The sequence below is a fragment of the Halichoerus grypus genome, chromosome 15 (assembly GCF_964656455.1).
Source record: "Halichoerus grypus chromosome 15, mHalGry1.hap1.1, whole genome shotgun sequence".
In the NCBI taxonomy this organism is placed as follows: Eukaryota; Metazoa; Chordata; class Mammalia; order Carnivora; family Phocidae; genus Halichoerus; species Halichoerus grypus.
In genome coordinates this window covers 55,512,529-55,652,175 of record NC_135726.1, presented here as the reverse complement: position 1 = coordinate 55,652,175, position 139,647 = coordinate 55,512,529, and the positions used below count along the sequence as shown (strand labels likewise).

General features: G+C 48.0%; 6 protein-coding genes and 1 pseudogene across 26 annotated transcripts; 4 read left to right on the top strand and 3 right to left on the bottom strand.

The window, feature by feature from the left end:
- The first annotated feature begins 23,736 nt into the window (after nt 1–23,736).
- Nucleotides 23,737–118,258, top strand: LOC118543255 (sialic acid-binding Ig-like lectin 14). 13 transcript variants are annotated; one of them, XM_078063102.1, is made up of 15 exons: nt 23,738–23,852; nt 23,935–24,306; nt 24,531–24,809; nt 24,989–25,036; nt 27,051–27,308; nt 27,415–27,550; nt 40,024–40,100; nt 40,183–40,554; nt 40,780–41,058; nt 41,260–41,307; nt 41,855–42,112; nt 42,195–42,479; nt 42,693–42,792; nt 43,800–43,881; nt 51,597–52,990. In XM_078063102.1, the coding sequence occupies exons 1-15, from the start codon at nt 23,816–23,818 to the stop codon at nt 51,786–51,788; spliced, it is 2,823 nt and encodes a 940-aa protein (XP_077919228.1). In that variant the 5' UTR covers nt 23,738–23,815; the 3' UTR covers nt 51,789–52,990. The 13 variants fall into 13 exon arrangements, with proteins under 13 accessions (XP_077919230.1, XP_077919235.1, XP_035960012.2 ...); XM_078063103.1 differs by lacking the exons at nt 42,693–42,792; nt 43,800–43,881; nt 51,597–52,990 and adding exons at nt 108,320–108,413; nt 108,750–108,828; nt 111,286–111,670 and having other exon boundaries at nt 23,739–23,852; XM_078063104.1 differs by lacking the exons at nt 42,693–42,792; nt 43,800–43,881; nt 51,597–52,990 and adding exons at nt 108,320–108,413; nt 108,686–108,828 and having other exon boundaries at nt 23,737–23,852.
- LOC118543232 (syntaxin-12 pseudogene) lies at nt 37,914–39,587 on the bottom strand (annotated as a pseudogene).
- LOC118543261 (cytoplasmic tRNA 2-thiolation protein 1) lies at nt 60,473–66,241 on the bottom strand. Its single transcript, XM_036104139.2, has 3 exons — nt 66,072–66,241; nt 64,127–64,671; nt 60,473–62,479 (listed from the first exon to the last, which is right to left on the bottom strand). Exons 2-3 carry the CDS (start codon nt 64,632–64,634, stop codon nt 61,914–61,916), a joined length of 1,074 nt encoding a protein of 357 aa, XP_035960032.1. The 5' UTR covers nt 64,635–64,671; nt 66,072–66,241; the 3' UTR covers nt 60,473–61,913.
- Nucleotides 66,494–80,130, top strand: LOC118543269 (beta-1,4-galactosyltransferase 3-like). 2 transcript variants are annotated; one of them, XM_036104155.2, is made up of 7 exons: nt 66,494–68,002; nt 75,222–75,502; nt 76,709–76,944; nt 78,676–78,863; nt 79,419–79,541; nt 79,692–79,793; nt 79,876–80,130. In XM_036104155.2, the coding sequence occupies exons 2-7, from the start codon at nt 75,223–75,225 to the stop codon at nt 80,009–80,011; spliced, it is 1,065 nt and encodes a 354-aa protein (XP_035960048.2). In that variant the 5' UTR covers nt 66,494–68,002; nt 75,222; the 3' UTR covers nt 80,012–80,130. The 2 variants fall into 2 exon arrangements, with proteins under 2 accessions (XP_035960048.2, XP_035960047.2); XM_036104154.2 differs by lacking the exon at nt 79,419–79,541.
- Nucleotides 80,742–95,284, bottom strand: ZNF175 (zinc finger protein 175). Of its 2 annotated transcripts, none has more exons than XM_036104062.2 (5): nt 95,139–95,284; nt 92,719–92,910; nt 87,461–87,669; nt 87,185–87,280; nt 80,742–84,012 (listed from the first exon to the last, which is right to left on the bottom strand). In XM_036104062.2, exons 4-5 carry the CDS (start codon nt 87,243–87,245, stop codon nt 82,211–82,213), a joined length of 1,863 nt encoding a protein of 620 aa, XP_035959955.2. In that variant the 5' UTR covers nt 87,246–87,280; nt 87,461–87,669; nt 92,719–92,910; nt 95,139–95,284; the 3' UTR covers nt 80,742–82,210. The 2 variants fall into 2 exon arrangements, with proteins under 2 accessions (XP_035959955.2, XP_035959953.2); XM_036104060.2 differs by having other exon boundaries at nt 87,543–87,669.
- On the top strand, nt 112,744–119,873 carry LOC118543258 (sialic acid-binding Ig-like lectin 6). Of its 5 annotated transcripts, none has more exons than XM_078063113.1 (7): nt 113,497–114,236; nt 115,196–115,262; nt 115,325–115,687; nt 115,877–116,155; nt 116,351–116,398; nt 117,931–118,065; nt 118,194–119,873. In XM_078063113.1, exons 1-7 carry the CDS (start codon nt 114,216–114,218, stop codon nt 118,475–118,477), a joined length of 1,197 nt encoding a protein of 398 aa, XP_077919239.1. In that variant the 5' UTR covers nt 113,497–114,215; the 3' UTR covers nt 118,478–119,873. The 5 variants fall into 5 exon arrangements, 4 of the variants coding, with proteins under 4 accessions (XP_077919240.1, XP_077919239.1, XP_035960020.2 ...); XM_036104127.2 differs by lacking the exon at nt 113,497–114,236 and adding an exon at nt 114,373–114,881; XR_004920979.2 differs by lacking the exons at nt 113,497–114,236; nt 118,194–119,873 and adding exons at nt 114,374–114,881; nt 117,011–117,407 and having other exon boundaries at nt 117,931–117,977.
- A 2,144-nt stretch (nt 119,874–122,017) lies between these two features.
- SIGLEC10 (sialic acid binding Ig like lectin 10) lies at nt 122,018–135,393 on the top strand. 3 transcript variants are annotated; one of them, XM_078063112.1, is made up of 12 exons: nt 122,018–122,769; nt 122,909–123,374; nt 128,682–129,065; nt 129,227–129,511; nt 129,750–129,797; nt 129,906–130,169; nt 131,239–131,286; nt 131,417–131,674; nt 131,757–132,041; nt 132,348–132,438; nt 132,532–132,643; nt 134,510–135,393. In XM_078063112.1, exons 3-12 carry the CDS (start codon nt 128,732–128,734, stop codon nt 134,774–134,776), a joined length of 1,992 nt encoding a protein of 663 aa, XP_077919238.1. In that variant the 5' UTR covers nt 122,018–122,769; nt 122,909–123,374; nt 128,682–128,731; the 3' UTR covers nt 134,777–135,393. The 3 variants fall into 3 exon arrangements, with proteins under 3 accessions (XP_077919238.1, XP_035959945.1, XP_077919237.1); XM_036104052.2 differs by lacking the exons at nt 122,018–122,769; nt 122,909–123,374 and adding an exon at nt 127,367–128,603; XM_078063111.1 differs by lacking the exons at nt 122,018–122,769; nt 122,909–123,374; nt 129,750–129,797 and adding an exon at nt 127,367–128,603.
- Nucleotides 135,394–139,647: the final 4,254 nt, after the last annotated feature.

Sequence of the window (139,647 nt, the reverse complement as noted above, 5' to 3'; positions counted from 1 at the left end):
GACCAAATTTTCCTGAACAGGAAGTAATCCTTTATTTTAATCACTTTCTCTTAGTGAGGAAGGAAAGCTTAATAACTTGGTGGGGAGATCACTATCACGGGGATCTGTTACTGGCAAAGTGAGCATTTATTTAGTATCAGAACTGTGCAGTATGGTGAACAGAGAAAAAGAAATAACAGCTAAAAATGCTGAGAAATCATTGTTCCCATGCTCTAATGTTAAAATGTTAAAGTCAGGCCACCATGCAGTTTTAATTTTAACTCTTTATGTTGAACTAATTTTAGTGTTTTGAAAAGTTGTAAAAATAGTACCGAGAATTCCCACATACTCTTCTAACTTTCCCTAAAGTTGACTTCTTATATAACTGGCGCCAAGAATGCACAATGGAGAAAGAATAATCCCTTTAAAAATGGTGTTGGGAAAATTGAATATCCACATGCAAAATAATGAAATTGGACCCTTATCTCATGCCCCACACAAAAATCAATTCAAAATGGGTTGAAGACTTAAGCATAAGACCTGAAACTATAAAGCTCCTAGAAGAAAACATAGGGAAAAGCTTCATGACATTGGCCTTGGCAATCATTTCATGGATATGATCCCAAAAGCACAGGCAACAGGAACAAAAACAAACAAGTGGGACTACATCAAACTCAAAACTTCTGCATAGCAAAGGAAACAATCAACAGGGTGAAAGGACAACCTATGGAATGGGAGAAAATATTTACAAACCATATATCTGATAAGGAGTTAATCTCTAGAAAATATAAGGAACTCCTACAATTCAAGAGTAAAAAAACCAAAACAAACAAAAAAACCCCAAAAGACCACCTTAATAACTCAATTTTATTTGTTTATTTATTTACTTAGATTGTATTTATTTATTTGAGAGAGAGAGAACAAGCATGGAGAGGGGCAGAGGGAGAGGGAGAAGCAGACTCCTCACTGAGCAGGGAGCCTGATGCAGGGCTCAATCCCAGGACCCTGGGATCATGACCCAAGCCAAAGGCAGACGCTTAACCGACTGAGCCACCCAGGTGCCCCAATAACTCAATTTTAAAATAAGCTAAAGATTGAATAGACATTTCTTCAAAGAAGAAATACCAATGGCCAACAGATACATGAAAAAATGCTTAACATCACTAATCATCACAGAAATGCAAATCAAAACCACAGTGAGCTATTACTTCACACCTGTCAGGATGGCTATTATAAAAAAAAACAAAAAACCCAACAAGCGTTAACGAGGTTGTAGAGAAATTAGAACCTTTGCACACTGTTGGTAGGAATGCAAAATGGCACAGGTGTTATTAAAAACAGTATGGAGGGACACATGTGTGGCTCAGACTCTTGATTTCAGCTCAAGTCATAATCCCAGGGTCCTGGGATTGAGCCCGATGTCACGCTCCATGCTCAGCGGGGAGTCTGCTTGAGATTCTCTCCCTCTGACCCTCCTCCTGCTTGGGCTCTCTCGCTCTCTCTCAAATAAAAAAATTTTTTTTAAAAAGGAAAACAGTATGGAGCTTTCTTGAAAATTTAAAAGTAGAATTATCTATTATCCAGCAATCTCACTTCTAGATATTTATCTAAAAATACTGAATTGGGATCTTGAAGAGTTACTTACTCTCATGTTCACTGCAGCATTATTAACAATAGCCAAAACGTGGAAACAACCTAAATGTTCATTGACAGATGGATAGATAAAGAAAAAACCTGTGGTATAGACATATGATGTGATATTATTCGGCTTTAAAGAAAGGAAATCCTGCAATATGCAACTAAATGGATGAACCTTGAGGACACGATGCTAACTGAAATAAGCCAGTCACAGAAAGACAAATACTGGATGATTCCACTTATGTGAGGTATCTGAAATAGTCAAATTCATAAAATAAAAGAGTGGAATGATGGTTGCCGGGAGATGAGGAAGGAGGAAATAGAAAGCTATCAACGGACATAAAGTTCAGTTAAGCAAGATGAATGAGTTTTAGAGATCTGTGGTACAACCCTTAAAAATTCATTAAGAGGGGGGGCACCTGGGTGGCTCAGACAGTTAAGCGTCTGCCTTCAGCTCAGGTCATGATCCCAGGATCCTGGGATCGAGCCCCACATTGGGCTCCCTGCTCAGCAGGAAGCCTGCTTCTCCCTCTCCTACTCCCCCTGCTTGTGTTCCCTCTCTCTCTGTGTCTCTCTATGTCAAATAAATAAAATTTAAAAAAAAAAAAAAAATTCATTAAGAGGGCAGATCTCATGTTCAGTTTATTACAATAAAATAAAAAAATTTCAAAACTCAGGAAATTAACATTGGTTCAGTACTATCAACATTACTATATATTTTTAAATAATAAATTTATTTATTTTTTTTAAAGATTTAGTTATTTATTTGAGAGAGAGTGTGCAAGCGGGGGGGGGAGGGGCAGAGGGAGAAGGAGAGAGAATCTCAAGCAGACTCCCCACTGAGTGCGGAGCTGAGGCAGTTTCATATATCACAACTGTGAGGTCACAACGTGAGCCAAAACCAAGTCAGACGCATAACCAAGTGCACCGTCCAGGCGCCTCTCTAATTCTTTTTATTTTTAATTAAAATAAATGTTTTATGGGGCGCCTGGGTGGCTCAGTCGTTAAGCGTCTGCCTTCAGCTCAGGTCATGATCCCAGGGTCCTGGGATCCAGCCCCACATCGGGATCCCTGCTCAGCGGGGAGCCTGCTTCTCCCTCTCCCACTCCCCCTGCTTGTGTTCCCTCTCTCGCTGTGTCTCTTTCTGTCAAATAAATAAATAAAATCTTTAAAAATTTTAAATTAAATTAAAAAATGTTTTATTCTCTTTTAGAGGGGGGAGGGGCAGATGGAGAGGGAGAATGTTAAGCAGGCCCCATGGGGCTCAATCTCAGGATCCTGAGATCATGACCTGAGCTGAAATCAAGCTTCCGATGCTCAACTGCTCAACTGACTGAGCCACCCAGGTGCCCCTCTAATTCTTTTTCTAATTAGGTTTGTAGTTTCTTTATAATCCTCATCCAATGAGAATCGTTGTCAAAACATTAATTTATTTAAAATAACAACGATAAATCCATACATGTTAGAACAGTTAATATATTTAATGAAAAACACTTACATTTTCAAAAACAAAAATCAATGTAAAGGGATATTGTTTTACATTTTTGCGAGTCTCTTTAATACCTGACTTAATGGGAGATAACTGAATTCTCATACCTGCTTCTTTACTCAGTTTGTTGTGATATGTTTTTTTATTTGCCTTGTATTCAGTGGTGTTAGTGTACCAGAATTTATTCAGCCATTATTCAGTTGATGAACATTCAGTTTGTTTCCAGTTTTGTGGGTTTGGTTTTGTTTTGTTTGCTACCGTAAATAATCCTTATGTGTTCCTACTTCTGTCTCTGTGGGATTGATTCTCTGGAATGGGATGGTTGAGATTAAGTGAAGGTGTAGATATAATGCTAATGGATGATTCTGTATTGTTTCCACACGTAAGGATAGTTTTTCCTCACATTCACACCAGCTGAGGGTGTTCAAATTCCTTGTATTTTGCCATCTAAAGTGACATCTTGTTTTTACTCAGATATGCACTTTTCAAACTCCTGGTTAATTTGAGCATTGTTTCATATTTAGCTTTTTGGATTTGCTTTTCTATGAATTCTCTATTCTCATTCTTTGCCCATTTTCTATTGGCTTGTCTTTTTTTTCTTTTTTTTCATCTTGTAGGCATATAGATCTTGATTTTTTATCAGCCATCAGTATTGAAAAATTTACTATCCATGACCCTTAATACACTGATTATGGTTTTGGTACATTTTACCATTCAAAAGGTTTTATTTTTTTTTAAGTCTTAAGTTTTATTTCATTTCATTTTTTTAAAGTTTTTATTTAAATGCCAGTTAGTTAACATACAGTGTAATATTAGTTTCAGGTGTAGAATTTAGGATTCAACACTTCCATACAACACCTGGGGCTCATTACAAGTGCACTCCTTAATCCCCATCACTTATTTAACCCATCCCCCCAACCCCTCCCCCATGGTAACCATCAGTTTGTTGTCTATAGTTAAGAGTCTGTTTCTTGGGGCGCCTGGGTGGCTCAGTCGTTAAGCATCTGCCTTCAGCTCAGGTCGTGATCCCAGGGTCCTGGGATCGAGCCCCGCATCGAGCCCCGCATCGAGCCCCGCATCGAGCCCCGCATCGAGCCGCCTGCTCAGTGGGAAGCCTGCTTCTCCCTCTCCCACTCCCCCTGCTTGTGTTCCCTCTCTCACTGTGTCTCTGTCAAATAAATAAATAAAATCTAAAAAAAAAAAAAGAGCCTGTTTCTTGGCAAAAGTTTTTATATCCATATAGCCACATGATTATCCCTATCCCCCCCCCCCACAAGAGCTTTTGGGTTTCCTGCTTAAGAAAGTTACCTCCACAGCTCCATAATTGCCTTGATTTTCTTCTAATACTTTCACGACTTTTAAAAAATGTTTAATTCTGGCATGCCTCTTTGTATATGGTATGAGCTAAGATGGGAGTCCAGCTTTATTATTTTCAGATAGGTCTGTTTAGCCGAGGCGTGTTTGTTAAATAAACTATTCTTTCTCATTTGAATAGGACTATCATAATTGTCATAGTTAAAATTCTCATGCAGACTTGAATCTACTGTGGATTCTTTTTTTTTTTTTAAGATTTTATTTATTTATTTGACAGAGACACAGCGAGAGAGGGAACACAAGCAGGGGGAGAGGGAGAAGCAGGCTTGCGCCGAGCAGGGAGCCCGATGCGGGGCTCGATCCCAGGACCCTGGGATCATGACCTGAGCCGAAGGCAGACGCTTAATGACTGAGCCACCCAGGCGCCCCTAATCTACTGTGGATTCTTTACTGTCTTTGATCAATTTTTCTATTCTTATTCCAATATTATACTAATTTGATAACATTAGACTTATATTCTTATGCCATGTGAAAACAAACAAGCAAACACCCTTCATTACTTTTCTAAGAGATTTGATAAATGAATGACAGGAAAGAGAAAGGATCTTACTTGCTCTGTCATCGTAGACTGTAGGAACCATATATGCCTGGACCAGCGTGTGTCCACCTTCCTGAGCTTCAGCGGAGGAAACTGTCTCTAAACAGTAAATTGAAGATCATTTAAATAAATGTGGAGAACTACCTTCTTGCTAGGTGTGAACAGTTAAGGGGGCAGAGAACAGCTGGCAACCAGCCAAGTACCAGCCCCACTATAAAATAATGAACTTCAACCCAGTAAACATTAATCTACTTACCTGTTGGACTCGGAGTAAGACAACGATGGGGATTGTTGTCACAGAACAGAAGTATTATAAGTCATTTGCCTTTAAGAATAATATACTGACAAAAATTGGGAAGAATGAAAGACGAAAAGTGGTAGAAGAACATAGATCTCCTAAGTTTTCACAGGTGGAGTAAAATAAAACATTAAAGTAGATCAAACAATAGGAGGATGAATATTTGAAGATATAAAAGTAAAACCCAGAAGAACTAAGAAAAACAGCAAAATCAAATAAAATTGGGTATGGAGGGGATAAGAGGAAGTGGAAAGATTCTAATTTTGTCATTGCTCACAGTGAAGAAAGACCACACACACACACACACACACACCCCAATGCAAACAAAACACAGACCATATTGTGAAATATAATTTCAAAAGAAGCAATAAAAACAGAAAGCATAACATTAAAATGCTGATAAACTAAGGTCAAGGGGCGCCTGGGTGGCTCAGTCGTTAAGCGTCTGCCTTTGGCTCAGGTCATGATTCCAGGGTCCTGGGATCAAGCCCCACATTGGGCTCCCTGCTCAGCGGGAAGCCTGCTTCTCCCTCTCCCACTCCCCCTGCTTGTAATCCCTCTCTCGCTGTGTCTCTCTCTGTCAAATAAATAATAAAATCTTAAAAAAAAAAAAACAACTAAGGTCAAATATATCTGTCATAGGAATTAATTTAAATGTGCTTATTCTACATATTAAAAAAAAGCAATTATCACATCAGATCACACAGTAAAACCCAACTATTTTCTGGGAATATAAGAGACATGTTAAAACGAATTGACTCAGGGCACCTGGGTGGCTCAGATGGTTAAGCCTCTGCCTTCGGCTCAGTGTTCTGGGATCGAGTCCCGCATCGGGCTCCCTGCTAGGCGGGGAGCCTGCTTCTCCCTCTGCCTCTTCCTCTCTCTCTCTGACTCTCATGAATAAATAAATAAAACATTTAAAAAACAAACAAACAAACAAAAAAACGAATTGACTCAGAAAGTTTGCAAATGAAAAGATGGGCCAAGGCGAATGAGACCAATGGAAAGAAAAAGCAGGGCTTCAATTTTAATATACAACCAAGTTGAATTTAGGACAAAAAGCCATAAACGGGTTAAAGAGAGATACTTTATAAGGATAAAAAAATGTATTACACAAGAATAATCTAAGAGCCACAATATTCTACATATCATATAATATCGCATCACAATTTAAACAGCAAAAACCACAGAACATGACGAGAAATACACAAATACTGACCTATACTAAGAGATTTTAATTCACCTCTCTCGGCCAGGGTAGAGTCAATGCATAAAAATATGTAAAATTTTAGAGCTGTCCTGTCTAATGTGGTAGCCAGTAGCCACATTCGGCTATGTACATTTAAAATAATTAAAGTGAGGGGCACCTGACAGGCTCAGTCGGGAGAGCATGAAACTCTTGATTTCGGGGTTGTAAGTTTAAGCCCCATGTTGGGTGTAGGGATTACTTAAAAATAAAAAAAATTTTAATTAATTTTAAAGCGAAGTAAAATTGAATATTCAGTGAGTCACAACTAGCCATATTTCAAGTGCTGGATAGCCACATAGAGGATCTATTTCATATAATTAATGAGTCACTGTATCCATCACAAAATGGTAAAAATCACACATACACGCAGCAAAAATGGAAGAAAAACATTCTCTGACAGTAGGCCAAAGAGAAAAGTCAAAATCGCTATTACAGAATATCTAGAAAAGAATTATATCAAATCCGGGCGCCTGGGTGCCTCAGTTGGTTAAGCAACTGCCTTCGGCTCAGGTCATGATCCTGGAGTCCCGGGATCGAGTCCCGCATCGGGCTTCCTGCTCAGCAGGGAGTCTGCTTCTCCCTCTGACCCTCCTCCCTCTCATATGCTCTCTCTCTCTCTCATTCTCGCTCTCTCAAATAAATAAATAAAATCTTTAAAAAAAAAAAAAAAGAATTATATCAAATCCAACAGAGTACAGCCATCCCAACTGCTAAGGAAACTTAAGAGTCATTAATGATAATGGTGAAATTCTAAAGTCTTCCCATTTATGCCAGGAACAAAGGCAGTCTCACTATTAACACAATCATAATTGCTTCTGAAGTGCTAGGAAAGGCAGCTAGACAGGAAATTGAAATAAACAGTGTAAACATGAGAAATGAAAAGACAAGATGGTTATCTTTTGCAAACGATATGATCCTTTACCTAGAAAACCCAAGAGAATTTACAGAGAAACAGAACTCATTATCAAGTTCTTTGACTTGGCAAGATATAAGATAAATATACTAATCAAGATCTTATGAAGAATCAACAAGTAAAATTAGGTCTATATCTCACACGATACACAATGTCATTCCAGCTGGATTTAATATGATTTTAAGGTAATTTATGTATGAACAAAAAGTATTTTCCCATTATAATTTTTGATTGGTTGTTTTTTAATGTAAGAAAGTTACTGATTTTTATAAATTAATTGTACAACCCGATCCAAGTGGGGACAATTTTGCTCTCCCACCTGGGGACATCTGGCAAGGTCTGGAGACATTTGTTTGTCCTGAGTGGGGGGAGAGGTATGCTACTGGCATCTAGTGAGTGGAAGACAGAGATCTGCTAAGCATGCTGCCGGGTGTCTTGTCTCTCCCCACAACAAGGGATTATCCAGTTCCAAATATAAATAATGCTGAAATTGAAAAACTGTGGTATAACTTGACACCTTGATTGAGTTATCATATTGGTTCTAATAGTTCCTCCAGTTAATTTTGGATTTCCCAGGTACACAACCACACTAATTGCAAGAAATAAGGATATATCCTTTCCAGTTCTTATAGCTGTTGTTTGGTTCTGTTCTGTAACTACATTTGGCTGGCACCGTCAGACCCATGTTTGCACTGAGCAGCTGAACTCTATCTCTCTGTTTGGGAATTGTGAGGTCCCACTTCCTACCATTAAGGACCTGAAGGCCAGATAGTTGCTTTCCCTGAAACCTAGTGGTCAGCATGCAGGTGTTTAACTGAACTCACACTGAGACTTTATACAGACATTAAGAATGGGTCAGAGCTCATTTGGATGGCCTTGGCACTGAACCAGTCTGTCCCTAGGCAAACTTGGTGACCATTCTCCTTTCATTGTTTCCTTGGGTTCTGACCCATTTTAACTTGCTACTTTAGCTTTCTCATCCAAACTATCAGCTGCCCCATGTCCTATGAATGAATTCCTTTTGTTTTCTTTTTAGTTAACCCAAATTGGTTTCCTTTGCAACCAAGAATCCAACTATTAGGATGTTAAATAATAATTTTTAAAAAAAAATTTTATTTATTTGACAGAGAGAGAGAGACAGCAAGAGAGGGAACACAAGCAGGGGGAGTGGGAGAGGGAGAAGCAGGCTTCCCGCCAAGCAGGGAGCCCGATGCAGGACTCGATCCCAGCACCCTGGAATCATGACCTAAGCCAAAGGCAGACGCCTAACGACTGAGCCACCCAGGCACCCCTAGAATGTTAAATAATAATTGTGATAGCAGGTGCCACTGTCTTTTTCTTGACTTCGTTGGAAATAGCCTTTTGTCTGCACACATTCATTAATTCATTTACAAAATAAATATTGAAATCCATGTGTTCAGTCCTTTACCTCCAGTTCCAATCCAATACCACATGGGTCATTCTAGTTTCTGCTTTCCTGTATGTGTAAATCCCTTCTCTGAAAATGAGAAATCTTTTTCCCATTATTCAAAACATATTTACTTATTTCATCAGACCCCCTGAGTGTATCTAGCTCTTCCTCTCAGCCACCATTCCTCCCCAGTGTGGTTGCCCTCCTTATCCCTCTTGGCTCTGCTTTCCCTGCTGGGATGTTCCCACCTACTCTACCTAGGACTCCCTCATCATCCTGCTGAGTCATTTCAGAGAGCAAACACATGTAAATGCCCTCCTCATCTTGCTCAGGTTCTGACATTCCTCTATGACATTCTTGAGTAGACCCCCTCCTCATTGTATTTGAGACACTCCATTCCCGGCCACCTCTCTGCACAGGTATCCGTCTAGCTCTGTCATACCTGAGCCCTACTGCTCAGGAGGGAAAGAGAAAAGAAGAGAAGGGAAGGAGAGGAGAAAAAAGGAGAAGATGAATTCTGCATATATTTTGAATGCAGAGCTGAGGGTATTTCCGACGGGATGTAGGGCGAATGAGAAGGAGGGGAGACAGGGATGACTCTGCGGTCTTTGACCTGTGCACCTGCAAAGTAGAGTTACCTTCTTCTGAGATGGGGAAGACTGTGGGAAGAGCAGGCATGGAGCAGAAATCTAGAGTAAGTCTTGGGCATGGTGAGTTTAAGGTGCATATTAGATACCCAAGCAGGCAATTAAATTGATGAATCTGGAGCTTTGGGGAGAGGACCAGAAGGAGGATACACATTTGGGAGTTATCAATATTTGATAGTGTTTAAAGACTTCGGACTGGAAGAAATTGCTTTGGGAATGAGTAAAGATGGCAGAGAGAAGTGGTCCAAGTGATGTGATTTTATGTGGTATCTGGGAGTGAATGGTCAAGAAAGAACTCTCGAGACATTTTGGTACAAAAAAGGTGGTTTTATTAAAGCACAGGGACAGGACCCGTGGGCAGATAAAGCTGCACCAAGGTTGTGAGGAGTGACTGATTATATACTTTTTTTTAAGATTTTATTTTTATTTTATTTTGAGAGAGAGAGAGAAAGAGAGCACGTGAGCGGGGCAGGGGCAGAGGGAGCGAGAATCTCAAGCAGGCTCCACACCCAGCGCGGGGCCTTATGCCGGGCTCGATTTCACAACCTTGAGATCATGACCTGAGCTGAAATCCAGAGTCAGAGGCCCAACCAGCTGAGCCACCCAGGTGCCCCTGATTATACACTTTTAAGTTGGAAGGGGCAGAGATAAAGCAAGTTTCCAAAAGGATTTTCATATGTTAAAGACTTACAGGATCCCGGAGGCCTAGCTATTGTCAAGCCAAGGTGGTTTTGTCTCTAGCAAAGTATTAACATTAAGACGGTTGGGAGTTCCTGGAGGGCTGTCCTACTCTGCCTGCCTCAAGTGTTTGTCAATGGGCTGCAGGTTATTTATTTTTTTTAAGATTTTATTTATTTATTTTAGAGAGAGAGAGAGAGAGTGAGCATGAGTGGGAGGGGCAGAGAGAGAGAGAGAATCTCAAGCAGACTCCATGCTGAGCCCGACACAGGGCTCCATCCCAAGACCCTGAGATCATGACCTGAGCAGAAGGCAAACGCTTAACTGACTGAGCCACCCAGGCGCCCCTCTACATTTCCTTTTGCCTTTGTTCTCCTCACCTACAGGAGTAAGCCTTGGGATAGGCCAATGCAGTGTTTTGTAAGAAAGCAATTAACTTGTTTTTCTTTTTATGTGACCTGACAGATAGGTAGGTAAATAGAATTCTAAAGATTTTTTTTAAGTTTACTTGTTATTTCTAGTAATCTCTACGCCCAATGTGGGGCTTGAACTCATGACCCTGAGATTAAGTCATGTGATCTTCCTTCTGAGCCAGCCAAGCCCCCCAAGTAGATTTCTAAATTAAGGAAATAATCTCATATAAGGGGATTTTTGTTGGGAAATGTACCTGAATTTTAGGAGATCCCTTTGGCCATGGTGTGTACATATATATATATTTTAAATGTACTGGAGGTTTCTACACTAGTTATCTATTTGGAATTTTTCCATCAATATTCATTAGGGAGATTTGTCTGTAGTTTTCCCTTTTTGTCTTACCATATTAGATTTATAGTGTTGGCTCTATACATACAATTGGGAAGTTTTAATTTTTATCTTTAGTTTACATCGAGTCAGAATCGCCTGTCTGTTGGTAGTTTAAAATAATTTAGTATGGGGCACCTGGCTGGCTCAGTTGGAAGAGTGAGCGACTCTTGATCTTGGGGTCATGGGTTCGAGCCCCATGTTGGGTGTAGAGATTACTTAAAAATAAAATCTTTAAAAATAAAATAAAATTAATTAATCTGATTCTGTCAGTTTATTTCATAGTTACCAATCTATTTAACAAGTTCATCTCTTCCTAAGAAGAGTTTTTGCAACTTATGTTTCTGAAAAATCATTCATTTATCCCAACTTTTTTAGTTATTAGCAAGGAGTTGAATGAAGAATTCTCTAAGTAAAGTGGTTCTTCCAGAACTGTCACTTTCCCTTTCATTATTTTCACCTTTTGGTTCTTTCCTCGGCATCCTGTGTGATTTTCCTGAACTTAGAATCTATGCCACTAGTTTTTACTTTCTGTGTGCCAAGTATTGTACTTCTGCTTCTAAGTCCCATTTTAATTTTTCATTGTCATTGTTTTCCGTTTAATAATTTCCCCTAGATTTACTAGCTCCATTTGTATTGTTTTCTTATCATTGCTTATATAAGTTTTCTTTAATTTCCTTATAAGTGGGAAGCTGCTATAGCCTACGATTTTTTTTTTTGCTTCATGCAGTTAATAAATTAAAATACTCTTTTTTTTTTTTTTAAGATTTTATTTATTTATTTGACAGAGAGAGAGACAGCGAGAGCAGGAACACAAGCAGGGGGAGTGGGAGAGGGAGAAGCAGGCTTCCCGCTGAGCAGGGAGCCCGATGTGGGACTCAATCCCAGGACCCTGGGATCATGACCTGAGCCAAAGGCAGACGCTTAACGACTGAGCCACCCAGGCGCCCTAAAATACTGTTTTTTAAAAAAAATATTTTAAGTAATTTCTACACCCAACGAGAGGCTCAAACTCACAACTCCAAGATCAAGAGTCGCATGCTCCACCGACTGAGCCAGCTGGTCACCTCTCTATAATTTTTTCATGCTCTTTTCTTTTTCTCCTTTATTATTTGTCAAAATTGTGTTGGAAGAGAGAGCTGGAGCATTATTAGGCATCTAAATTGGGAATCCTGTTCACCCCGTGATTTACCGGCCAAGCGTGCTGAGCGCACTTTTTCCAGCAGGGGGCGCACTTGGACTTTGATTGCCTCCCTGCCTCCGGTTGAACAGGATCCATTCCCCGGTTGAGAAATGAAGAGTAAACCTCTGGCTAGAGGAATTTTTTGCTTGATGGGAAAGTGCATCTATTTTCCCAGCAGATGCAAAATCAAACCCCTACAACAGAAAGGCAGGTATAGAAAATGAGCTAGGAGACGTGGGGTAAAGGACAATAATGGGGCAAGTATACTGAAAACCGGTACATGGCTTTGGCCTGAATTCCGGAGAGACCACAGCACTCGCTGGGAGAATGCCCCACGATAAAGCCGCGCAGATCCTGCTCAGCCCAACCTGGTTTCTGTCACATGGGCATGCCAGATCATCAACATTTTCAAGAGACGGTGGACATTCTGATTATTGTGAGAGATCTCCAAATGTTAAACTGTGACCAATGAGGTAAAACTGTTTTAGAAACCTGTGTGTAGGGGCGCCTGGGTGGCTCAGGTCATGATCACAGCGTCCTGGGCTCCCTGCTCAGTGGGAAGCCTGCTTCTGCCTCTCCCACTCCCCCTGCTTCTCCCTCTCCCACTCCCCCTGCTTGTGTTCCCTCTCTCGCTGTGTCTCTCTCTGTCAAATAAATAAATTAAATCTTTAAAAAAAAAAAAAAAGAAAGAAAGAAAAAAAGAAACCTGTGTGTGAACTAAATGCAAACTATCATCTAGAATGTTTTGGTGGGTGGCACAGGATTCACTGTACTTACGCAGAATTGGCTTCAGTTGCGCTGAACAGTGAAATACTGAATTCTGTTCCCCTAAGGTCAAGAAAGAGACAAGGATATCTATTTTCACCACTTCTTCCTCTTCTCCCCCTCTTCCTTCTTCTTCTTTAAAATATATTTTTTAAAAAATTAAAAGTAATCTCCACACCCAACATGGGGCTTGAACTCACATCCCCAAGATCAAGAGTTGCACGTTCTTCTGACTGAGTCAGCCAGGGGTCTCTATTTTCACTACTTCTATTCAGTGTTGTGATGAAATGACTGGAGGCTTCAATGAAGCAGGGGGAAAAGGCAATGTAACTGGAAAGGACGCAGTAACATCATTGTTTCCAATGACAAGATCATTTACACAGAAAATCCAAAACAGACAAGCAAACTACTGGAATCAATATGTAATTCGGTAGAGTTACTGTATCCAAAGCCGACATATAGAAATGGTTTCTATATCTGTATTAGCAAATATCAGAAAATTAAATAAAAAATACAATATCGTTTTATTTTTTAAATTTTTTTCCAATATCATTTTAAAAAGCACCCCAAATCACAATATTCTTAAAAGTAGAACTAACAGGGGCGCCTGGGTGGCTCAGTTGGTTAAGCGACTGCCTTCGGCTCAGGTCATGATCCTGGAGTCCCTGGATCGAGTCCCGCATCGGGCTCCCTGCTCGGTGGGGAGTCTGCTTCTCTCTCTGACCCTAACCCCTCTCATGTGCTCTCTCTCATTCTCTCTCTCTCAAATAAATAAATAAAAATCTTTAAAAAAAAAAAAAAAGTAGAACTAACAAAATCGTTTCAAGACCTCTACACCCAAAACTGAAAATGTTGCTGAGAGAAATTAAAGAAGTCCTCAGTAAGAGATATGTCATGCTCATGAATTTGAATCTTCAATATTTTAAGGATATCAGTACTTCCTCAAACCAGGACCACAGATGCTGAGGGCTTTTCTCCAAAATCAAATCCCTACCCAGACAAGGCAGTATGGTAAATGAGTGGAGCAGACTAGCGTAAGCAAAGTACCTGACAAATGGTACCTGGAGTTGGCAAGTGTCTGATAAACGGTACCTGGATTTGGCTTTAGTGGAGGGATGCAATGGCGCATGGTGGGGAGTGCAATGGTATAAAGGCAGTCAATTCCTGTGCAGACTCAGCTGATTGCTACCATGTGAGAATACCAGATCTTTTAATTTTTCAAGAAATATCTTGAGGGGCACCTGGGTGGCTCAGTTGGTTAAGCGGCTCTTTGATCTTGGCTCAGGTCTCCATCTCAGGGTCATGCGTTCAAGCCCCACGTTGGAAACCATGCTGGGCGTGGAGCCTACTTAAAAAAAAAAAATCTCGAAATATCTCCCAATATTTAAATGTTGTAAGTTTATTTGTTAAAATATTTCCAAACCAGTCCAACCAAACAAAATACAAATATGACTTAGACCTGGCCTGTTTGTTGGAAACCAAGTCAAGGGGAGAGAGGCTCTTCCCAGGTGCCTGGTTTTACCTTTAGTCCTGGAACCACTGCTGGTCAAATGTGGACTCTGTCCTTCCTGTGTTTGACACCTGTGCTAGGTGGAACCTCACAAAATTTCCTTCCTGTACCTCAACTTCATTGCATCAGACCACGTCCTAATACAGGGGTTACACCTTTGTTCTCAGCTCCTTCTGTCACCTTCAATTATGTCCAAATTTTGTACACCAGATTGATATCTTCAGGGATTTTAGCCATCATGCATCCCCTGAATCCTGCAGCCCCCCAGGATTTTAACATCTAGAGAATATAACTGGAGCCCCCATGCCACAAAAGTACAGTATATACAAAATTGCACACTCTGCATATTATTTAGGAGGATTACCGGGAATGATGCCATTCTCCTAATTGTCACACACATTGTGATGTCCTTTCTGCCAATATGGGAACAAAACAAAACAAAACAAAACAAAACTTCTTTCTTGCATTCTCCAGCACTTTAATCCAATGGTATTATGCGTAACATACGAAACGTTCAGGGACAGCAGTGGGGAACGGCCCCACAGAAAAGGAAGCACCCTAAATGGGACATTAATCCGCACTGTCCATCTCTACCCCATGGGGCCTCATAGCAGCTGCATCTCCTATCACATCTCTCATAAGAAGTCCAGCTTCCGTCCCCACCACCTCCACTGCCACTGAGACCCAAGCCGCCCTCAGTCTTTCTCTCAGCCAGTCTTGGGATTCATATGATTTTATCAGGCGGAGACATACTAGCCTACTCTTTAGCCCAAGCTCCAGGCTAATCCTGGGCTTTCTGTTTAGACACCCAAAAAAGGTCATTGATTTGTTTTGAAAAGTAAGTATGTAGGTCTTCTCCCTGAGAAGAATTTTGTGGTCCTCTGTGAACGTGGACATTGCTTCATTATAGGGTGAGAGACTGAATATGCAAATGGAGGAAACTCAGACCATATGTAAAAATAGAACTCTGACCCACAATCTGCAGCCACCAGCCCAGGAAGCCAGCCTACTATCCACACATCAGACTTGTGCGAAGTCAGACTGGATCTCTAATAACGGATTCAGGACGCCAAACATTAAACCCTGTAGCAAGCAGCCCCAAGTGTCCAGGACTCGATTAATAACTGATGGCTTCCCTGGTTTTTGTCCCAGTTTCCAATCTAGGACCAGACAGAGAAAGCCAGTGTGTACCCCTAACCAGTCACTTAGGGTGCCTCACTTCAGTTAACCCTCCTCCAGCTTCCCCAGGTCAACAGCCTCCAACCAGGACACACCTGAAGCCTTCTCTTTTCTCCTCAATGAAGCTTTCCCAATCCTCTGCCTGCCTTTGAGGCTCTGCCCCAAGTGCAAGTGATGGTGGCCGACTCCCTTACCATAGCAAGCTCTGAATAAATAGCTTCTTTTTAAAATTTTTTTATTGTTATGTTAATCACCATACATTACATCATTAGTTTTTGATGTAGTGTTCCATGATTCACTGTTTGTGCATAACACCCAGTGCTCCATGCAGAACGTGCCCTCCTTAATACCCATCACCAGGCTAACCCATCCCCCCACCCCCCTCCCCTCTAGAACCCTCAGTTTGTTTTTCAGAGTCCATCGTCTCTCATGGTTCGTCTCGCCCTCCGATTTCCCCCCCTTCTGAATAAATAGCTTCTACCTGCTCTCATTTGGTTGGTTATTACGGACTAAATGTTTGTGCCCCCCCACCCCCATCCTAAATTCATATGTTGAAGCCCTAACCCCCCAATGTGATCAAATTTGGAGGTGGAGCCTCTGGGAGGTGATTAAGTTTAGATGAGGTCATGAGGGTGGAGCCCCCATGATGGGATAGATGTTCTTATAAGAGGAAAAACAGAGAGTGGCGTGCATGCTCACTCGGGGCTTGCTCGCTGGTTGCCTGTCTCTCCCTCCCCCCTCCCCCTTCCCTCCTTCCATTTTGTTTAAGTGGCCAGTCTGTGGTATTTTGTTATGGAAGCGCAAGCTAAGATTGGTCTTTATTTCTACGACTGGTTTTGGTCATGTTCTTCTTATACTGATGGGCATCAGAGATGGGCTTATTAAAAAGCATGACCGTATGTCATTGTCTTTCTCGAAAGTCCATGGAAGGCTTATGAGCTGTGAAATTGAGTTTCACAGGGAGGTTTGGGCAGCTTCAGGGGCTGAGGCAGAGTAGGTAAGGGGGTGTGGGCACGGTGGTTGGGGGGAGGTTGTGTTAGAACTTTTTCAGGTACATGTAACATCAGTCCAGTTCAAACTGGCCTAATGGAGGGGAAAAAAGTATTAACTCACCACAATTCTACTCCCAATTTCCAACATGTAGGTCTTCTCTTCACACATTCAGGAAATTCTCTGACACTAGCTAGGTGTCCTGCAATTCAGACACTAGCTACTGGAGACAGCCTCAGATCCCACAGGTTAAGGGCTCAGTCCCACAAGACTGCCCCCTTCCCCTACTTCAGATGCCAATCATAGGTCTCAGGTTGTCACCTGCGCTTCTGAGCCACTGGTTCTAGATCAGAGGCTCCCAGCAGCCTCTCCTTGGGTTTAGTTAATTTGCTAGAGCAGCTCACATATTCAGGAAACCTGTTTACTCACTAGATCACCAATATATTACAAAGGATATTGAAGGATACAAATCGACAGCTGGATCAAAGGTACATAGGGTGAGGTCCTGAACAAAGGAGCTTTTCTGTCCCTGTGGAGTTTGGGGCCCTGTATGGTGGCACGTGGATGTGTTCTGGTTCACTCATCAGAAAGCTCTCTCTGGACCTCGTCCTTTTGGGTTTATATGGAGGCTTCATCATATGGGCTTGAGTGCTTAAATCATTGGCCATTGGCATTTGAACTCAACCTCCAGCTCCTCTCCCCTCCCTGGAAGTCAGGGGTTAGGACTGAAAGTCCCAACATTCTAATTGCATGGTTGTTTCCCCTGGCAACCATCCCCCACCCTTAGGTGCTTTCCAAGTCACCTCGTTAGCAGAGCAAAAGGCACCTTTATCCCCTCTCATTGCTTAGGAAATTCCAAGGGTTTTAGGACGTTGTGCCAGGAACTGGGACAATGACCAGATGTATATTTCTTATTATAAAACCACAGTATCATACTCTGTGAGCTAAAAAGTTTTAAAATATGCTGGCTTCTGGCACAGAGGGTTCTAGAGTTTGGTCAATGTCACCGAAATCCTTTTTAAAAATTTGCTACCCCTGCAGCTCTGCTTTCCTCTGTGGGCTTTGTTCTCAGGGAGGCTCGAGCCCAGTATTTGGCTCTGATAGCTCCAGGCTTGAAACTTCCCCATTCAAAGACCCCAGGGGAAAGAGAACAGCTATTTTTTCCAAAGGTGTAGCAAAAGTCCTGGAAACTCTTTAGACAAAAACGGATATAGGCTCATCCAGGTGTTGATGAATTGACTACAGGTGTTATCAGTGATGAAATATGCCAACTGGTCAGTGTTGGTTCACAGATTCACCCCTGGAGTACGGAATGGGCTTGATGGTGGGAGGATGGCCGTCCTCCAAAAGGAAATCAAGATGCTGCTTTTATTTTTATTTTTTAAAGATTTATTTATTTATTTTAGAGAGATGCTCAATGCCATGACCCTGAGATCATGACTGGAGCCAAAACCAAGAATCGGATGCCCAACCAACTGAGTCATCCAGGCACCCCAAGATACTGCTTCTATTTTTTTTAATTAATTTATTTTTATTTAAATTCAGTTAACGTATAATGTATTACTGGTTTCAGAGGTAGAGGTCAGTGTTCCATCAGTCTTATATAATACCCAGCGCTCATTACATATCACACCCTCCTTAATGTCCATCATCCAGTTACCCCACCCTCTCACCCCCCTCCCCTCCAGCAGCCCTCAGTTTGTTTCCTATAGATTAAGAGTCTCTTAGGGTTTGTCTCCCTCTCTGATTTCTTCTTCTTTTATTTTTTCCTCTCTTCCCCTATGATCTTCTGTTTTGTTTCTTAAATTCTACATATCAGCAAGATCATATGATAATTGTCTTTCTCTGATTGACTTATTTCACTTAGCATAACACCCTCTAGTTCTATCCACGTCATTGCAAATGGCAAGATTCCATTTGTTTGATGGTTGAGTAGTATTCCATTGTATATAGATATCACATCTTTATCCATTCATCTGTCGATGGACATCTGGGCTCTTTCCATAGTTGGGCTATTGTGGACATTGCTGCTATAAACATTGGGGTGCAAGTGCCCCTTCAGATCACCACATTTCTATCTCTGGGGTAAATACCCAGTAGTGCAATTGCTGGGTCATAGGGTAGCTCTATTTTCAACTCTTTGAGGATCCTCCGTACTGTTTTCCAGAGTGGCTGTACCAGCTTGCATTCCCACCAACAGTGTAGGAGGGTCCCCCTTTCTTCTCATCCTTGCCAACATCTGTTGTTTCCTGAGTGGTTAATTTTAGCCATTCTGACTGGTGTGAGGTGGTATCTCATTGTGGTTTTGCTTTATATTTCCCTGATGCCGAGTGATGTTGAGCATTTTTTCATGTGGCTGTTGGCCATTTGTATGTCTTCTTTGGAGAAATGTCTGTTCATGTCTGATGCCCATTTCTTGATTGGCTTCTTTGTTCTTTGGGTGTTGAGTTTGATAAGTTCTTTTTTTTTTTTTAAGATTTTATTTATTTATTTATTTGATAGAGATAGACACAGTGAGAGAGGGAACACAAGCAGGGGGAGTGGGAGAGGGAGAAGCAGGCTTCCTGTTGAGCAGGGGCTCGATCCCAGAATCCTGGGGTCATGACCTGAGCTGAAGGCAGACACTTAACGACTGAGCCACCCAGGCACCCAGAGTTTGATAAGTACTTTATAGATTTAGGATACTAGCCCTTTATCTGATACGTCATTTGCAAATATCTTCTCCCATTCTGTCGGTTGTCTTTGGTTTTGTCGACTGTTTCCTTTGCTGTGCAAAAGCTTTTTATCTTGATTAAGTCCCAATAGTTCATTTTTGCCTTTGTTTCCCTTGCCTTTGGAGACTAGCAAGAAGTTGCTGTGGCCGAGGTCACAGAGGTTGCTGCCTGTGTATTCCTCTAGGATTTTGATGGATTCCTGTCTCCCATTTAGGTCTTTTATCCATTTTGAGTCTATTTTTGTGTATGGTATAAGGAAATGGTCCAGTTTCATTCTTCTGCATGTGGCTGTTCAATTTTCCCAATACCATTTGTTGAAGAGACTGTCTTTTTTCCATTGGACATTCTTTCCTGCTTTGTCAAAGATGAGTTGACCATAGAGTTGAGGGTCCATTTCTGGGCTCTCTATTCTGTTCCATTGATCTATGTGTCTGTTTTTGTGCCAGTACCATACTGTCTTGATGATGACAGCTTTGTAATAGAGCTTGAAGTCTGGAATTGTGATGCCCCCCAGCTTTGGTTTTCTTTTTCAACATTCCTTGGCTATTTGGGGTCTTTTCTGGTTCCATACAAATTTTTGGATTATTTGTTCCAGCTCTGTGAAAAAAGTTGATGGTATTTTGATAGGGATTTCATTGAATGTGTAGATTGCTCTAGGTAGCATAGACATTTTAACAATATTTGTCCTTCCATTCTATGAGCATGGAACGTTTTTCCATTTCTTTGTGTCTTCCTCAGTTTCTTTCGTGAGTGTTCTATAGTTTTCTGAGTACAGATCCGTTGCCTCTTTGGTTAGGTTTATTCCTAGGTATCTTATGGTTTTTGGTGCAATTGTAAATGGGGTTGACTCCTAAATTTCTCTTTCTTCTGTCTCATTGTTAGTGTATAGAATTGCAACTGATTTCTGTGCATTGATTTTATATCCTACCACTTCGCTAATTTCCTGTATGAATTCTAGCAATTTTGGGGTGAAGTCTTTTGGGTTTTCCACATAGAGTAAGATGCCGCTTTTAGATAGAAACCAGGATCTGGACAGTCAAAAACCAACCAACCAACCAACAATAAAACAACAGCATAGGAAGACAGAGCCATGAGGGAGCCCTGGGGAACCCAGGAATGTAGGGGAGGCAGTGGAGGTGAGGACAGGCTTTCCCAGGGCTATAAGATATATGGGTTGGATTGAGGCTTGGAACTGCAGATCTGACCCTGAGAACTTGTTGTATTAGTGTTTCCACACCCATCCAGGTGCCCTCAGAGGGCTGCTGGACCCTCAGGCTGGGACAGAGTCTTCTCCCTCAGTCCTCCTCCTGTGGGACCAGAGGTTGTCCCATCGGGCTTCTCCCTTCCTTGGAAAAGCTATGGGGAAACTTCCTTTTCTGTTTAAGTAGGGCCCTTATCTCTACATGTTGTGGCTTCTGCAGGTCCTGAGCCTTCCCCACCTGACACACAGTCTGACTTGAATCCTTAGGGAGGGTCAAGTCCCAAATCCACATTCAAAATTCCCTCAGCTAAAGTGTGGCTTTGGTGTCTCCCTTCTCTGTCTGGGTTTCTACCCTGTCCTCGATTTCATGCTGAAAATTCTGTCAGCCCTTCAGTGGTTTTCAGATTTGCCATGATTTTCCCTTTGTGTTTGTGGTTGTTTTCAGCAGGAAGGTGGGTCTGATGCCCACTGGAGATGGTCCTCACCTCCTTTCTGTTTTATCTCGTGCCCTGTGTGATCACACTCAGGCCCACTGTTAAATATAGTCTGTGTGGTGACACTCCAAGTTCATGGGTCCAGCTGGAACTTTTTCTAAACTACAGACCCACAGATCAAGCACCCTCTATTGATTTTTCCACTTGTGTGTCTGACATGCATCTCTAACCCAACATGTCCGAAATTGAGCTCCCGAATTTCTTCTTTAAAAATCTTAAAAATCTTTCCCTTTTCCAGCAATGGCAACCACTCAGGAGAAACACATTGGTGTTGTTGATTTTTCTCTTTTTCTCTCAATATGCATCTGATGCACCAACAAATACTGCTAGCCATCAGCTTCCCACCAACCCACCATGTGCACCCAGACCTGGGCGCCCCCATCTCACAAGCAGGGTAACATAACAACCCCAGAGGAGTCTGAGCTCAGTCCAGCAAGCAGGGGCTCAGGGGAAAAGCAAAGCACATCCCGTCCCTTTTCTGTTCAAGGCCTGCACTGCCCTTCATACCGGTAATACTGTGATTTATAATCAGAAACATGTACGTTTGGTCTTCCCATCCCGGTTTCTGGCACAGAGCTCCTAAAACCTTTGGAATTTACTAAGTGATGAAAGCAATTAAGGTGTCTTTTGTTATATTAATGAGGTGACTTTTGGATAGCAGCTAAGGATGCGGGCTGGTTGCTAAGGGAAACTTTGAGTGAAGGGTTGGGACTTTGACCTCCAGGGAGGGGAGAGGGGCTGGAAGTTGAATAAATCACCAATGGCCAATGATTTAAATCCGTGGATTGAGTAAAGCAGATTGTCCTTCCCAGTGTGGGTGGGCCCGGTCCAATTAGGGGCCTGCATAGAAGGAAAGGGTTGACCCTTCCATAAGTAAGTGGAACTCTTTCTCCTTCGCTGCCTTCGAGCTAGGACATCATTTTTTTCTGTGCCTTTGGACTTGAGCTGAAACATCGGCTTTTCCTGGATCTTAAACCAGCTGGTCTCTGGACTGGAACTCACCATCAGATGTCCTGGGTCTCCAACTTGCCAACTGCACATCTTGGGACTTCTGAACCTCCATAATCACAGGAGCCAAATCCTTACAATAGATCTCTTTATATATGCATAGAATGTGATCCTATGGGTTCTGTTTGGAGAACCCTGGCTAATACACCCCGAGTACAAGTCAAGTTCTCTCAGCAGCCTCCAGAGCTCTTCAGAAGCTGACCTAGGGTACCTCCCAGACCTCCTCTCCTCCCACGTTCCCCATGGCTCACTCTGCTACGCTGTTATCCAGCTGTCTGCCAACACACCTCTTCCCACTTAGGACTTCTGAGTGCACTAGTCCTTCACAATGGGTTCCTTTTGTGTGGGTGCCCACAGGATCTCTCACTTTGTCCATGTCTTCACTCAGATGTCAACTTCTCCATGAGGCTTGCCGCAGGCACAGTGTTTTTTTTGTTTTTTTTTTTGTTTTTTTTAATTTCAGCAGTCTTCAAAAATTCCTCTTATGTTTTTCTGTTTTGGGTTTTTTTTTTCCCTAACATATATCACTCTCTAAGGGATAGCGCGTTTTAATTTTTTTATTAACTGTTTGTCTTCTAACTAGAGTTTCTGACTCATCTTTTCCATCCTCAGCTCTTAGGAGCTGACCCTTTGCTATATCTCCAGCCCTAAAACAGGGCCTGGCACATGGGGGGTGTCCAGGAAACATCATTTGGATGAACAAATGCTCAGTGCCAGGCACAGTCCTAAGTATCTGACATGCATGAACTCATTTAATGTGATGCACACAGCATTAGTAGTAGTGTCCCCATTTTGTAGATGAGCAAACTGAGGCACAGAGAGGTTAACTAATTTTAGTAAAGTTGAGCAGGTGGTAGCTGAGGTGGTAAGTAGGTAGGTATCTGGGTTCCAACCCAGTCACTCCATGCCCTCAACTTCCACATTCCAAATGCCCAGCTCTCAGGTCAGTTCTGCACCAACAGCAAGACCAGAGTCTGAGGTGGCCTGGGATGAGGACTGTGGTGGGACTGGGGACCCAAATCCAAGGGGTCAGGAGGCCCCAGGGTCACTGATGGGAGCCACATCTCTTGTGACTACTGTGGACCAAGTCATGTCTACTTGACGTATTTGTCCCTGACAACTTCTCTCCTGACAGAGGGGCAGACCCTGCCACCTGGCCCCTCAGCCTCGGAGCCTCTCCTTAGAGCTCCATCATGTGCTAATGCATTTGCCCCGATCTCTTCTAGCGCCCAGAGGCACTGTTCTCAGGAAACTGGCAAGGTGGTGTTCTCTTCCCTGTGCAAACATGGTGCATGAGGAGGGACGCCTGGGTGGCTCAATCAGTGAAGTGTCTGATCTTGGGGTCCTGGGATGGAGCCCCGTGTGGAACCCCATGTCGGGCTCCATACTCACCAGGGAGTCTGCTTCTCCTTCTCCCTCTGCCCCTCCCCCTGCTCATGCTGTCTCTCTCAAAAAAAAATAAAAAATAAAAAATAAAAACCATGTTGCCCTAGGAAAGGGCCATAGTTCTGGGGCCTTGTCCCCCTAGACAAGCCTCTCACCATCTGCAAATGGCAGGGAGGCAAGACGGGATGATTTCTCAGCCCCCACTTCACCTCCCATGGCCCGTGCTGACTAAGTTCCCCTTCTGTGGTGACCACAGCTCGGTGACACATGGCTTCCTGTTGGGGCTTCCTTGGCCTCACCCTCCATTCGGGCCATTTCCTTCCCTGACAGAGGGACCCGAACCCAGGCTCCTGCCCTGGCCGGTGCAGACATGGTGCCCCTGCTGCTGCTGCCCCTGTTGTGGGGGGGTAAGTGGGCCAAGGGAGGGGGGCTGGCTGGGCACAGGTGGGAGTGGGCTGGAGCCGCAGCTGAGCCTCCGTGTCCCCCCAGGGTCCCTGCAGGAGGATCCAGGGTTTGAGCTCCGAGTGCAGGAATTGGTGACGGTGCAGGAGGGTCTGTGTGTCCACGTGCCCTGCTCCTTCTCCTACCCCTGGAGCTCGTGGCCTTCCCGTGAGAAGGCCTACATGTACTGGTTCCGGAGTGAGGACAACCGTTATCCTGTGGCTACAAATGACCGAACGAAAATGGTGAAGATAGAGGCCCAGGGCCGATTCCACCTCATCGGGAACCCCTGGGACAACAACTGTTCCCTGAGAATCACAGAGGCCAGGAAGAGTGACCAGGGAGTCTACGAGTTCCGAATGGAGAGAGACTACGTGAGATATAGTTACAGAGATAAGAAGTTGACGGTGCAGGTGGCAGGTCCGGCAGGGGCCCCAGAAGAGGGCTCTGGGACGTGGAGACCCCCTCATAGAACAGGAACCGGACACTGGAACATTCCTTGCTCCAGGTCTTGGGGCTGGGATGGTGGGAAGAGGTATGGGAGCCTGGGGTCAGCTTGTGCCCTGAGGCCCTGGTCCCTCTCAGGGTCACACTCTGGGTCCCCACCTCCCTGGGGCCCAAGCACCTCCCTCTCTCCTCCTCAGCCCTGACACAGAAACCCGACATCCACTTTCCGGAGCCCCTGACGTCTGGCTATCCCACAAACCTGACCTGCAGTTTGCTGGGATCCTGCGAAGAGGGAAGACCTCTCACCTTCTCCTGGGTGGGGGATGCTCTTGACTCGCTGGACCCCCAGACCCTCCACTCCTCAGTGCTGACCCTCACCCCGAGGCTGCAGGACCATGGCAGCAACCTCACCTGTCAGGTGCACCTGCCAGGAGGTCAGGACACCGTGGAAAGAACCATCAGGCTCAATGTCTCCTGTGAGTGCTGGAGGGATGGCTGGGTCCCTGAGGGCAGTGGGGGAAAAAGGCATCAGTCCTGGGATACTTTTCCTGGGGGAGGTTGGGGGAAGTCACAAAGCCCATCCCTTCCACTTATGGGGCTCCTGGAACAAAGGGCAAAAACCCACCCTGCCCCTCACCATATCTTTCCTCCTCAGACGCTCCGCAGTTGATGACCACCCGCATTTTGCAGGGAAACTACACAGGTAGGAAAGATCCTCTCTTCCCTGGGGCTGTGATGGGAATGGGGTGTGCCTGCTCAGGGCTCAGGGCTTGGAGATGAGACTCTCCCTCACTCCTCAGCCCCTGGGTCTGTGTCTGCCCCCACCCACCTCACTATTGTCTCCCATTGTGGACCCAGGATTGCTTTCAGTTGCTGCCTCTTCTTTTCTCTAGTTTGTGTGTATTATGTATGTTTTATTTTAATTGAGTTCTAATCGACACATAAGAGTGTGTAAGTTTCAGGTGGACAACATAATGATTTGGTATTTGTGTGTATTGCAAAATGGTCACCACAACAAGTCTACCTAACATCCCTCACCACACATAGCTACAAATTTTTTTTCCTTGTGATGAGAACATCTGAGAGCTACTCTTTTAGGGACTTTCAAATATACAATATAGCGCTATTAACTATAGTCACCGAACTGCGCATTACATCCCTTGACTTATTTATTTTATAACTGGAAGTTGGTGCCTTTTGACCTCCTTCCTTTTTTCATTAGCTTTAGAGTTTATGGTTGTTTTCTTTTTTAAATGATTTATTTATTTATTCACATTAGAGAGATGGGGGAGAGGGGCAGAAGGAAAGGGGGGGAGGGACTTTAAAAAATATTTTATTTATTTATTTTTGAGAAAGAGAGAGAGAGTATATGAGTAGGGGGACAGGTAGAGGGAGAAGAAGACTGCCTGCTGAGCAGGGAGCCTGATGCAGGATTCGATCCCAGGACCCTGGGATCATGACCCGAGCTGAAGGCAGATGCTTAACCGACTGAGCCGCCCAGGCGTCCTAGAGTTTATGTGTAATTGTAGTAAAACAGACACAATGTAAAACTTATTATCTTCACCATGCAGCGGTGTTGAAGGCTTTCGCAGTGTTGCAACCGGTCTGCAGAGCTCTCTCCATCTTGCAGAACCAAAACTCTATGCCCATCATGCACTGACTCCCCAGCCCCTCCCCCAGCCTCTGGCAGCCACCCTTCCAACCTCTGTCTCTGTGATTTTGACTGCTCCAGGTTCTGCTCCCTACGCTTGAATTTCTGTCTGCACTCCGTCATCGCTGATCTAGTCATTTTCTGTAGGACCCTTCGATGTTCCCAGTCCCCGTAGCTCCACCCTGGACCCCTGCTGCTCTCTGTGTCCACCTTCCTGGGCATCCTCATTCTGTCCCATGTCTCCACTTGTGACCCCATCCCTATTCTGACCCTATCCTGGTGCCTCCCACGACTTTTTAGCTGGCCACAGATGAGACATGTAGCTGCCTCTTGCTGATGCCTCTCTGCGTCCGCTACTTAGCCCCGGGGCGGGGGTAGGGGGCCTGGACACCACACTAGATAACTCCCCTTCTCACCAGCTGCACCCTATGAGTCAGCGAGTCTCGAGAACTTCATTTCTCAAATCATTTCCCTCTTCTTGCCTTTGGCCCCAGACCAGCTCCAATCTTATCCTGGACCCTGGACTATTGCCTCAGCATCCTCCTCAGCCTCCCTGCCTCCTGTTTAATCTCTCTGGCGCAGGCCCCCCTTGGCCCCAGCAGGGTCTTTCTAGACCCAGCACTGATTTGCATTTCCCCTACTCATAGCCCCTACCGCTTCCCAGTAACCTCAGGGGAAAGCCCAATGCCCTCAGCCCGGCACTCAGAGCTCCAAAATTTCTGACTCTGCCTTCTCTCCCACCGTGATCATGTCTCTGGTGCTCCCGGTCCTCCCTGCCAAGTTACAGGTGCAAGTGCGCTTCCCCTCATCTGCCAGGCGGTCTCAAATGCTTGGCGCATGTCCGCCAGAGCTGCCCGCCCACCACTCGCCCCGCCCACCTCAGCAGAGCCTCCTCCTCTCTGGTGGCCCGACTTGACCACCAGAGTCATTGCCCCTTCAGCCATGATTAGCCTACCCCTTAGCCCTTGTCACATGGCCCTGTCTTCCTATTTCTGGCTCTATGGGAAGACGGGGGGAGAGCTGGATCTCTCGGCTCCACCCACTTTGTGGTGAATCTCTTACCCAGTCCTGAAGACGCTGAGGAACCACACGTCACTGCCTGTCTTGGAGGGCCAGTTCCTGCGCCTGGTCTGCATCGCTGAGAGCAACCCCCCCGCCATGCTGAGCTGGTCCCGGGAGGGAAAAGCCCTGAGCCCCTCCCAGCCCTCAGCACCTGGGGTCCTGGAGCTGCCCCATGTAGGGGTTGAGGATGAAGGGGAGTTCACCTGCCAGGCTCAGCACCCTCTGGGCTCCCAGCACGTTTCCTTCAGCCTCTTTGTGCACAGTGAGTTGTAATACAGTTTCTGGGGGTGGTCAGCCTGGTCAGGCATTTGGGGGGAAGGGACTGGGGTCTGGGGACAGAACTTCATCCTCTGGACCCCCTTCCGCAGGAACCCCCTCTTCCTGCAACTGTGTGACTGAGAAGCAGGAGGGCTCCTGGCCGCTGGTCATCACCCTGATCAGAGGGGTCCTCATGGGGGCTGGCTTCCTCCTCACCTATGGCCTCACCTGGATCTACTACACCAGGTGAGCGGGCCTGTCCCTCTCCAGGGAAGTCTGGTGATTGGCTCCTGAGTTCCAGGTGGTGCTGAGCTGTCCCACCCTGCCTGGAGTTAGAACTAAAGTGGTAGCTCTGATCTGAGACCCGTGTTGGTTCTGCAGGTGTGGAGACCCCCAGGGAGTGGGGCTGAGAGGCCTGACTGAGCCTCCTTCCTTCTCAAGACAGGACTGAGGTGTGGACCTGGAGCCCAGAGGGACAGATATGGGATGTCATGGTCAGCCTCTTCCTGGAACCTCTCAACTCAAACCTTCTCAGTTGTACCCCTGGGAGTTTAATTTGGGGAGGTGAATGAGCGATGACCCGGAGAGGCCAACCCCATCAGAAGAAGTTACGACTTTCCCAAGGAAACGTGGCATGCCACGCTATGCAGGGCCACAGGGGAAGAAGCACTACGTCTTGGTTGGGAGGCAGAAGCAGGTGCAGGAGAAGCTTCGAAAAAGCCTTTCCTGGGTTTTGTGTAGGAAAGGCAAGGCCAGGAGTATAGCTCAGGATCAGCTAGTTTGAGTAATTCTGGGGGGCTTTGACCTATAGGGGTGGGTCTAGTTGTCTTGTACCTGTCCTTGGTGATTTAGGGCAGGGTGTGTGAGTTAGAGAAAAATGGTGTTTGGGGGCCCCTGGGTGGCTCAGTTGGTTAAGCATCTGCCTTCAGCTCAGGTCATTATCCCAGAGTCCTGGGATCGAGCCCCTCATGGGGCTCCCTGCTCAGCAGGGAGCCTGCTTCTCCCTCTGCCTGCCGCTCCCCCTGCTTGTGCTCTCTCTCTCTCTCTCAAATAAATAAATAGGGTGTTTGGGGGACACGGGCTGGGGATTGGTTGGTTTGATCTGAAAGGTGGGCTCCTGGCAGAGCACTTTGCCCTCTTTAAGAACTGGCTGACCCTGGGAGGTGCAGTCTCTCCCCAGAGGGCAAGCTTTTTAAGATAAAGGAAATAAAAAATCTAATACACACCTCCACGGATCTGCTCAGCCTGCCTCTCCTTGCTGGCGCTGCCCACCACACCCCTCCCACCCTCCTCCTTTCCAGCCCCAGCCCTGCCCCTGCAAAGGGAGTTCCCCTGGCTTACTTCCCAGGACCCAGCAGTTACCTGCTTAAACCCTGAGTTTCTGGTCTCCCAAACTTCCTTCTCAGTGTGGACAGCAGTACACAGTAGAGTCAAGAATACAGCTTTTCTTTCCCAGATGAAAGACACCTACCTCATAATAATTGCTACAGAACATCACATTTAATTATAAATAAAAGTTTTATTAAAAATGCAACATTAAAATTGATTTTACTGTTTAATGTCTCTGTGGAAGTTTCTAGAGCAAATTTATGTCTTAATCGTCTATCCTTTTTTGTTGAGCATGTTCCAAAGAAGACTTTTTTTAAAAAATATTTTATTTATTTATTTGACAGAGAGAGACACAGCAAGAGAGGGAACACAAGCAGGGGGAGCGGGAGAGGGAGAAGCAGACTTCTGCTGAGCAGGGAGCCCGATGCGGGGCTCAATCCCAGGACCCTGGGATCATGACCTGAGCCAAAGGCAGACGCTTAACTGACTGAGCCACCCAGGCACCCCATGTGCAAAAGCTTTTTATTTTGATGAAGTCCCAATAGTTCATTTTTGCCTTTGTTTCCCTTGCCTTTAGAGACAATCACCTTTAGGAACTCTCCCACATATTGTGTTGGGTTGGCAGCTTTGTGTTCTCTACAATTATTAAGTGTGGGAGATCCAGTCACCTTCTGTGGTTGTTAAATCTGAGCAGGATGCAGGATTTGCTGTACTGGTTTGTACCGTAAAACTGAAATCTGCTGCTGTGATCTTAGAAGACAGCCAGGTGCAGGGCACTGGGGTAACAGTCAGCGAAACTTCTGACTTCAGCTCAGGTCATTATATCAGGGGCCTGGGATGGAGCCCCATGTTGAGTTCTGTGTCAGGCTCTGCACTCAGCGGGGAGTCTGCTTGTCCCTCTCCCTCTGCCCCTCGCCCCGCCAACGCGTGCTCTCTCTCTCTCAAATAAATAAAATAAAATCTTTTTTAAAAAAGAAATGTTTATTTTGGTAAAGTCAACATAACACAAAATACCATCTTGGCTCTTCTGACCATTTTAAAGTATACACTTCAATGGTATTAAGTACATTCACCCTGTTGGGCAACCATCACCATCATCTATTTCCAGAACTTTTTCATCTTCCCAAACTGAAGCTCTGTACTCAATAAACAATAACTCTGCATTTCCCTTCCTCCCAGCCCCTGGCAACCAGCATTCTACTTTCTGTTCCTATGACTTTGACTGCACTATGTACCTCATCTAAGTAGAATCGTACAACATTTGTCATTTTGTGTCTGGCTTATTTCCCTCAGCATACTATCCACAAGGTTCACCCATGTTGTAACCTGTGTTAGAATTCCTTTCTTTTCATGACTGAATAATATTCCATTGTGTGTATACACCACATTTTGATTATCCATTTATCCACTGATGGACACTTGGGTTGCTTCCAGCTTTTGGCTGTTGAGAATGAAGTTGCTGTGAACATGGGTGCACAAAGATCTGTTTCAGTCCCTGATTTCTATTCTCTTGGGTATCTACCTAGAAGTGGAATGGCTGGACATATCGAGATTAGAACTTTCAAATGTGAACGTAGGGGTGGGGATGTGAATTCATTTGGGTATTCTGGAGAACTCTTTAGTGCTATCCTCTGTAGCTGATTAAATGCCTACTTCATGATGGAGCAATTCCATTTCCACCATGAAAAGTGTTAGTCCTCCTTTTTTTATTGAAAAATCCATATCAAAATTATAAATAAAAGCCAAAAACCAGAAACAAATGCAGTCACTGTATTTTATTTATTTATTTTTTAGATTTTATTTATTTATTTGACAGAGAAAGAGCACAAGCAGAGGGAGAGGGAGAAGTAGGCTCCCCGCTGAGCAAGGAGCCCGATGCAGGACTCAATCCCAGGACCCTGAGATCATGACCTGAGCCGAAGGCAGCTGCTTAATCGACTGAGCCACTCAGGCATCCTGCAGCCATTCTATTTTAGAATAAACAACTTGAATGATATTCACACATGGAATACTAATTAAAAGCAAAAACAAGACATACAAATGGCCAACAGACACATGAAAAAATGCTCCACATCACTTGCCATCAGGGAAGTACAAAGCAAAACCAAAATGAGATACCACCTCACACCAGTCAGAATGGCTAAAATTAACCACTCAGGAAACGACAGATGTTGTCGAGGATGCAGAGAAAGGGGAACCCTCCTACACTGTTGGTGGGAATGCAAGCTGGTGCAGCCACTCTGGGAAACAGTATGGAGGTTCCTCAAAAGGTTGAAAATTTCGAGCTACCCTACGACCCAGCAATTGCACTACTGGGTATTTACTCCAAAGATAGAAATGTGATCTGAAGGGGCACTTGCACCCCAATGTTTATAGCAGCAATGTCCACAATAGCCCAACTATGGAAAGAGCCCAGATGTCCATCGACAGATGAATGGATAAAGAAGATGTGATATCTATATACAACGGAGTATTACTCAGTCATCAAAAAAACCCACAAAATCTTGCCATTTGCAACGATGTGGATGGAACTAGCAGGTATTATGCTAAGCAAGATAAATCAATCAGAGAAAGACAATTATCATATGATCTCACTGATATGTGGCATTTTAGAAACAAAACAGAGGATCATAGGGGAAGAGAGGAAAAAATAAAAGAAGAAGAAATCAGAGAGGGAGACAAACCATAAGAGACTCTTAATCATAGGAAACAAACTGAGGGCTGCTGGAGGGGAGGTGGGCGGGGGGATGGGATAACTGGGTGATGGACATTAAGGAGGGCATGATATGTAATGAGCACTGGGTATTATATAAAACTGATGGAACACTGACCTCTACCTCTGAAATCAATAATACATTATATGTTAATTAATTGAATTTAAATTAAAAAATATATATTTAGAAATTTTAAAAAAAGGTGATGGGTGATTGTCATGTGCAAGCTGATGTCCTTTCCCCCAGCAGGAGAGCAAAGCCTTCTTCCCTGCATCCCCAGCACCCGGCAAGTATAATTTGTGTAAGAGATATATTCCAAGACTCCCCTGTGGGTGCCAGCAACCAAGGGTAGTACCAAACACTATATATACTATGTTTTTTCTATATCTACAAACCTATGATAAAGTTAAATTTATCTATTAGGCACAGTAAGATATTAACAACCATAACTAATAACAAAGCATAACTATAACAATAGACTGTCATAAAATTTATGGGAATGTGATCTCTCTGTCTCTCCCTTAAAATATCTTATTGTGCTGTCCTCACCCTTCTTTTTGTGATGATGTGGATGATGCCCACGTGATAAGATGAAGTGACGGGAATGACGTTGGCTTGTGACGTAGTGCTAGGCTCCTTCCTATTGGCCTTCTGACGGGGTCAGCAGAAGGAAAAGCCTCTGCTTCCAGACCACAGTTGACCACAGGGGAACTGAAACCACAGCAGGTCAAACTGTGGATCAAGGGGGTATAGCTGTCCTGCTGAGCAATTTTGCAAAGTGATTGTGCTCATTTGCATTCTCACCTGCAGGGTCTGAGGAGTTCTGGCTCTCCACATTCTCTCCAACACTGAATAAAATTAGTCTTTCAATTTTAGCCACCCTGACGTATGTAGATGCATTGTTGTTGTTGTTGTTGTTGTTGTTTTAATGGGTCTTAATGAGAACCGTGACCTATGTCTCAGGATTTTATTTTTTATCTTCTCTCTTTGGGGGAGTCACCTCTTGTGTGCTTTTGGCTTATTTTCAAGTTTATTTCATGCATCGTGTAGCTTGTATCTGACTTCATTTTGAGTTAGTCTTCCTATTGGGATCAATCACCAATGATCAATGAGTTAATCAACCATGCCTATATAATGAAACTTCCATAAAAATCCAAGAGGACTGAGTTCAGAGAGGTGCCAGGTTGGGGAACCCATGCAGGTGCGGGGAGACTGCCATGCCTGGAGAGAGCATGGAAGCTCCGTGCCTTCTCTCCATACCCGGCCCTGTGCATCTCTTCTATCTGGCTGTTCCTGAGGTATATCTTCTTATAATAAGCCAGTAATCCAGTAAGTAAAATGTTTCTATGAGTTCTGTGAGCCACTCTAGCAAATGAATCAAATCTGAGGACGGGTCCCCGGGAACTTCTGATCTGTAGCTAGTTGGTCAGAAGTACAGGTAACAACCTGGATTTGCAACTGGCATCTGAAGGGGGTTATGGGGGTGGGAGGGAGGCTTGTAGGACCGAACCCTTAACCCATGGGATCTGATGCTATCTCCAGGTAGGCAGTGTCAGAATTGAATTGAATTGAATTCTTGGACACCTGCTGGTGTCTAAGAATTGCTTGGTGGTGGTGGTGGTGGTGGTGGTGGGAACTCCTCCCCACCTCTACATTTGGAATTGGTCTCAGAATACCAAAGTAGATAATTTACGTTCATTTTCTTGTAGCAAGGCTTCGAAACTGGTGTGTTCTACCCTTAGAGCACACATCCTTATAGCTACCTTTCAGGTGGTCAATTGCCACCTGTGTGACTGGCCATATTGGACAGCATGGCTCTAGAACATAAATCTACAAGTGGAATTGCTGGGTCACGATTCAGCACTTCCTCAGTTTATTAGAAGATGCTGTTTTCCCCTAAAGCACTTGAACGCTCAAACTCACAACCCCAAGTTCAAGAGTCTCATGCTCTACCCTGAGCCAGTCAGGCGCCCCTACTTCAATATAAATTTTTTTAAAGGAATTTATTTTTAAGTAATCTCCACATCCAATGTGGGACTCAAACTCACAACCCCAAAATCAAGAGTTGCATGTTCTACTGTCTGAGCCAGCCAGGCACCCCTTCAATATAAATTTTATAATGACATTATCAAGTTCCACAAAAATCATCAAGGGGATTGGGTGATATATTGCTCTGATTCTGCATATTAATTTAGATTCACTTGACATTTATACAATATTGTTTTAACCCCATTAACATGACATATTTTTCTATTTACTTACATCTTTAATGTCTATTAATACAGATTTTAAAATTCCTCCATTTAGGTGGTGTACATCATTATATTTTTGTTATATATATCTCTAAATAGATATATTCCAAGTATATTGATTTATGATGCTATTGTCTACGGCATCTTTTTTTTTTAAGATTTATTTATTTATTTGAGAGAGAGAGAGAGAGAGTGGGGAGGAGGGGCAGAGGGAGAGCAGGAGAGAGAATCCTCAAGCAGACTCCCTGCCAAACGCCGAGTCCGACATGGGACTTGATCCCAGGACCCTGAGATCATGACCTGAGCCCAAATCAAGGCACCCAGGCACCCCCATGGCATATTTTTTTTAAAAAAATTTTTAAAGATTTTATTCATTTATTAGAGAGAGAGTGAACGAGAGAGAGAGAAGGAGAGAGAGCACAGTAACGGGGGGGGGGAGGGGGGAGAGGCAGAGGGAGAAGGAGAAGCAGACTCCCCACTGAGCCGGGAACTGGATGTGGTCTTGATCCCAGGACCCTGGGATCATGACCTGACTGGAAGGCAGAAGCTTAACCAACTGAGCCACCCAGGTGCCCCCCATGGCACCTTTTATAAAATCCTATTTAAAAAAATTACTGTGATATGGAAATGGAATTAATTTTTGTAATTTGATTTTGTCTCTAGTAACCTTGCTATCTCTCTTATTAAGCCCCAAAATGTATCTGCATATGCTTTTGGGTTTTTCTACATAAAGATGTCTTTTTTCTTTTCTTTTCCTTTCCTTGCTTTCCTTTCCTTTTCCTTTCTTTTCTTTTCAATTCTTATACCTTTTTCTTATTTTTCTTGCCTTACTACACTGGGACTTCATGCTACTCCAAACAGTATGCAGTTTTCTGAAGACACCCTTTATCTTGTTGGGGAAGTTCTCTTTTATTCCCAGTTAGCTATGAGTTTTATCATGAAGGCGATTGAAATCACCCAATGCTTAATAATTTTTATCTCTTGAGATTTAATTGGTCAAGGGCCAATCATGAAAATAGAAGCCATGCTATGTGTTTCAGCAGAGGGAATTTAATATGAAGAATTTGTTATGCAGATGTTGGGAGGTGAATGGAGCCCTGCCTAGAAGTCTTGGACCACTTTAAGTACCCGGCTTGAGACTTTTTTTTGGTCTTTTTAAATATTTTTTATTGAAATACATTAGACATATATCATTAGTTTTGAGTGTACAACACAATGATTCAATATTTGTATATATTAGAAAATGAGGGCGCCTGGGTGGCTCAGTTGGTTAAGCAACTGCCTTTGGCTCAGGTCATGATCCTGGAGTCCCAGGATCCAGTCCCGCATCGGGCTCCCTGCTCGGCAGGGAGTCTGCTTCTCCCTCTGACCCTCCTCCCTCTCATGCTCTCTGTCTCTCATTCTCTCTCTCTCAAATAAATAAATAAAATCTTAAAAAAAAAAAAAGAAAATGATCACCACACTAAGTCTAGTCAACATCCATCACTATACATAGTTACACATTTTTTCTTGTGATGAGAACTTTTAAGATCTACTCTCTTAGCAACTTTCAAATACATGATACGGCATTGTTAATTATGGTTACCATGCTGTAAATTATATCCCCAGGACTTATTTTACAGCTGGGAGTTTGTACTTTTTTAAAAGTTTTTTTTATTTATATTTTTAGTAATCTCTACACCCAACATGGGTCTTGAACTCATGAACCCAAGATCAAGAGTTGCATGTTCTTTTGACCTAGCCGGTCAGGCGCCCCAGAAGTATGTACCTTTTGATCTCCTTCATCCATTCTGCCCGCCCCTGGCCTCTGGCAGCCAACAATGTGTTCTTTGTATCTGTAAGTTTGTTTTTTGTTTTTGTTTTTTAGATTTCACATATAGGTGAGATCATATGGTATTTGTCTTTCTCTGTCTGGCTTATTTCACTTAGCACGCTGCCCTCGAGGTCCATATGTGTTGTCACAAATGGCAGGATTTCCTTTTTTTTTTAAAGATTTTATTTATTTATTTGACAGAGAGAGACACAGCGAGAGAGGGAACACAAGCAGGGGGAGAGGGAGAGGGAGAAGAAGGTTCCCCGCAGAGCAGGGAGCCTGATGTGGGGCTCGATCCCAGGACCCTGGGATCGTGACCTGAGCCGAAGGCAGCTGCTTAACTGACTGAGCCACCCAGGTGCCCTGGATTTCCTTAATTTTTTTATGGCTGAAGAATACTCCATCATGTACATATAAACTCCATCTTCTTTATCCATTCATCTATGGATGGACACTTACGTTGTTTCCTATCTTGGCTATTGTCAATAATGCTGCAGTGAACACACAGGTGTAGATATCTTTTTGACTTGGTGCTTTCATTTCCTTCAGATATATACCAGAAGTGGGATTGCTAGATCATATGGTAGTTCTATTTTTAATTTCTTGAGGAACCTCCATACTGTTTTTCAGAGTGGCTGCACTAATTACACTCCCACCAACAGTGCACAAAGTTTCTCTTTTTTTTTCCACGTCCTTGCCAACACTTCTTGTTGTTTGTCTTTTTGATGATTCCAGCTTGAGATTTGTCAGACCACCAGGCGATGTGAGTTTATGCTGCACAACGTGGGAGACTTGTCTTCTTTAGTCCCTGCTTTGCTCAAGGCAATTTCCCCTGCAATTCATGAGGCGTGGGGAGTGGAGAGATGTTCACCTGGTTACCTCTTGTTACCTCTTGTTCACTCAGCAGAGACAGTCCTAGGTTCTGGGGAGCATGATATTTATACAAGCGTTGAGATCACTCCTTAGAAAAGAAATACCACATTTGGCATACGTATGAATTTTTTTAAATGAGAAAATGAAAAAATGCACCACCTCAAATTGCAAAAGGTAAAATGTGCAAAGTCAAAATATGAGACAACTCTCAAGAATTAGAGACTATTTTCATTAGTAGTACGGAATACCTCTCTGGCACACCTGCAGAGCACATGTTGCCCACGTTTTTTGACTGATACTCTTTTTTTAAGTTTTTATTTATTTATTTAAATAATCTCTACACCCAGTGTGGGGCTCAAACTCACAATCCCCAGATCAAGAGTGGCATGCTCTTCTGACTGAGCCAGCCAGACACACGAAGAAATTGTCTTTCAATCCTACAGCTTGTTACAAGAATGTCTAAAATGTTTATGTCAAATGTCAAGTTTGGGGAAACCTTATCGAGTTTCTTTCCTAAGAGGGCAGTAGGATTACAGGGTCTTTTCATACATGCTTTGAGCCCCTGCCAGGACTTTTCAAAAAAGGGTCCCTTGAAGATGGAGCTTCATTAGTTTCAGGGTGGCAGATTTGCTTCTCTGCTGAAGCCAGACTTTTGGGGTCCCCGCCCAATGGGGCACCGGTCCCCCTTAACACGTGCTGTTTTCAGTGGACTTGTGCCATCGCTGTTCCACGAGACCTTCAGATTCATGAGGACAAACTTTTGAGGATGCCATGCTCCGAAAACCCCTCATAACAAAGGGGCTTTAACTTAGCTGCGTTCCACCCTCCCTTGGATTTGGGTCTGGAAATTCCTTTCTTCCTTGCCAGAACTTGCATGGTTTTAAGAAAATTTTAAGTGATGCTTTTCCAGAATGTTCAGGGTTTTTCAGCTCGAGGGTGAGTCACACTGAATCTCCAGGACTAGTCCCCCCTTCTCTTTTTAAAAAATATTTCTTGGGCACCTGCGTGGCTCAGTCGGTTACGCATCTCCCTTCGGCTCAGGTCGTGATCCCGGGGTCCTGGGATCCAGCCCTGCATCAGGCTCCTTGCTCAGTGGGGAGCTTGCTTCTCCCTCTGCCTCCCGCTTTCCCTGCTTGTGCTCTCTCTCTCTTTCTTTCTGGCAAATAAATGAAATCTTTAAAAAAATATATTTCTTATTACAAGACAGCAATCTTTTATTGAAGCTTTTTTTTTGTCTAAAACTATGCACGAAGAGATTAATCTTTTGTTCATATTAACATAAGTCGAACATCACTATTCCAAACCAGTATTATTTACAAAAATGAGCCTTTTCGTTACTTTCTTGCCAGGTTCACGAGGACTAAATCTTAAGCCAACTTCAACATAGCTTTTAGAATCTTCCTGCCATCCAATACCCAGCAACACTTCTAGGGTAGGGGACAGCCTTTTCATAGAGATAGCAACATTCATTGTTCACTGGGACCGTAGAACCGCAAGTGAACAACAATAAAATGAAATCATTCCAAACAATTCCCATTTGTCTTTCAAAAGCATGCTTCGTCTAAATCTCCCTTTCTATACAGACTGGGGGAGAGAGACCCCAGAGAGTATAGTTATGTTAATTAAATTCACCGCTTTAAACAGTGAACAAGACAGTTTAGTGTGTGTATGGGCGAGCTTGCCATGGACACCAGCAGATAATAAAGAAAACTTCAAACCCAGAATAACATGTACCCCGACAACTGGACGGCTCCAATCCATACTTTTAATCTGGATCACAGTGAAATTGTTTGCTTTCCAGTTAAAGATATTGCCAAAATCTTTCAAAGCAGATTTCTGCTTAGAAATTCAAATGAAAATATTAAATAATAAAAAATGCTGGCTTATTATATAGTTTCTGACAGGCTCCAATATCCTGGGTGCCAGAAGGTAATTCTATCTCTGTTGCTAGTAAAAAGAGGAATCTTGTATACACTAAAAATGTGATATTACAAGATTCTAGTGTCACCTGTCAAAACACGAATATCTAAAAAAAAAAAGGAATATCTAGAATGCAAATTTCAGTAAGCACTCGAGATGAAGGGCAATCAGAATACAAAAGCAGGCAAAATCCACATAAATTAACTCCTACTAATCTGAGAAATCAATGTAATGTATATGTAAATTGAAAAACACTGTCTAGCTAGTCATTAGTTTCTAACTAAATTATGACAGGTCGTTTCAGCATATATGTTCTCTTCCTGTGATATTTGTTTGTTCTGGCAAGACTCCAAGAAGCACTGGCCCCTGAAAACAGCTCAGCAAAAGACAGCTCTGAGGCAATTGCTTCAGATTTGCCAGTCCCAAGTCTGCAGTCATCAGTAAGTCCCAAGACTGCAGTCATCACTAACAGGACAAGCACCAGAATGTAGATGTTCTTGTGAGATTTTTTTTCTGCCAGTGAAGCAGCTTGCAGTAACTGACCAGTGACTTTGTCTGCATGCAACTTGGAACTTTCCTCATTGGCTTCTCTGCTGTCACTGGGTCACCTTGGTCATGGATCATCATGGCCAAATCTTTTTTTTTTTAACATTTTATTTATTTGAGAGAGAGAGGGAGCATGAGCGGGGGGAGAGGCAGAGGGAGAAGCAGGCTCCCCGCTGAGCAGGGAGCCCGATGCAGGACTGGATCCCAGGACCCCGGGATCATGACCCGAGCCGAAGGCAGACGCTTAACCGACTGAGCCACCCAGGCGCCCCTATCATGGCCAAATCTTTAGGCATCCGATGGACATCCAAAATATCAGCCTGCAGCTGCCAAATTCCCCTTCCTCACTCTTTAGTAAGTTCTGGATCCTGCTCTGTGATGGCCATCTCATCCTCCTGGCTCTGCATCTGGTTCCACTCCTCATGGCTGTGAAATGAGGGGAGCTGCTCTCTCTTTGCTTCTCCTCCACAGAAAGAGGAGATCCGTCTCTCGCTCTGGCAATAAGCTCCTTTTCCTTTTCAGACACTCTTCCCTGCACAGCCTGGAAATCCTTTACAGCCCAGAGAGGTCATTCAGGAGGCCATCTTTCTGAAGTTCCAGTTTAGTGATTCATTTGTTTCCTTGGCATTTGTGGAATATTGCAACTGTTGCAGATTTTCCTCTGGTTGCTTGAGTCCCGCTTGCTTCCTAGTTGGCTCATCAGATTCTTTATCTGAGTAGCGGCTCGGCAGATCGGCTGGATGTTTCTGCCGTGCATCTGGATGACTGTTGAAATCCTGGAGTCTGAGGCTCAGAGGGCTCCAGGTTTGGTACATGTCTAAGAGACTGTAGGACATGGTGAGGAGCTAAGACCCACTGGCCCTGCACAGCATTCCCTGAAGCAGCCCCGGGACTGGATGCACAGGCTGCTGGGGAACTGGGAAGAGAAAGGGCTGCGAGAAGGGGTTGAGGCTGCCTGCACACTCCGTTTCTCTTTTCCAGCTGCTCTGGCCCTCCGCTGACCTCACTCTTGATATAAACATCATTTGGAAGGCGATCACGTCCAGATTCACATCTGGACAAGCACCCCAGCCTCCAGGGGGCCTCGGTATTCTCACCGGCTGCATCAGATACAGAGGCGAGCCAGGATAATTTCTCAGCCCCCACTTCACCTCCCATGGCCCGTGCTGACTAAGTTCCCCTTCTGTGGTGACCACAGCTCGGTGACACACGGCTTCCTGTTGGGGCTTCCTTGGCCTCACCCTCCATTCGGGCCATTTCCTTCCCTGACAGAGGGACCCGAACCCAGGCTCCTGCCCTGGCCGGTGCAGACATGGTGCCCCTGCTGCTGCTGCCCCTGCTGTGGGGGGGTAAGTGGGCCAAGGGAGGGGGGCTGGCTGGGCACAGGTGGGAGTGGGCTGGAGCCGCAGCTGAGCCTCCGTGTCCCCCCAGGGTTCCTGCAGGAGGATCCAGGGTTTGAGCTCCGAGTGCAGGAATTGGTGACGGTGCAGAAGGGTCTGTGTGTCCACGTGCCCTGCTCCTTCTCCTACCCCCGGAGCTCGTGGCCTTCCCGTGAGAAGCCCTACATGTACTGGTTCCGGAGTGGGGACAACCGTTATCCTGTGGCTACAAATGACCGAACGAAAATGGTGAAGATAGAGGCCCAGGGCCGATTCCACCTCATCGGGAACCCCTGGAACAACAACTGCTCCCTGAGAATCACAGAGGCCAGGAAGAGTGACCAGGGAGTCTACGAGTTCCAAATGGAGAGAGACTACGGGAAATATAGTTACAGAGATAAGAAGCTGAAGGTGCAGGTGGCAGGTCCGGCAGGGGCCCCAGAAGAGGGCTCTGGGACGTGGAGACCCCCCTCATAGAACAGGAACCGGACACTGGAACATTCCTTGCTCCAGGTCTTGGGGCTGGGCTGGTGGGAAGAGGTATGGGGGCCCGGGGTCAGCTTGTGCCCTGAGGCCCTGGTCCCTCTCAGGGTCACACTCTGGGTCCCCACCTCCCTGGGGCCCAAGCACCTCCCTCTCTCCTCCTCAGCCCTGACACAGAAACCCGACATCTACTTTCCGGAGCCCCTGAAGTCTGGCTATCCCACAAACCTGACCTGCAGTTTGCTGGGATCCTGCGAAGAGGGAAGACCTCTCACCTTCTCCTGGGTGGGGGATGCTCTTGACTCGCTGGACCCCCAGACCCTCCACTCCTCAGTGCTGACCCTCACCCCGAGGCTGCAGGACCATGGCAGCAACCTCACCTGTCAGGTGCACCTGCCAGGAGGTCAGGACACTGTGGAAAGAACCATCAGGCTCAATGTCTCCTGTGAGTGCTGGAGGGATGGCTGGGTCCCTCAGGGCAGTGGGGATTGTGTGTGCGCGCACATGCGCGCCCTGGGAGTGTAGGTGGGGAGTGGACAAGGACAGCAATCCCCACCTTCCCGGTTCCCCTACCCCTCCTTGGGTGCTGGGTCAACTTCCATCCCAATCTTCACATCTGAAGCAGGGCCATATCTTTCCATCCCAGACGCTCCCCAGAAACTCAACATCAGCATCTTCTTCAGCGATGTTGCAGGTAGGAAAGAACCTGTCTTCTTGGGGGCTGGGACCTGGCCCTGGGGTGGGGGTAGCGGGTCAGCTCCCAGCAAGGCAGTGGGGATCATAGCCTTAATGGGATCAGATATGGGAAAAGCAAGGATAAAAATCACCACCCTCCCTCCTCTACCTCCCATGGGTGTACGCACCTGCACTCCTACACGCTCACACATGCGCACAAACTGTGCAAAGCCCATTTCACCTCACCAGTTCACTCCTCTGGTTTCCCACCTACCCCTCCATCCCAGCCTCCTCCATCCTATTTCCTGCTGTGTTCACTGAGTGAAGCCACCAAACAGTCCAGGCATGTCCCAGTGGGACACTGAGCCTCCTCTGAAGATATGAGGCCCAGACACTTGAGGTCAACCTCTTTTAGGTGTAAAGCCCAGGCTTTCAACCCTGATGGAACCAAATCAGTGGGTCAAGAAAAGAGAGGGAGATGCCAACCAGCTCCTGGGAAGGAGGGAGGGATGGAGACTGCCAGCCTCCCACAGCTGGTGCCCTCTCTCTGCATCTCTCTCCCAAAGTCCCGAAGATTCTGCAAAACACCTCATTGGTTCTCATCCTGGAGGGCCAGGCTCTGCATCTGCTCTGTGCTGCTGACAGCAGCCCCCCTGCCGAGCTGAGCTGGTTCCGGGGGTCCACCCCCTGGAATGCCACCCCCATCTACGGGAGTGCAAACCTGGACCTGCCTCAAGTAGGGGCTGCAGAGGAAGGAGACCTCACCTGCCAAGCTCAGAACCCGCTGGGCTCCCAGCACATCTCCCTGCATCTCTCTGTGGTCTGTGAGTGTGGGGACCCCTGGGGGCAGGCTGCCGGGGGCCTGGGCAGGAGAGACACCGCTGACCCCTCTCCTCCCTCCCACAGACCCCCCACGGCTGCTCAGCCCCTCCTGCTCCTGGGAGGGCGAGGGGCTGCACTGCAGCTGTTCCTCCCGAGCCCACCCGGCCCCCACCCTGCGCTGGCGGCTGGGGGAGGGGCTGCTGGAAGGGAACCACGGCAACGCCTCCTGGACCATCACCTCCAGCTCTGCGGGGCCCTGGGCCAACAGCTCCCTGAGCCTCAGCGGGCCGCTGGGCTCCGGCCTCAGACTCAGCTGCGAGGCCCGGAATGCCCACGGGAAACAGAGCGCCACGGTCCTGCTGCTGCCAGGTCCAGGGGCTGTCGGGGGCCAAGGTGTAGGGGAAGGGAGTCCTAGAGAAGCCTGCGGCTGGCTGGGGCTGGGGCCTGCACAGAGGGCGATTGGTGGGCTAGGGTGCTGCTCCATCTCTGGCCTAAGCTGGCCCTTCAGCAAGTTCTGCAAGGAGGTAGGAAAGCAAGAGACTGAGTCCTGGAAGTGAGTCTTGACACACCTCTTCTCTGCAGGGAAATCAGTGTTCCTGGCAGGAGCCTTGCCTGCCGCTCTTGGAGGTGCTTGTGCTGTGGCCCTGCTGTCCCTAAGTCTGTGCCTCCTCTTCTTTTGCATGTAAGTCTTTGTCCGGGGAGGTACAGGGAGTGCGGAGAGAGGTCACCCAATCCCAGAAATGCAGAGCGGAGTAGAGTAGATCCAGAGGGCATCTCTTTTGGGCGGTGGGGGGATAACAGCTGTACTAGATATACTTCCCGTACATTTACAGTGTACAATTCAATGGCTTTTAGTGTATTCCGAGTTGTGCATCCATTACCACAATTACAGGACTTTTGCATCAGCCCCCAAATGAAAGAGAAACAAACCAAAGAAACCCTCCACTCCTTAATTTTCATCCTGTCCCCATCCTCCCCCAGCCCTAGGCAACCGCCAATCTATTTTCTGTCTCCCTACATTTGCCTATTCCGAACATTCTGTGTAAGCGGAATCATACAACACGCGGTCCTTTGTGACTGACCTCGTTCACTTAGCATGATGTTTTCAAGGTTCATGCGTGTTGTGGCATGCGTCAGTCCTTGATCCTTTTTTTTAAAAGATTTTTATTTATTTATTTGAGAGAGAGTGAGCACAAGTGGGGAGGAGAGACAGAGGCGGAGGGAGAAGCAGGTTCCCTGCTGAGCAGGGAGCCCAAGTGGGGCTCGATCCCAGGACCCCGGGGTCATGACCTGAGCTGAAGGCAGACGCTTAACTGACTGAGCTGCCCAGGCGCCCGATACTGCATCCTTTTTTTATTTCCATATACCGTTCCATTGCATGGGTGGAGCACATTTTGTTTGTCATTCATCTACTGACAGACATTTGGCCTGTTTCTACTTTTTGGCTATCACGAATAACACTGCTATGACCACTCGGGCACAAGTTTTTAATGTGTTAGAGGGATCTTTAGTGATGGAGGTTTGGTCTGGCCGAGCCTCTGCTCATCCAGGGGGATGGAGTGCTTACTTGCAGGTCAGGAAGGTCTGAGGTTACTTCTGGGGTCTGGATGCCCTTTCACCAGAGAACGGGCAGGCTGCCCATGGGTGCCTGAGCCATCCTGGCTGCAGTGTGTTCGTTTCTCCCCTTAGAGTGAAAGCCCGCAGGAAGCAAGCATCCGGGAGTCGAGAGGGCCTGGGTAATGAAGATCCTGTCATGGGTACAGTTGCCTGGGTGAGTGATGCTGGCGTCCTCTCATGCAGTTGCGGGGCCCCGGGCTTGTCCTTTCAGAGTCCAGATGGAGCTCCTAGCATTTCCCCATCCCCTGCTCCACCCTGGTCACCTGGGTGGACACCTGGGAGTTGACGTCCCTTCTGTTCTTCGCCTTCATCTCCCAGACCCAGTGGCCCTCTGGTCACCTCGTGTCCCACCCCTGCTGATCACTCTTTGCTGGACATAGCCTGACAGAACCTCTCCCGAAATCTATTGCTTTCCAGCCATTTGGGAGTTTCAATTATGTTGTTTGCTCCCGTTGTTTAGAGAATCGAGTCACATTTCTTGGTCTGATATTTAAAGTACTTCTAGAAGTCTCCCCTGATGGCCACTCCAGCCCTGGTCTGGCTATGGTCCAGCCACACTGGCCTTCTCATGGTCTCCATACACACCTGCTCCCCTATGACTTAGGGCCTTTGCATGTACAGTTCCTCCCACCTGGAATGCTCTCCTGTCTCGACTTCCACCAGACCACCTTGTGTGATCATACTTCTAGCTCCAGTACCAGCATCTTCTGCTCTGGGAAACCTTTGCCATCTCCCTCCCTGCCAGGGTCCACGCCTCTCTCCCCTATGTGCCCAGAGCTCTGTGTCCATCCCTGTCTTGAGGGGCACCTCACACAACATCACCGCCTTTGCCTTATCTCCGCCCTCTCATATTTGTGATGTCTTTGAGGGCAGGGGGCTGCAATTGTCTCTCACTCTACCTGTATGCAACATGTCCCCTCTCCCCTATAAAATTACATCCATATTACCCTAAATGGTGTTATCCAAAATGCTTTATTTGTGACCAACCTCTTATCGCAGGAACAAGCATTGTTCATTAGTACTTACTCATTTTGTTCACAATATGATAAGCAACTGTGAGCCTACCATCCAACCCGAGACCTCAAACACTGACCCTAACTTCCATCTGCTCAGGTTGCTCTGTGACGCATCCCCAGTAACCATTGCTCTGAATCTTTTGTTGCTAGCATTATCCCATATACGTATGCCTGAAATAGATGCTGATTAGTTTAATTACTTCTGAACCTACAAAGGTTGGTCACATTCTGTGCACTCTTCTTGGACTTGCTTTTGTAGACCCAACACTGTAAGTTATGTTATGGAGATTCATCCATGTTGCATGAAGTTGCAGTTGTCTGTTTCATTTTATGATTTTGTCTATTGCCTAAGCTCCTGTTGCTGGACATTTGAGTTGTTCCAGATGTTCTTGTTCATATCTCATTGCATTCACATGCAAGAGTTTTTCTTCAGCATTATGTAAGAATTTAATTACTAGGTCAGAGGGTGTGTGAATATTCCGATTTACAAGGTTTTCCAGAGCAAGTGCATCCATTTATACATCCATCTGTGCCTTTCGTATCCTGTTGATCTATAATCTCTGCAGCACTTGGTTTTCTGAAATTTTTTTGTCATCTCACTATCTCACTATGGTATTGATTTGCATTTCATTGGTTGCCAGTGAGGATGAAAATCTCTCTGTCTTACTGGCATATGAACACCTCCTCTCTAAAATGCCCGGTCCCATCTGCAGCCCAATGCCGTATTGGGTGTTTGACTTTCTTATTGAATTTATTGGAGAGCTTTATACATTTTCATACTTTTTTCCCAGTTATATACATTGTAAATATCTTTTCCCAGTGATTAACTTGTCTTCACTTTTTAAAGGTGACCTTGATGAACGTTAGTTCTTAATTGTAATATAACCATATTCACCAATCTCCTCTTCTCTGTTGAGTGACTTTTGGGTCTCATTTAAGAAAATCTTTCTTATCCTAAGATTAGAAGGATATTCAAGTATAATTTCTTTTTTTTTTTAAGATTTTATTTATTTATTTGAGAGGAAGAGAGTGAGAGAGAGCACAAGCAGGGGGAGTGGCAGGCAGAATGAGAGGGAGAAGCAGACTCCTTGCTGATGTGGGGCTCAATCCCAGGACCCTGAGATCATGACCTGAGCCGAAGGCAGACGCTTAAACCACTGAGCCACCCAGGTGCGCCTTTTCTTCGTTTTTTTTTTTTTTTTAATAGACTCCATGCCTAATATGGAGCTCAAAATCACAACCCTGAGATCAAGAGTCACATATGCTGACTGAGCCATCTAGGTGCCCCCATCATACATCAAAATGTATTCTATTCCAGTGGTCAATTTAACTGTCCTTGAGTCAGCACTGTCTCTAGAGGCAAGGCAATAATTCAAGACCAAGTCCTGATATCTGATAGAGCAGGAGCACCTCCTTAATTTTCTTTAATAGCATCTTGGCTATTCTTGGCCTTTTGCTGTCCTATATAAACATTAGAATCAGTTTGTCTAGTTCCAAAAAACACTCCTGTTGGTTTTTTACTGGAATTACATTGAACCTGTGTATCAACTCGGGAAGAATTTACTTATTTATAAATTCAAGTCTTCTTGTGCACAAGAACAGGTATCTATTAGTTAAAGTTTTTCCAAGAAAGATGTAGAATTCCTTCAGACAGGTCTTGCAAACCTTTTGTTATTTTACTTCCTTAATAACTAGTTTTGTTACTATTATAAATGCTATCTTTTTATTTATTGTTTTTAAAGATTTTATTTATTTGTCAGAGAGAGAGAGAGCACAAGCAAGGGGAGTTACAGGCAGAGGAACCCGACGTGGGGCTCTATCCCAGGCCCCTAGGATCATGACCTGAGCCAAAGGCAGATGCTTAACCAACTGAGCCACCCAGGCATCCCTTAAATGCTATCTTTTTAAAGGTGCATTTTCTGATCACTCATCAATGATATGCAGGATGAAAACATTTGTTAAAAATTTATGAAGAGTTGGGGTGCCTGGATGGCTCAATTTGTTGAGTGGCCGGCTCTTGATTTTGGATCAGGTCATGATCTCAGGGTGGTGAGATTGAGCCCTGCACCAAGCTCTGTGCTCAGTGTGAGTCTGCTCATAACTCTGTCTCTCTCTCCCCTTACCCCCCGCCCCTACTCGTGCACACGTGCACACACACTCACTCTCTCTCAAATAAATAAATAAATAAATCTTTAAAAAAAATTATGAAAGGTTGGGACACCTGCCTGGATCAGTGGGAGGAGCATGCAACTTTTGATCTCAGGGTCATGGGTTCAAGCCCCATGCTGGGTGTAGAGATTACTAAAAATAATAATAATAATAAACTTAAAAAAATGTATAAAGTGTTTTAGAATTTAAAAAAATTACAAATTGGTCTTAGGTGTCATTTAGATTCCTGTTGGTTTGGTAGCTGGAGCATTCTTAGATCTACTCATAAGCCTCCTGCACCATGCTTTTACAGAGAGATACCGTCTGAAAATTTTGTGATAGTCTTGTTTTTAACTGTCATGGCTAGCTGAATCAAAGCAGCTGAATTTGATGCAAATATAATGTCATTTTGTTCAAGAATCAACTCATCCTTTTGGACTTCAGATACTGCACAAAAAATCTGGCCTCATGCATCCTCTGCAGATGTATTTTTCTTCTAAGAGATTTCGTATTTCAATAAATAACTCACTCTCCTGAATCAGTGATGGGGAAATGAGCACATTCAGACTCCATTCTTTGGTCACAGAGGTCTGTGTCACACGGAGTGTTGGTAGTAGGTGGCAAAAGATTGAACAGTAGCCAGTTCCTTAATTTGTCCAAACAGCTTCTCCTTCTACTTTCTACTTTGGTGGGACTGAACACCTCTGCAGAGTTCTTCTGGGGCTCCACTATAAATGTTCATCTCTTCACAGTGACACCCAGCTCTTTGGGGTGCTGGTCTGGATGCTGAGGATTGTCTTCATTCTCTCAGTAGATGCAACAATGTGTGAAAAGCAATTACATATTTATTGATCTTGTATTCTTCCAGCTTGCTAAGCTCTCGTGTTAGTTATTTTTTAATATTTTATTTTTAAGTAATCTCTACACCCAACGTGGGGCTCAAACTTACCCTGAAATCAAGAGTCGCATGCTCCACTGACTGAGCCAGCCAGGCGCCCCTAAGCTCCCTTGTTAGTTCTAATAATTTGTATATAGACATTGAAGTATTTTAACAGTTTTTTTTTTCATTTTTTAAAAATTAACATATAATGTATTACTGGTTTCATAGATACAGGTCTGTGATTCAACAGTCTTATATAATACCCAGTGCTCATTACATCACGTGCCCTCCTTAATGTCCATCAGCCAGTTACCCCATCCCCATCCACCTCCCCTCCAGCAACCCTCAGTTTGTTTCCTATGATTAAGAGTCTCTTATGGTTTGTCTCCCTCTCTGATTTCTTCTTGTTTTATTTTTTCCTCTCTTCCCCTATGAATCTCTGTTTTGTTTCTTAAATTCCACATATCAGCAAGATCATATGATAATTGTCTTTCTCTGATTGACTTATATCACTTAGCATAACACCCTCTAGTTCCAGGGTGCCTGGGTGGCTCAGTTGGTTAAGCGACTGCCTTCGCCTCAGGTCATGATCCTGGAGTCCCGGGATCGAGTCCTTCATTGAGCTCCCTGCTCAGTGGGGAGTCTGCTTCTCCCTCTGACCCTTCCCCCTCTCATGCTCTCTCTCTCTCAAATAAAATAAATAAAATCTTTAAAAAAAAAACCACCCTCTAGTTCCATCCACGTTGTTGCAAATAGCAAGATTTCACTTTTTGATGGCTGAATAATATTCCATTGTATATAGATACCACATCTTTATCCATTCATCTGTTGATGGACATCTGGGCTCTTTCCATAGTTGGGCTATTGTGGACATTGCTGCTATAAACATTGGGGTGCACATGCCCCTTCAGGTCACTACATTTGTATCTTTGGGGTAAATACCCAGTAGTGCAATTGCTGGGTCATAGGGTAGCTCTATTTTCAACTTTTTGAGGAACCTCCATACTGTTTTCCAGAGTGGCTGCACCAGCTTGCATTCCCACCAACAGTGTAGGAGGGTTCCCCTTTCTTTGCATCCTCACCAACATCTGTCGTTTCCTGAATGGTTAATTTTAGCCATTCTGACTGGTGTGAGGTGGTATCTCATTGTGGTTTTGCTTTATATTTCCCTGATGCCGAGTGATGTGGAGCATTTTTTCATGTGTCTGTTGGCCATTTTAACAGTTTTTTGTTTGTTTGTTTGTTTGTTTGTTTGTTTAAAAAATATCACAGGGGCGCCTTTTGGCTCAGTCGGAAGAGCATGTGACTCTTGATCTCAGGGTTGTGAGTTTGATCCCCACATTGGGTATGGAGCCCATTTAAAAAAAATTTTTTTTAAGTATCCCAGTTTGGGGCACCTGGCTGGCTCAGTTGGTGGAGCATGCTACTCTTGATCTCCAGGTTGTGAGTCCATGTATTTTAGAAATGCTGTATCCTCTCAGTGAATTGAACATTTGATCACACATAGTGATCCTCTCTATTGCTATTGATACTTTTTGTTTTAAAGTCTATTTGGTTGGATCTTAATATAGATACACCAATTTGTCATTGGCTAGTAAGATGTCTGATATTTTTACATCCTCTGTTCCTCCAATAACATTTTATTTATACTTCAGAAGTGATTTTTGTAAACAGCATATAACCAGGTTTTTTTTTTAAAGAATTTTTTATTTTGTATTTTTTAAGCAGGCTCCGCACCCAACATGGGGCTTGAACTCACAACCCTGGCATTAAGAGTCTCCTGACTGAGCCGGCCAGGTTTTTACAAAACCAATTTGACGTCCTCTATTTGTGTTTTCTGTGGTTGTTAATACATGCGGATTTTGTTCTCCTATTTTAACTTTTCCTTTCACTTGGTTCCATTTCTTTCAGTATTTCATTTTCTCCTTTCTTAAAAAATTAATATCTCTCTTACACCCAACAAAAAAACTTCAGTGTACTTTTATGTATCTCTTGTTCTTCTTTCCCTCCACTTTCCACAATGTTGGTGCTTTTTCTAGATCTTCATTTCTCATTCTGGGTTATTATGAACATACTTAACATTTTTCTATATGGTCTTTTGTTTAATACACAGCCACACATTTTACTGGGGTATTTTGTCACCTTTGTACCCCAGATTTATTGCAGCATTTTCAGGTTTTGTTACTTTTATTTGGATTCTTCTTCCCAATGTGTTTTCAATTTGGATTTTCTTGTATTAAGACTTCTGAGGACTTGTGTGTTTGAAATTCTTTTTTAATGTTCCTACATTTGAATTTCACTTGGCAGGATATAAATTCTAGGATGGGGCACATGGGTGGCTCAGTTGTTAAGCGTCTGCCTTCGGCTCAGGTCATGATCCCAGGGTCCTGGGATCGAGTCCCACATCGGGCTCCCTGCTTAGCGGGGAGTCCAGTTCTTCCTCTCCCTCTGCCCCTGCTTGTGTCCCCTCTCTCGCTGTGTCTCTCTCTGTCAAATAAATAAATAAAATCTTAAAAAAAAATTCTAGGATCAAAGTGATTTTCCTTCAATGCTTTATTATTTTATCTTATTTTTCTTTTAAGTAATCTTTACACCCAACTTGGGACTCAAACTTGCAGCCCCAAGATTAAGAGTCACACACTCTACCCACTGAGCCAGCCAGGCACCCCCTTCCTTCAATGCTTTAAACACTGTACCCTATTGTTTCTTGTACCCAGTATTGCTGTTAAGAAATGTTATGTCTGGGGGCGCCTCAGTGGCTCAGGTGATTAAGTGTCTGACTCTTGATTTCAGCTCAGGTCATGATCTCAGGATCATGAGATTGTGAGATCGAGCCCCATGTCGGGCTCTGTGCTCACTGGGGAGTCTGCTTGAGATTCTCTCTCTCCCTCTCCCTCTGCCCCTCCCCCTACTTACGTGTGCCAGCTCTCTCTCTCTCTTGCAAAAAAAAAAAAAAGAAAGAAAGAAAAGAAAAGAAAAAAAATTTATGTCTGTATGAATCTTGCACATTTGTAAGTGATCCACTCATTGTCCCTGGAAACTTTTACATTTTTCTCTTTTGTTTTGATATTCTTAAGATTTACTATGCTGTATTGGGGTATGTGGTTTCCCTGGTCTTTTTTCTTGAATTTGTGGGGCCCTTTTCAGCTGAGGTGGTTTATCTTTCTTCAATTCTGGGAATTTTATCTTTATTTTTGTTCAAGTATTTCTGCTTCTTTTTATTTCCAATAACACAGCAGGCCTGAGTTTTGTTCCTGGCTCTGCTGGTGACTAGAGGAGTGACTTGGGCAAGTTACTTCACCTTCCCCCACCTCAGTCTCCCTAATCTGTAAAATGGGGAGAATAAGTATCATTCACACTGGTTTTTTGTGAGGATTAAACATGATTAGTAAGCCTTCAATATGGCCAAACAGTCATAGCATTACAGAATTTTATTTTATTATTATTATTATTATTATTATTATTATTGCATTACAGAATTTTATTTTTATTTTTTTAAAGATTTATTTATTTGAGAGAGAGAGACCACGAGTGGGGTGAGGGGCAGAGGGAGAAGTAGGATCTCCCCTGAGCAAGAAGCCTGATGTGGGACTCAATCCCGGGACCCTGGAATCATGACCTGAGCCGAAGGCAGGTGCTTAACCGACTGAGCCACCCAGGCATCCCAACATTACAGAATTTTAAATGGATGCGTGAATAATTGAATTCGTAGGAAGTATGTATGAATAGGAAGATGAATGAATAAATGCCCCATTAGCCCAACTTCCCTTGGGGACCACACCTGCCTTATTCCTTCTCTGACTCCCTTGTTTCTTCTTTACTCAGGGTTTCAGGCAAAAGCCCTGGCCAGACAGCCCCCCAGCCCAAGCAACCCCTGTCAGGGATGCCCCTCCCTCGGGGGATGAACAGGAGCTCCATTACGCCTCCTTCAGCTTTCACGAGATGAAGTCGAGGGAACCTGCGGATGAGGAGGCCACCAGCACCAGCGAGTACTCAGAGATCAAGACAAGCGAATGAGGATGGCTTAGAGCCCGGTGCTGGCCTGAGGAGTCGCGGCCCCTGGGGGAGAGGAGAAGTCAGGCACTAATTGGTGAAGCATGTGGAGCCCTGTGGCAATACAAACAGGAAGGACTTGCCGAGTGTCCCCAGGTAGAGCTGACTTGGGCTCCAACGTAGGCTGTCAAGCAAGTCACTTCATCGCTCTGTGCCTCAGTTTCCCGTTCTGTAATCAGAGATCATGCACCCTGCCTCAGAGGTGGCTGTGGCCATTAAAGAAATTAACATGCAGAAATCAACCAACAAATGTCCTGTCTCACCTGTGCTCAGTACCTACTGCTCTCTGAGGCTGGGGGTGACCAGGCCCAGAGCACAGGGTAGCAACCTGCGGGCGTCATTCTCCTTCCCAGAGCTCTTCAAAGCCTCCCCAGGGAAAGACCAGCGCCTTGGCCTGGCGTTTGCTTCATGATACAGCATCTTATCATCTCCGTGGAGTCTTCTCCTCATCCCACTTGTACCTGTCAGTTCTTCCAGCACATTCCTTACCCTCCTGACCGTCAGTCCCTTCCCTGTCTCGTGGATGGGCCCCACAGGGATCTGTCCAACAGCCAGAGAGCTAACCCCGGGTCTCCTGCACAAACCCCTTCAAGGCTCCCTAGCCTTAGACAATACATCACAAGCATCGGCTGCCCCTGGCTTTTAAAGTCATTACGGCCCCCCTGTAGCTACTGTTGGAAAAGAAACAACAGGCCCGAGATGGAGGCACTTGCCCCCGCAACAGCAAACCAAGACTAAAGGCAATTTCAACCTCTCCCAGAAATGTGACCTTTATTTTTAATTTATTTGACAGAGAGAGACACAGCAAGAGAGGGAACACAAGCAGGGGGGTGGGAGAGGGAGAAGCAGGCTTCCCGCGGAGCAGGGAGCCCGATGCGGGGCTGGATCCCAGGACCCCGGGGACCATGACCTGAGCCGAAGGCAGACGCTCAACGACCGAGCCACCCAGGCGCCCCAGAGGATCTGAAATTTCCCGATCAGCACTGCTGAGGTCACCTGCAGGGTAAGATCTTCCCCCGAAAAGATGGCCCAATCTGAAAAAATCTTTTATTTTGATAACAACTCCCTTGCCCCACCCTTCTGCCTATAAAAACTTCCCACTACGCGCAACCTGTCTCTTTACCGGAAGTCAGGAGTCATTGAATAAAGCCAGTTACATCCTCAGATTTACTCAGTGGAATTTTTGGTCTTTAGCACCACTCATCTGCACTTCTCTCCGCTTTCTTCCTTACAACCTCCATGTTATTCTAACCCACGGCTGTGCAATTTGAGATCCCTCCCTTGGAGGCTCTGCCTCTGCTTCCCCTGGCAGACGCTGGCTGGGCCTTCACACCCGAAGTCCTTGCACACACCCCGGCTGAGAGCCTGGGCGGAAGAGCTTATCCTCTCCCCTCCTCTAAAGTTGGACTAATTTATTTATTTATTTTTCTCAAGAAAGCACTAAGACGAAAACAGCCGAAACTTCCCTAGCAGCCCTGCAGTACCAGTGCCCAATGAGCTTTTCTGATTGTAAGCGCCTGACATTAGGCTTTTAATTGAGGTACAAAACGGAAATTTTTCTAGAAGGAGGTGGGGCAAGAAAGTTATTAGCAAGAGAAAAGGATCAGTCCAAGCTAGGCTGCTTTCCCTTCTGTGGGGAGGTGAAGGTTAAGGGGTCTTTTCCTGCAGATGACCTCCTCTTCCTTTGGGGGATGGAGGGGCCCTTGTGGCAGACTCATTGGCACTGATCAATAAATTCCTGACTGACCGGTTAGGACTACATTTCTGGTGGAATGACAGAGGATGTCAACCACCTCCACTTTGACCTCAGTCTGTACTTTTTTTTTTTAAGTAGGCTCCATGCCCAGCGTGGAGCCCAACATGGGGCATGAACTCACCACCCTGAGATCAAAACCTGAGCTGAGATCAAGAACTGGACCCTTCATGACTGAGCCACCCAGGCATCCCCTCAGTCTGTACTTTCTAATTGATTAAGATCTTCCTTCCACCTTATCTCTTAACTCAGGCAAAAGACCCTGGAGGGTGGGGGGGATCATCCCGTGATGGAAAGTGAAACTACCCCCTTAAGCAATAAAAACTGCCCTGAGCCAGCGAGACCCAGCATGACTGACCCCAAGACAATGATCGACTTCACCTTTACTGCCTAGCAGCACGTTCCCACTGCCCTTCGTCCAACATCTTCTTTTCTTTCTTTTTTAGAGAAAGAGCAGAATTGTGTGCGCAGGGTGGGGGTGGGGAGGGAGGGGCAGAGAAAGACAATCTCAAGCAGACTCTGTGCTGAGCGCGGAGCCCGGTGCAGCATTCCATCTGATGACCCTGAGATCGTAACCTGAGCCGAAATCAAGAGTCAGACCCTTAACTGACTGAGCCACCCAGGCGCCCCCACATTTTCCTACTATAAACCTAGGAAGATATTTCAGCTCTCTGAAGACAGTCTTGGCGACACTAGTCCGTGGTCGTCCCGGTGTTGGCCTTCCTGGAGTAAATTCCTGTCTTGTTTCTGTTTGGGACGCCTGGAACCAGCTGCTCCTGCACCCCTGAGCCCTGGTTATAGGAGAGTAAAACTGCAGTTAGATTATGCATTAAGTCCCGGTTTGGGGATTTGGCCTAAATGATGCTATTTTGTGCCTGTGGGTTTTTTTTTTTTAATTCCAGTATAGTTAACATACAATGTTTTATTAATTTCAGCTGTACAGTATAGTGATTCAACAATTCTCTACATTACTCAGTGCTCATCATGGTAAGTGTACTCTTAATCACCTTCACTCCCTAGTTAAGAGTCTGTTTTTTGGTTTGTCTCTTTTTTCTTTGTTAATTTGTCTTGTTTCTCAAATTTCACATATGAGTGAAATCATAGGGCATTTGTCTTTCTCTGACTTATTTCACTTAGCATTATATCCTCAAGCTCCATCCATGTTGTTGCAAATGGCAAGATTTCATTCTTGTTTATGGCTAATATTCCACTGTATACATATACCACATCTTCTTTATCCATTCATATACCAATGGACACATGGGCTGCTTCCATAATTTGGCTGTTGTAAATAATGGTGTAAATGTAGGGGTGCATATATCTTGGAATTAGTGTTTTTGTATTCTTTGGGTAAATACTCAGTAGTGCAATTACTGGATACTAGGGTAGTTCTATTTTTAACTTTTTGAGGAACCACCATACTGTTCTGCATAGTGGCTTTACGAGTTTGCATTCCCACCTACAGTGCATGAGCGTTCCTTTTTCTCCACAGCCTCTCCAATGCTTGTTTCTTGTTTTTGGTTTGGTTTTGTTTTAGTTTATTTTGTTTTAGGGGTGCCTGGATGTCTCAGTCGATGAAGCATCTGCCTTTGGCTCAGGTTGTGATCCCGGGGTCCTGGGATCGAGCCCCACGTTGGGCTCCCTGCTCATCGGGGAGCCTGCTTCTCCCTCTCCTCCCCGCTCGTGCTCTCTGTCGCTGTCTCTCAAACAAATAAAATCTTTGGGGGGGAAAGTTTATTTTGTTTTAGCCATCTCTACACCCAACATGGGGCTTGAACTCAGGACCTCGGGAATCAAAAGTAGCATGTTCTTCTGACTGAGCCAGCCAGGTGTCCCGGCGTTTTGTTTTTTATTTTTAAACAAATTTCTGCACATTCTACCCCCTCATGCTCAGCTTCTTCCCCAGTCCCCTGCTTCTCCGTAGCTGGCCTCACATTCTCAAAAACTACCCTCTCTGTAGGTCACACTGAGATCTTAACTCTTAATGGTGGCCTGACAAGCTTGGTAGCTTCCCTAAGATAGAAGTTCACTGGGGAACTTCCTCTTCTAGGGACATTCTGGTGGCAAATGCTAAGTGAAATGCACTCTGTCACTACTAGTGAGCATGTTACATGTCCATTAGCAGCAGAGTCTCCTGAACTGGTTGGAAGATGGCATAGGGGCTGGTCCTTGGAGACATGATCTTGATTCCTTTAGACTCTCCCTATGGAGGTCTCTCCTGCTGTCTGCAACCACCATCAGTCCTGGACTATCGTCTGATGGTTCTCTATCCCTTATAAATAAAACACCTCCCCAGTGTGCATCATCTGCTTTTCTGGGACCAGAGTGCAGTGGATTCAGGAATCACTCTCTATGGCATCAAGCATGTGTGGGTCACAATCCCAGCTTCCAAATGTGCATCAACGATGTGAGACCCTGTGAAGGTTGCTTACCACATTGAGTCTCAGTTTCCCACTCTGCCAAATGAGAATTGTTAGCCAGTCCTCTCTAGGGGTGGTTCTGAGGGTTCATTGGGTCAAGGTGTATAAAGGCACAGTCCTGAGTCTGGCACAGGAGGAGCTCCAATGAACGTCCACCTCTTTCCTATCCTCCACTCAAGGCGAGATCCAGGCACAGACTTGCTACTTAAAGAGTGGTCTAGGGCGCCTGGGTGGCTCAGTCGGTTAAGCATCTGCCTTTGGCTCAGGTCATGATCTTCGGGTCCTCAGATTGAGTCCCACGTCGTCGGGCTCGCTGCTCAGCGGGGAGTCTGCTCCTCCTCCTGCCTGCCGCTCCCCATCATGAGTGCGCGCTCTAATATAAATAAAAAAATCTTAAAAAAAAAAAAAAAGTGTGGGCCAAGGGCCAGCAGCATGAGCATGATCTGAAACCTCAGAGAAGACCTTGTTCCTCCCTGTCCCTTCGCCAGGCTGGCTCCACAAGGTCAAAAGAATGTTACGGCAACAAAAGGGCTGAGGGGAAAAGCACAGAGATGAGCCCAGCCCACTCCCACCCCTTCTTCTGGATCCTCCTTCGCAGGAGGGACCCAGCCTTTCTGAAACCGCTCCGACTTAGATGCCCTGCTGGCCTAGGGCTCGGGACCTTGTGCCTGTGGATTGGGGTCCTTAGCAGAACTGGGGTTTCCTGAACTCACCCAGCTATGCTCCAGAACCACGGACAGCGCCAACCCTTGGGCTGGGAGGTCCCCAGGTCTGGCATGATGGGTGGAGCGCCCCCTGGAGGCAGATCCCTGACCTGCCTCAGATGCAGAGGGAGGAGGGCCGGGGAATGGGACTGGCGTGATCCTCTGTCCTAGGGGACAGAGGTACTGGCCAGAGGACGTCCAAGCTTCTCTTTAATCTCCCTCTGAAAACTTCTTCATCCTGGGAGCTTATTAACTTCAAAGACACAATGCACTTCTCACACAACACGGGGTGACTTGCCCCCCAGAGCTGATTCTGCCTTCACCTCCTCCAGAAAACCTTCTGTGTCCCATTCCTCCTCTTCCTCCCCTCACTTTCCAGTGTGTTGATATTTGCTTGTGCCTTTTTTTTTTTCTAAAGATTTTATTTGTCAGCACAAGCAGGGCGAGCTGCAGGCAGAGGCAGAGGGAGAAGCAGGCTCCCCACTGAGCAGGGAGCCCAAAGCAGGACTTGATCCCAGGACCCTGGGATCATGACCTGGGCCGAAGGCAGACGCTTAACGACTGAGCCACCCAGGTGTACCTGCTCTGCTTTTATCCCTTCCTTGTGCTGCTAAGGAACTCGATGACAGCACGTGATTTGTGATCCTGCTCTGTGCCTGGTGCTATGGTGAGCTTTGATTCAGCTCTGTTGAAGGAATGAAGCATCAGAAGTCTGGTTGAGGTGTTATATTGGGAGCCGGTGGGTCACAGAGATAATTCTAAGTTTTCCTTCATTGTATATGAAAGGTAAATATTCAGATGAGGGGAAGGACTCAGGCCTCAAGGTCAGGGGAAACGGTGATGGGTAAGGAGGAAAGATCCAATAGGTACCATAGGGGAGGCCTCATGGAGCTAACGGAACCATTGAGACATTAGGACTCATTCTGAAGATGAGGGACTTGCCAGAGCCCGGGGAAACCTGAGAATGAGCCACATACAGGTCCTGAGTTCAAATTGACACCAGAAACCTGCAAACATCACAGCCAAGTCTGGGGCGGGAGCCAGGGCCCCAGCTCTTAGTTCTAGTAGTGGGCGGGCCCTAGGGATCCCCGCAGATGAGTCCGGGTTCAGCCTTGCTTTCTGGAGGCTTCGTGTCTGACCAGGTCTGGGCTAAGAGCCAGAATGGAGAGAAGATTCAGTTTCAGGTAAGTCCTGGCCCCCAGACGCTCCTGCTCCAAGAGGGTGGTCCAAGAATTCTGAGTGGATGGGGACCCCCCCTCCATCCATATTCTGAGGGGGTAGAAATGCACTTGCGATGAGACAACATGAGTGGGCATGAGACAACATGGGAAGGGAGGGGCCCCCGTGACAGGTTACGCCAGTTCTGCAGTGAGAAGAGCTCAGCCTTCACCTCCCTGGTCATCACTGGGGAGAAGGGTTCCGGAGGGGGCAGCTGGGAAGAGAGAGCATCATCCCTCCGCAGCGCACCTGAAGCACAGGTGTAGCAAGGGAGGGACATGACAGAGTTTGCAGAGAATGTCCAGCTGCCAACATGGGAGCCCAAAGGGGGAGCTCCCAGGTAGTTCTCTGAGCAGCTGTTGCCTCTGTGGGGCCCATGGCCAGGTGGGTAGTGGTGGGCTTGAGGCTGGTGTTGGTCATCAGGGAAGACAACCTGCATGGGGAGCAAGACAGTGAAGCACCCCACACGTTCTGTACAGTTTTATACTTGTTTGCATCGGGAGGGTAAGTCTTGTATTGGTTATTCGATCCTGCCTGGTGCTTTTTATTTTTTTATTTTTTTATTTTATTTTATTTTTTTAAAGATTTTATTTATTTATCTGAGAGAGAATGGGAGACAGAAAGCGTGAGAGGGGGAGGATCAGAGGGAGAAGCAGACTCCCCGCCGAGCAGGGAGCCCGATGTGGGACTCGATCCCGGGACTCCAGGATCATGACCTGAGCCGAAGGCAGTTGCTTAACCAACTGAGCCACCCAGGCACCCTGCCTGGTGCTTTTTAAAATGTATTCCAATTCAACAACGACATTTTCCATTTTAGTGTCTATTTTCTTGAGCACGGTGACAACGGTTCAAGTCCATGCCTGAAACTCTTGCATCGGGATCACCTGTGATCGTGTTTGTGCTGTTTTTCTCTCCGTATGCCATCATTTTGTCCTGTCCCCTGGCAGATTTTTAAATTGAAGGTCAGGTATTTTGTATGAAAAATTGTAGGGATTTTCTGAGGCTCGGGTGGAAATTTTGCCCCCCCTGGATACTAGAAATCTCTAGAATAGCACTGCACAAAGGAAGGTTCTGTGATGATGGGGAGAGAGCATCTGCACGGTTTGGTATGGCAGCCACCGGCCATGTGTGGCCATAGAGACTTGACATGTGTTTAGTGTGACCGAGGAACTGAGTTTTGAATTAAAGTTTTTTATTTATTTATTTTTTTTTTATTTTTATTTTTTAAGATTTTATTTATTTATTTGAGAGAGAGAGAATGAGAGACAGAGAGCATGAGAGGGAGGAGGGTCAGAGGGAGAAGCAGACTCCCTGCCGAGCAGGGAGCCCGATGTGGGACTCGATCCCGGGACTCCAGGATCATGACCTGAGCCGAAGGCAGTCGCTTAACCAACTGAGCCACCCAGGCGCCCTGAATTAAAGTTTTTTAAAGATTTGTTTATTTTGGAGAGAGAGAGAGAGAGAGACCCTCTCCCAGCCCACATAAGCGGGGAGAGGGTCAGAGGGAGAGAAACCCCCCGCTGAGCACGGAGCCCTGCGCTGGGCTCCATCCCAAGACCCTGAGATCATGACCTGAGCTGAAACCGAGAGTCAGATGCTTAACTGACTGAGGCACCCCTAAATTTAATTTTAATCAACGTAAGTGTAAACAGGCTCAGTGGCCAGGGCTACCCTAACTTTTGCTTTCTGACAAGCAGACAGAGTAGGGATCTTCACCTGGTCTGGGATTGAGTGTGTTTGAAGCTAGGTTCTGGTGTTTTTGTGGGTGGGTCTACTTCCAGGTGACCCTTACTTCTAATTTGTGACCTTACTTGGGTCCTAACAGGTGCTTACTGGGCCTCTATTTTGTACGAGACCCTGAACATCAAACTTTATTTACCCGGTTCCATGAAACTGTCCAGGGGAAAATATGAACACAGTGTCTGGATGACCTCAGTGCTCTTCCCGTCACCCCAGATTCTGGCCCCTTGAGTCCCTGCCTACCTAGTCCTGGACTCCAGTCCTATGACACTGTTGAAAGCTCTGCTCAGATCCCCAACTTCTTAGCCTGTGGTTTCTGCCTGTTCCTCAGCTTTCTGGCCCCTGCAGCAGAATGAGCCTCTTCAGTGGGATCCTGACTGCCGTGGTAGCTTTTTGAGGTCTTCAAATAGCTTGCTTTGTTATAGATCTATTTTTTCTTTTCCAGTTGATCTCAGTGGCAGTGTTGTTCTGACACGAGATTCTCTGTCATAGCTAGAAACCTCCCTTGCTTTATTTCGGTCTCTGTTCAAGTCACTTTCTCAAAAAGGCCCTGACCTCCCAAACTGAAATAGCACCCTTTCCCCTTAAGCTGCTTTGTTATTCAGAGCATGCATCATCAGACGTCACATTACACCCTAATTTGTCTATTGCCCCTCTCCCACAATACTGTAAACTTCATGAGTGAGACAGATTTTTTTTAAAGTTTATTTATTTTTGGTAATCTCTACACCCAATGTGGGGCTCAAACTCACAACCCCAAGATCAAGAGTTGCATGCTCCACCGACCGAACCAGCCAGGCACCCTGAGTGAGAGGTTTTTGTCTTTTTTTTTTTTTTCAACAATGTTTAGAAATGCCCCTGCACACATTAGGGATTCAGTACATATTGAATAAATGATGTTGGTTATCTGGTGGGGTGGGAGATCTCCCCTCAAACCTCAGTCCAGTTAGGGAGAACAAGAACCAGAGTGTGGATGGCCACACATGAGGGCAGGACCTGGGGGCTGGGACTTGGGCAGAATCCTATGTCCCGGGCTGGGCAGGTGAGAAGAGTCAGGAAGGCTTCTAGAAATACCCGGGAGGATTTGAGAAGGAAGATGGCAAAGGGAGGGCATTCCTGACAAGGGACCAGGCCAGCAAAACTTGGAGGGGGGACTGAGAATGCCAAGTCTCTCCCCAGGGGTCATGCTGGAAGCTTTTCTGGGCCTCACACCCTCCTGGAAGCGCAGGGTAGCAAATCTGAAACCCAGAGCCCCCTGGTGGCCACAATGTAATATGACCCACAAAGTTGGCTACCATATATTGAGCACCCTATCAAATCCTCACAACAGCGCTTTGATGGGGGGTGGAGGGGTGTAATTCCATTTCAGAGGAGGAAACCGAAGACCAGAGAGGTTAAGTCACTGACCCAGGCTCACCCAGCTCTGCCTCCATAATCTGAGGTCTGGGGAGCCCACCCAGCTGCTCCTCACCCATCACACAGAGACACTAGGAGAGATTTCGGGGGTGGGGGGGTGGGGAGCAAATCCACCGTCTTGAAGAGCTCCAGGTGCAGATCTGGGTGGGAGCGCCCAGTTCTGTCCATCTCCAGCTAGGTGACCTCAGGCCAATGAGCTCGTGTGTGGTTTGGATGAAATGAGACCTTGTGGCGTCTGCAGTAGGCGCAGCACTCAAAGATAAGCAGCACGGTTACTGTAAACGACCAGAGCCCACCAAGTCGAGTGGTTTTGCTAATCTCGCTACAGCCGATCATGACACACAGTAGGTGCTCAAGAAGGCTTGGACTCTCCTGAGCATGCCCAGAACTGGGCAGAGCACTAAGTAAGCAGCCCCTTAATTTCCACTGCTTGGGAATGGGAAGTTGTTCAGTTCTCTTCTCTTTTAGATCCAAGAGTCTACGTCCCAGCCCCTCTTCCCTCAGTCCCAGGAGTCCTGGCCACCAGCCCCTCCTCCCTCAGACCCAGGAGTCCTGGCCTACAGCCCCCCAGCCCCTCCTCCCTCAGACCCAGGAGTCCTGGCCACCAGCCCCTCCTCCCTCAGACCCAGGAGTCCCGGCCACCAGCCCCTCCTCCCTCAGACCCAGGAGTCCCGGCCACCAGCCCCTCCTCCCTCAGACCCAGGAGTCCTGGCCCACAGCCCCCCAGCCCCTCCTCCCTCAGACCCAGGAGTCCCGGCCTCAGCTTCTGCGGGGTCACCGGTAACCGGTCCCGTCCGCCCCCCTCCCAACCTCACACCGAAGCCCGGGCGGAGGGGGTCTATTCGCAGCGCTCCTTACAGGCCGCCCCGCACTCCCCGCCGGCGGGGCCGGGCGCAGAACCGGCGTCGCTGGGCGGCGGGGGTGGCGGCCCCTCCTCGTCGCGCGCCCCGCCGCCCTTGCCGATGGCCAGGCGGGGCCGGCCGCGCCGCAGGCCGTCCAGGAGGGCGCAGGCCTGGCAGAGCGCGCGGCTGGCCAGCGCCCCGCAGCGGGAGCAGGCGCTCGGGGGCGGCGGCCGCGCGGCCGGGGCCAGGGCCAGGCGCTCGGCCGAGTGCACCAGGTCCAGCGCCGCCGACGGCCGCGCCGCCTCCAGGAGCTTGAGCAGGTGGCGCGCGTGGCCGCGGAAGGCCTCGGGCGCGTAGACGCACTCCTCCGAGAAGTAGTCGAGGCGGCGGAAGTGCGCGTACAGCACCACCTCCTTCTGCGAGGCCAGCTGCAGCGGGCGGCAGCGCGGCAGTGCGCCCCCCTCGCCCCGCGAGCCCAGGCCCCCGCCCCGGGCCAGCCGCCCCGCGTCGCCCCGCAGGAAGTTCATGAGCACGGTCTCCGCCATGTCGTCGGCGTTGTGGCCTGGGGGAGAGAGGGAGAGCAGGTGAGGGGGGGGGTGCCACCGGGGGGGGGGGCAGCCAGGACCCAGCCAGACGGGGAGGGGCCTGCAGAGTGGCACGCAGTGTGCGACCCGGCCATGGAGACCCCACCCCCAGGACCCAGAGAGAGATGGGGAGGGGATGGACAGTGGCAGAGTAGGTGACCAGGCCTTGGAGACCTCACACCCCAGACCCTGTGGGGCAGCCAGGACCCAGGGAGATGCAGAGGGCGTGTGGGGAACAGCAGGGAGGGCCACACAGGGCCATGGAGACCCCTGGGCACCACGGGACAGCCAGGTGGAGGCTGGAGGTGGTCACAGTGAGAAACAAGAGGGGAACACACACAGGCTCCCGGGAAGCAACTCGGGGTGCCCTCATTTGCCACCCACTTACGGCCAACCAGGCCCTGTGCTAGTTGCCTTTTCCCGAAGGTAGTAACAGTGCTTTACACCACAAGGACCATTTCAGTCTCAGAAGTGCGCTTCCTACTGCACAGAAGTCAAAAGGGCATTTAACGGTTAATGGAGATTCTCAAGCGAGCTCTTGCCTCAGTGCCTCTGGGAATGCAGGTCACCGCGTTTAGAAAGACCAGGGAGGAGGTTAGGGAATATTTATGCAACAATCACCATAAAAACATAAGCTGAATGTCTACTTATCCTGCATCTTGTCATCTTATACTCGAGTCTGTATAGTCCAGATAGTAAAACACTGGCCTCCTTAGGGCTTCTCCAACTGGCCATACCAACCCTCCTCAGGGCCTTTGTATAAGCTGTTTCCTCTGCTCAGAACCCGACCCTCTGTCCGACCTTCGCTGGTTACTTGGGTGGCCTTCAGGTCTTGGCTCACTCTGGAAATGCTTCCTAACCCTACTCTTCTCCCTTCACTGGGTGCTCCTGCTATAAACTGGCAGAGTGTGGTTTTCGTTAGTAGCCTCCTCAGGTTATAACCATGCACGTGAGAGCAGAGCAGGAACAGAGACTGTCTTGTGTGTCCTCACGATGGCAAACATTTCTGTAACGTGTACTGTTGCCGGTCTCCGGTCTAAGTGCCTCACACATAACTCATCTAATTCCCAGCAACCCTGGGACCTCGGTATTATTAATAAGCCCATTTTACAGAAGAGGTAACTGAGGTTAGGTATGGCTCTGGGCTGCGGAGCTTGTATCTGGTACACAGTAAATGGTCAAGAATTATGTGTGGAAGTAATGACCGGGAGAGAGTAAGGGTCAGCAGAGAGGAGAGGCCGACAGAGAAAAGCAGGGCAAAGACAGGTGCGCTTCAGACTACAGGTGGCTTCTGACGGGTGGTACCACTTCACTCGCCTCCTTTCGTGAGGGGAGACACAAAGAACGTCATTCTTTAAAATGCAGGGAACCGCGGCCCCCAGAGGGTACCCCTCCAGCCCTCTAGCTGCCAGTGTGACGGCAGCGACTCCGGAGCGCGCAGCGCCCGTCCCCGGCGCGCACGCGCTCTGTGCCCGCGCACCTGCAGCCGGCATGCGCGGCCCCTTCTCCTCGTGGGCAGCCTCCACCCGGGGCACACGCAGCGGCGCCTTCCCCACCTCTCGGAGCCGGGCCCAGGCCCTTTAGGTGCCGGCCCCTCGGCCCCCGGCGGCAGTGCCCGCGCTCACCGGTCACGATGTGCGTGGCTCCCACGAGGCGCGCCCCCTCCTCCAGCGCGCGGCGCCGCAGCACCCCGCAGAAGGTGCAGCAGGCGCGGCTGCGGCCGGAGCCGGCCGTGCTGCGGGCCACGGCGTCCATCGTCCAGCCCCCGAAGAGGTCCGCGTAGGCCACGACGGTGAGCGGCAGGTCCCAGCGCGCCGCCTGGCGCCGCACGGCCGCCAGCGCCGCGTCGCGGTAGCCGCCGATGCCCTCGTCCACGGCCACCAGGCGCAGCGAGACGCCCAGGCGCGGCGCCAGTTCGCGCAGCACGTGCGCCAGCACCGTGGAGTCCTTGCCGCCGGACGCGCCCACGGCCACCACCGCGCCGGGCGGCAGCAGGCGGCCCGCCAGCACCGTGTGCAGCACCTCGGCCTCGAAGGCGGTGCAGAAGCAGGCCCCGCACAGCGCTTGGCCGGAGCGCGGGCGGCGGAGGGCAGCGCGCGCCGCGCGGCAGGAGGCGCACTGCGGGGCGGGCATGGCGGGTTCCGGGCGGGCCGGGAGGAGCTGGCTTCTCCTGGACGGGGAGAGAGGGGAGGCAGGTTACATGCGGATTCCGGTTTGTGGGGGTCGTTGCCTCCAGGGAGGTGGCCTGGATAGCACTGAGTACACCCATTGCCTGGAATACTCTCCCGGCACTTGCGCAAGCTTGGTACCTTCAAGTCTCAGCCTAAGCGTTCATTATTCATTCGTCCATTCAACAGGTATCCATTCATTGCCTCCCATCTACCCAACATGCGTTAGGCACTGGGACAGCAGTGATCAAAATAGGAACGGTTGCAGGGAGGAGCAAACCCATGGATAAGTAAATAACCAAGATACTTTACAAATATAAGGAGTAATATGAAGGAATTATCCTCTGAGCTGAGGCCAGAACGACAAGAGGGAGTCAGGCATTAGATCAGGGTGGGCAGAATGTTCCAAGACAAATGCAAAGACCTGAAGGGCAGGGCCTATGTTCAGTTGTTTGGAAAGTGAGTTATGGCTGGGGGCGGGGGGGGGGGGGGAGAGGATCCAAGGCTTGGAGGTTGGCAGGGTGAGGAGCTTGGATTTTATTCTGAATGAGATGGCAACCGTTGGATGGTTGTAAGCTGTGGAGTGACAGGATCTGATTTATATTTTAACAAGATCCCTCCCGCTGCTGCGTGTGAATAGAGGGTGGAGAGTGGCGAGAGCTGACCAGTAAGGAGGCTCCTGCAATGATCAGATGAACAATAATGTGGCTTAGGGCCGAGCAGAAGCAGTGGAGGTGGAGAGAAGTGGTCAGATTCTGGATCTCTTCTGGAAATAGAGCAGATGGGTCTCACACAAGACTTGGGTGAGCGAGGCAGTAGGTGAAAGAAGCTGAGAGGACTGACAACTTAAAGCTTCAACTTCTGGCTTCTGCAGTTGGAAGGACAGTGGGACCATTTCGTGGGGAGGACGTGGGGAAGTAGGAAGAACAGGCAAATACTGTGAGATCACGGCGTAGGTTTAGGCCAGAGAATCTGTAATTTTGTTTGGGCATGGTAAATTTTGAGGTCCTTTGCTCTGGACGTCTTTCCTGAACCCTGGGCTGGGTCTGGCGCCTCCTCTGGGCTCCCACGGCCGCCTGACGCCCCCTACGCCAGCCCTGATCACTCTAGGTTGTACCCAGGACAGAGGAGGGTGCGTTCGAACCGCCCTCAGGTTGGGGGGTGGAAACTAGAAGGAGTCAGAACAGAGGCAGATCCTAAAGCAGATCAGCAGGGACACCAGCTGCTTAGGGCACTCCAGCCCCGCGGGTCGCGAGAGACCGTTGGGGGGTCACGGAGAGGAGTGCCGTATCTCCAGGGATGCCTACCGGAATGCGTGGGAGAGTAATATGGAGACCCTCAACTCCTACACGGGAGTACGACAAAGGGCCGGGATCGGCGCGCCGAGGAAGGGAGCACTCACCTGAGTAGAACCCGCGCAGGAAAGTCCAGGCTCCGAGAAAACGCGGAAGCGGGTGAAGGGACTACGACTCCCAGAAGGCTTTGGGTTTACCCGCCGACGACTCCCAGATGCCGGTGGTCCGGTTTGGCCGGAAGCGCCTAGTGCTCCGGGACCAGCTGGGCCCACGCCCAGAGAGCCTCGCAGTGACGTCACGCGCTCCGCCCACGGCTCCCAGAGTGCTCCAGGCCAGAGCGGCGCGTCTTTCGTTTGCGCTTGCGCAAAAACAGGTGGGGCGTCTGGTTTGTAAGGGCAACCTCGCGCTATGCACTGTATTCTAAAAAAGGAATGGATGCTTTTTAGGTTTTCTGCCCTTATGGGAGTATGATAGGATTTGAGGTGCTAGTGGAGAGTTGTCGGGGTGGGGGGAGAAAGGAATAGGGGTGCGCAAGGGAGAGGCCGCACGTGCGCTGCGCAGGTTGCAGGGATTGGGCCGCGTTGCCGGGACACGGGGTGGGCTTTTACGCGCCCCCCACGGGAGTGGGAGTGGGTGCGCGCCCGCACGGGGAGCCACGGCCGTGCGGGCTTGGGGGTTGTGCGTGCGCGGAGCCGGCAGGAGCGGTTTGCTCTTCACGCGCGCGCCAGGCTCGGGGAGTGACCCGGGTGAACAGTTACGCACCCGTGTGGCTCAGTGACAAGTGCGCTCACCTCCAGCCTTGTGGGGTTGAAGACAGAGCTCGGGGTGGAGGGCAGGTGAGACCCATGAGATGGAAGGTTCCCAGGGTTAGGGTGCATTCTCCCAAGAGTCAGCCAGAGCCCGGCTCCCCTCATTCGCTTTCCAGCCCCCAAATTGCCTTCTCTCCTGCGTGTTATATTCCGAGATTCTCTTGTCTCTACCCCTGGGAGGCCCTTGATAGGGAGGATTGAGAGTGAAGGGTGATGGGGGACGTTTGAGCGTCTGAAGCTGTCAAGAGGGTTGAACCCGGGTCATCGGGCTCATACGTTAGTGATTTCCTGAGTCTTCCTGTGTTCAGGTCCTGCCCTGGGGCCCTGGGGGACATAGGAGTGTCAGGCGTGGCTGGGGAGATAAGGATGATGAAGCTTGATGTGGAGGGACAAGATGTCTGGGGCTGCAGGGACCCAGTTACAAGTGCTGCGAGCCAGGACATGAGGGAAAGATCAGCACTTACTGAGCAATTGGACGTACTCTGCATTTCCAGGCAGCATGTCAGATTCCTCCTCTGTAAAGTGGGGGTTATAACAGAATCTGCCGCATAGACTGTGAAGATAAATGAGGTAATATGGAAACTGTTTGTTCACCAAGCAGTAAACTTTCATTATTTTCATCCCATTTAGTTTTCATAACCAGGGATGGCTTTCCTTTCGTGACCAGGCCTAATTTTTCTTTTAAAGCAAGGAGTGGGGTGACAGTTTCCAAACCTCAGGCAACCTACTGATAGTCTGTAAGTCATTTCTCAGTTTGGGGGTGGTTTTGTACCTCAGAGAACATTTGGCACTCTCTGGAGACATTTTTGGTTGTCACAACAAGGAAGCAGGGGAAGGGTGTGACTAGTGTTTGGTAGGTAGAGGCCAAGGATGCTGCCAAACATAATGTGTACAGGATGGCCTCTCACTGTAAAGAATTACCCGGTTCAAAACAACAGTGCCAAGGCTGAGGAACCCTGGCCTAAGTGGTATTCTGCTGTGATGTACATTGGTTTTCTCACCCAAAAACTAGTATGCAAATTCAGGTGTTTCTGTGTTGGTTTTAGTCTCCTACTTTGCAAGTTTCTTTCACTAAATATTTGAGCAGATCTCAACACCACCCACATACTTTCAGCTGAGAAACTGATAAAAAGGTTTACCTCAAACTGGACATCATTGACAAAAAGAGGATGTGAAAGCCAGCCTGCCAGTTGACTCCCTGTGCCACTTGCTTAGTTGTGTGACCTTGAGTAAGTGATGAAAACTTTCTGTGCTTGAGTGTCCTCATCTGTCCAGTGGGGATGATAATAGCATTGTTGGGTTAAAGAATTAAATGAGTTAACCTATGTAAAGCATTAAGACCAGTGCTCGGGGCTTAGTAAATGCTTGGGGCTGGGGTGTTCTGGTTCCTTAGGTCACTTCCCTGGGGCAGCAGTAATTGGTAGTGTTGAGAACTGGACCAGTCCCTGTAGCCCTCGGTGGCCACATTCACCAGCAAGCTGGCACGGTTTGGGCAGAAGTTCCTTATGGATGCTTTGCAAAAGTTTTATGTTTTGTTTGTTGCAACATATTAATATTCCAGTGGAAAAGACTGTAAGTTGCTGTCGGGGGCTTCTGGAGAGGGCAGAAGACTATAGCTTCTCATCACTTGCAGGATAAGGTTGAGTCCCTCAACCTGGTGTTTGCAACCAAGCCCCTGATGACTTTTCAGCCTCCTGAGCCTCTGGCAGGTCCCACACAATTGCCAGTGAAGTAACTTAGTTCTGTCAGGTGTTTGCACATGCCGTCCTCTCTTTCTGCAGACTCTCCCTCCCTCACTCCTCCTCACCACACTGATTCCTATTTCTCATCCAGGTAGCCATGTGGATGTACTTCCTCTAGGAAGCCTACAGGACCCGTCCTCCCTTGCACTGCATTAACGAGGCCACCTCTGGGCTCCCACAGCCCCTGGTCCCTCACTTTGTCAGAGGCCCTGTCACCTGAGCTGCCCCTAGCTTACCCCTCCTTTCTTGTCTCCTACTCTTATTTGCACCCCAGTGAGCACAGAGCCTAGGCGGGAAGCTTGCCATGTGGTATGGTGGTTAAGGACAGAAGCAGCTTGGTTCAGATCCTGGGATTACCATCCTGGTTGTGTCACTGTGGACAACTGACATTTTCTCACCTGTAAGATAGAAATAATAATAGTCCAGCCCTCATATGATGAGAGCAGTGGTTCTCAACCTGGGATGATTGTGATCCCCAGAGGACATTTGGCAGAGACATTTTTGGTTGTCACAACTGGGGTAGGGCGAGACTGGCATCCAGCAGTGTTACAAACCTCTAACACACAGGACAGCCCCTCTAGCAAAGAACTAACATGCCCAAAATGTCAGTAGTGCTGAGGCTGAGAAGAGAGAACACTTGATGGGTGCTTACAACAGCTCTTGGGCCATAGTAAGTGCTCTGAAGACGTGAGCTACCATTACCACCTCTACTTATGCACACCAAGCTCTCAGGTGCATGCATCTCTCTTTGCCTAGAATGCCTTTCCCTCCCTTGTCGTGGGGGTTGAATGCGTATTTACCCTTCAGGATCTGCCCAGAATGCTACCTCTTTGGGGAAACCTCCCTGAGCTCTACCACCGTATCTCCCAAGACACCCCCAACCAGACAATGGGTTAGAGTTCAATTAAGGTCAGGACTCCCTTTGTGGATTATATTAGTTTATAAAACCTAAAAGCTTAATGTTGGTTTAGATTAGGCGAAATTATTAAGAAATGTTTTTAAATATGATTTGCTGTGGGGGCAGCTGGCTGGCTCAGTCTCAGAAGAGCATGTGACTTTTGATCTTGGGGTTATAGGTTTGTGCCCCATGTTTGATGTAGAGATTATGTAAAAAAAAAAAATCTTTTGTTTTGTTTTGTTTGTCACCACACAATACATCATTAGTTTTTGATGTAGTGATCCATGATTCATTGTTTGCGTATAACACCCAGTGCTCCATGCAGTACGTGCCCTCTTTAATCCCCATCACCGGGCCAACCCATCCCCACACCCCCCTCCCCTCTAAAGCCCTCAGTTTCTCAGAGTCCATAGTCTCTCATGGTTCATCTCTCCCTCCGATTTCCCCCCCTTCATTTTTCCCTTCCTTCTCCTAATGTCCTCCATGCTATTCCTTATGTTCCACAAATAAGTGAAACCATATGATGATTGACTTTCTCTGCTTGACTTATTTCACTTAGCATAATCTCCTCCAGTCCCATCCATGTTGATGTAGAAGTTGGGTATTCATCCTTTCTGATGGCTGAGTAATATTCCATTGTATATATGGACCACATCTTCTTTATCCATTCATCTGTTGAAGGGCATCTCGGCTCTCTCCACAGTTTGGCTATTGTGGACATTGCTGCTATGAACATTGGGGTGTATATGGCCCTTCTTTTCACTACATCTGTGTGTTTGGGGTAAATACCCAGGAGTGCAATTGCTGGGTCATAGGGTAGCTCTATTTTTAATTTTTTGAGGAACCTCCACACTTTTCCAAAGTGGCTGTACCAACTTGCATTCCCACCAGCAGTGTAAGAGGGTTCCCCTTTCTTGACAACCTCTCCAATATTTGTTTCTTGCCTTGTCAATTTTTGCCATTCTAACTGGTGTAAGGTGGTATCTCAATGTGGTTTTGATTTGAATTTCCCTGATGGCTAAGATTCGCTGTGGGAAGAATAGGAACTAGCAAAATTGTCTGAATCATCAGGAGAATTAAGAAAAAAGTTATATGCTGTACACACAGGACCCACATCTAATAAGTAAAGACTCAAAAGTGTGAACATAAGAGGGGAGAAAAAGATATACCAGGAAAACAGCACAAAGAAATCTTATGTTCAGCTACAATCACCGAACAGATTTTCGAGTCAAAAAGCACTATGAGTAATAAAGAGTGTCATCACAAATGAAGAAGGAATCACCAGGATGACAAAACAATTCTAAACTTGGATGTACCTAACAACACAGTCTCCAAAGAAATAAAGCCAAAGTGAGCAGGATGAGGAGAAGAAATGGACACATTCTAGAAGCACTGTGACATTTTAATATATCTTTCTCAGCAATTCATCAAGCAGACAAAAAACTAAAGCTATGGAAAATTTCAGCAAGATCCCTGACAGGGGCACCTGGGTGGCTCAGTTGTTAAGCATCTGACTTCGGCTCAGGTCATGATCCCAGGGTCCTGGGATCGAGCCCTGCATCGGGCTCCCTGCTCGGCAGGAAGCCTGCTTCTCCCTCTCCCACTCCCCCTGCTTGTGTTCCTGCTCTCGCTATCTCTCTCTCTCTGTCAAATAAATAAATAAAATCTTAAAAAAAAAAAAAAAAGACCCCTGACAAGCTTGAAGTAATGGTCTGAAGAGCTGAAGATGTGAGAATACAGGTTTTTTCCAGGCACATAGGAGATAAGTACAGATATCCGAAGTGTGGCTCTTCAGTATGGTGCCCACTAGCTGTGTGTGGCTAATGAACTGTGTCTAGTCTGAATAGAGCCGTGTGGTAAACATAAAATACCAGATTAGAAGACTTTATGTGAAAAAAGAATGTAAAATAATCTCTCAAGTAATTTTTTACCTTGATTACATGTTGAAATCACAGTATTTTTGCTATATTGGGTTAAGTGTAATATTAAAATTAATTGGCACCTGTTTATTTTTACTTTATAAACATGACTAATAGAAATGTAAAATTATGTCTGTGACTTGCATTATACTGGACAGCCTTGCTTCGGACCACGAGAACGTCTCAGCAAATTGCAAGGTCATCCTGCCCCGCTCCCCAGGACAACGGGACCTTAACCAAGAAGCTTAGTACATGTACTTCTGATCCAATGAGTGAATTTTCCCATTTGCTTTTATGATTTAGGAAATTATTAAAACAATTTTTCATACATCTTGGTACCAGTTAAGACAGAAGGGGTCTGAGTGTGTATGTATATATTTGTGTATTATAGTAATTCTAAAACACTTCTGTTTGGGAGGCCCAAAAACATTGTGAAAAATTTTATATCCTCACCTCATATTAAATTGGCATCTGACAGTTTTCAACATTAAGGGTTTTTTTTTTTTGTTACTCAGAGGTGGAAGATGTTATGTGTTTTCCAAGGTGACATGAGATGAGGACTGGCTGTTAATGGAATAAATATTTTATGACATGACTCAAATAGGCTTTAAGTACCTAAGAGAAAAATGCATACCAATTCTAATGGGGACCATTAATTTTTACCTGGATATTTTATTCAGTATAACTTGAAAAAATTTCCCCTGAAAACATTTCAGTTGAATTTTTAAAAAAGAATTAGTTCTACTAAACTGTCATGCTTTCGTTGTTTTTTAAGATTTTATTTATTTGACAGAGAGCGAGAGAGGGAACACAAGCAGGGAGATTGTGAGAGGGAGAAACAGGCTTCCTGCTGAACAGGGAGCCCAATGCGGGGCTCGATCGCAGGACCCTGGGATCATGACCTGAGCCGAAGGCAGACGCTTAATGGCTGAGCCACCCAGGTGCCCCAGCTTTGGTTGTTCTGAATACAGAACATCCCAACATGAACCAAGTGTCACCTTAAATGATTAGAATAGAAATACACTTCCATGCGGGGAGTTGTGTGTATACACCCCACTTGGAAGACCTCTGCTAGATAAAACAGGTTCTATACACCGGGAACCCGCCAGGAGGGAGGGACCATGCTCTAGGGGGATCCAGGCAGTCCAGACTCCTGCGGGAGACTCTGGGTATCTCAGGTCATGGTAGGCTCTTAAGGGTTATACACGCACCACACAGCAGCGGAACAAAGCTTGCTTTCCCCAAATGAAAATATAACTTATTAAATGAGACTTGGATACGTGTCACTTGGGAAATGTGGGTGTACTAACTTGAATCATGTCATATGCATGGGAGTTGCTGTTAGTGTAAGACGTCAGATTTTTTTTTTCTTGAAATCTTATGTAACTTTGGGAAACGATACGCAGTTGATTTATCATACCTGGTTCACCTTTCAACAGTAGTGAACTGGACTCTTCTATTTTTTGAGGAAGTAACAGGAACACTTATACTCCCACACCTACAGTCACATGATTATGCTGCCAATTTTTTTTTTAAATCATTGTTCGTAATTAAATTTTCTCCCCCAGGAGGCCAAATGACGGTAGCACTGTGTCTTAAGTCATAACCCCTGTATTCGCAATAGGGATTAATTATAAAATGAGGAGTCAGAAGATAATCGCTTGCTGCTGTCCACAAAATCCTGTCACATTTCCTGTGGAGTCGGAGGGGTCCTTTTTACTCGGCTCCCTGGGAGATAGACCACACGTTCAATAGCAGACTTTCCTGTCCTGCAGGAGGAGGAGGAAGTCTGGAGATGTGGGCCTGAGTGTCCTAACACTGGGTGATGTGTGTCCAACACACTCCCTTTGTTGGTGGCCCCACGGAAACCACCAGATGCAGCCGACTCCTGCGTGAAGAACCAAGCTCCTGAGCACACATACACCGTGGAAGACTCCTTGCTCCTCCAAGCTCGCCGACCCCCTGCCTAGGAAGGGGGAGAAGAGTCACCATCGAGGCTCTGTTGGCCCCCCCAACTGTTGACAGAGCAGCTGGACACTGGGCAGTGTGGCAGGACTCAGGCACGGTCCACACCCGCAGCATTCACCGCCGGGAAATAGGGATTAGTATGAGCCCTGCTGTTTTCAGCAAATACATTCATAAATTGCTGGGCCAACTCTACCAGTATGTTTCAAAGACTGGTTTTGGTCCCAAAGGGCAGCACCAAGTCCAGCTGAGGTCCCTGAGGCATACTTGACAATCAGTTGTCTTGTGTGTGTGGATGGGGTGCATTTCCACCATATGTGGGGGTTTCTTCTCATTTTGATTAAAGGAGGGGCGTCTGCATTTGGAGTGCCACTCAAAAGTCTGCTTGGCATTCTATGAAACAGCACTCCTCTGTATGCTGTCTTTCCAGCTGAAAAGCTAAGAGGAATTCTGCCCGCAGGTAGTTCTTCCTTATTCCTGCCCCGCAACAGAGAATTTGCTATGACACTGGATTCTTGTTTCCATGCTCCAAAATTGAAGGATTTTCTGTCCCCGATCACATTCTATCTTGTACCACATTTGAGATTCAGTACTGAGCCTGCTTCTGTAATGAGATAATCTTCTGGTTCATCTAAAAATACGCTCGCCGATTTAGAGAGAAGGACACCAACGTTGTGTATGACCGTTCAGTGCCCTTTGACTCCCCCTGCCCACCTGAGGGCCTTTGCACCTGCTGTTTCCTCTGCCCAGCCTCTATCCATTTCTTTACTCTCCATCCATTTCCTCCTCCACCCCATTTGATGTATAGGTTTTTATTGTTCTCTGAAATGACCTGTTTTCTTGTCTGTCTTTCCCACCAGAATGTGGGTTTCCCGGGGGTAGAGGTTTTTGTTGATTTTGCTTGTGGCAGCTTTGTTGATTCCCACAATGATCCTGGCACAGAAGTGATGCTTAGTAACTAGAGATGAACAAGCACTCAGCCCTCGTGCTGGGTGATGCTGGGGACCCAGGGCTGAACTGGGCCGAGGCCTGCCCCACTCCCAGGCTGGTGAAGGAAGGAGATCTGGACACGGGTCATTCTTGGTCTGGTGGCCAGAGCAGTGACAGCTGAGATACGGGGGACGAGGAGGGCTGAGGCAGAGAGGGGAGGATGTGGAGAAGGCTCCCTGGCGAGGAGAACTTGCGGTGGCTGAGGACGAGCAGGAGTGTATCAGGTGGTGAATCATTCATTCACTCACTCATTCATTATTCATTTCCTGGGCCCTCCTGCCCTGGGAAATGCCAAGGACCCAGAGATGAGTCAGTCCTGAACCCTGTTCTCTGCAAGCTCCTACTCTGATGGGGGCGGTTGACAGGATGGTCACAATCCAGGATGATCAAACTGTGGCGGAGGTAGATACAGAGGCTGCATAAGCCTCTAGGGGCTACTTGGCGCCCATTAAAGGGAAGAGAAGGGCACCCGGAATAAACAGGGGTCAGGTAGGTCCCTTTCATACAGGATGCTGGAGATACGAGCAGACCGGGCACAGCCTGGAATAATCTGGAGCCGGGTTGCATTGCACACTGTGTCCTCGTGTGGCAACCCAGTGAGCCCGATCCCACTGTAGTCCCCATTACAGATGAGGACACTGAGCCTTAGAGAGATTGAGTCACTCACCCAGGGAAGCAACCAGCTAGGGTCCACTGTGACCATGGGGTTCGGAGGGGACCAGCTGGAAGAGATGAGGCTGGAGATGTGCCCAAGGCAGGTTCTTCATGCAGGTGGCGCAGCTTGAGTGGCCTCGCCATTCTCTCACCCTGCCCCACCCTCCAGTGTGCAAAGCCAGTCATGGAGGGGTGGGGCAGGCCCCTGCGACTGAGCTACATGGGGTAAAAGTGAGGGGTTTGCAAAACGGGAAGAATGACCTTCTGTTTCCTTTCCCAGAATGGAACAGCTGAGGGGGCTCCTCTTATTATTTCTGGGGGTACAGCTGCTGCTTATGGGGGCATTCCTCTACCAGAACCACAACCGCCACAGCCTCGCCTCCTTCTTGCACATCCTGATACGGGACAGGCCAACGGTGGGAGAAGAGTTGCCCTTTTTGGTCTCAGTCTCCTCTGCAGGGACCTCTTCCCAGGATGTGTATGCCAACCTCAGCCAGATCCACCCTGTGGACGTTAGTGAAGAGCACCTGCCCAGCTGCCCCCTCATCTCACCCTACATCAGTAAGCTTGTGGGGGCGTCCTACACCCCCAACCCTGTGTCAGGCTTTGGGGAGCTAGCAGGACTCCCTGGGGAAGCAGAAGGCATGGGCCTGGTGGCTGGGGGTGATGGAGAGCATGTGCTGGTCATCTGTGACTGCATCATAATGAACCACCCCAGAAATTAGTGTCTCTAAACAGTCATCAACTCTCAATGTGTATCTGGGTTGGGAGTTGGGGAAGGGTCCCACTGGGCAGTCGTGGTCCATGTTTTTCACGCCGTTGCAGTGATATGTGGCTGGAGCTAAAACAGCAGTCGGTAGAAGCACCCCGTTCTCTCCCCGCAATCTCAGAGGGTCCAAGTAGCCCCTCCAGTGGGCTCGTTTGGGCTTCCTCACAGCATGGCGGCCTGAGCACTTACACGGAAACCACAAGCTTCAGGCGCAAGTGTTCACATAAACCAGGCAGAAGCCATGATCTAGTCTCAAAAGCCATGTAGTGTCATTTCTGACATACCCCACTCGTTGAAACTGTCATAAAAGCCCACCCAATTTTAAGGGGCGGGGACATAGACTCACCTCTCCTTGGGAGGAGCATCAAAGTCACATTGTAAGAAGGGCATGTTAGGTCAGAGATACTGTGGTGGCGTCTTTGGAAAAAATACGGTCTGCCACGGAGAGGGGGAGGAGCCACAGCTGGGGCTGGGTGGGTGGGCGGTGGAGCCCTCAGTGAGAGGAACTGGAAGGAGCAGTCTGAGGTGTAGGGAGAGCGGGTGGCCTGAGAACCACCCCAGGAGAGACACCCTTAAAACAACAGGAAGTTTTCTCCCACAGCTCTGGAAGCCAGAAGTCCAAAATCAGGGTGTCGGCAGAGTTGATTCCTTCTGGATGCTCTGAGAGAGAAACCGTCCTACGCCTCTCTCCTAGCTTCTGGTGGTTGCTGGCAATCCTTGGCTTTCCTTGGCTTGTAGGCACGTCACTTTGATTTCTGCCTTGTCTTCACGTGATCTTCTTATAAGGACACCAGTCGTTGCATTTAGAGCCCACCCTCATCCAATACTTCTACATTCTCACCATCTACAGCTGCACAGACCCTGTTTCCAAATAAGGTCACACGCTGAAGTGCTAGTGGATGTGGTTTGGGGGGGTGGACATGATTGAACCCAGTGCAGCTGGGTTGTGGGGTTTCTGGGGCAGATCCCTGACCATCCCCGGCGTCTGCCTCTCTCAGATGGCCCCTTGAGGGTGATGATCCCAGAGAACTTGACGATGGAGCAGGTGCTGGAAAAGAACCTGCGGGTGGAGCTGGGAGGCCAGTACCGGCCACCTGACTGCTGGACACGGCGCCACACGGCCGTTGTGGTGCCCTACTATGGGCAAGACCAGCACCTGCGGCACCTCCTCTTCCACCTGCACCCGTTCCTGCAGCGCCAGCAACTGCACTATGCCGTCTACGTGGTGAACCAGGTGCAGCCGGAATGGGGAGGGCCAGAGGCAAGAAGGCAGAGGGGTCTGAGCGCGGCTGTGGAGAGTTGAGGCTGAAATCGTCAGTCTCTGAGCTGACAGCATTTGGGCCAGAGAATATCCAGGGGGTGGGGGGCTGGGTTTATGAGGCAAGAAGAACTTGAACTGGGGGGAAATCAGAGCTGGGGCTGTAGGTTGGGTCTAGACTGGCTGAGTCTGGGATCGGCTCAAATGGCTGTCTGGAAGACTCAGGCCCGCTGGGTCTGGGCCTCCCTGAGACCAGGGCTGGCCAGGTTGGGCAATGAAGCTAAGCAGTAATTTAAAGCACTAGGTTTAGAGTCCTTTGGAGGCTTGTTTGACTCTCAGTGTTGCCCATTACAACCTGTGTGGTCAGAGTGCTGTGTGGTCAGAGTGTGGGACCGATCATCCATCCATCCATCCATCCACCCATCACATTGTCACTCAGTATAACTATGTATAAACTTGGGGAACTCTGTGCCACTCTTTTCTCATTCATGAGGCAGGGATGATAATAACCCCTCCATCATCGGGTTGTAGGAAGCATTCATTGAGTTGGTGACTAAAGCAATGAGGTCAAGGCCTGGCACATAGTAGGTACTCAGTAAGTGATAGTGCTAATGATGATGGTGATGATGGTTTTGCTGGTGATGATTAAAGTGCTGCTGGTGCCAGGGGTGAGGATGGTGATGGTGGTGAGGATGGTGATAGTGGTGAGGATGATGTTGACAGCAGTGATGGAGGCGAGGTGGTGAGGATGATGGTGGTGAGGATGATGTTGACAGCAGTGATGGAGGCAAGGTGGTGAGGATGATGGTGGTGAGGATGATGTTGACAGCAGTGATAGAGGCGAGGTGGTGAGGATGATGGTGGTGAGGATGATGTTGACAGCAGTGATGGAGGCGAGGTGGTGAGGATGATGGTGGTGAGGATGATGTTGACAGCAGTGATGCAGGCGAGGTGAGAATGTTGGTGGTGAGGATGATGTTGACAGCAGTGATGGAGGCGAGGTGGTGAGGATGATGGTGGTGAGGATGATGTTGACAGCAGTGATGGAGGCGAGGTGGTGAGGATGTTGGTGGTGAGGATGATGTTGACAGCAGTGATGGAGTCGAGGTGGTGAGGATGTTGGTGGTGAGGATGATGTTGACAGCAGTGATGGAGGTGAGGTGATTGTGTTGATGGCATCAGAGATGGTGAAGAGGATGGTGGTGGTGCTCATGCTGGCGATGAACATGATAGCAAGTGATGATGGTAACGATTAAGGTGGTGATGATGAAGGAGAACATGATGATGATGGAGGAAGAGGAGAGGGAGAGGCAAACCCTGTCATGGTTTCTGGGCATCAGACCCAGTCTTTGGTAGGAGCAGAAACAGACGTAGGTGCTCCCTGCTCCTACCCTAACCCCTGCCTCCCTCAGATGGTCTCTTGAAGGGGATGATCCTTGAGAACCTTGAAAATGGCCGTGGACGGAGCTGGGGGGCTGACGATACTGACTCTGCCTAAGATGGGGGTGGGAATCCAGGAAAAGTTTTCCAGGGGAGGTAACCTTTGAACTGTGCCCTCATGGACACAGTTCTGGGTTTTCCAGCTCCAGTGGGAATAGGGTCCAGGCAGGAGAATGGCACTTGAAAAGGGGAGAGGATGGGCCTGGCAGGTGGGGAAATGCTCCTGCCTGCTGGTGAGGGAGCATCGAGCATCTCTGTCCATCCCAGGTGCACAACACCGCCTTCAACCGGGGCAAGCTGCGCAATGTGGGGTTCTGGGAGGCCACGCAGGAGGAGGAATGGGACTGTGTCTTTTTCCACGATGTGAACCTCCTCCCAGAGGATGACCGCAACCTCTACATCTGTGACATCTATCCTGCTCATGTGTCTGTGGCCATTGACAAGTTCAACTACAAGTAGGTGGAGTGAGGGGGCCTCCTGGGGGGGGGGATGGTTGGCCAGGCCCTGTGCTTTTCTGGACCTCACCCTGCCCATCATTAGGGTCCAGGCCCTGATCCCTGGGACTGAGGCAGAGAGGGATGTTGGGGCCCAGGGAAAAGCCTTGTAGACAGGGAAGAACCTTTTGGATGCAGGTGTTAGGGGGGTTGGTCAGTGATAGAGAGGGTCATGATGGAGGTCAAAGAAGGGAATGTATGAAAGGATGGGCTGACTGGGGGGCAGGAGAGGGTTATCCCAGGGGTCTAGGGAGAAAGGGCCATTAAGGGGTCACAAGGTGGGCCTGTCAGATGATTTAGGGGAGGGGATATCCCAGGTCAAGTGAGGGCCCATCTCAAGGGGCAGAGGAAAGGTTACTCTAAGATCAGGGAAGGGGACACCTGAGGGGTCAGGGGAGAGGTTAGTTATCACAGGGGTGAGTGGGGAAGAGCAAACCCAGAAATAATGCTTGGGGATCCTGGCCAGAGCCCCTGTTGCCTGAAATTCCTTGTTTCCAACTCTCTCTGCCTCTTCAGGCTACCCTACTGTAGCTACCTTGGGGGGGTGTTTGCCCTGCGCCCCATTCACTACCTGAGGATAAACGGCTTCCCCAACTCGTACTGGGGCTGGGATCGTGAGGACCATGACATCGCTGCCAGGTGGGGGGCCCTGCTTGAGAAGCCTAGCACGGGGCTGCAGGCCCCTCCATGGTGTGGGGGACATAGGCCGCAGTGGCCTGCAGGGCTGGGTGTGGCATAGGGACCCTGTCAGAGGCAGGCATCTTGCCCTCTGCCCTCTCCCCCTGTAAGGCTGCAACTGAGCGGGATGCTCCTCTCCCGACCCCATCTGCTCTTTAGCTGCTACCACATGCTGGAGGGGCAGGACCCCAGCCACCAGCAGAGCCCCCAGAGGTAAGTTGGGGTTGGAGGCAGGATGTCCCATCTTGGGGGGGGTCCCTAAGTCCTGGGCTCACGTGGCTGCCCCTCCCCCCAGCCCTGGCCTTCTGGCCTCAATCCGCCGCAGATGGCAGCAGGATGGCATAAACTCACTGGGCTACAGGCTGCTCTCCAAGGAGCTGCAGCCCCTCTACACCAACCTCACCGTGGACATCAACTTCCCAACTTCCTAGCCCTAGGAGCCCCCGTGCCAAGCTGAGGGGGAGCTGGAGGCTGGAACAGAATCCCTAAGACCTGGGCTGCAGGGCAGCCCTCCCAACTGGTTGCCTATTAAAGGAGTTTATTTTACTCACTTCTCCTCTCTGCCAACCTTCATCCCCACCCTTTCATTTCCAGGCATTGATTCAGAGCCCCACTCAAATTCCCTGGTTCTCTCCATGTGGTTCCAAGTGCTGACCACTCACCTACCCACTTACTTCTCACGAAAACTTGTGGGGTAGGCAGTTAGCATCGTCCTTTAAAAGCCCAGGACAGAGGAGTTAAAAGCTTGTGTGACCAATGTAGGATCAAATTTGGGTACCTGGCTCCTGGGCCAGTGCCCCACAGGGGTATGCAGTCCTGCTGCTGTCTCGTAGCAAAGAAAGCGGTGCGAAGAACGAATAGTAAAACCTGTGAGGATGGTTGAATTAACCAGTGTGCTCACCCCACAGAATACCACACAGCCACTGAGCAGATGCACCGCAGCATGGAAAGAACAAGGTGCACACACGTGTGTGGTATGATCCGATGTTTATAAAAGAGAGGACAGAGTTCCCACACAGGTAGAGGATTATGAGCGTAGTGATGAGTGTGTGTGGGTATCAGGTCATCTTCTGTAAAGGGCCAGATGGTACATACTTGCAGTTTGCAGGCCACTGGAGCCCAGGGGCAGTCACAGACCGCACATCAACACAGGAGCACGGCTGTGTCCAATAGAACTTTTATTTAAAAGAGCAGGTGGCCGACCCTATTTGGCTGATGGCCAGTTTGCTGACTCCTGGTGTTAATGATTAGGAGCCTGTATAAAAATACAAAAAAGTCCATACTGAAAGGTTAACACTGGTCATTTATGGAGCTGCTCACCAGAGATGGTGGAGGTGGAAAGAAACAGGGGGAGTGGGGTGGGGTGGATAGAGTTGAGCGGGTCATGGAAGAGAAAGGTGCCCTGTGAAGACCAGTATACGTTACAAAATCACATTTATACATTTACCAAAAAAGTACATTCACGTGTCAAGACAGGCATACCTCGGAGACACTGCAGGTTCAGTTTCAGGCCACGCAATAAAGCGAATGTCACAATAAAACAAGTGAATTTTTTGGTTTCCCAGTGCATGTGGGGGTTATGTCGGCACTACACTGTAGTCTACAAAGTGTGCAACCGTGTTACACCTAAGAAAAGTGTATACTTATTAAAAAACACTTCATTGCTAAAAAAAGCCAACCATCTTCTGAATTTTCAGGGAGTCGTAATCACTGATCACAGATCACCACGACCAACAGAATAATAATGAAAAACTTGGAAATATTCCAAGAATGACCAACATGTGACAAGACATGGTGGGAGCAAATACTGTCAGAAAAATAGCACTGTGACTCGTCCGATGCAGGGCTGCCACAAACCATTCAATTTGTAAAAACGCAGTATCTGCAAAGCACGATGCAATGAGGTAGCTATGCTTGTATATATAAAGAAAATAATTATTGACTGTGCAATCTCAGGATATATTCAATTGGGAATAAATTTGATAACCATAATTACAGTAGATCCTTTAAAAAAGCATATAATCTTCCCACACCTCTGCTATGCAGTGATATCCTACAACAAACACTACAGAACTGAGCGTTATGTACGTGTATATACGTATCTATGTATGTATGTGACCTGACCACACACACACACACACACACACACACACACACACACACACACACACTACCCTTTGGTCATTCAGTTTGCTAGTACGTTGAAAATACTGATATTCCATATTCAACAACATTAATTTCTCACAAATTTTCCTATAAACGATCTGGTAAAAAAAAGTCTGTCTTGTACCACTTTCTAGAGAAACACGCTTCTCAATGTGTTAGTCGGGGTTTCTTCCCAGATGAATTTTACAATCCTTAACGAGGCTAGTACAAATATGGACATTTACCCTCATTCTTAAAAGTTGTTTTCTGAGTCATTTCTTTCACATCAAATAACGTGTAACTCTGCAACATGCAGTGCATTCCTGGAGTTTTTCAGAATCAGGGATTCTATAACCTACAACTGAATCTGACGCTTGGGAGATTTTTTTTCTTCTTCGAGAAATTTAGGGTTTGGTTCATTTATGTGTATGCCAATGCATATGAGGAACTGATTTCTGGGTAAAGCCTTTCACACAATAATTGCTTTAATAAGACCTGTCTCTAGTATGAGTAGTTTGGTGTTTATTAAAAGTGGATCTGTTGTTGAAGGCCTTCCCACACTGAGAACATACGTAGGGCATCTCTCCCGTGTGAATCCGCTGATGCACTTGGAGCTGTGGTTTCCTGCTGAAGGATTTCCCACAGTCACAGCATTCATAAGCCTTCTCTCCAACATGCGTTCTCTGATGTGCCATCAATTCTGATCTCTGGAGAAAGGCATTCCCACATTTGTAACAGGCAAAGGTTTTCTCTCTGGTGTGCGTCATCTGATGTTTGTGGAAATTTGACCTGCCGTTGAAGGCCTTCCCACATTCGGTGCACACATAGGGTTTCTCTCCGGTGTGAATCCGCTGATGCTCTTTGAACTGTGACTTGGAAGTGAAGGCTTTCCCACAGTCGCTGCATTTGTAAGGCTTCTCCCCGGTGTGAGTTCTCTGATGCATGCTGAGTATGGACTTCTGGTTGAAGGCTTTCCCACAGTCGCTGCATACGTGTTGTCTTTCTCCGGTGTGAATTTTCTGGTGGATGTTGAGGTGTGACTTCTGGGTAAAGGCTTTTCCACAGTCACTGCATTCGTAAGGCTTCTCCCCAGTATGAATTCGGTGATGTATATCAAGCTGTGACTTGGAAATGAAGGCTTTCCCACAGCTGTGGCACGGGTAAGGTTTCTCTCCGGTGTGGCCTCTCTGATGAACAGTCAGATGCGCCTTCTGGACGAAGGCCTGCCCGCACTCAATGCACACATAGGACTTCTCCCCCGAGTGGATTCTCTGGTGCAAGCTGAGCGTTGACTTCTGGGTGAAGGCCTTCCCACATTCACCGCATGCGTACTGGCGCTCACCTGTATGAATCTTCTGATGGATGGCGAGGGTTGAATTCTGGGAGAAGCCTTTCCCACATTTGCTGCATTCGTAGAGTTTCCCACTAGTGTGAGTCCTCTGATGTCTGAAGAGAGATAACATCTGGAAAAAGGCTTTCCCACATTCGTGGCATTTATGGGACTTCTTTCTCGTGTGTGTTTTCTGGTGTGTGATCAGTTCTGATCTCTGAATGAAGACCTTCCCACATTCCTTACAGATGTAAGGAATGTTACCTGTGTGATCTGTCAGATACACACCAAGCTTTGGTTGCGGGGTGAAGCCCTTTGCGCATCTGCTGCATTCCTGGAGGTTTTCTACGCTATGGAATCTCTGCTGCTCGAGGGGTGGCTTCTGGGGGAAGCCCCCCCCACATTCAGCACATTTATCGGGTTTCTCCTGATTACGAATGTGATGCTGTGTGCGTGACTGTTTACGGCTGAGGACTTTCGTACATTGATCCCCATCACAGAAGTTCTCTCCTGGGTGAATACCCTTGCAACCAGCATGGGAAGAGCTACGGGTGAACAGCTGGCCAGAGCCAACAAGCTCATCGAGGCGTTCTGTGCTGTCGCTTTGATTTTGATGATTTACTTCTAGGTTAGGCTTCAAACTTTTTGCAAATGAGCAATGTTTATGAGGTCTTTTTTGTGAAGAAACAAGGTGGGGCCTCACATGAATGATTTTTCCAGAGTCCTTCCATTCACGGTCTCTCTTTGTCTTCAGTGTTTTCCTGTTGAGGAAGGCCCCACGCTGTGCAGGTTCATTTTGCTTCCACTGGCTCCTCACTGTACGACTGGCATGTTCCCACAGGTCTTCTGAAATGGAACACCACGAACCATCTCTTGTGACTTCACTTTCCTTATCATCGTGAAATGAAGCTTTTTCAAATATTTTCTGTTGGGAGGTTTTAAGTCCAAACACCCCTTCTAGAGGAGAAAAAGAAGATGAAAGAGACACAAGTTAGCAGAGGATGGAGGAGAAATCATAGGAGCAGACTGAGGGTGAACACAAATTGCTGAGTCATGATAATAATGATGGTGATGATGGTGACGACAAGAGGAGACAGCCACCCTGCCTTCATTATGTGTCGCCTGTCCGCATACAGCACGGAGCACGTGCCAAATAGCGTTCTACATTGTGCGCACAGAAACTCTTTTAAATCCTCACAACCCTGCACAAGGTAACTGCGTTTACTCTCCTTGTTTCACAGATGAACAGGAGGAGGCACAGAATCTCTAAGTAATTGACCAAAATCACCCTGCGGAGCTCTGGGGAAAATCAGATTAGAATTTCTAATTCTAAGCTGGCTCCACTTATGCAGGCACGCGGTCTAGATACCTACACACACACCTGCGATGACAGAAAATACAGACAAGGGTATGACAGGGCAACATCTGGGAACAGCCAAGGCTTGAAAAGGAGGGGCTCAGAGGATGGCTCTTCATTAGCTTTCAGATCTAAATTATCACTAACTTCCCAGTTTACTCTCACTTGTTAGAAATAATACCAAATCCATCTGCCCTATAAATCCTCTGGAGAAGTAAGAAAGCTCCAACCCTCACACGGCCAAGCAGTTAAAGAATACCTACGCCCAAACTCAACTCTCCAGGGAGCTGAAATGTGTTTGCTTGAACCTATTAACCCAAGAAAAGTACATTGGAAGAGTGGACAAGGGGGCCTGGGTGGCTCAGTTGGTTGAGCGTCTGCCTTAAGCTTAGGTCATGAATACCAGGGTCCTGGGATTGAGCCCCGCATCCAGCTCTCTGCTCAGTGGGGAGCCTGCTTCTCCCTCTCCCTCTGCCTGCCGGTCTGCCTTGTGCGCTGTCAAATTAACAAAATCTTAAAAAAAAAAAGAAAAAGAGCGGACAAGCAAGCTGTCCCCTGAAATCTGCGTCACCCTCTTCCATAGAAGTTAATTGTGACCAGGTACGTGGCTGCCAAGCTACATAACAGCTCCCAGTGCCCTTGCAATGAGGTGGGACAGTGAGGCTGTTTCTGCTGATGGAGTATGCATACGACGTTATGCACCACTTCTGGCCTGGGTGGTAAGACCACCAGCTTCTCAATACCCTCCACCCCTTTTCTTCCTAGTGGAACCTGCCTTTGGATGCCAGGCACGATCACACAGATCGACAGCATCATAAAGCAGAGTACAACAACAGCAAGGGAGAAACTTAATACACCTGAAGAAGACAAGAAATGAGGCTTCCTGCTGACCTGCTTGTTTTAACTGTTTTACAGGAAAGAAATTATTCTAGAAATTATCACACTGACCCTTGGTCTCTCCGTGTAACTTTCAGCCTTACATTACCTAATATACCATTTTTCCCACCAAGAATGGGAGTCATTGATCATCAAATTTACTAGTATAGAACAGATGCTAAAAGGAAAAGAGGGGTGCCTGGCTGGCTTAGTCAGTAGAGTACACGACTCTTGATCTCAAGGTTGTGAGTTTGAGCCCCATGTTCGGTGTAGAGATTACTTAAAAATAAAATCTTAAAAAAAATGTGTGGTAAAAAACATGTAATATAAAATTTATGATCTCAACCATCTTTTTTTAATTTTCTTATTTTAAGTAGGCTCATGCCCAGATATTTACAGTGTTCTTAGATAGTATATATTTTCTACCTTTACATATATCATACATATGTCTCTGTAGCAGACATGGAAGAAAACAGGAACCCAACGGAATACAGCATGAGTGACGAAACTCTTCAGCTACACTTAAAATTAGAAATATGTGGCCACGATGCTAATGTCAGTGAAAAGACTTTGTTAATCCTACATAGTAAAAACTCTATTTTTCCATCAAAATCTCAGGAAAAAAACAAAGTATCAGTAAAATCTGTCAATGGCATCTTGACTGACCTCATCAATGACTGGAATCCACAAAACCCATTAGGAACAAAAACAAGCAGGAGGAAATGGGAGCTAACTTATGGGAGACCAGTGGGATTAAGAAAAAGGGTCAACTAAATTGCACATTCAAAAAAATGGTTGGATTTCTTTTCTTTTTTTTTTTTTTTTTAAGATTTTAATTTATTTTTGACAGAGAGAGTGTACAACCAGGGGAAGCAACAGGCAGAGGGAGAGGGAGAAGAATGTGGGGCTCGATCCCAGACCCCAGGATCATGACCTGAGCCGAAGGCAGACACTTAACCGCCTGGGCCACCCAGGTGCCCCAAAAATGGTTGGATTTCTAAATAAGACTGAGGTGGAACAGCCAAGACACGCAGGAGACTCTGGCAAAATGTGTAAGGCGAAAAGCATGTTTGATTTGTGTGAGGATTCCAATTTCCGATCTCCCAAAAATAGAGGAAGTGAGTCATCCCACGGGAAGTGTCCGCCATGTGGTTGAATAAGGTAAGAGAATGGTTTAGGCACAGGGACAGGAGGGGGTTGATCCAGGGATCACCAGAAAAAACTGAGGCCTCGGTGTTCCGAATAGAAGGGCCCTTGAAGGTAATTCCTATATGAAGGGATGATCAGAGGGAAGCACGGGGGCCCTGAACTGCAGGTGCCACAATCCAGGGAAAAGAAGAAAGAAGAAAGAAGATCCAGCACAGAAAAGAAAATCAAAAGGAAAAAAGGCCGTAAGAAAAAACTCCATAGACACAACAAGATGACAAAAGCCATGTACAGATGGAAAACCCAATCAGATGACAGATATGAGGAGATGCTCTAACATCTAAAAATGAAATTAAAACAAGAAACAGCCCTATCGCCTATCACATGGGCCATAAGAAATCTGATAAACGCCATGCTGGCAAGCAAGACGCATAAATGGGAATCCTTGTGCATTCTCCCATGAAAGCGTAGGTTATGCAGCTCATCTGAAGAGCAGAATGGTTTCCTTAGTCACATTAACTACACTTCTACCCAGGGGTCGGGGAATCCCATTCCTGAGCGTTCACCTCTGAGAAATTCTTACACCTTCCTCTAAGGGGCATTTACAAGATAATGTATTGCAGCGTTAGTCAGAAACTGGGAGTGGGAGGCAATGTACAGCCCACCATCGCGGGGACAGATAGTGTGGCAAGTTGAATAACACCCCCCCGCCCCAAAGATATCCACGTCGGCCAGGTAGTAGTCACTCACCTCGATGCCTCTGATGTGGGAGCTGAGCCCCTCTTATCCATGACTTCTCTCCTTTTTCCATCCTGGAAATAATCTCTGGGTTGGGAATATGATACCCTGTTAATGAGAAAGAATCTCTGATTTGGATGTGGTCTGGGGCTTTATAGGCCATTCAGCGAACCTTTGTATTGGCTCATCAGAAAAGTCAACATCTTTCACTAGGAACAAAGTGATAGTCAGAGGTGTCCTAAGGGAATGAACAATCCAGGACAAATCAAAGGCAAACAGATTACATACTTCAGATGCCCTACTGCGTTCCACAACAAGGAAGGAAATCTTAACGAGGTCCATCCAAGATTCCCGGGTCAGGTGTGCTCACCCACGGAGAGGAGGTGGCTGTAGATCTCCAGCATCACGTCCCAGTACAGGCATCTCTGGGCAGGGTCCAGTTGCTGCCACTCCTCCCTGCTGAAGTCCATGGTCACGTCCTCAAATGACACCGATCCCTATAACAACACACCCGGATGTCAATTACTCATTCCCGGTGAATAGAGATGCTACCGGTAGACTTGTTTTTAATCATTTTTCACCACGATCTATATGGCTTTCCACTAACTCACCCATTTCATATTGTATTTTGGGGGGGGGTGGTTAAAAAGTTTCTAGAAATATCCTGCCATCTACTGGGCCAGTCTTCGTTCTAGTTTTCTGGCATAGAGCTCCTAAAACCCTTGAAATTTCCTAACTGGGGAGAGCGATAAAGGGTAGTCTTTTCTTATGCCAGTGAGGTAAGTTTTGGAAATGCGGGGCTGGTTGCCAGGGGAACCAACCAAGTGATGAGAGGTTTGAACTTTCAGCCCCACCCCTTGACCTCCAGGAAGGGGAGAAGAGCTGGAGGCAGGAACTAATCACCAATGGCCAATGAGTGCTTCCAGGCTGCTGAACCAGATCACTTCCATATGTCACCCAGCCAGGTGTCAAACTGTATGGGGACAGAAGATTCCTTTGGAATCTCACCCTGTGTATCTCTTCATCTGGCTGTTGATTTTATTTTTTAAGATTAATTTATTTAAGAGAGAGAAAGAGCACAAGGAGGGAGAGGGAGAAGCAGGCTCCCCGCTGAGCAGGGAGCACTACGTGGGGCTCAATGCCAGGACCTTGGGATCATGACCTGAGCCAAAGGCAGATGCTTAAACGACTGAGCCACCCAGGCGCCCTTGGCTGTTGGTTCTTTTTTTTTTCAAGATTTTATTTATTTGACAGAGACACAGGGAGAGAAGGAACACAAGCAGAGGGAGTGGGAGAGGGAGAAGCAGGCTTCCTGCAGAGCAGGGAGCCCAATGCGGGGCTCGATCCCAGGACCCTGGGATCATGACCTGAGCTGAAGGTGAGCCATCCAGGCGCCCCTTGGCTGTTGATTCTTATCCTTTAATCTTTGTAGTGAACCAGTAACCTAGTGACTAAATGGGTTTCCTGAGTTCTGTGAGCTAATCTTGAAAATTAATCAAACCCAAGGAGGGGTTATGGGAACCTCCAAAGGCCAGCAGGTCAGAAGCACTGGTGACAAACCGGAGTTGCGACTGGTATCTGAAGTAGGGGGAGAGGGGCTGTCTTGTCAGACTATGCCCTTCACCTGTGGGATCTGACCCTATCTATGGGTAGATAGTGCCAGAATTGAGTTAAATTTGAGAACAAGACCCCAACAATTAGACAGCAACAGGTAATGGACATGATGGGTTCCCTCATGTCAAGGGAGAGAGGCTGCGTGACTGTGAGAAACAAAACCAGTCAGCACGGCCCGACGTGACAAGCCTGCACGAAATTCACAGAGAAACCCCTGCAACGTGTTACCATGCTCCTCATCGGCCACCACGTCCTGTAGCCGCTGCCAAACCGCGAGCTGCAGCCTGCTTGTCATGCTGCTCTTGAGGTTGAAGTTTGGGACCTGAGCCTGACCACCCCTGGGAAGGGTACAGAACTTGCGGGTTTTGCCTATTGAACCCTAAACCTTCCTCCTTGTGTAGCCGAAGGCTGTTGTCTCCCCAGTTTGCAAACTGTATGGCAATGAAGCTTTCCCTTGCCTGGGATCAAATCTTCGAATTCCAGGAATTTCTGCTGACAAATTGTAGGACACCCAGCTGGTGTCCCAGGGAAGTGCTTAGTGTGGGAAAAAATCCCCACACGTTTGGTGACCGGAAGAGTCAGAAGCGCAGTGTTGTGTGTGTGTAAAGGAGACACGCAGGAGAAGCGATTTTCCTTTACAATAGGGAACACTGATCTGACCAAAAGCTGATCCCCCTCCAGGAAGGGTGGGCGTGGAAAGCATGTGAGTTCCGAGGGTGAGGATATGAAAGAGCGCTCAATCGAAACTCCAAACTGAGGTAGCTCTTTCCAGTTCTAGACCAAATTCCAACATACGTGTGGAAGGAGGGATGCCCCCTTCCCCGTGCCAAGCAGGTCTCCTACAGTGGGGTGGCCTACAATTCAACTCAATTCTAACCCCATCTACCTGGAGGTGGCGTCAGATCCCACAGGTGAGGGCTCGGTCCTACATGATTGCCCCACCCCTGGAGGAGCCAGTCACAAGCCCAGGCTGTCACCTGTACCTCTGACTGGCTGGCTTACATTAGAGGTTCCCACGACCCCCTTCTTGGGCTCAATTAGGATGCCAGAGCAGCTCAAAGAATTAAGGAAACCCGTTTACTCACTAGGATCAACGGTTTATTATAAAAGACAGTAAAAGATACGAATCAAGAGCCAGATGAAGAGGTGCACGGGGCAAGGTATGTGGGAGCTTCCATGCCCCCTCCAGGTGAACCACTCTTGGGGTACCTCCACGTGCTCACCAACCGGGAAGCTCCCCAAACCCACTGGATGTTTACGGAGGCTTTATTTCATAGTCATGATTGAGTAAATCACTGGCCTTTGGTAAGTGATTCCACCTCCAGCCCCTCTCCCCTCTCTGGGGGTGAAGAGGTGGGACTGAAAGTCCCAATCCTCTAATCACAGGGTTGGTTCCCTTGGCAACCACCACCCTTGGAGGATTTCCAAACTTCACCTTATTTACACAAACCCAGTTGTGGTGGAAAGGGGTTTGTTATAAACAACAAGACACACACTTCACCTTTATGGCTCTGAAGCTTTTTTTTTTCCCTGCCAAGAACTGAAGACAAGACTAAATATTGTGACAGAAGATGCTCCTACTGCTTATAGCTCAGGAAATTCCAAGGATTTGGGGAGCTGCACTGGACGATGACCAAATACACAGGTTTCTCATAAATCTCAGTATCACATAGCTGTGTAAGGGTGTCATTAAAAGACTGGGAGGTAAATACCCACATATTTAGTTAATAGGGTAAAAATTCATTGCCTCTGAGGAGAAAGACAATCTTGACAGCTGTTATTTAATTTATTTATTTATTTTAAGCTGGAACACGTGGTCTTATGGAGACCAGGGAACTAGGTTATACCTTCTTGCTATAGCAAGCTCATACTCTGTCAGACCATTTAGATCATCTGCCACAGGGCGCCGCTTGCAAAGACAGCCGTTTTTATTTACAGGCTGACTGAAAATCTGAATTAGCAAAAGGAGTTATCTATTGAAATGGCAAAATGAAAACCAGGGCAAGTAGACAAAATTATTTTCATCATATAAAAGGGAATGAGCTAATATGAAGTAACCTATATCATAACACCCACTTGAACGTGCTTTCAATCACACTCTTAACAATTCAACCTACATCAATGCAAAATGAAAGGCATTTTCCTACAATGTAATTTTTTTTAAAAAGATTTTATTTATTTATTTGACAGAGAGAGACACAGCGAGAGAGGGAACACAAGCAGGGGGAGTGGGAGAGGGAGAAGCAGGCTCTCTGCAGAGCAGGGAGCCCGATGCAGGGCTCGACCCCAGGACCCGGGATCATGACCTGAGCTGAAGGCAGATGCTTAACGACTGAGCCACCCAGGTGCCCCTCCCCTCCAAGCTCCTCCCACCCCCCAAAATTCTTATGTCGAAGTCATAACCCCCAGTACCTCAAAATGTGCCTGTATTTGGAGACACGCTCTTTAAAGAGGTAACTAAGTTAAAATGAGGTCAGTAAGGTGGGCCCTAATCCAATATGACCAGGGGTCCTTATAAGAAAAGGAGATTGAGACACAAACCCCCACAGAAGGAAGACTGTGTGAGGACAGTCAGAAGAAGTCCATCTACAAGCCAAGGAGACGCCACAGAAGGAACAACCCTGTTGACACCTTGATCTTGGATCTCTAGCCTCTGGAATTACGAGAAAATAAATTTCTGTTGAAGCTACCCAATCTGTGGTCCTTTGTTACAGCAGCCCTAGCGAGCTAACACAGGCACACAAGATCTCGACAATTTTGTTTCAAATTTGGGTGTTTTACATTTTCATTTTAAGAATGACTTTTAAATATTTGGGGCAGTATCTTTTAATTTTTTAAATGATTTTTACTTGGCATTTACTGTAATAGTTTTAATGTTCCTTTCTTTCAACGTTTTCTATTATCAAATGTTTCTGTCGGCAGAGATGACTTAAAACATTACTGAGATATATAATCTCACAATGTATTGGTTCACAATGGTAATAAACCATGCATTTATTATGTTTCTTAAAAACAGAACATCTCTCTGTAACTTTGATTATAAACCTATCACAGGTCAACAATGCACTCATTGGTTTAAAACACAGTGTCTTTAAACACACAGACTAGGGGCACCTCGGTGGCTCAGTCGGTTAAGCATCTGACTTCAGCTCAGGTCACGATCTCGGGGTCCTGGAACTGAGCCCTGAGTCAGGCTCCTCCCCCAGTGGAGAGTCTGCTTCTCCCTCTCCCTCTGCCCCTTCCCCTGCTCGTGCTCACACTCTCTCTTCCTCTCTCTCTCTCTCTCTCTCAAATAAATAAGTAAATAAAATCTTTAATAAATAAATAAATACACAGACTAACTTGGAATTTCAGGAAATCTTGAGTATACCCAACAATCTTCCTTTCTCTTTCCCAATATCAAATACCGTATCTGTGGGCAATTTGGAAACACTATTCTCTGGCATTTTTATTCATCTTTTAAAACAGGAAAAACCACACGTCCTTAAAACGGTTTTTGCTCTAGTATCCTATGATTCTATAAACCATGAGGACAGAGGGGAAACGAGCCAACCCCCACCAAGCAGGTAAGAAGTCAGATAGGGACCAGCTGAGAATATGCAAAGACCCAGTGGTGGATGAAGGATCTTCCGAGCTGAGCAGGAAGAAATTAGCATTTCCCTGCCAGTGGCTGGGGCTTCCCACCCAGATCAGGAGCTACCTTTTCTCCTTCCTTTGCCCCAGGACCAGCCCTCTACAACATACCCTCCTCCATCAGCCTGTACAGTTTCCTCTATTATACAGAAGGCCTGTGAATGAGGAGACATCAGCCCCCGTGGTCCGCTCTCAGCAGGAGGATGCACACGGTCTCAGCAACGGGGGTCCAGAATCTGCTGCTTCTCATGTCTGCCCTCAAATTCTGGAGAACCGTCCCTGGGGCTCCTCCTGCTTACCTCACATGGTCCATCCTGCTCCTGTGGACCCAGGACCTGGCACATTTGGGGCAAATTCTCGTCAGCAGGCATGTCTCTCCTGGGCTTCACTTCTCGGTTTCTCTTGCTGACAACTCCACTTTTCCCAGGACCTCCAAGCTGGGTGGGCATCTGGAGGCTTCGATCAGAGCTGCTGGGGAACGTCTGGCTAGGCTGTGAAGAGAGACCCGCAGCCTCAATGATGTGGTCTGACCCATGGGCTCTGCAAAGCCACCAGGAAGTCCTGGAGAGACAATGCTCACATGGTCACTCCTCTAACATGTGCTCCACACAAATATTTTTGAGGGTCCTTAGGGGAAGGCCATGGGCTAGATACCATGGAATAAAAGTTCAGAAGAATCCAACCAGTTATTAATCAGGGTAAAATAAAAGACGAAGAGTTCTGGGGTGCCTGGGTGGCTCAGTCAGTTAAGCAGCCAACTCTTGATTTCGGCTCAAGTCATGATCTCAGGGTCCTGGGATCGAGCCCACGTCAGGCTCCGCATTCAGTGGGGAGTCCGCTTTGGGATTCTCTCTCTCCCTCTGGCCCTCCCCGCACTCGTGTTCTCTAAAATAAACAAATCTTAAAACAAAACAAAACACAGAGTTTGGACTACATGAAGGTGTAATTGTAGCTCTGCCACCTTTTAGCCTTGAGAACATGAAGATATTACTTTGTCGTTTCCAAAATGAGGATGCACATTTTTATCGCAGGCATTGGGACATGTGATGAGTCTTATTAAGCCTTCAGCACCTGCCTGGCATGTGGTAAATACGCTGTTTAATTTTCACATAACCCTGCCCACTAAACATTACGATCATGATTATGCCCATTTTGAGGCATGAGGATGAGGAAACTGAAGCTGTCACATGCTTTGCCTTACGGTCAGTCCGCAGAGGGAAGATAATCGGTCCTTCCTCTGCCTCGTTGCACACTGCACACAGCTGCCTCTATCTCATGTGGTCCCCTCCGTTGTCAGCTTGCATAAACACATTTCCATTTCCTGTTGCCTTCAGAGAGCTGAGGCTCTGAGGTGGTCACGCTGGTATGTCCGTGCAAGCTTCCGGACATTTCAGTGCCCATCCTAGACAGCCCAGACTTTTCTCATATTTTTTTCTTATTAAAATATTTTATTTTATTTTATTTACCATTTTTAAAATTAATTTTATTTTATTATGTTATGTTAGTCACCATACATTACATCATTAGTTTTTGATGTAGTGTTCCACGATTCATTGTTTGCCTAAATATTTCATTTTTAAGTAATCTCTACACCCAAGGTGGGGCTCGAACTTACAACCCGTAGGTCGAGTCACACGCTCATCAACCGACCGAGCAGCCAGGCACCCCATCACAAAGCTAAAACTTAAATTTCCTGTCCTCGACCCCCACCTTCACCTGGAAAACCTGCAGACATGCACCAGGACCCGGGATCACTTACCACGTCTTGACCGTACAGAATGAATTGCCTCCCGACTCCACACCCAAACGCAGTCCCTGACAGCACTGACCTCCAGAGATCCCCCAGGAGTGGACCACAGGACTGCCAGAAGGTCACGAAACGCCCCCCGGTCACTGACACAGCCCAGGCTACGCTGGCTGCCAGCATGTTTCCCAGGGAGTGTGATTTCCACAGGACCCCGAATAATTCCCAGCATGGGGTTCCAACCGATGCACCCCAACAGGAAATCATCACCATCTGTTCAACTGCCAAGTACTGACCATGCCCACAGGGAGCTAAGGAGGGGCCTCAAAACCCCCATAACTGACCACCCAGACCTGCAGTCCATCGGCTCCCATATGCTACCCTTAGCACCCCACTGACTTCTGTAGGCCCCCAAACACTGCTCCCGATGTTACAAGGGGCCCTCAAAGTCCTCCGACCCCTGAAGCTCCCGCTCCCAATCACGGCCGCCAGTCACTCCGCCAACGTCCCCAGGACCATCCACTAAGGCCCGCTCCAGAAGCACGTTCGCCGTCCTCAAGTGAGCGAGTTTCAAGGACCAACAATACAAAATTTGATACTAAAACACACTTGGGGGGCGCCTGGGTGGCTCCGGTGGTTGAGCGTCTGACTTCGACTCGGGTCAAGATCTCGGGGTCCTGGGATCGACCCCGAGATGGGCTCCCTGCTCAGCGGGGAGTCTACTTCCCCTCTGCCCCCTGCTCCTACTCTCTCTCTCAGATAAAATAAATTTTAGAATCTTACACACACGCTTAAGAGTTTAAATCCCCAGAATACTTACACACATACAGGAAACACGCAAAGCCTGAAAATGACCGAGCCAATCACCCGACTCGGACTAGAAAATGCCACTCGTCTCACAGCACCCCTTCACTGAGGACCCCGTCACTCACTCCGCAGACCTCGTCATTCGTCCCCCGCGCCCCTCACACTCACCCCAAGCCGAGTTCCCCTCACAGACCCCACAGGATCTCCACTGCTAATGTCCCAAACACCTCAGCCTCCCACACGGGCGATAAATAGCTCAAGTAGTTAACAACCTAAGCGAAATGGCCGCGCTGGGCCACTTCCGGTCTGGGTTAGATTCCCGACCCGGCTTCTCAGCGCGCCGGGAGTGAACGGTGCGCATGCTCAGTAGAAGCTGTGACGCCACACTCTGCCAATAGTTATCATGGCGACTTACCGAATCCAGGTATTCTGTCCCTTCTTCCCTACCACGACTCACCCTGTAAGGAGAGGCTAATGGGAGCTCAGCGGGTGTTGAGCCTGGCAGTCAAGCCCCTCTCCATCACCAGACTCCCCCGGAAGCAGCTCCAACCGCAGGCTCTGACGACTGGGTAGGCTGTGGGCTTGCCTCTCCAGGGTCCTGCTCAGCCGGGCAGGGGTTGCTGACAATCACGCAGACCAAACCCAGGGATTGGCCCTTCAGGACTGATAGGAGCCACTCCCCAGTGCTTTGCAGGTGAGAGAAGAGACAAAGCCAGACCCAGCGTTCGGAGGTAGTTTATTTATAAGTTCTGCAGCCATTTACTGCAGTAGGTGTGATGTGGGGAACAAAGGCAGAAGAAAAATTATTAAATTCCCTTACTACCTACAGCCCACCAAGTCCTTGAAACAGGCAGAGTGACATTCCTCTAGGGACTCAACTGCCTGGATGTTAATACTTTGCTAAGGGCAAAAGGCAACCTCAGCCCGACCCCCAGAATTTTGTAAGTCTACTTTAACATACAAAAATTCCTTTAGAAATTTCCTTTATCTCTAAACCCCCCAAGATACGTGTTGGCAATCATCCCCTAAGCATATGGCCCACTGATATACATCTGAAGGGTCTCAGGACTAAAGTTCTATTAGACGTAATAAATGACCTTTTCCCAACAATAGCTAGCCCCCTCAAGGTCCTGGAAACCTTGCTTCCAAAATACCTGGGAGCCTTACGCTATCCCTAACCCCCTCCCAACTTGAAAGTATATTGTGGACCACTCTTCATGACCCCAGGGCACCTCTTTCTGCCCACGGGTCCTGTCCCTGTGCTTTAATAAAATAAACCCACCTTTTTGCACCAAAGACTTTTCAAGAATTCTTTCTTGGCTGTTGGCTGCAAACCCTAACGTCTTTACTACAGCAGATATAATGGTTAAGCACAGATTCTGGAGCTGGACTGCCTGGGTTTAAAGCCAGATGTTCAAGTTTGGGCAAGTTAGTTAACCTCTCGTACTTCAATTTCCTGTTTCATGAAGTTGTGAGGATTAAATAATTAAATTATCATAGGCAAAATATTTAAAACAGTGCTGTTACATAATGAGCTGTTACATGAGAAAAATATTCTATTTCATTCATTCAACAAATATTAGGTTCCTATGGTATGCCCAAGAAAAATTGTTTAAGGTCATTTTGTAACTGAACTAACGTGAGTTCCCTCCTTGATGAGTCACAGAAACTGATGTGATCTGAAGTGGGGTTCAAGAGCGGAACGTCAAGAAGGAATTCTTGAGAGGTTTTCGGTGAAAAAAAAAAAAAAGGTGGTTTTACTAAAGCATGGGGACAGGACCCAAGGGCAGAAAGAGCTGCACTGGGATTGTTAAGGAGCAATTGATTATATCCTTTGGAGTTGGGGGAGGTAAAGACAAAGGAAGTTTCCAAAAGGATTTTCATATGCATGCTAAAGAAGACAGGATCCTGGAGGCCTGACTATTGTCAAGCTAAGGTTGTTTTTTCCCCTCTAGCAAGGCATTAACATTAAGACAGTTGGGAGTTCCTGGAGGGAGGTCGTATTCTGCCTACCTCAAGTATTTGTCAATGGGCTGCAAGTTATAAGGAATTTAATTGTATTTACATTTCCTTTTGCCTTTGTTCTCCACGTCAGAAACTACACCACGTGGAGTTGTCACACAAAGAAACTTTCTTCGCAGCAAATAAAGAGATCACAGGGCATAACTTCCAAAGCTGTGATTCCCCAGCAGGGGTGAATAGGTCCCTTTTATTCAGAGTTAGGATGAATATTTTAAAAGGAGAGTCTTATGGGTTGCCTGGGTGGGCTCAGTCGGTTAAGAGTCGGACTTTTGATTTTGGCTCTGGTCATGATCTCAGCGTCGTGAGACTGAGCCCCACGAAGTCCTTCCCCTGCCCTCCCTCTCTCTCTCAAATAAGTAAATAAATCTTTGGGAAAAAAAGTCTATTTTTCCATCCACAGCGTTGCAAATGGCAAGATTTCAATTTTTGATGGCTGCATAATATTCCATTATATATATATCACATCTTCTTTACCCATTCATCTGTCAGTGACATCTGGGCTCTTTCCGTAGTTTGGTTATTGTGGACATTGCTGCTATAAATATTGGGTTGCAGGTGCCTGTTCGGATTACTACATTTGTATCTTTTTTTTTTTTTGCATTTAAAAAAATTTTTATTTTATTATGTTATATTAGTCACCATACATTACATCATTAGTTTTTGATGTAGTGTTCCCTGATTCATTGTTTGCGTATAACACCCAGTGCTCCATGCAATACGTGCCCTCCTTAATACCCATCACTGGGCTAACCCATCCCCCCACCCCTCTCCCCTCAAAAACCCTCAGTTTGTTTCTCAGAGTCCATAGTCTCTCATGGTTCATCTCCCCCTCTAATTCCCCCCCCCCCTTTATTTTTCCCTTCCTACTATCTTGTTGTTGTTGTTTTTTTTAACATATGATGTATTATTTGTTTCAGAGGTACAGGTCTGTGATTCATCAGTCTTACACATTTCACAGCACTCACCATAGCACATACCCTCCCCAATGTCTATCACCCAGCCGCTCCATCCCTCCCACCCCCCCACCACTCCAGCAGCCCTCAGTTTGTTTCCTGAGATTAAGAATTCCTCATATCAGTGAGATCATATGATACTTGTCTTTCTCTGATTGACTTATTTCGCTTAGCATAATACCCTCTAGTTCCATCCACGTCGTTGCAAATGGCAAGATTTTGGGGGGGGGGTTTGATGGCTGCATAATATTCCATTATATATATATATCCCCACATCTTCTTTATCCATTCATCTGTTGATGGACATTTGGGCTCTTTCCATAGTTTAGCTATTGTGGATATTGCTGCTATAAACATTGGGGTGCACGTACCCCTTCAGATCACTACGTTTGTATCTTTGGGGTAAATACCCAGTAGTGCAATTGCTGGGTCATAGGGTAGCTCTATTTTCAACTTCTTGAGGAGCCTCCATACTGTTTTCCAGAGTGGCTACACCAGCCTGCATTCCCACCAACTGTGTAGGAGGGTTCCCCTTTCTCTGCATCCTCGCCAACATCTGTTGCTTCCTGAGTGGTTAATTGTAGCCATCCTGACTGGTGTGAAGTGGTAACTCATTGTGGTTTTGATTTGTATTTCCCTGATACTGAGTGATGTTGAGCACTTTTTCATGTGTCTGTTGACCATTTGGATTATCTTCTTTGCAGAAATGGCTATTCATGTCTTCTGCCCATTTCTTGATTGGATTCTTTGTTCTTTGGGTGTTGAGTTTAATTAAGTTCTTTATAGATTTTGGATACTAGCCCTTTATCTGATATGTTATTTGCAAATATCTTCTCCCATTCTCTTGGTTGTCTTTTGGTTTATTCGACTGTTTCCTTTGCTGTGCAAAAAGCTTTTTTTTTTTTAAGATTTTATTTATTTATTTGACAGAGAGAGACACAGTGAGAGAAGGAACACAAGCAGAAGGAGTGGGAGAGGGAGAAGCAGGCTTCCTGCGGAGCAGGGAGCCCGATGCGGGGCTCGATCCCAGGACCCTGGGATCATGACCTGAGCCAAAGGCAGACGCTTAACAACTGAGCCACCCACGTGCCCTGCAAAAAGCTTTTTATCTTGATGAAGTCCCAATAGTTCATTTTTGCCCTTGCTTCACTTGCCTTTGGCGATGGTCTAGGAAGAAGTTGCTGCAGCTGAGGCCGAAGAGGGTGCTGCCTGTGTTCTCCTCAAGGATTCTGATGGATTCCTATCTCACATTTAGGTCTTTCATCCATATCAGGCACTCTTAATGTGTTGTTGGGATATTTAAATGAGTAGGGCACTTTTGGAAAATGTCATGTTGGCTTCAGATGGAATTGGAAGAATCATCTCCACTTCCCACATAACGTATCAATGAGAAATGCATTTTGTTCTAAGTTATAAGAAGGCGGACTTTCAGGAACCTGAATAAATAGGGCTTTATTTTTCTAACATAACATGAAGTCTAGAGATAGGCTGCTAAGGGCTTTGATTCAGCTGCTTGGCAGAGCTCAGTTTAGCCTGCGGGGTAAAGAAGGAGGAGGAGAGGGGCCTGCTCCTCCCCGGTTTTCTCACTCCTAGGCGCGCCCAGTCCTGACTCAGCTGCTTTCCTGGACTGAGACCCTTCTTCACAGCCCAGTTATTCTTGAACTTGAGACCGAATCCTGCTTCAGCACCGCGGACAGCGCCACCACCTGCTTTCCGGTGTCTTGGCTGGAGAGAGCGCTCTCGCTGTGGGCAGACGCGGTGGGAAAATCGGAAAAGCCTGGGGACAGATATGAACAGGATAAGTGCCTCCCAGTCTATCTCTGCCCTTCCCAGACTCCTTGCAACTCCAGGGAGTTAGGGCCTAATGTGCGGTCATACCCTCGGTGTGGGACTGCTCACATACACTTGGTTTCTTGCCTCTCAGGCCTGACTCCACCCCCAATCTCTTCAGCGATCCTTCCCTGTCTGGGATAAACCTTTATTCTCTCCTCTACCTCTTACGGCAGGAAGGGCCTCTCTCCCCAACAGGCTGATTTCTTCCTCCCCACTTCCCCTCCTCCTTCTTCCCCTCTCCCTCCTGTCTCCCTCTCCCTCTTCCTCTTCATCTGTCCCTCTCCTCCACCTTCTCTCTCTCTCTTTCTCTTGCTCAGTCTCTGGCTGATACCCAAATGGAACTTTGGAGGACAGAGAACAAGACTCATGATCCTTTACTGACTCTAGCTATGTGCCAAATCCTGAAATATTTTTTTTTCTAAAAATTTATTTATTTATTTATTTGACAGAGAGAGACACAGCCAGAGAGGGAACACAAGCGGGGGAGTGGGAGAGGGAGAAGCAGGCTTCCCGCCGAGCAGGGAGCCCGAAGTGGGGCTCGATCCCAGGACCCTGGGATCATGACCTGAGCCGAAGGCAGACGCTTAACGACTGAGCCACCCAGGCGCCCCTGAAAGATTTTTTAAAAAATATGCTTCAGTGTCTGTCAGATAAACGAAGGACTGGAATATCAGGAGGCTAACGGAGGCATTGTCTTTGGAAGTGAAGGAAGACATTCCAAGTGTTTAGGCACATGAGGGACCTTGCTTAGATTGGGAAGAGTTCTGTGACCTCAGAGATGGAGCACTGTCCATGGGAGAACTAGAGGCTAAGTGAGGAGAGAGAAATTAGGTCATCACTCCATGGAGGAGAGGAATTGTGGCACCTGGAAGACTGTGGAAAAGAAGGGGAGAGATGTTCTGTATGTGCAGGGCTCATGGGAAATGTGAGGAGGGGTAAAGACCTAGTCACAAGTTCTAGCTCACCCAAGCTGCCCATACCCAAGTGTGGGGCTGGAGTCAGAGCTCCAGGCTCAGTCCCAGCCTCTGTCCTTAGAGTCTTTCCCTGCAGAAGAATTCAAGAGTTCACCCAGGGCTTCCTGAGTTCTCCAGGGTGGGTCCAAAACATGGAGAGGATTTGTTCCGAGGAGGGTCTTGGTCTTCCATTCCTCCATCCTCATGAGAAAGTCTCTAAGAAAGCTATCTGGGGAAAATAGACCCTTAAACTCCACATCTCTCTTGAGGGAAGTGGATTGGTCTTCAGAAGTTAAGAGGTAGGGTTCTGGGGTGTGGGAAGAAAGAAGGCCCACCCAGCCATGGTCCAGGGAGATAAGGGCTCAGCTTTCACTTCCCCAGCAGTGGCCTGAAGGAGAAAGGGGTCTTCCTGTTGAAGGGAAAAGTTGGGGGCAGAAACCATACATTTTATCCAGAAAGCATCCCCAGTTGTCTTACCATCCCTCAGATGCCCCCATCTCCAAGCTGGGAGAGGCTAACCAGACAGTGTTAAGGGAATTGAGACTATTCTCTGCAGCCCAGAGATGCTGCTGGGGCTTTGGTGGCTGCAACTGTGAGGGCAACAGAGGTCTGAGGAAGAGGTCTGGGTGGGGCTGTGGTCAGACACTCTGTTTGCTACCGTGGTCCCTGGAGGAGGGTGCAGGTATGATCTGTATCCTACAGTCAATGTCAGTGAAGGAGGGTCTGTGCATCTAATCCCATTCTGGACTGACTTTGACCTATCAACACCCACTTTTAGATCTTGGAGATGGCCGAGAGACATCACAATCCTTCTCTGGCCACAAACCCTATCAAAAACCAAAAAGAGAGAACATCCTCTGGGACCCAAGGGCCCCCAGTTGCTCTCTGAGCATCAGAATTTCCAAAATTCAGAAAAGTGGAAATACTTTAGGATAGAGAAATATAAGGACACCTGGCTGGCCCAGACAGTGGAGCATGCAGCTCTTGATCTCGGGGTTGTGGGCTCAAGCCCCACACTGGGTGTAGAGATTATTTAAAAACAAAAACTTAAAAAAAAAAAAAGAAATATGGCTCCTAATATATGACACTCTCTGAATGTGACAAATAAGAGCCAAGGGTCCCCAGGAAAGGACCCTAGAGATGGAAACACATCTCCTTATCTGGAGGGTGGGGGAGATGTACAGAGTCCTGGGGCTAATAGAAGGAGAGGCCATTGTAGAGGTTGTGCCCAGGATCATACTCTAGGGTCTGAGTCTTTTCCTCCAGGGGAAAAGCTGACTTCTCCAGTTTGCACCAGATACCCCAAATCTATACCCTTATAACCTGTAGTACAGAGTCTTTTCAGAATCTAAAGAGCACTTTACCAGGAGCTGTGTAAGAAGATGCTTCTCTCCTCCCTGGGCCCCAAGGCCCCCCATCTTTTAGTATTCATCCATATCTTAGGATCCCAAGATCATGACACCAGCACTACATATCAGGTGACCTTTCTGGGAGGTCGTAGTTCTGTGGACAGAACCATCTGAGAAGTTTGGCCCTTGGTTAAAACCTGTATGTGATTTTCTAGGCCTGATCACAGGCAAAGATGAAGGCCTTCCTTGGAGGGCAGGCCTCAAGGGGGAAACCTGCCCTCCCTGCTCCAGACTTGGTGACGGCCAGTGCATCAAAGGTTCTGAAGGGACTTGCTCCCATCAAGGACTCAGACCTCTCTGGCTGGTCATGCTCCTCGAATACCTGCATCCACAGGCCAGGGGCCTTCATTCCTCCCTCTCTTTATCTGAGGTCTTAGGCAGAGGTCTTCAGGCTCCTCAACTGAGGCCTCCTTATGGGGGAAGGAGGAGAAAAACATGAAGACACTTTCCCCACTCTGACTCAGAACTCAGTATTTTCTACTCCTACCTCCGCATCCCCACCCCTCACAGCGATTTTCCCTCCACTGACCCTCACCCTGCTCCGTGGCTATAAATTCCCACTTTCCCTTATTGTATTCAGAGTTGCGCCCAATCTCTCTCTCCTGCTGCCAAACCCCATTGTGGTGGTTCCTGTACCTATTGCAATGGCCCTGAATACAGTCTTAACCGTTCCTTAACAAGTGTCGTGAATAATTTTTCCCTTGACATTTAGAATCATATCTTTTTTGTTGTTGTTGTTGTTTAAGATTTATTTATTTATTTATTTGACAGAGAGAGAGAGCACAAGGAGGGGGAGCGACAGGCAGAGGGAGAGGGAAAAGTAGCTCCCCGTGGAGCAGGGAGCCCGATGTGGGGCTCGATCCCAGGACCCTGGTATCATGACCTGAGCTGAAGGCAGACGTTTAACCAACTGAGCCACCCGGGCACCCCTAGAATTATTTTTTTCTTTAGAACCCAACCGCCTTTCTGTGGGGGAAAGTGAAATGGGGGAGTTGGTGTTTTCTCCCATTTAGACTCTTGTACAATGTATCACCATAGTATGTGATTAAAGCCTTCATTGTTACTTTCATTTTGACTCATGGTTGTTTCAGTTGCCTGCTTAGACCACTCATTCAGCTAAACTCCTGACACCACCTGGCCCAACGTCTCCTACGGTTGTTGGTCAGGACACCTGCATCCCTGAGGGCCTATGTGACTTGAGGACTGGCCAGAAGCCTGGTGTGAGGAAGAAGAAGAAAGCACGACAGTCTCACTTCACCACCCTTCTGTGGATCCAAAGGGTTAGCCTCCCCCACCCCCCAAAATTGAAATAGAAAATACTGTCACACTCTGGTCCAAATATTCTAGGAATCTTGGTATTGGGCCCTGTACCAACACTCTGCTCTGGGGCAGTGATGGAGGTGGGGTGTCTGCTGTTCAGGGCAGAAGTGGGGTGTCAGAGCTCAAATGGGAGAAGGCTGATGCTGCTCTTTTGAATGCCCCCTTGGCTGGCTGGCTGCTGCCCCCTCCAGCTTCTTCCTGGAAAAACTCCCACCAGGGTCACCAAGGACCATGTTCTTCTGCTGCTACTTTCCTGGCCAGGCCATCTCAGTCTCTCACCCCCATTCCCACAGTTAAGCTTGAGTGTGTGTGTGTGTGTGTTCCCACAGCTCCACCCAGGGCCCTCTGCTCCCCCCAGTGAATATACCTGCCCCTGGGGCCAACTCAGCTACCTTTCCCACCACCTTCTTCCCAGCCTAGCCCTGCACATTCACACTGCTCTTGGCCATGGCACCTCCCGCCCCCATTACTAGAGTCAGGGCTCTGGGAGTCACTCTAATAGTCCCTCCCCCCACCCACTGCACCTCTCTTTCAGTTTCACTTCCTGAAAGTGTCTTAAATAATTCTTTTTTCCATCCCCAAGGCAATGTCTCCACGTGGGCTTGGTTCTCCCCTTCCCCAAAGTCACAACAGTTTCTTCTCTGGCCTTTTGGCCTCCAGCCTCTCCTTTCCAGCTCTTCCCTACACTGGCCTTAGAGGGATCATGTTGATAACTATGTGACCCTGCCCCTTTCCTGCTCAAGAACCTTCCATGGCTCCCCCATTGCCTTCAGATAAAGCTCAAGCTTGTCTGTCTTCCCCCACTGCTTGAGCTAGTTGAGGGTCAGGACTGATTCAAACCTGTCTTTTTTTTTTTTTTTTTTTTTTTGTTAGTTTGTGAAGGAAGGAAGGAAGGAAGTGAAGGTGTATGTTGTTTCTCTTGCCTCATCTGGACTCTTTTATGCCTCTGAAGCTATGTAGGCTGTCCTGAGACCCATCCCTAGCAGGCCACCTGAATGAGGGTCCCGAGACTGTGACTCTCTGGGGGGCTGGCCAGGTGGGACTATAACAGCATTGCAGCAGGTCTGAAGGGTTAATTTGCTTCATGCTTATGCACCCCTTGCTTGCTGACTTAAGTCCCTTGATCTGTAGCAGACCTGTCTTTCTTTGAGATTGGCAGACCACTAGCCTTGAGGAGTGAAGGACCAGACTTTCCCAGAAGAGAAGGCCTGACCACATTGGAACACAGCTGCTGTGGATGCCAGCCACTCTGTTCAGGGTCATGTCCACATATGACTAACTGTCTGGCACGTGCTTCTCCTGCATGTGGCTCCCTTCCCTTTTCCTGGGCCTTCTTTGAGTCATTAGTCTGCCATCTTCCCAGATTGCCAGCTTCCTGAATAAAGCACCATCACTTGTTTCTCAAGTATTGATTTTTTTTCCTTTTCCTTTAATTCCAGTATAGTAATCATACAGTAATATATTAGTTTTAGGTGTATGCGAGTATTATTGTCAAGCGGCGAGCAGCCGAACCTGAGTTCAGAACCGCTTCTCTGTCCAGTAACAGGTGTCCAGTTCGGACAACTGTGCAGGAGCCCAAGAGGCAGGACTTGGAGGCTCTCGTCCCTCCTTGAGCAAGACCTTTGCTGCCTCTGAGCCTCGGGACCCACCTGCCACACGCAGAAAGGGAACCAGTTAATCACAGTTGACTGCGGGTCTGAAGTTCTCTATGATAGGTTTGTGGCCTTTTGTTTCTACCACAGGCTTCCGGTCGAAGCTTCCTCTGCCCTCGCATATCCTGCGGCTTCCTTTCTCTGTCAGAGGGACCGCAGAAGGCAGGCTGTCCCAGGCACCACGGAGGGATGCTGCTGTGGCTGCTTATGCTGTGGGGAGGTGAGTGGGTTGAGGGGAGAGGGAACCCCACTTGGGGGAGGCACCGGAGCTCTGGGATGAGTGTTTCCCTCTCTCTCCAGGGCCCCTGGATGCAGCTCTGAGCTACCAGCTGGAACTACAGGAGTCCGTGACGGTGCAGGAGGGCCTGTGTGTCCACGTGCCGTGCATGTTTTCCTACCCCTGGCTTACCTTTGCAATCCCCCAAATGTCTTGGTTCCAGAAAGGGGCAGATGTAAACCGTGATCCTCCAGTGGCCACAAACAAACCGAACCAGAAGCTGCATGAGAGGACCCAGGGCCGGTTCTTCCTCCATGGGGACCCCCAGACCCAGGACTGCTCCCTGGACATCACAGGAGTCAACATGGGAGACAGTGGGACTTACTTCTTTCGAATATTCACACATTCATATCTAGATAATATGCTTTCTCTGAATGTGACAGGTATGGTAGGGGCCCAGGGAAAGGCCCCAGAGATAGAAAAATGAACATTCTGTTCCTCTTGGGGATGATGAGGGGTAGAGATAGCCATGGCCAGGCACTGGGGCAGGATGACAAAACACTGAGGGGCCACAACATCCTCTCTATCCTCACCAGCCCTGACTCACACACCTGACATCCTCATCCCGGGGACCCTGGAGTCTGGCCGCCCTGGGAACCTGACCTGCTCTGTGCCCTGGGCCTGTGAGCAGGGCACGCCCCCCATCTTCTCCTGGACATCGGCTGCTCTCACCTCCCTGGGCCCCAGGACCCACCTCTCCTCGGTGCTCACCCTCACCCCACAGCCCCAGGACCATGGCACCAACCTCACCTGTCAGGTGTACTTCCCTGCAGCTGGTGTGATGGTGGAAAGGACCATCCAACTCAATGTCACCCGTGAGTACGGGGCCAGGATGCCCACGTCCCTGAGGGCGTGAGACCAGGGCAGAGCTGGGCTAGGGCTTGACAATGGGGTCTTGGTAGCTAAGGAGGAAGGGAACCCCCTTACCTGCTTCCATGGCTCCTGGGGGAAGGCCCAGCACCCACTCTTCCCTTGCACGAATGCTGAGGTTGCCTCATCCTTCTGTCCAGATGCTCCACAGAACACAGCTATCAGGATCTTCCAAGGAAACAGAACAGGTAGGAAAGAACCTCTTTTCTCCAGGACTGGGGTGGAACCTGGGTCTCCACCAGGACAGCCCTAGCTGGGTCTCAGAGCCCCTGCTGGCTAGGAACTGCATGAGACACATACAAGAAGCCAGCCACTGAGTCAGGCACGGGGAGAGCTGTGGGAAGAAGCCCCCACAAACCTTGACTCCTTGAAGTTAATGTTCGCTCACCCACAACTTTCTTTGGTCAAATCCTCCTGCTTTTGGGCTCCGCTTTGGCCCTTTCACTGCCTTTGTTCACCATATCCCTGTCCCGAGCCCTCGGTTTTCCATCTGCTGGACAGTTGGAGCAGCTCCAGGGAAACCGTCCGAGCCTCCGTTGCAGGCCTTCAGACTGGACTCTGCCAGTTCCCTCCTCGGAGCAAGTGTGGACACTGCCAGAGGAAACACCAGCTTCACCCAGCTCATGTCTCTCCCTCTCTCTGCATCTCTCTCCCAAAGTCCCGAAGATTCTGCAAAACATGTCATCGGTTCTCATCCTGGAGGGCCAGGCTCTGCGTCTGCTCTGTGCTGCTGACAGCAGCCCCCCTGCCGAGCTGAGCTGGTTCCGGGGGTCCCCCCCCTGGAATGCCACCCCCATCTACGGGAGTGCAAACCTGGACCTGCCTCAAGTAGGGGCTGCAGAGGAAGGAGACCTCACCTGCCAAGCTCAGAACCCGCTGGGCTCCCAGCACGTCTCCCTGCATCTCTCTGTGGTCTGTGAGTGTGGGGACCCCTGGGGGCAGGCTGCCCAGGGCCTGGGCAGGAGAGACACCGCTGACCCTTCTCCTCCCTCCCGCAGACCCCCCATGGCTGCTCAGCCCCTCCTGCTCCTGGGAGGGCGAGGGGCTGCACTGCAGCTGTTCCTCCCGAGCCCACCCGGCCCCCACCCTGCGCTGGCAGCTGGGGGAGGGGCTGCTGGAAGGGAACCACAGCAACGCCTCCTGGACCATCACCTCCAGCTCTGCGGGGCCCTGGGCCAACAGCTCCCTGAGCCTCAGCGGGCCGCTGGGCTCCGGCCTCAGACTCAGCTGCGAGGCCCGGAATGCCCACGGGTCCCGGAGCGCCGCCTTCCTGCTGCTGCCAGGTCCGGGGGCTGTCGGGGGGTGATGCCTGGAGGAAGGAGAACTTGGCCCTTGTATTAATTTTCTAGGGATGATGTAACAAAGTACCTTAAACTGGGCAGCTTAAACAATGGAGATTTACTGTCTTCCAGTTTGGGAGGCTGGAAGCCTAGGATCAAGGTGCCTGCAGATCAATTCCTTCTGAGGCTTTGAGAAACTTTTCTGGCCTCTTCCCTAGCTTCTGGGGTTTGCTGGCAATCTCTGGTGTTCCTTGGCTTGTGGAAGCATCACCCCAATCTCTGCCTTCATGCTTACATGGCATCCTCCTGTGTGTGTGTGTCCACACGTCCCCATCTTATGAGGACACCAGTCATATTGGGTTATGGCCCACCCTAGGGATCCCATCTTAACTTGATTACCTTTGTAAAGGCTCTATTTCCAAATAAGGTCACATGCTGAGATGCTGGGGGTGGAAGGGTGTGCCAAAGGGCTAGGACTTCAGCATATGAATTTGGTGGGGGGGCATAATTCAACCCATAACAGCCCCGGAGAGATGGGGCTGGTGGGGGAGAGCCACCAAGACCCCAAATGGAGGAGGTGGAGGCTTAAGATCCTTGGTCCTGAGGCCAGGGGAAGGGGCTGGTCCAGGGTCCACAGGGCAGCGGAATGCCACATGACTGAGTCCTGGATGGGGAGTGGGTGGGTATACTAATGGGACAGAGAGAGAGAGAGGGAAGTGGCCGGTCGGAACATGCCATGTGTTGGAGCTGAGGCTTACACACAATGCAAATTTTCTGCAGGTACACCAGGAGCCAGGGCCGTTGGGGTCCTGGGAGCAGTTGGGGGAGCTGGCTCCATAGCCCTGCTTTCCCTCTGCCTTTGCCTTATCTTCAGGTGAGAGTGGGTCCAGGGATGGAGGGAGAGGCCTGGAGTGGGAAGAGGATGAGGTCGTGGAATCTCAGAGAGCTTGAGCTAGAGGAACCTGGGCTGCCTGGAAATCCAGGAGCCAGGGAAGGAGGCTGAGTGGTGGTGTGGATCAGCCCATACCCAACTGGGCCAAGCCTGGGGTCTCTTCCAGCTCCTGGTCCAGCTCTTGGATTAGGGGGAGCACCTGGAGACTGGACCCACCTCCACCTACCTTATTCTATGCTCTTCATGGGTTGCAGGGGATGGTCTGCTTACTGCATGCCCCAAATAACCAAGCTGAAAGGCCTGGGGCTTTTCCCTTAGAGTGAAGACCTGCAAGAAGAAAGAAGCCCAGCCAATGCGAAGCATGGACATGAACCCAGCCAGCCGCTCAGGCTCTGGGGTGAGTGACAGGCTGTGAGCTCCTATCCAGCAAATAGCTTTTGGAAGTCGCCCTCAGTATGGGCGCCTGAGCATTTCCCTATTAACATCCAATACTCCCTGAGTTCCACTTTAAATTACTGATTCAGCTGCTCTAATACTTCTGTTTCTGATGGAATATGTATATAGCCCACTTGCTTGTTGGGGGTGTTTCTGCCTCCTACGTCAGAGTATCACATTCCCTTGGACTATTAGCCTTTTCTTGTGGCGTTGATTACCCGCAAGTACAATGGCCCAAACTTAGTCTGTGTCAGACCCACTGGGTGCAAGGGAAGTGGTAGGCTGGAGCCCTAGGGTAGAGAGACTGGGGAACCCCAAACTCACAACTCATCACTCCCACTTTGCATTTTTCAAATCTACCACTGTGTTTATTTAACATCAACTTCATTGAGGTACACTTTACGCATAATAATGCACCCATTTTAAGTATGCAGTGAAATGAATTTTAACAAATGTGTTCACCCTGTGCCCATGTCCCCAGTCAAGATGTGGAACATTTCCATCAGGTCGCCAAATTCCTTTGTTCCCCTGCTCAGTCAGCTTGACATTTCCAGCAATCACTGATTTCTATCACTATGGATTTCTTTTGTCCCTTCTGGAACTTCATATAGATGGAATCATGCAATATTTACTGTCTTTATCTGGCTTCTATCACTTCATTAAAAGATGTAAAAATCCTAAACATGTATACCTCCAATAACAGAGCATCATTCATCAAAACAAATGGATGAAAACTGACAGAACAGCAAGGAGAACAGATTGGCAATTACAGTTGATGATTTCAAAACTCTTCTCTCAGTAACCTGGCAGAACAAGTACATGCAAAATCATTTTTAAAGTTTAATTTACGTAATTGCCTGTCTTTGTCTCCTTGGTCAACCTTGGGGAATGGAACCCTTAGCGTGGGCTAAATCCCCATCTTGTCGGGAATCAGGAGATATATCTTCATCTTCCATTTCTTTACCTTCAAATTCTCAGTATTTTTTTTTAAGATTTTATTTATTTATTTGGGAGAGAGAGACAGAGATAGCGACAGAGAGCACAAGTGGGGAGGAGAGGGAGAAGCAGGCTCCCAACTGAGCAAGGAGCCCGATTCGGGGCTGGATCCCAGGACCCTGGGATCATGACCTGAGCCCAAGGCAGATGCTTAACCAACTGAGCCACCCAGGCGCCCCTCTCAGTACTTTTTTCTTTTAAGTGAATGTCTTTTGCAGTCCATACAGTATAGTGGCTCAAAGCACATACTCTGGAGCTAGACTCCTGTATTCAAATCCCATCTTTCCCTGCTGACAAGCTGGGTGACCTTGGGCAAGTGACACACCCTCTCTGACCTCTGTTTATTTTGGTGACATGGGAATATTACGAGTACATAGAGTATCATAGAGTAGTTATGACAAGTGTCTAACACAGTAGCTGACAGGGACTAAGCACAGTACTCATTACTACAATCAGAATCATTCCCTCCCCTAGCAGGTGAGTCCCAAGGGCAGTTTGTTGTTGTTGCTCTTGTTTTATTCCCTGTTGTATCCCCAGAGCCCAGAGAAATACCTGTTTCTTCTTAATCTGAGAACTGTTTCTCTTTGCCTCTCTGAGAGGCTGTGTGAGGGCATCCTGTTTCATGCTTCTATAGCCTGAGGGTGTTGTGGGCACGGAGCGGATGTGGGCTGACATCTTGACTGCTCGGTCTTCTAGCCGCTGCCCAGAAACTGGATATGCCACCCCTGCCCTGCTTTAGATTTCAAAATATCTCATATCACAAATGTAGTACTCTGTATTTGTTTTCTATTTGTTTAGTAACTATCTCTCCTAGAAAACCACAAGCTGCCTGGTCTCAGGAAATGTACTTGCTGTGTTCGTCACTCCACACAGCACCTTGTACTCTGTCCAGACAAAGGATGGTCCTATAGTTAGAAAGAATTGGTTTTGAGTCTTGGCTCAATGGTGCATTTATACATTTATATAGATGTGTGTCTTTTTTTTTTTTTTTTTTTTTAAATAGGTTCCACACCTAGTGTGGAGCCCAACCCGGGGCTTGAACTCACCACCCTGAGATCAAGACCTGAGCTGATATCAACAGTTAGATGCTTAACCGACTGAGCCATCCAAGCACCCCTATATAGACGTGTGTCTTTAGGGCAATGTATATCATCTCTCTTAGCCTTAGTTTTATTATTTGTGTGATGAGTATGATAATAATATCCTCTCCCAGCTTTCATTTTTTAAAGAATGTAATGCAATTAATATAAATACTAAGGGCTGGTCAATCTTAATTATTAAACTTTTAATAATAAATTAATGGGTAAGTGATAAAAGTTCCATCAGGGCCAATCCCCTTGTGGTCCTTGGCTGTTCCCCCCTCCGCCCCGCCCCCCCAGACCCTATTGACCAGCTCTGAGTCCATCCTCTTCCTTCCACTCAGGCACATCAGCACCAGTCCTGGATGGACAGCCCTGCAGACCACCCAGCTCCTGCTGAGGCTAGCCCCATTTCAAGAGAGGAGCAGGAACTCCACTATGCTCTCCTCAGATTTCCCAAGCTGAAGCCTCAGGAACGGGAAAGCATCAACACGGAGTACTCAGAGATCAAGACACACAAGTGAGGAACTGCTTTTCTCATAGTTCTGGAGGCTGGAAGTCTGAGATCAACGTGTCAGCAGAGGACTCTCTCCTTGGCTTGTAGTTGGCTGTCTTCTCCCTGTGTCCTCACCTGGTCTTCCCTCTGTGTGAGTCTGTGTCCTAGTTTCATCTTCTTATAAGGACACCAGATGTACTGGATTAAGGCCCACACTAGTGACCTCGTTTTAACTGAAGTTGCCTCTTTATATACCCTATTTCCTACAGTCTCATTCTGAGGTACCAGGGATTAGAACTTCAACATACTAATCTTATGATTTCTCAACCTTGACTATTTTAAAATTAATGGCCTTCTTCACAATGGTTTGAATCTCCTAGTATGTGTGGAAGACCCCAGGACTTGTGTCCAAAAGAACTGCGTTCCAATCCGTCTATGCCATGGATCACTTTATGACTCACTTTACTGTTCTACAAAGCAGGGAAGTCATCCTTATCTAGCCAGATGATCGTGAAAGATCTATGAGAGGCTCCAAATAAAACAGTTAAGTCCTGACACAAAGCTTTCTGTGAACTCTGAAGACGTGTGTGTCAGGACTTCTGTTAGACGCTTTAACAGAAAGTTTCTGCTAACGATTTCTCTGAAGGCTTGGAGGGGCCAATCCCAGAAGTCACAGAACTTTCCCACCAGGATCAAACACAAGGAAGGATGGCTGCCCTTACCACTTCTATTAAACAGTATTTTGTAGATCCTTTCCAGTGCAATAAATGCAAGAAATAGAAATAAGAGTTATCCAGATCATAAAGTAAGAAGCAAAACAGTTTTGGGGCGCCTGGATGGCTCCATCAGTTACATGTCTGACTTCGGGGTCATGAACTCAGGGTCCAAGGATTGAGCGCTGAGTCAGGCTCTGCCCTCAGGGGGAACTCTGCTTCTCCCTCTGCCTGCCACTCCCCCTGCTTGTGCTCTCTCTCTCTCTTTCGCTCTTGCTCTCAAGTAAATAAATAAAAAATTTAAAAAATAATAAAAAATAATTGAAAAAAAAGAAGAATGGATGAGCAAACTGCGGTGTAGACTCACAAGTGGAATATCGTGCAGCTGCCCCAGGGATGACGCTTGAAAACAAGGTGCTAAAGGAAAAAGCCAGACACTAAAGGACAAACATTGTTTGATTCTGCTTCTCTGAGCTGCCCAGAACAGGCAAACTCATGGAAACAGAAAGTAGAATGGGGGTTGCTCGGAGCTCGGGACGGAGGTGGGCGGGGCTTGTTGGGTAACTGTGCAGAGTTTCTGTTGGGGATGATGAAAAAGTTCTGGGAAGAGGCAGCGGTGACAGTTGCACCACATTGTGAGTGTACCTAGTGTCACTGAATTGCACCCTACACAGTGTTAAAAATGGCAAGTTTTATTTTTGCAAATATTTTACCACAAAAAACCTCAAGGGAACGGGAAGGTGCTGTCATTATGGAGACAAGAATAAAAAAAGTAAAGAATAAATAAAATTAGAGCATATCACCTATCGATACAGGCTTGGAGGAAAAGCCCTCAGGCGCATCGGGCTGGGTTTCCTGGAGCTGCGAGGCCATGGAGGTGATATTGGAACAAAGGCTCCAAGGTAGGGAAGAAGCAGACTCTTTGCTTGCCTAAGAGGAAGGTATTCCAGGAAGACGGGAAGAGGGGAACGGTGAGTTTGGTGGCTCTGAGGCTGACAGCACAGGAACGCCAATGTGGGGGAGCCCAGAGGATGGCGCAGACCCCATGGAAAGCCACTGCAGCCCACCACAGGATTCTGGGAGCCTTTGCAGAGAGCAGACACATGCTGAGACCCTCATTTTAGCAGGATCCCCATGGCTACTCTGTTCAGAATCAGCCAGACTGGGCCCAGGGCAGCAAAAAAGAGATGCACAGCCCTGGGGTGGGGGGGCCGGTGCAGGTAGGAGGTGGTGGTGTGCTGGGCCAGGGATGCGGTGTAGGTAGGGAGGATATGTTTTGGATATACCCAACAGGTCAAGCCAACAGCATGTTCTAATGGATGTGGGGGGTGGGGGGAAAGAAAGGAACAAGGACGATGCCCAGTGTCTCCCCTGAGCAGCTGGAAGGACAGAGTCCTGTTCCGGGGAGGACTTCAGAGAGCCCGGTTTTGAAGGGTGATGTTCATCCTGAGAAGCCACTTGACATCCAACTGGGGATGTCAGGGAGAGAGCAGGAGTATGAATATCCAGAATCAGAGGAGGGATCCAGACTGGAGACGTTAAAATGCACAGCTTACGTGACTTGATAATAGATCAAGTTAATAAAAGAGTATGACCTTTCCTCAAGAAATTAGTAATAGAATCACCATATGATCCAACAATTCCACATCTGGGTGCATATCCAAAAGAATTAAGAGCAGGGGCCGAGAGATATTTGCCCACCTGTGTTCATAGCAGCGTTATGCACAAGAACCAAAAAGTAAAAGCAACCCAAGTGTCCCTCAGCAGCTGAACGGATAAAAAAATGTGGCCTAAACTACCATGGAATATTTTTTTAAAAGATTTTTTAAATTTAATTATTTGACAGAGAGAGAAAGAGTACAAGCAGGGGTGCAGCAGAAGGAGAGGGAGAAGCAGGGTCCCTGTTGAGCAGGGAGCCCAATGTGGGGTTCGATCCCAGGACCCCGAGATCATGACCTGAGCCGAAGGCAGACGCTTAACCGACTGAGCCACTCAGGCGCCCCTACCATGGAATATTATTCAGCCTTAAAAAGAGACGGAAATTCTGACATATGCTGCCACATGGATGAACCTTGAGGACGTTATAGTAAGTTAAACAAGCCAGTCACAAAGAAGACAGGTACTGGATGACTCCACTTATGTGAGGTCTCAAAAGTAGTCAAATTCCTGGAGACAGAAATTGCAGCAGTGGTTTCAGGGGCTGGGAGGAGGGGGGAATGGGGAGTTGTTCTTTAATGGGTATGGTTCAAGTTCTGCAGCTTGAAAAGAGTTGCTCTTGTTTACTACGTGTCAAAAATAATCTCGTACTCATATTTTTAGAAAATATCCAGGACATATGGCCAAGTCACAGGTGCCTGCAGCTCTGAACCCCACAGGGACAGCACTGTATGTCTGGGGAGGAAGTGGCACCCTGGGTGGAGACCATGTCACGGGACGGACCACATCAGGCCCAGCTGTCTTGTCTCCAGTTCCCCCAACACAGATGTTCACTAAGCATTTGGGGAATGAATGAATTAATTAATGAGTGAATTAATGAATGAGTGGCTCCTGCCTTCTCTTCACCCAGGATCCCTTCTCTTCTTCTGCCCCAGAGGCTCACACAGACCTAAAGAATCCTCTACCTTGCAGGACAGAACACCTGAGGGTCTAGATGAGGCTGTGACCTTCCAGGTCTAGCCAGGAGTTGACTAGCTCCCTGGTGTAGATGATGCTGCTCAGACAAGCCCCTCAGGTGGGAAGACCTTAGGAGATTCATTGTGTCCCATGCCTCACATGTCCTCAGAGGTCCTGGTCCAGTCTCCGGTGCCAGAGGGAGGTGCCGAGATGGGGGGCAGGACACGGGGTCTGCTGCTGGTCTCTCCTCCCTGGATGGGGCTCCCTGGTCTCTGGCAGGCAGGGGGCGGGGGTCGCCGGCTTTGTGCAGAGATGGGGGGAGCTCGGCGCTGAAGTTCCTCTTCTGAGAACCACAAGGCCTTGTGCTCCTTCCCAGCTTCCCGTGGGCCCCCCACAACCCTCCTCCACTGCTCTCCACTTCTTCACCCACAGGAAGCCCACACATCTTCCATCTCAAAGATGCTGCTGCCACCGCTTTTTCTGCCCCTGCTGTGGGCAGGTGAGTGGGCCGGGGGCGGGGCAGGTGGGCGGGGGCTGCTGCTGACTCTAAATTCCCCACAGGGTCCCTGGCTCAGTGTTCAAGATTCTGGCTGCAAGTGCAGTCCCTGTGTGTGCATGTGCCCTGCAAATTCTCCCACCCCCGGCGCAAATACACTGACGATGACCCAACTTATGGCTACTGGTTCCAGGAAGGGAGTGATCACAGCCAGAATGTTCTAGTGGCCACAAACAACCCCGATCGAGAAGTGCAGGAGGAGACCCAGGGCCGATTCCACCTCCTCGGGGACCCCCGGGACTCCAACTGCTCCCTGGACATCAGAGATGCACAGAGAAGGGACTCGAGGACATACTTCTTTAGGGTGGAGAAAGGGCCTTATGTGAAATATAATTACCTACAGAACCAGCTCTCCGTGCGTGTGATGGGTAAGGAACAGGGTCAAGGAGAGGACACATGTCCCATGCATGGATCCTGAGGGCTCCTGGGGCAGGGCTGGGAAGGGACCCCCTGATCTCCATCCTGGCTGGGGAGGAGACGGCTGGCCTGGGGTAGAGGCTGCTTCCAGGGGCACACTCAGGGTCCCACTCCAGGATCTCTGTCTCTCTCCTCCTCAGCTCTGACACAGATCCCTGACATCCACATCCAGGGGCCCCTAGAATCTGGCCACCCCAAGAACATTACCTGTAGTGTGCCGTGGGCCTGTAAGAGGGGGACACCCCCCGCCTTCTCCTGGATCGGGGTCGCCCTCACCTCCAGGGGCTCCAAGACTCCCCACTCCTCCGTGCTCACCCTCACCCCGAGGCCCCAGGACCACGGCACCAACCTTACCTGTCGAGTGACCCTCCCCGGAGCTGGTGTGAGCATGGAGAGGACCATCCAGCTCAACGTGTCCTGTGAGTGCCAGGCCAGAACGCCAGGGTCCCTGAGGGCAGTGGGTGTTGGGGAGAGGGAGGCAGGGCTTGGGTGGGATACTTGGGGAGAATTCTTAGAGGCACAGGATCAAGACAGAGAGAACACCCAGGCCCCACCCCCTTGCTCATGGCCACCTCGTCATACTGCAGGTAGCCAAGTATTTGTTTCTGTTCCAGATGCTCCACAGAACCTGACCATCTGCATCTTCAGAGGAAATAGCACAGGTGGGAGAGGCCCCCGGGGCACAACTGACGTCTCAGAAGTCAAATAAGGGAATGTTGTGAGGGTCTGAAGGAATGAAGCCCCATCGCTCCTTATCCCCTCCCTGGTCCCAAGTCTGCCCCACACCCATCCCCTGGCTGGACTCTCCAGGGTTACTGTGAATCCTAGTTTGACCATTCGCTGTCACCGTGGCTGCTTCCTCTCTCCCCTCACTCTCCCGTCATACCCTTTTCCTGATTCTCTGCTTCTCCTATGACCATGACATCTCGCTGTCCCACCAGGAGCCTTAGATACAGGTTCCTCTTGCTGGGGATTGGGCCTCTGGCTGCTTTCTGCATGACCCCGTGGGTAAGCCTGGGCCCTGGTGCTTCTAGTCCTATGTCTGCCCTGAAGACCCTCGCAAGTCTCTGTCCATCTCGGTCCAGTCCAGATCCTCCAGAACCCCCTCCGCTACCCTGGGGAGGCCCCTCCCACCTGAGCAACCTGAGTCAACATCCTGGAAGTCACTTTAGACATTTCTGTGCCTCACCCAACACTCCCCATGACTCAGCGAGTTTTGCAAACTCGACTTCTGGAAAATGTCTCAAGTGGCCTCTCTTCCTCCATCCCTGCAGCGGCAGCCCCACCTCGGGCCTCTGCCTTCTCTCACTTGGACATAGTGAGACCACTTGCATCTGGACCAGCCTCCTCTCTGGCCTGCCAGTCTCTGCAACCACCACCCCCCGCAGCCCACCACAACTCGGCCTGAAGGTGTCTCTACATGCCCTAGATCTGGCCCTGTTCCTCCCCTGCTCAGACCCTCCCATAGTTCCCTGTGGCCCTTAGAGGAAAGGCTGGGAGCATCACCTGTGTGTGAGCCTCCCAGTCTTTCCCTCAAGTGGTCAGACCTACGTGTGTCCACGCGCCTCCTCAGCATCACACACCAAAGCCTACCTCCTGGGATGTCCTCTGCCAGGTCTAGACATGCCAACTCTTGCTCAGAGGTCCATCCACACGTCCTGGGATCATCAGGTGCCTCTCCTTCTCACCACCTCAACAGATGGATCTTCACTCTTACTTGCCTTTGCTTGTAACACTTGTCTGAGAGACACTATTTTCCACACCTGTGTCTGTGGAAGGGCAGAGGGAGAGAAGGGGCTCTCAGCCCTGCCCTTTGGGCTTTTCTCTGTCCCCTAGTCCCAGAGGTCCTGGGCAATGCCACTTCTCTTCGAGTTCAGGAGGGCCAGTCCCTGTGCCCGGTCTTGGACACTGGTGACAACTTCCCTACCAGGCTAAGCTGGTCCTGGGGAAGCCTGAGCCTGAGCCCCTCCCAGCCCTCAAATCACGGGGTCCTAGTGCTGCCCCCAACGGTCTTGGGTGATGGAGGAGAACTCACCTGCCTAGCTCCACACTTGTGGAACTCCTACCATGTTTCCCTGAACCTAGTTGTGCAGGATGAGTATATGCAGGACATCTGCATTCTGAGGTGAACAAGACTAAGGTGTGGACTTAAGGAAATTCACTCTCCTCCTCCTCTCTCTCTTCCTCCCCCCAGGTATCTCCTGTTCCTGCCCCCAAATCTCTGGGGAGCAGTGGAGCCCCTGGCCTCTAATCCTCACCCTACTGAGAGGGACCCTCAGGGGGCTGGCTTCCTTTTCACCTATGGCCTCACCTGGATCTACCACACCAGGTGAGAAGCCCTTTCTCACAGTATCCCAGATTCTGGGATACTTTGGGTGGCTTCACTCTTCTTGTCCTCTCCAGAGAAAGCCATCCGCAGAACTGGTCTCTTACTTCAGAACTGTGTTTTCCCCATAGGTTCAGAGGCTCCAAAGAGGATAAGGCTGCAAATTGTAACTGAGCCCTCTTCCTCATGGTGGTGCCGCCGTCTGGTGGATGAGGATCTGTCAAACCACTGTATCCTGAGACTCACCCCTGTACAACTCTGTGGAGCAAGGAGGTACTGGAGGACTGAACCCTGCCTCCTCTCCAGAAATAACGTCTCTCTACCTCTGGTCGTTAAGACTCTTCCTGCTGGTTCCGAATCTGTGGTGGGGAGGGCGAGTGAGGACATAGATAGATTTTTGTTATTATTAATTTGAATTATGCATACCCCATTAATATATTGCTTCTGTGTGTTTATCTTGGATAAGCCCCAAATTCAACCCCATAATATATTGTTATAAATCTCATATTATTTTTAAAACAGAATTTTAAAGAGATTTTTTAATTAGAAAAATAAGTTATTTCATATTTATCCACATATTAACCATTCCATGGCTCTTCATTCCTTTGTATACATTCAGGTTTCTCTATAGCATCACTGTCCTTTTGCCAAAATATCTTGTCCCATCTTTCTTGTGGTGTAGGTATGCTGGTGGTGAATTCTCTTGGCTGTTATTTGTCTGAAGAAGTTTCTGTTTACATAAGCTTGGAAAGATATTTTTTATGGGATAAAGAATTTTAGGATAACATTTTCTTCCCTTTCAGTTCTTCAAATTCTTTTGTCTTTCATAGTTTCTTGTGAGAATTCTGTCATTTTTACCTTTCTCTCTTTGTTTGTAGTTTGTCTTTTTCTCTGGCCAGTTTTAATATTTTCTCTTTTTCCCTGGGTTTAAATGATTTGGTTAATATATGCCTTGGTGTGTGTGTGTGTGTGTGTTTAGAAGGAAGGGAGAGGGAGTAAGGGAGAAAGAAAGATATTGTCCTATTTGGAATTTGTTGAGTACCTTGGGTCTGTGGATTTACAATTATGATCAAATTTGTAAAAATTGAAGCCAATATTAATTTCAATGTTTTTTTCCTATTCTTCTTCTCTCATCATCTCTGGGTCTCTCCTTTTACATATGTAATGTGGCCTGATGCTATCTCACAGGGCCCTGAACATGTGTTTGCCATTTTCCAGACTTTTTTCCCCCCTCTATTTGCTGTTTGAACAGGATCTACTGCTACATCTTCAAGTTCGCTGATCATTCTTCTATAATGTTCAATCTGCTGTTGATCTCATTCAGTGGAACTCTCATCTCAGATAATGTATTTTCTTCTTTAAAAGTTACATTTCCTGGGGTGCCTGGGTGTCTCAGATGGTTAAGTGTCTGCCTTCAGCTCAGGTCATGATCCCAGGGTCCTGGGATCGAGCCCCACATCAGGAATCCCTGCTCAGCGAGGAGTCTGCCTCTCCCTCTTCCTCTGCTGCTCCCCCTGCTTGTGCTCTCTCTCTGTCAAATAAATAAATAAAAATCTTTTTAAAAAAATTACATTTCCTGGGGGTGCCTGAGTGGCTCAGTTGTTCAGTGTCCAACTCTTGATGTTGGCTCAGGTCATGATCTCAGGGTCATGAGATCCAGCCCTGTGTTGGGCTCTGCCCTCAGCACAGAGTCTGCTTGAGATTCTCTCTCCCTCTCCCCCTGCCCCTCCCCCTGTTCTCTCACACGCATGTGTGTGTGTGTGCGCACGCATGCTCTCTCTCAAATAAATAAGATCTTTAAAAAAAAGTTACATTTCCTGTTTTTAATCTTATGCTTCTTCTCTTATTATGTAATGGTAATGTTTTCGTTTACATCCTTGAGTATATCTGGCACATATTTGTAATAACTCTTATAATGTCTTTGTCTCCTATTTCCACCTCCTGTGTCATGTCTGACCCTGATTCCATTGGATGACTTTTCTCTTGTTGAGTATCAAGTGTTCATATTCCTTTGTATGTCTAGTAATTTTTCACTGAGTGCTGGACATTGTCAATTTTATGTGTCTGACTGCTTGGTTTTGTTGTATTTCTTTAAAAACATTGGTCATTTTTTTTTAAGGCAGTTAAGTTACTTGCATGTTGGGACAATATTTTTGTTTAAGATTATTTGACAGAGAGAGAGAGAGAGAGAGTGAAAGAGCACAAGCAGAGGTAGAGGGAAAGGGAGAAGCAAGCTCCCCACTGAGCAGGAAGCCTGATGTGGGGATCAATCCCAGGATCCCAGAATCATGACCTGAGCTGAAGGCAGATGCTTAACCGACTGAGCCACCCAGGCACCCCTGGGCCAATATTTTTAAGACTCTTTAATTTTTAGCTCCTCCTAAGATAGGTCTAGTGTTGGGCTAATTTTTTTCACTTGAATGCCATGGCCCTTTTAGAGCTTTTGCTGACTGCCCCATGGATTCAAGGAGGTATCTTCACTCTGGCTGGAGGGAATATGCACAAGTCCAAGCCCTTTGTGAGCTCTGGGAATCTCCCATCTAATAGCTCTCCAGTAATTCCTTCTCTCCTTAGAAATTGTTCTCGTTTGGCCTTAGGGGGTTTCACCCTATGCACATACAGATTGGTATTTTCCAACTACTCAAGGACCTTTCATGGAGACCTTGAACCCTTTCTCCACAATACTCTCCTGTCTGAAACTCTGACCTACATATTTTAGCTACATCTCTTTCCTTAACCTTTAATGTCTGGCTCCTCAACTCAGTGAAAGTTCAGTCCCTTTTATTGTGCCCCCATCCCCTTCTTACTCTGCTATCTGCAAACAACCTCCTAACAAAAAACCTGGGTGATTATATTGTTTACTTCATTTTTGTCCTTCTCTCAAGAAGCACAGTTCTTCCCTGTCTGCAGTCCATGTATGAAAATAGAGGTTTCTTGTATTTTGTTTGGTATTCTAGTTGTTTACAGGAGGATAATTCTGGGCCCTATTATCCTCTCATGCTCAGAAGCAGAAGTCCCCAGCAGACTTTTAATAACGTTTTATTGAGGTATAACTTATGTCATATAAAATTAATTCACTGTAAGTATACAGTTCAATGATTTTTTGGTAAATTTATAGAGTTCCATAGTCATTGTCACACATTTTGATTAGCCTAAAGAGGACCCTTATGCCCATTTGCAATCAATACCACTCCCTTCACAGCTCCAGGAAATCATTGATCTGCTTTCAATCTCTAATGAACTGTTTTTATGAATATTTCATATACATGAAATCACATGATACAAAGTCTACTGTGTCTGCTATTTTTCACTAAGCCTTAAGTTTCTGAGGTTCAACCATGTTAGAGCACACACCCATATTTAGTAACATTATATTCTTAATATTATTACATTGTGTGAATATACACCACATTTCAGTTATGCATTCACCAGTTGATAGACATTTCCATCGTTCCCAGTTTTGGCTTTTAAGAATAATGTTGCTGGTTCCCCTTCTATCCCTATTCCAGTTCAGGATGATGGAAACTCCATTCCAGGTGGGTAGAGCAGGAACACAAGGCTCCGTCTCCTCCCAGGGAAGGGCAGGCTGCCAGCATTCCTCATTCCTTGCCAGCTTTGTTGAAGAGGCTAAATTCCAGGTGAATACAGCTGAGAAGTCAGGGGCTCTCTTTTTCATGCTGCCCCTTATCCACAGGACAGTGGCTCTAACTCTGAAAACTGGCGTTGATAGGGAAGGGCATGATGGATGGTATTTTCTAGGGTGACAGAAATATTCATTACCTTTTTTTTTTTTTTAAGATTTTATTTATTTATTTGACAGAGAGAGACACAGCAAGAGAGGGAACACAAGCAGGGGGAGTGAGAGAGGGAGAAGCAGGCTTCCCGCTGAGCAGGGAGCCCGATGCGGGGCTCGATCCCAGGACCCTGGGTTCATGACCGAGCCGAAGGCAGACGCTTAACCGACTGAGCCACCCAGGCGCCCCAGACAACAGAAATTTATTTCTCACAGTTCCGAAGGCTGAGAAATCCAAGATCAAGGCACCGACATTTCCGATGTCTGGTGAGAGCACATGTCCTGGTTCATAAAGGGCTTCTCACTGGGTCCTCATGTGGCAGAAGGGACAAGGGTGCTCTCTGGGGTCTCTTTCGTAAGGGCACAAATCTCATTCAGGAAACTACCCTCACAACCAAATCACCTCCCAAAGGTCCCATCTCCAAATACCACTGCCCTGGGGATTAGGGCTTCAGCATATGAATGTTGGGAGGGATACAACATTCAGTCCACAGCAAAGGCTAAAGCCGTAGTTGGTAAATATTCCGCAGTCATTCATGTTACCCTGCACTGGGGGCTGGGGGAGGGGGCTATGTGGTCATTTTGTGACTTAAACAATGTTCTTGTTTGTGTCTGTGTTAAGGCATGTGACTACTATGGACTACTTATCTTGTTCCACCCCAGAGTGGGTTTGTCTGGTGTGAAATCCTGCGAAATCATTTATATTTAATAGGAGAACCCCAGGGCCTGACTGTGAATGCCAGTGGGGGCTGCTTTACTCTTTATTAAGGGGCGGGGGGAGTAATTCAGTAAAAAGATAAGAAGCTGGAGAAATAAACAAGGACCAGATCAGACAGCCTTCGGTCTTCACATAAAGAGTTGGTATTTCACTTTGGAAAACGGACACTTCACACCGACTGTCAAAACACATGCCAGTAAGTAACAATTTCATCTGATAATAAAGTACTGAACTTGCAAAACTTTTCCTTTACTAGAAATTAGCGAATTCAAATTTATCCTATAGTAGTATTTTTCTCACCTTCTTGCTTTTTAATACACTATCTCGGCTTGAAGAGAAAAGGGTGAAGGCCCAGCTGAGAACACAACCCCAACCTCGACAATGCGAAGATGGGACCTGATAACACCACACGCTATAGACTGTGTCCCCCCAAAATCTGTATGTTGAAACCTACCCCCCCATGTGATGGTCGCAGGAGGTGGAGCCTTGGAGAGGTGATTAGGACATGAGGGTGGAGCTCTCATGAATGGGACTAGTGACCTTATAAAAGAGGCCCCAGAGACTCCCTTGCCCCCTCCACCATGGGAGGGCACGGCGGTCCGGGAAATGGTCCTCTGTGAACCAGGAGGTGGGCTGTCACCAGACACGGAATCAGCCAGCTCCTTGATCTTGGACTTCCAGCCTCCAGGACTGTGAGAAGTGAGTGTTGGTTGCTTAAGCCACCCAGTTGGTGAGATCTCTGTTACAGCTGCCCAGACGAAGCCACCACAGGATTGCATTTTCTTTCCTGGCCATCATATGGTGAGTGTGGCTCGGTGGGACCCCATCTGAGAATGATGTGTGAGCATGGGGCAGTACTGAAGTGTTTTAAATCTGGGGAGGGTGGGTTTGCCGTGAGGGAAGGAGGGTGGTCACAGTGACTTCTTTAATAGGGCAGAGACTCGGTTTATTGAGGGGCAGTGAAAGGAGCAGAGTCATAATTTGTAGGTGCAGTGAGAACGAATGCAGCCTTTTGGGAAGAGCCACGTTTGCAAAAATTGTTCAGCATCAGGGAAATATTCCCCGGAGGGCTGCAGTTCTCCAGGACCACCACCAACACAGATCCTGGTGCCTGGGGCTCCACAGGGGTCCGTCAGTGCCGCGGGGACAGAGCGCCCCCTGGAGGCGGCGTGCTGAACTGCGGCAGAGGCAGCGAGGCCCCTGGGACAGATCCTATCGGAACAGATGACAGGAAGAGGATGGTGTGTGTGTGTAGCGGGGGACGATAAGATGCCCCTTCCCCTAATAAAGGCTCCTCAGCACCCTCAGGGCCTCAATTACAGCCAGACCTGGACTCTTCATCCTCCACCGGGACCCTTCCCTACATCCTTCCCAGGCAGCATCCTGAACTAACTACCTCTCTCTCTCCGCTCCCAACCTCTCCCGCCCCATTCTCACTTCCTCTCAAATCTACCTTTGCCCCTGTTTTGACATCAGGGGCAGAAGGAGCAGGTGTTCAACATTTGTTAGTGAGTGGAGAGGGGAGGCCTGCAGAGCTGGGTGTTTGTCTGTCTTAAAGGAATAAGTTCAGAGAAAATCTGAACATTCTTGGGCAGAGAAGATAGATGCGAGGATAACCAAAAAAGATTCTCCTGGCCTCGGGTAGCCGCCTGGCTCTTGTCTGGCCAAGGCTGGGGGAGGGTTAGAGGCGATCTGGTCACACTGAGGAAGGGCGGAAAATTCTGAGGGGGCCCAGGAAGCCACAGGACATTCAGAAGGCTGTGGGGGTGGGGTGGGAAAACGTTGTGGATGACTCTGAACTCCGAACAGTGGGAGGGGCAGCCACAACCCCAAGTATCAACACCCCCCCCCCTGCCAGGTGGGAATAAACTTGGTGCAGGTGAGAATCGGGGGTGGGGGTTGGGGGCGATCACTGTCAGAACACAGAAACAAAGCAAAAGAGGGTTCAAAGTGAGTTTGGGGAGGTCATCGGAGATATGGTGAGCAGCTGGGATTTTCTCCCAAAGATAACAAGACACCACTGAAATGTTTAAGTAAGAGAGAGACTTGATTTGATTTCTATTTGAAAAATAACTCTGGGGTGCCTGGGTGGCTCAGCTGGTTAAGCATCTGCCTTCGGCTCAGGTCATTATCCCAGGGTCCTGGGATCGAGTCCCGCATCCGGCTCCCTGCTCAGCGGGGAGCCTGCTTCTCCCTCTCCCTCTCTTTCTCTCTCTCTCTCTCTGCTGTGTTGAGAAGCCACCAAGAAGGGAGCAGAGTAGAAGCAGGGAGGACAGTTGATCACTGCTATCATACAGGTGAGTGAGGGCGGTGGCTTGGATCCAGGCAGTCATTCTCCATCAAGGGTGATTTTGCCATCCGGGGGACAGGTGGCAATGTCTGGGGACATTTTCAGTTGTCCCAGCTGGAGTGGACGGCTGCTACTAGCATCTGAAGAGTGAGGCCAGGGCTGCTGTAGGACATCCTGCCCCGCAACACCCCGCCTCACCCCCCAGAATGATCTGACTCAAAATGTCAGTAGTGCTAAGACTGAGACATCTTGGACCAGGGTAAGGAATGGGAATAAGTGGATAGACTTTGTTAATACTTAAGAAGTTGAACTGATGGGTCTTGTGGATGGCTGTGTATGGAGTGAGATAAAGAAGCAGTCAGGACTTGGTGCCACATAATGATCTTTAGACAGCTGAAAAGCAGGGTTGCGGTGAGAAATAGTGCTGCATGAAGCATGTGAAGCTTGAGATGCACATTATAGATTCCTGAGTAGGTGTCTAATAGATGGGGAAGGGTCAGGGCTGAGATGCAATTTACAGTCATCAGCCTGTTTATTGTTGTTGCGTTTTGTGATGATCTATTTTGGTTTGCTTTTAACTTCATTGTGAAGAAACTATAGACTCACAGGAGGTTGCAAGGAAATGTACAGGGACATCCCATGGACTTGAACCTCCCCCCTCCAATGTTATCATCTTTTTTTTTTAAAGATTTTATTTATTAGTCAGAGAGAGAGAGAGAGATGAGCAGGGGGAGTGGCAGGCAGAGGGAGAGGGAGAAGCACACTCCCCCCTGAGTAGGGAGCCTGACTCGGAGCCCCATCCCAGGACCCTGGGATCATGACCTGAGTTGAAGGCAGACACTTAACCGACTGAGCCACCCAGGCGCCCCGCAATGTTATCATCTTCCACAACTAAGTACAATATGAAAATCAAGGAATTGTCAGTAGCATGATCAGGTCAAGCCCATATTAGGACCTAGGCATCCCTCCCTCCCTCTCCCTCTTCCCTGTGGAAGACCCTTCCTCTATGAGCTTCACGTTGTGAAGTCCCTGGACAGGAGGCTCCCTGGGAGAAGGGACCCTGGCTCTCCCCTGATAAAGCCCAGGTTGGGCAGTGGGGACCTGGATCAGAATGCAGAAGGTGGATATTAGGGACTGAATTGTGCCCCCTGCCCCGTTCACATTTGAAGTCTTAACCCCAGTACCAGCGAATGTGACTATATTTGGAGATAGGGCCTTTAAAGGGGTAATTCAGTTAAAACGAGGTCATAGAGCAAGCTCAAATCCAGCAGGACTGGCGTCCTCTTAAGAAGACATCCGGGGGCGCCTGGGTGGTTCTGCCGGTGAAGTGTTAAACTCTTGATCTCAGCTCAGGTCTTGATCTCAGGGTCATGAGTTCAAGCCCCGCGTTGGGCTCCATGCTGGGCGTAGAGCCTACTTTAAAAAAAAACGAAAGAAAGGAAAAGAGATCAGGACACAGGCACACACAGAGGAATGACCATGGTGTCTACAGCCCCAAGGACAGAGGCCTGGGAAGACACCAACCCTGCTGACACCTTGAAAGAAGACACCACTCCCAGCCTCCAGAATGGTGGGGAAAGTTTCTTCCATTGTTTAAGCCATTCAGTTTGTGGTGCTTTGTTCCAGCAGCCCAAGTACATGAATACAGTGGACCTGAGAACAAGGACAGAAGCAGCCACATGTCACCCCCCCCCAGGAGACCTCTCCTGGCTTCCCAGGAAGAAGTGATGACCATGCCTTTCCTCATCACCATCTGTCCCAGCATCGGCTGGGGGGGCAGGGGGAGCAGTTATGAGCACTTCAGTGCTTTTCTGTTTCTCAGAAGCTTCATTTACCAAACTGGATCCCCTTGAGGTCAGACACAGTGTCTAATTTGCCTGTGTCCCCAGTGTGCAGCTTGGCACCTGCCGCAGACCTGGTCCCCAGGCGTGTAGGTTCAGTGGACCAACACATGTCTCTATGTGACCAAAGTCATTTCAAGGAGAAGGGCTGGGTGAGGGGGACAACATCCGGGAGTTTATCCCACTCACTCCCCATCCCCCTTACCTGTGGGTGCAGGTGTTCTCATCACAACAGGTATTACAAGTAAGTGCATCCAGGGGCACCTGGGTGGCTCGGTCGGTTAAGCGTCTGCCTTCGGCTCAGGTCATGATTCCTGGATCCTGGGATCGAGTCCCACATTTGTCTCCTTGCTCAGCGGGGAGCCTGCTTCTCCCTCTCCCCCCGCTTATGAGCTTTCTCTCTTTCTCAAACAAATAAAAATCTAAAAAAAAAAACCAAAAACAAAAACCACACAAGTAAATGCATCCAATCTTAGGGCAGAAGGGGAGCTAGAGAGGTGGACTAAGGTCTTGGGGGTGGGAGCTTCTGGTGGACCAGGGGATCGATGAGCCCACCAAGCGAGGATGAAGGGATAGAACTGAGACCGGCCTAGGGTTACCAGAGTTAGCAACTAAAAACACAGGGCATCTATTTAAATTTGAATTTCAGATATGAACAACAAATTATTTTTTTTTAAGATTTATTTATTTGAGAGAGAGAGAGGGAGTGTGTGCAGGGGGTAGGGCAGAGGGAGAGGGAGAGGGGAAGCAGGTTCCCTGCTCAGTGAGGAGCCTGCCGTGGGGCTTGATCCCAGGACCCAGGGATCATGACCTGAGCCTAAACTAAGAGTCCAATGCTTAAACAGCGGAGCCACCCAGGTGCCCCACAACAAATAATTTTTTTTTAAAGATTTTGTTTATTTGACAGAGAGAGACACAGCGAGAGAGGGAACACAAGCAGGGGCAGTGGGAGAGGGAGAAGCAGGCTTCCCGCGGAGCAGGGAGCCCGATGCGGGGCTCGATCCCAGGACCCTGGGATCATGACCTGAGCTGAAGGCAGACGCTTAACGACTGAGCCACCCAGGCGCCACCAACAAATAATTTTAATACAAGAATGTCCTATTGCAATATTTGGGACATACTTACACCAAAAAAATTACTCATTGTTTAATTGACAGTAAACTTAGGGGCGCCTGGGTGGCGCACTTGGTTAAGTGTCTGCCTTTGCCTCAGGTCATGATCTCTGGTCCTGGGATCCAGCTTGGGTCAGGCTCCCTGCTCAGCGGGGAGTCTTCTTCTCCTTCCCCCTCTGCCCTTCCCCTCGGCTCATCCTCTCTCTCTCTCTTTCTCTCTCATGCTATCTCTCAAATAAATAAAATCTTTTTAAAAAATTAAAAAAAAAAGAAAGTCAACTTTAACTGGACATTCTGAATTTCAAGACCAGCCCTTTCCCCACCCCCAAAATCACCTCTGCACCAACCACCGTCCACAGGAGCCCCTGTCTGAAGAACGGTTCACTGTGTACTTTCACTTCTGCTTCCTCAGTGACCCAGGGCCCAGTGGGAGAGCCCCTACCCTCCACCCACCCGGGCCCCACGGCCTCACAAGCCTTCCACTCCCTCCCCGGGGAGGTGACTGCCAGAAGGACCAGCTCTGCAATCCTCAAGCACCAGGCAGGCCCCCCGGGGAAGACCCAGAGTTCTAGTGGATGAGGTGGGGTGGGGAGTGTGAGGACGGGGAGTGTCATGTGGGGCTCAGAATCAGGAGCACATTTCACACATCAGGCCTGGGACTCAGCTTTCTCTGCTGGGTGCTTCTTCTCTGCCCTGCCCATTGCCTGTCCCAGCGTCTGGGGGCAGGTCCAAGTGCCTCCTCGTGCAAAGATGCTCCTGCTGATGCTCTTGGCCCTGCTGTGGGGCGGTGAGTGGGCCGAGGGCTGGAAGGGGCCTGGGAGGGGCCGGGGCTGGGCGTTGTAGCTTGAACCTCTGTCTCCCTCAGGGTCCCCGGCTCAGGACCTAGGATTCTCGCTGCAAGTGCGGAGGGTGGTGATGGTGCAGGAGGGCCTGTGTGTGCGCGTGCCCTGCACCCTCTCCTACCCCCCGCTAGGCTGGACGGAGAATACCCCCGCTCTTGGCTACTGGTTCCTAGCCGGGACAGACTCGAGCGTCGGAAGGCCAGTGGCCACAAACGACCACAATCGGGCAGTGCGGACTGTGCCCCAGGATCGATTCCAGCTTGTTGGTGATCCCCAGAACCGAAGTTGTTCCCTGCTGATCAGAGAGGCCCTGGTGGAGGACTCGGCACCGTACTTCTTTCGGGTGGAGAGAGGCCGTTACGTGCAATACAGTTTTTTGAAAAACCAGTTCTATCTGCAAGTGACAGGTGCGGAACTGACTCCAGGGGGAATGGGGGTGGGGCCTCTCCTCCTCCCTGCCATCCTCCGCCCCCCCCCACTGGGAAGAGGGGACTGTGGGAACAGAGCAGGGGTCTCCCCCTGCAGCACTCCCTTCCAGGGCTCCCATTGAGCCCTCTCTCTGTCCCAGCCCTGACACAGCAGCCAGATGTCTACGCCCCAGAGATCCTGGAGCCAGGACACCAGGTGACACTCATCTGTGTGTTTAACTGGACCTTTGAGGAATGTCCAGCCCCTACTTTCTCCTGGCTGGGGGCCGCCGTCTCCGCCCCAGGACCCAGACCAACGTCCTCCTACTTCTCGGTGCTTACTCTCACGCCGAGACCCCAGGACCATGGCACCCACCTCACCTGCCGCGTAGACTTCTCCAGGAAGGGCGTGAGCACAGAGAGAACCATCCGACTTAATGTCGCCTGTGAGTCTGGTGGTGGGGTGTCAGAGCGTGCAGACAGGCACGGAGGATGTGTAGGTGGAGAGATGCAGCTGGTGGGGGGTCCAGAGAGGCCGGTGTGGAGACCCACCACGCCGCCTCAGCCCTTGTTTGTCACTTGTGTCCTGAGGGTGGGCACACTTTCTTTCCCCCTGCCGGGGAGCGTTCTCTCTGTGAGGAGCCCCACCTTCCTCCCCAGAGCCAGGTCTCAATCTTGTTGCAGATGCCCCCAAAGACCTGGTTATCAGCGTTTCCCGTGCCAACATGTCAGGTACTGAGGGCCTGGGAGGGTTGGCTGGTCCTCTCTGGGGGACAACTGGTATTAGGAGGGCGAGGGAGATGGCGTTCCTCCCTGCAGCCTTCCTCTTGCTGCTTCCAGCCCTGGAGCCCCCAGCACACAGCCCACATCTAGAGGCTGAGAAAGGCCAGTTCCTGCGACTGCTCTGTGCTGCCGACAGCCAGCCCCCTGCCACACTGAGCTGGGCCCTGGAGGACAGGGTCCTGTCGAGGTCCCACCCCCAGGGCTCCGGAACCCTCGAGCTGGTGCTGCCGGGGGTAAAGCCTGGGGATTCGGGCTGCTATACCTGCCGAGCTGAGAACAGGCTTGGCTCCCAGAGCCGCACCCTGGACCTCTCTGTGCAGTGTGAGTACAACTGGCCGGGGCCCGGTTTCCAGAAAGGGAGAGGGGTGCGGGGGGCCAGGGATGGGGGCATCCCCGGCTGACAATTCCGATTCCAACTCCGATGTGGGTTCCCCACCCCACCCCACCCCCACACCACCAAACAATCCTCTAATGCCGGCTAGGCGTTCTAGGATTCAACTCCACCAAACACTGTCTGCCTGGAGGTAGCATCAGACCCACAGGTGAAGGGCTCAGTCCCACAAGAACCTCCCCCCTCTTCAGAGGCCAGTCACAAGCCCAGGCTGACCAACTGGCTATAGATTGGAGTTTCCCATGACCCCCTCCTTGGATTTAATTAATGTGATAAAGTAGCTCACAGAACTCAGGAACATTTTACTTACTAGGTCTCGGGCTATTAGAGAAGGATGTAACTCAGGAACAGCAGGTGGAAGAGAGGCGTAGGACCAGGTATGGGGCGAGGGCGCTCAGCTTCCACGCCGCTCTCCAGGTGCGCCCTGGTCCCTGCACCTCCACGTGCTCACCAACCTGGAAGCTCTCCGAACCCCTTTCTTTTGGGTTTTTATGGAGGTTTCAATACAAAGGCATGATTGAGTAAATGACTGGCCATGGCTGGCTGATTCCACCTCTAGTCTCTCTCCCCTTCCTGGAAGTCAGGGGTGGGGCCGAAGTCCCCAAGGCTCAAGTCACAAGGTTGGTGCCCCTGGCAACCAGCCCCCATCCCAAGGTGCTTTCCAAAAGTCGCCTCATTTACATAAACCCAGGTGTGGTGGAAAGGGGTTTGTTATTAATATCAAGACACCTTTATTGGCTCTCATCCTGTAGGAAATTCCAAGGGTTTTAGGAACTCTGTACTAGGAACGGGACAGAGACCAAATAGATATTTCTTATTATAAATCACAGAGACCAGCCCTTCTTACCTGTCAATTCCCTTGGGCCACTCAGCGGAGAATCAGTCAGCGGATGATTCAATTCCCCTTCCCTGTCCTGCCGTCTTGGTCTCCAAGGACGGTTCTCTGCCCAAAGGGCAGCCCCTGGCCTGTCTAGAGCCAGAACCCTGTCTCTGTTTCAGATGCCCCAGAGAATCTGAGAGTGATGACCCTGCATGCAAATAGGACAGGTAGGAAGGAGAACAGCGAAACCAGGGCCTCTCGGGGCCACATTGGGGGCCTCAGTGTCTGGAATGTTGACATGCAAAAGGGTCCCTGTGCCCTCAGCTGAGCATCTGTCCTGCCTCTTCCCTCCCCTAGTCCTGGAAAACCTCGGGAATGGCACATCCCTCCCAGTCCTGGAGGGCCAAAGCTTGCGTCTGCTCTGTGTCACCCACAGCAACCCCCCAGCGCGGCTGAGCTGGGTCCTGGGGGGACAGACTCTGAGCCCCTCCCAGCCCACAGACCCTGGGATCCTGGAGCTCCCTCAGATACAAACGGAGCATGAAGGAGACCTCACCTGCCAAGCTCAGAACACCCTGGGCTCCCGACACGTCTCCCTGCATCTCTCTGTGGTCTGTGAGTGTGGGGACCCCTGGGGGCAGGCTGCCCAGGGCCTGGGCAGGAGAGACACCGCTGACCCCTCACCTCCCTCCCACAGACCCCCCGCGGCTGCTCAGCCCCTCCTGCTCCTGGGAGGGCGAGGGGCTGCACTGCAGCTGTTCCTCCCGAGCCCACCCGGCCCCCACCCTGCGCTGGCGGCTGGGGGAGGGGCTGCTGGAAGGGAACCACGGCAACGCCTCCTGGACCATCACCTCCAGCTCTGCGGGGCCCTGGGCCAACAGCTCCCTGAGCCTCAGCGGGCCGCTGGGCTCCGGCCTCAGACTCAGCTGCGAGGCCCGGAATGCCCACGGGGAACAGAGCGCCACGGTCCTGCTGCTGCCAGGTTAGGGGGCCAACTCGATGCCCCCCGGAGGTAGCTGAGTGGGGCAGGGGCCAGGGTCCTGTGGTTGGAGCAGGAACTGGGAAAGAGCACAGGGCCCCTGTGGCCGGGGATGCAGAGGGAAATGCAAATTGGAAGGCCTGTCACCTGGGTCTGGGGTGCAGCAGGGTTTCCAAGACTGGGACAGAAGGGGTTGCCGATAAAACGTCTGGGACGGGCGCTGAAAGACTGAGTACTCAGTGGCAGGTGGGTGTGAGGCCCCAGGTTAATGGGAGAGGCTCAGAGATGGCTGCCTATTTCCTTGTGCAGATAAAGGACTCGTCTCAAAAGCATTCACCAACGGAACATTTCTGGGAATTGGCATCATGACCCTCCTTTTCCTCTGCCTCCTCCTGGTCATGTGAGTTAGGAGCCAGAGCAACGGTGTGTGGGATCTGGGGCTGGGGACAGGGGAGGTGCCAGGGCACACACAGGTGGGTTGTTTCCCTCGCAGGAAGACTCTGAAGAAGAAACAGACCCAGGCGGGGACTCCGCCGAGGCCCAGGCCCACACGGAGAAGCACGATCCTGGACTATATCAACGTGTTCCCTAACCCTGGCCCCTTGGTGAGTGGCTCACGGGCTGCCTGTTCTTTCTATGTTCAGACTTCTCCTCTGGCCCCTCTCCTGTCCTGTCCCAACCTTTTTCCCAAGGGACGTCAAGGTGGAAAAGGTACGGGTACTGGATTCAAGTCCTGATTCTGGCACCTACTATCTGTGAGACCTTGACCAAATCAGTCGCTCCCTCTGAGCCTCCATTTCTTCCTCTGCTTCCTTCGAGAGTTGGTTTGAGGATTAGAACACATGCACTTGCTCAAAATGTAGCGGCTGTCCCATTATTACCACCCTGATGATGTTACTAATTATAACTAATGATGTGATAATTATTAATATCATTGAGAGGCAGTATATTTAGTAATTAAGAGCAGGGCTCTGAAGTCAGCTTGTCTGGGTTCAATCCTGGTTTTATCGCTGTGTGTTCTTGGACAAGTCTCTTAAGTTCTCTGTGCCTTAGTTTCTTTAACTATAAGATGGGGAAAATAGTAATCCCTATTACCTAGGATCATTCTTTTTTTTTCTTCCATGTAGGATCATGCTCATTGTACCTATAAAACATTTAGAATAGTACCTGGCACATAGTAACTGTTCTTACTGGATATCCAGATGCTGAATATTTTCAGGAGAGAACATTTATACACTGATGACTCCAAAATTTACATCTCTCAAACTTACCCCTGAACTTGAGACTCATAGCTGACTGTTTAGCAGCATCTCTGTTTGGATGTCTAATAGGCACCTTGGACCGAGCCTGCCTGAGACAGAACTTATGACTAACTATACCCCGTAGGCTTCTCCTCCACCCAGCCCATCTTAGCAAATAGCACCACATCTGCCCAGCTGCCGAAGCCAAAATCCTTGGAGTCATCTTTTGCTCCTCTCTTCTCTACCACCCTACAACCAACCCATCAGCAATTCCCCTTCAAAATACACCCAAACCACTTCTCACCACCACCCCCGCCAGACCATGCACCACCCCACTTCCTGTGCATGCTCCCTGCTTCCTCTCTCACTGTCTGGCTCTCTTTCTCTGTGCATGCTATCTTTTAAAAGCCCAAGCAGGTACATCTACCCCCATGGGGTACTACTCAGCAATCAAAAGGAACAAATGAGGGGCGCCTGGGTGGCTCAGTCGGTTAAGCATCTGCCTTCAGCTCAGGTCAAGATCCTGGGGTCCTGGAATCGAGCCCCGTGTTGGGCTCCCTGCTCAGCGGGGAGCCTGCTTCTCCTCTCCTTCTGCCGGCAGCTCTGCCTACTTGTTCTCTTTCTCTTTCTCTCTCTGTCAAATAAATAAAATCTAAAAAAGGGGAACAAACGATTGAAAGAAGCTACTGGTTGAAAAACCTTAGACACAGGGGAAAAAAGGGAAAAAAAAGTCAATCTCAAAAGGTCATATATGCATGACTCCATATTTATAACACCCTGGAAATGGTAAAATTGTAGAGATGGAGGACAGATTCGTAGCTTCAGGGTTGGGGACAGGAAGATGATGAGGAATAGCAAGGGAGGAACTTTGTGGCGACGAGACAGTTCTCATCTTGAATGTGGTGGCGGCTCCAGGAATCTGCCCGTGTTTGTTTGCTCAGGCTGCCCTAGCAAAGAACCACAGAAGGGGTGGCTTAAACCACAGATTTTTAAAAATTTGTTTATTATTTATTGTTTGTTCCTGCCCAAGACGTAATCCCCAGTTCCTCAATCATGTGCCTGGCACATGGTAAGCTCTTAAGCATTTGTGGAAGGAAGGAAGGAAGGAAGGAAGGAAGGAAGGAAGGAAGGAAGGAAGGAAGGAAGGAAGGAAGGAAGGAAGGAAGGAAGGAAGAAAGGAAGGAAGGAAGTAAGGAAGGAAGGAAAGAATGACGATTGTTTTTCCCTCAGGCTCAGAATCGGAAAGCCACACCGAGCAGTCCTTCCCAGGCCCCTCCTCCAGGTGCTCACTCCCTGGAATTTAAGAAGAACCAGAAGGAGCTACATGTTGTTGCCCACACTTGTCCAGGACCCAAATCATTCACTCAAGCCTCAGAATCAGAGAATAACCAAGAGGAGCTCCATTATGCTACCCTCCACTTCTTAGGCCTCAGACCATGGGAGACCCAGGAGCCCAAGGATACCTACTCAGAGTACACAAACATCAAGTTCCACTGAGGCTGTCCCAGGCTGTCACCCTGCAGGGCTGGGATCCAGGCTAGGCAGAATGGAGAGGATGAGGAAGACAAGGTGCCAGCCTGTCTCTCTCTCTCACTCTCACTCTCTCTTTCGTCCTCCAAGGATGGGTCCTCCCATCCCAGACCTGAGCATTTGGAACAGCTTGGCAAACCTATCCCAAGGGACCCTCTCTGAATACACTATTCTGAGAGGCAAGGAAAAGCCTTTGCTCTGCCACAGTTTCTCAAAGGTGGGAGGGCCTTTAAAGACGATTAAACTACCACTTTGTGAGGTCAGCAAGCTAACTTCAGAGGTTAAGTCTGGCCCACTGCCTAATTTTGAGCCAAGAGTGCTTTTTACATTTTAAATGGTCAGGGAGGGGCACCCACCTGGCTCAGTCAGAAGAGCTTGTGACTTTTGATCTCCCGGTCATAAGTTCGAGCCCCATGTTGGGTGTAGAGATTATTAAAAAAAATAAATAAATAAAAATAATAATAGTAAGCTTAAAAAAATAAGTGGTTGTGGGGGAATCAAAAGAAGAAACAGGTTTTGTGACAAGTGGAAATGATATGAAATTCAAATTTCAGTGTCTATAAATAAAGTTTTATTGGAACATAGTCGTGCCCATTCTTTTATGTATGTCTACAGCCGATGTCAGGCAGAGCTGAGTCTGAGATATTTGCTGTCTGGTCATTTGCAGGAAGAGTTTGTGGAATCTTAATCTAAAGTAAACTCAGCCACTTATTTTTACAGAAGAGGAACAGAAGCGGATGTTGAGAATGAATGCAAGAACAGACACGGCAAAGAAGGCTAGCTGTGTGACAAGACAGGAAGTTCCCCAGAGTGAGGTGTCTCAGGGCAAGGATACCACATGGAGGTTGGGGGGCCAGATGTGTTCTCCGACCCAGGAATCTAAGGAAGAGCAAACACATGAGGGGCATGGAAGTGGAAATGCTTTCAAAATGGAATAAAAAAGCAAACTTCAGGGGCGCCTGGGTGGCTCAATTGGTTAAGCGACTGCCTTCAGCTCAGGTCATGATCCTGGAGTCCCTGGATCGAGTCCCGCATCGGGCTCCCCGCTCGGCAGGGAATCTGCTTCTCCCTCTGACCCTCCCCCCTCTCATGTGCTCTCTCTCTCATTCTTTCTCTCTCAAATAAATAAATAGAATCTTAAAAAAAAAAAAAAAGCAAACTTCAGAATGTGCTCTGAATCAGCCGGCTGGTGAAGAGAGGAGAAGATGGGTCTGTTTCTCAGAGCAGAACATGTCCCTTCCCTTCCTCCTTCCCCAGAGATCAGAGTCCTAATTGCTTCATAGAAAGTTCCCTTGGGGGCGCCTGGGTGGCTCAGTCGGTTAAGCGACTGCCTTCGGCTCAGGTCATGATCCTGGAGTCCCGGGATCGAGTCCCGCATCGGGCTCCCTGCTCAGCCGGGGAGTCTGCTTCTCCCTCTGACCCTCCTCCCTCTCGTGCTCTCTGTCTCTCACTCTCTCTCTCAAATAAATAAATAAAATCTTAAAAAAAAAAAAAAAAAAAAAAGAAAGTTCCCTTGGGGGATGGTTACTACTTGTCAGGCAGAAAACTGAGGAGCCCAGAATAGAGGTTGACCTTTGCATTAAAAAAAAAAAAATTTTTTTTTTTTTTAAGTAGGCTCCATCCCAAAGCGAGGCTTGAACTCACAGCCCTGAGATGGAAACCTGAGCTGAGATCAAGATCTGACGCTTAACCCACTGAGCCATCCAGGCCCCTCCCCCCCAAAAAAGTTTTAAATTACACACTTGGAAGACAGGAAGAGCTGAAAAAAAAAAAAGTACCAGTAAAGCAGAAGAGGTTATGGATAATGCTGAAAAATATGTATGGGGGTAAAGCAGGTCAAAGAGAGTTTTCTCAGGTAACTCACCCTGTGTATGTGCCCGTGTAATAATAAGAGCAAGGGAAGGGGAAGGAAGGAGAAAATAACATTTTTGAGCATCTACCATGTATCACATTGTGAGCCAATTATTAATAATTACCTGCTCAGTAACAGCTGGTGTGTGGTAAAGAGCATCCCCATTGTGGAGATGTCTGAGACTCAGAGAGGTGAATTAACTTATCTAAAGCCACACAGGAGAAATCTGTGGAACCAGCAGTGCGACCACCCCCAGCAACAGCTGTCTGTCTGGCTCTTAATCACAGCTATCCCCACTGCTTTGCAATCCCTCCTGAAGGGGGCGCTCTTGAGTGAAAAGGACTCGGAGCCCCAGGCGGCAATCCAGGGCACTTGGCTGGACTGAGGCATGAAAGGCCCATCTCTGACCAAGTTTATAGTGAACAGGGTCAATAACTAAAGAGCAGGGAAAGGTTTAGAAGGGAAGGCATATAATTTCAACAGGTTACAACTTCGACAAGGGAAGAAGCTGGTGGTGGATTATGTTAATGTTTTCCAAGCCTGGGCAGAGGTGTTTGGCTGAGGTCCTGAGGCTGTGTCCTGAGTGAGAAAATAACAGGATGTTCAGAGATAACCCCCACTTCAGCTAAACCCTCTCAAATTCCAGAGCTATTTCTTTGTGGAAATGTTTGTAGCATTGACTAACCTATATTGAGCCCTTACCCCACGTGCTTTGTTTAATGCTTGTATTATCCCACTCAATACAGAAACTCTTTTTTTTTTTTTAAGATTTTATTTATTTATTTGGCAGAGAGAGAGCAAGCACACAAGCAGGGGGAGCAGCAGAGGGAGAAGGAGAAGCAGGCTCCCCGCTGAGCAGAGAGCCCCACGCGGGGCTCAATCCCAGGATCCTGGGATCATGACCTGAGCCAAAGGCAGACGCTTAACCGACTGAGCCACCCAGGTGCCCGTCAATACAGAAACTCTTTTTTTTTTTTTTTTTTTTTAAGATTTTATTTATTTGAGAGAGAGAGAATGAGAGAGAAAGAACACATGAGAAGGGATAGGGTCAGAGGGCGAAGCAGACTCCCTGCCAAGCCGGGAGCCCGATGCGGGACTCGATCCAGGGACTCCAGGATCATGACCTGAGCCGAAGGCAGTCGCTTAACCAACTGAGCCACCCAGGCGCCCCCAATACAGAAACTCTTAAGGGAATTTTTGACCAAAGACTGGGGGAGTCTCCCTTCATCTTGCTGCCTCCTGATTAACTGGCTCACATAAGGCAGCCAGCAAAGGTTCAGAACTTTAAGAAAGAACAGCTATTAATCCAGAAGAGTTCAACAAAACCTCTTAATTTGTCTACCTAAGGTAATAGTCAATAATAGTGAGCTGATTCTTGTGCTGGTTTCTTAGCTGCTACCGGCAAGATTTCTTTTTCTAATTCTGTTCATCCTTTTAAAGAGTAAAGACCCCTTCTTCCCACCCCCACCACCATAATCTTAGAAAGACAAGAACAAAAAACCAAACAAAAAATCACCAACGGTGACCAGCTGCATGGACACAGTCTGACCACTGCTTCCTCCTGAGATGAGGTGACAGACTCTCCTCTCTTTATATCTGAAATAACTGACAGGGCTCATGTCCAATCACAACTTTTCTCCTTATTCGAGCCACTAAAAGGCAGGTTCTGACTTTTCTCTAATATAAATATTAGAAAGAAGTTAGCATTTAAAAATTCTCATGACATAGGGCCAGATGTGAAAACTGAATGACAGTTCATAACTTTATTCCTTTTATTAGTCACAGCTTGTAAAACTTCCCTTTTGTGAATGAAATGGCCTGAGCTTTGTGGTACCAAAGATCTCCTGGTGACAGTTTAACAAATCACTCTGGTTCCCAGATGAAGATCACTACACAGCAAATAATGAAGAAGAAGAAAGAAAGGGGGAGCCTGGGTGACTCAGGCTGTTAAGTGTCTGCCTTCAGCTCAGGTCATGATCCCAGGGTCATGGAATGGAGCCCCACATTGGGCTCCCTGCTCAGCAGGGAGTCTGCTTCTCCTTCTCCCTCTCCCCCCCTGCTCATGCTCTCTCTCTCAAATAAATACATAAAACCTTTAAGAAAAAAAGGGGGGAGATTTTTAGTTGGAATTTTCCAAGGATTCCCTTATGCAGATATTATTAGCTCTCTGACAGTTGAGCAAACTGAGGTCCCAAAATGTTACAGATGTGCACAACATCACACGCACGATTAGTAAGGTTCAATCCCAAGCAATTTGACTCCAGAGCCCAGGCTCCTGGTCATGACCCTACAGTGGCCTTCTGGTGGATGGTTGGACAGAGGGTGCCTTATAAAGAGGTGTGCAGGTACATGGGAAGGAAAAAGGACTTGCACCTGTGTCCTGATTCCACCACTTACTACCAGAATAAGTGAAGGCAAGTGATTTCTTGTATTAAATTCATGTATTAAAATGACGGTGATACCCTTACTCAAGGGCGTGTTGTAATGATTGAATAGAGACCATAGATGAAGGTATTTTGCAAACTGTAAACCATCCCCCAGACATTACTATGATTATCTGAGTATCACTGAGTGTGATTATTTAAGTGTGTGTGTGTGGGCGGGGGGTATTCTTCTTTGATTCAGAAGAATAGAGAATTTATCGAGATCCAAATATCACGTTTGTTTAATGGCAACCAGAATATTTTAAATCTCAGCTTGTAAAAGCCTGCCTAGTTGCATTAGCCATGGTGCTCCAGTCTGCAGGGGGAATGCAAACAGCTTTGGAGAATGAGATACAGAGCAAGGGCGAGAATAAGATACAGAGCAAGTACTCACTGTCTCCTATGCTCTCTTTGTTCTTCTTCCGTAGTCACCCTAGGATCCCAGATGAGGTCGTTACTGGGTGGTTGATGATATATATGGTAGGGAGACCCACTCAGACATGCTTTGCCTCTTCAGCGCTCCAGCCCCATTGGGGACCGCGTAACATCTAACAGTGAATTAG

Excerpts from the sequence above, each read along its gene's own strand:
- LOC118543261 (XM_036104139.2), bottom strand. The coding sequence starts at position 64,634 with ATGCCCGCCCCGCAGTGCGCCTCCTGCCGCGCGGCGCGCGCTGCCCTC. Across the intron at positions 62,480-64,126 it reads AGCCACGCACATCGTGACCG|GCCACAACGCCGACGACATG; the intron begins GTGAGCGCGGGC and ends TCTCTCCCCCAG.
- ZNF175 (XM_036104060.2), bottom strand. The coding sequence starts at position 92,868 with ATGCCCACCCAGCTTGGAGGTCCTGGGAAAAGTGGAGTTGTCAGCAAG. Across the intron at positions 87,670-92,718 it reads AGCAGGATGGACCATGTGAG|GGATCGGTGTCATTTGAGGA; the intron begins GTAAGCAGGAGG and ends GTGTTGTTATAG. Across the intron at positions 84,013-87,184 it reads CCCACATCAGAGGCATCGAG|AAGGGGTGTTTGGACTTAAA; the intron begins GTGAGTGACTAC and ends TTTCTCCTCTAG.
- LOC118543269 (XM_036104155.2), top strand. The coding sequence starts at position 75,223 with ATGGAACAGCTGAGGGGGCTCCTCTTATTATTTCTGGGGGTACAGCTG. Across the intron at positions 76,945-78,675 it reads CCGTCTACGTGGTGAACCAG|GTGCACAACACCGCCTTCAA; the intron begins GTGCAGCCGGAA and ends TGTCCATCCCAG. Across the intron at positions 79,794-79,875 it reads CACCAGCAGAGCCCCCAGAG|CCCTGGCCTTCTGGCCTCAA; the intron begins GTAAGTTGGGGT and ends CCCTCCCCCCAG.
- SIGLEC10 (XM_036104052.2), top strand. The coding sequence starts at position 128,429 with ATGTGGGGCTCAGAATCAGGAGCACATTTCACACATCAGGCCTGGGAC. Across the intron at positions 128,604-128,681 it reads CTTGGCCCTGCTGTGGGGCG|GGTCCCCGGCTCAGGACCTA; the intron begins GTGAGTGGGCCG and ends TGTCTCCCTCAG. Across the intron at positions 131,287-131,416 it reads CCTGCATGCAAATAGGACAG|TCCTGGAAAACCTCGGGAAT; the intron begins GTAGGAAGGAGA and ends TCCCTCCCCTAG.
- LOC118543258 (XM_036104127.2), top strand. The coding sequence starts at position 114,855 with ATGATGCTGCTCAGACAAGCCCCTCAG. Across the intron at positions 115,263-115,324 it reads TCTGCCCCTGCTGTGGGCAG|GGTCCCTGGCTCAGTGTTCA; the intron begins GTGAGTGGGCCG and ends AATTCCCCACAG. Across the intron at positions 118,066-118,193 it reads ACCTGGATCTACCACACCAG|GTTCAGAGGCTCCAAAGAGG; the intron begins GTGAGAAGCCCT and ends TTTTCCCCATAG.
- LOC118543255 (XM_078063102.1), top strand. The coding sequence starts at position 23,816 with ATGGTGCCCCTGCTGCTGCTGCCCCTGTTGTGGGGGG. Across the intron at positions 40,101-40,182 it reads GCTGCCCCTGCTGTGGGGGG|GGTTCCTGCAGGAGGATCCA; the intron begins GTAAGTGGGCCA and ends GTGTCCCCCCAG. Across the intron at positions 41,059-41,259 it reads CATCAGGCTCAATGTCTCCT|ACGCTCCCCAGAAACTCAAC; the intron begins GTGAGTGCTGGA and ends TTTCCATCCCAG.